At 43.7% G+C, this 117064-nt stretch overlaps 2 protein-coding genes and 1 pseudogene across 2 annotated transcripts; 1 reads left to right on the forward strand and 2 right to left on the reverse strand.

Annotated features, from left to right (window-relative positions):
* The first annotated feature begins 1298 nt into the window (after positions 1 to 1298).
* On the forward strand, positions 1299 to 24813 carry DBX2 (developing brain homeobox 2). The gene is made up of 4 exons (XM_007064001.3): positions 1299 to 1640; positions 17111 to 17206; positions 21621 to 21808; positions 24149 to 24813. The coding sequence occupies exons 1-4, from the start codon at positions 1328 to 1330 to the stop codon at positions 24476 to 24478; spliced, it is 927 nt and encodes a 308-aa protein (XP_007064063.2). The 5' UTR covers positions 1299 to 1327; the 3' UTR covers positions 24479 to 24813.
* An 8738-nt stretch (positions 24814 to 33551) lies between these two features.
* Positions 33552 to 40216, reverse strand: LOC102944759 (prolactin). The gene is made up of 4 exons (XM_043525063.1): positions 39921 to 40216; positions 39348 to 39455; positions 36157 to 36336; positions 33552 to 34080 (listed from the first exon to the last, which is right to left on the reverse strand). The coding sequence occupies exons 1-4, from the start codon at positions 40212 to 40214 to the stop codon at positions 33886 to 33888; spliced, it is 777 nt and encodes a 258-aa protein (XP_043380998.1). The 5' UTR covers positions 40215 to 40216; the 3' UTR covers positions 33552 to 33885.
* A 2805-nt stretch (positions 40217 to 43021) lies between these two features.
* LOC102941192 lies at positions 43022 to 43326 on the reverse strand (annotated as a pseudogene).
* Between the last annotated feature and the right edge of the window lie 73738 nt (positions 43327 to 117064).

Raw genomic sequence — 117064 nt, forward strand, 5'->3', positions numbered from 1 at the left:
ACAGTCCTTATCTGGAGGAGCTTACAAGGAAGGACTATAATAGGAGATATATTTTGCTGTTGCTTGAAGTAAAAGAGTTCATATGAGTTTGTTGATCCCCTTCATTCCACTTTATTAATCTTGGTAACAGATTGCTTTTTGGCTCTCTTTATATCTTTTAACTAAGAAATTATTGTAGGATTGTTGCCAAGTTTTCTTTTATATACCTTCAAACAATGGGAATCAGACAAATTCAGTCTTTGTACCAAAATATTTTCATAACCCTAGAAAGCATCTTCAGATCGCTGAGGATTATTACTAATGTAGTGTTGATTTTATTAGGTTTATTGATACAAATGTTTAAAAAATAAACTAGTTGTACCAAGCAAATATAAATGCCCAGAAGGAGAGAACCTAATATACCTTAGTTTGTGGGATCATGAGATTGAAGCAAGCTCACTTCTTTGTTCCTTATAGATCATCCATTTCTCAACTAGTAACAGAGGCATCTTTCCATAATGATACAAACAGCAGTGTCCCAATGCCCATCTCAGCTACAGAGGTAGACACCAGGAGTAGTTCCCTTGGAGGTACTCTGGATTAAGTGAGGTGAAGATTTGGCCCAGGTTTTAAAATATCAAGACACTGAGGATGGGAAGTGATTACATCTACTGGGTCTTGATATAAAACAGTGAAATTCCCCTCATGTTCTTGTAAAAACAAGTTTGCCAAGGAGCTAGGGCGAGTATGACCCGTGCCCTGTAGCTCCCCCAGCCTTTGCTCCATAACGGGTTTGAGCCAGTTTCGGAACCCGATTGGTGTTGCCTGGACTTTGACACGTCGCTGCCCACGCCCCGCGGGACCATTTCCCCCAAGCGGGGAGCGCTGCTGCCGCCACTCCCAGAGGAGGGCCTGAGGGGCGGCAGCGGGAGTTCAGCTCTCGGGGGAAGCCCCAGCAGTTCGGCGCGGTCCCACGAGGCGCGGCGGGCTCTGCCTGGGGTGGGCGAGGCGGGGTTGCCCTGCGCGCTAGTGCCAGCGGCCCCGCTCCCGCCCCGCGCGAGGGCCCGTGGAGGGGCTGGACGGGGACCCCCTGGCTTCTCCCCTCCCCGCCCCGGGGGCTCGGGCCGCCCTTTATTGTGGGCCGCGTCCCTCCTGCCGCCGCGCCGCCGACACGCCGGCTGCGCGCGGACACACCTTCCCGCCCCTGCTCTGCTCCACCTGCCCCCGCCTCCTCAGAGCGGCCCCCGGCCCATGCCGGCCCCCGGCCCCGGCTCCTCAGCCCAGGGGCCGCGCGGCGGCCGGATCGGGCCCCGGGTGCCGGGCCAGGCGCGGCCGGCGCAGCCCCGCGATGCTGCCCACCGCCCTGGGCTGGGGCGTCGCGGGCTCCTCGGCGCTGCTCGACCTACCGGCGCCGCCGGGCTCCGGCAACCTGGGCAAAAGTTTCCTGATCGAGAACTTGCTGCGGGCGGCCCCACCGAGCCTCGCCCGGCCCCTCCCCGGCCCGCTCACGCTGTGCCCGGCGGCGGAACCAGCCAGCCCCGCGGGGGGGCCCGGGCCGGCCCGATGGGCTTGTCCCCGCCTTCACCTCTCCGCCGTGGCCAGCGGCGGGCTGCCAGCGCGGGCCCCGGACAGAGCCGGCATCTTCCCTCCTGCAGCCACAGGTGAGCGCGCTCCCCTCGCCCCGCCCGGCCCCCGACAGCGCCGGCAAAACTTCCCCCTGGGAGCTCGCCCCGCAGCGCCAGGGCCCCGGGCAGCGGGGCGGATTCCCTGCCGGCCGGAGTCATTCATCGGTTGGAGACCCCGCTAGACTCCGGCCCGGTCCAGAGCCTGAAAGCATGGGGCTGGGATGTCCCCGCGGAGGTTTCGCCCTTTCATTGCCCGCCCCTTCCCCGCGCACAATACTCTTTGCTTTTTAACGTTTTTAAATTGCTCAGTTCAAGCCCCCGACCCTTGTGCCCAGCTGTGTAATTGCCCAGCCTTGTCTTCCATTTAGCTGCTGATGTTGATGACTGGTGATTTACTTATGTGGCAAACACCTTGAGAGAAGCGTTTGCGGAGTGTGGTTGGCCAGTTCCGAAGTACTGGTAAATAAAGTGATACAGTTCAAAGAAGTGCAACTGCATTTTAAAAAGCAATTTTTTGCACCATTTGGAAAATCAATAATGGATTGCAGTAAATTTTCCCCCTCCTTCCCTTAGAAATATCTAAATAAATAGTATTCCTTGTGCAGAGTCCTATTGCCTGAATAAAAGTAATTGTTGTTTCTGCCCCCAAATTACTATCAATATGGATTATATAGAGGGGGTGATAGATATTCAAGTACTGTTTATAAAAATTATGCTTCCCCACAAAAACTACTGTCTTAAAACCAGAGTGGCTATATCAGTGAAGTTATTTTAAATATTTTTTTCTTCTATTAATATTTTTAGTGTTTTCAAACACCTCTGGGGAAATCAGGATTGATGCTATGAAAATTGAGAACTATTCATTTGGCTGCTTCTGCTCCCACTGAAATCTCAATGGGAGTTTGGATATTGATTTCACTGCAGCACTGACTACCAGGATGGATTAAAAATAGAGCCTTGAGTCCGAAGTAAAAGGTTGAATCTGCTGTTCTATGACCTAATATACAACTGTAAAGGGTTTTAAATCTTCTTAAGGAAAATTTCCCTCTGTGCAAGACCGAAGTGTTCTTTAAATCAGTTCTGAATGGCAGGGTTATGAAAGAAAGTCTGTTGTGGTCTTTCTCTTTGTTCAAGAGGGTAGTACAGAATGACCAGTAAACATTAATCTGTCATATTTGACCCATTTCCTCGTATAACATCTGATTAAAACAAGGTTACTGTCCTGTATGCCTGTGGATTAATAACCACAGCAAAATGTTTAACAATTTTTGACACTGTAATAAGGACTTTAAATCTTCCTTAGTCCTTGATCTTTCAGTGCTGCTAAATGATCGCAATCTGAAATGATATCAGAGGCTTAACCATGAACAAACACATGATAGACCAGAAATCCTTCTGAGTTTAGGAAATACAAGAAAGATCAGATTCTTAGGTAATGATAAGTCTGGATACTAATGTCCTTGGACACCCCCAAAATCCTGTGGAACTTAATAGGTACAACAAAGGATGCAAGATTGGGCCTTTTGTAGCAAAAAGAAATTGAATTGAGACATAGCTACAATTTTCTTGAAGTACTAGAGGCAAAATTCACCACAAAAACTTTATTAGAAGTTTGCAAAATATGTCTAATACTATAGTCACTTGTATGTTAAAATAAAAGCCAGGGCTTTATTAGACTATAGAGATACTGAAAGATTTGTCACTTAAACTGGTAATGCTACTTGGCAGTAATCTGAACCACACAAAGTTTTGCTGTACTATTTGGCAATCACAGTTTTTTATTTATTAGGCCCAGGTTTAATTGCACTGCAAGTTTGAACCATACAAAGCTTTTCCAGACAAATTATGCTTCTTTAATATGTTACTTTTCATGTACATTTTGTTGTAAGAAATTTAAAAAAATAGGTTTGAGAAATAGATACCTTGTCTAGTTATGGAAGTGTTCAAAACTGGATTAGAAATTAATTCATTAAAACTGGATAATGAATTAAATGTATATCAATTAAAATTCCCACTAGAACATACCTACTTATTCTAGACCAATATAATATTTTCAAAGTCTTGGATTATATTTAAATAGAAAAAAACATATGTATTTAAAATCAAAGTAAACAAACAAACAAAAATATTACTTGGAGTACAACCTTAAACTACCACTGCAAAAGGTGTGTATTAAAACCAAAAATGAAAACAGGGTATATTCTTTTTAAATGCTCCAAACTATATTTTATTTTATTTTATTTTAAATGAAATCCTGCAAGTAGCTCCTACTTGTAGTTCCATTGACTTCAATGAGTCTACTCAAAGAAATTAGCAGGATTGGGCTAGGTAGGTGCATGTTTTAAATTTTCAAATAATCAAAACATTAAAAACTATTTTAACTTACTTTATACTAACTCAGTTAAAAGCAGTTGAGGAAATGGGAAAGGATGCACATTTCACCCAATTTTGAGTAAATGTTGTTTATATTAAAAAAAGGAAAAGAATTTATTTATTTCAAAAATGCCAGTGAAGAAGGCAGATTCCCCAAAGATCATCTCATCACTATTCCTAGTTACTAGAAACTAGGTGGAAGTTACTGTGTGCCCAATCTTGCAAATACTTGCATGATTAGTTCTTACTCTAGCCAGCAGGCCATTGGGATATGAGTTCTGGATACTCAGTTGAGTAAAGAGTTGCAGGGTCAGACTCTCCAAGTGTCAATGGACCTGATCCGAGTTTCTCTTGAGCTCAAAGTTTCCATTGATTTCATTAGGAACCTTGGGTTGAAGGATCAGTCCCTTATTACTTGAAACAAGGAATGCTGGGTCCAATCCTTCCTTATTTACTCAGGCAAAATTCCCAGTAAAGTTTTATAAAAGCCATAAACATTATATGGACAGATTCTGATCTCAGTTACCAGTGTAAATGCAGAAGCTGTTGCCTTGTAGGGGGTGCCCTGAACTTTAATGGTTGAAAATTAGTTCAGAAACTGGCCTTTACTGCTGGATTCTATAGCCCATATTCAAGCAAGGAGTCTTTTCTCATTATACTAATCCAAATGGAACTACTCTCTTGATTAAGGGCTATATTTGTGAGTAAAGGTGCCAGGATTGGGCCCTCATGTTATTTTTCTTGTTTGCAACAGTAAGAAGGACAAGAGTTTCGTCAGAGTAAGGACGGTAGGACTGGGGCAAAATAAAGGTGTTTTAACTAGACGATTTATACTATTCTTTTTGACTTGATTCTTAGGTGGTATCTAGGGATACTTACTTCTTTCCATTTAAAAAGCTATACGCTTGGATAATGTCACAATGTTTATTATAAGAATTTTCTTCACATAGTAAATGTGCATGGAAGCGTTACTATATATCCCAGTAGGATAATTCTCAGAGGTCAAAATTTTCAAAGTGACCACTGATTTTATGTTTTTGGATATGCAATGCGAGGCCACTTCCAAAGGGCCTGATTTTCTGAAAGTGCTGGGCATCTATCCATCCTATGAAAATCAGACCCCTTTAGGTTGTCTCAAGTTCAGCACTCAAAACCGGTTGGTACTGATGAAAATCTTGGCCCAAGTCTTAACTAAAATGAATGATCATGACAAAGCAAATTGAGCTCTTCTAGCTTTATGTATACTTTGAGCTAGTTACTGTAGAAGAATTTCTTAGCATTCAGTTGTATTTAAAAGGAAAAAAGTATACTTTTCAATGAAGGGGAACTGAAATGTGTCATAAATATTGTATTCATCCTGTATTGCTTATGTGTCCAAAACTTCCAGTGAGGTTAATGGGAGTATTAGGGGAGCAAAGAATGCACAATCAGTGTGGGAACTGAAAATCTGAATGAACTGAACCTTTGCTACAGTTCTGAAAATAACAAGAATCTACAACTTCTGTAAATTTTTTTTTTTTTTTTTTTTTTTTTTTTAACAAATGGGCTTGATTTATAAAATCTTTTAACACCATGTAAGAACCCAAATCCTGGTTTCTGTTTGAACCTTAAAACTCCCATCAATGCCTGCAAGGGACGCAGGATGACACCCTTTATCTGTGACATCTGGCCATGGCAACATCTGATTGCATTAGAGCTCGGTCATTGCCTGCCTCAGCCATTGTGACTCTCTGTCAGCGGTGCTTTATCGTGTGCCTTTTCATTCCTGTTGTGAGTTACAAAGGGTCTACATTTATAGTTCCATATTTTTAGCCCCATGTGTACTTTAATAATAGTGCCAAAATGTCTCCAGTGAAAAGCTGGATGACGAACAGTCATCCACAAAGCATCATGCTATGAGATATGTCACACAATGAACAGTGTTCAAAGAGACATCCCTTTGCTGGCTATGAGGCTATTGAAGGGGTTAAAATCAATGCTTTCCTTTGCTATATTGATTATTTAGTTGTACAACCGAGTTATAGAATTTTAAGCTTATTTTAAATTATTTTGGTTTTTAATTATTACCACCATGTGCAAATAGTAAACTATATAAAAGTTAAACCATACAGGCAAACACAATGGGATCCTCAACTGGTGTAAGTTGGTTGTAGCTCCATTGATTTAAATGGAGTTACGTCAATTTATACCAGCTGAGGATCTCTTGCTCCACAACTAGTAAAGAAAAAATATTTTAACTGTTGCATCTGACTGCTTAAACACCTATGGACATTAATTCTGGAATTACAGGCCTAATTAGTCTGTGGAACTCATTATCACATGATATAGTTGTGACCTTGTAGTTAGTAGAATTTAAAAAAGGTTTAGACATTTATATTAATAACAAGAGTATCTCAAGTTATCACAGTACATATTAAAATAATAAAGAGGGATTTTTGAGGCATATAAACCTTTATTTGTCAGGGCATAAGCCAGCCATTAACTACTGGGAGTTATGAGGGAAGGTTCCCTGGAGGTAGGTTATCCTATAACCACCTACTGCTGGGTTTCTTACACCTTATTCTGGAACATCAGAGGATAGAATTTGTTCTAATTTGTATACTATGGGCTTGATCCTTATGCTCCACTGCTTTGTGTAGCCATTAAACGTGTATAAAATGCTACCCTTTTGATCCGGTTAAAATTGACGTCCACTTTGCACTCCCAAGTCTAAATGGCAGCACAAAATGCAAGGCAATGAAGAATCATGCCATCTCTTTTAAATGCTGAATTACTGCAGTGCGTGCTACATGGGGCTATACCAGGGGTGAGCAAACTACGGTCCGGGGTGCCGCATCCGGCCCTTCAGATGTTTTAATCTGGCCCTAGAGCTCCAGCTGGGGAGCAGGGTTGGGGACTTGCCCCACTCTGTGCATGCTGGGCTCTGCGCAGTTCCTGGAAGCAGTGGCATGTTCCCCCTCTGCCTCCTATGTGTAGGGGCAGCCAGGGGACTCTACACACTGCCCCCGCAGCTCCCATTGGCTAGCCACTGCGGCCAATGGGAGCTGCAAGGGTGGGGCCTGCAGATGGGGCACCATGCAGAGCCTCCTGGCTGCGCCTCCACATAGGAGCCAGAGGGGGGACATTCCGCTGCTTCTGGGAGCTGCTTGAGGTAAACACCCAGCCGGAGCCTGCACCCCTGACGTCCTCCTGCGCCCCAACCCTCTGCCCCAGCCCTGATTCCCCTACTGCCCTCCGAACCCCTCGGTCCCAGCCCAGAGTACCCTCTTGCACCCCCAACCCCTCATCCCCATCCCAGAACTCCCACCCCCAGCCCAAGCCCTCACTCCCTCCCAACCCCCAATTTCATGAACATTCATGGCCTGCCATACAATTTCCATACCCAGATGTGGCCCTCGGGCTAAAAAGTTTGCCCACGCCTGGGCTATACCATCTAACCATTACAAATTACAGCTGTTGTAGAACCCAGTGGCATGCTTATTAGGCAGTGTTTTACCCAGTGGAGCACTTTATAGCTGTGCGCTATCCGTTACTATGGGGGTGAAGTTTAAGATCCTGGTTCTTCTGATCAGCCTAACAGTCCTGCTTTAAATGGGAGGGGGCTGGTAAGAGCAGGTGTTCCTTGGCTCTGGAATTTGCTTCTGCCTCTAGTCCACCAGCGCCTGTGTGTGGTTCCCTTTAGATTACTGCAGCACTCATTTGTTTTCCCAAGCATTTTTTGGAGTGAGAGAGTCACTTTAGGGGCTGATGGGATGTAGTTTGTTTGGGGGATGGGAAGGCTTTTAGGAGGTCTCTTTGGCAGGTTTTCTTATGGCCTGATTTCCAGAAGGGCCAAGTGACCACAGCTTATATTAATTTCAGTGAACATTGCAGTTGCTCAACAGTTGTGAAAATCAGTCTCTATAAAGCTGTGTACTTCTCAAGTAATCTGCACGGTGCAAAATGACAGCAAATCCATTGGAGCCAATGAATTTTCACTAGGGTAAATGTAACCAAAATCGGGCCCTTTGCATTTACATTTTGTAATGTGCCTAAAGTAATGATAAGCACACCTGATATATATATTGCAAGGAAATAAATAAAATAAAACAGTGGACATGCTTGCATTACAAACTTTGCTGGTATATTGAACACATTGATTTTTTGCTTAAAGTAAAATATATACATGAATATATATTTACATGTGTAAGTATAAAATAAATCAGACACATACTAACACAAATCTAGCTAAAATACTTACAGGATTCTATTATCATAGTATCTGAGTACCTCAGTCTTTAATGCAGTTATCTTCACAACACCCTTATAAGATAGGGAAGTGCCAGCACCACCGTTTCACAGATGGAGAACTGAGGCACAGAGACAGTGACTTGCTCAAGGTCATATAGCAAGCTTGTGGCAAATTGACATTTCACGCCTTCTAGAATCTAACAATTGGTAAATACGTTTTACTGAAATTAAATGATTTTTCAGCCCATACCCATTTTTTATGATTTACACTAATAAAGGCATTATTAATTATTTCTTCCAAACTGGCTGACAATCAGAATGTGTCCTCAGGTGACATGTAACTCTGTAGCTTTCATTGAAATTAAAAGAAGAAAAGAATCAATTGCTTTTAACTATCAGAACTCTCTAGATTCTCACTAGGTAATGTAGACTCCCTGCTATAAGAGTTAGGGACTCTCACAGTATTGCAACCATGATTCTCTCTGGAGATGCAAAGGATTCTGTGGTGACTAGGTACATATAAATTTAATTTTCACATGATTCAGGACCTCTTCTTGCTCCCTTCGCGGTTGGTGGGCCAGTTCCTAGGCGCAGGTCTTTAGGTACCCAGCATAATGCAGTAGAGTGGGTGCAAAGGTCGCTTTATGCTACCTTTGATTTCCCCCTATGCGGGGGCTGCCAGGCTAGCCTAATTATGCTGTTTAGCTACAGCCCCCAGGGCCCATTGCAGCAGAGATCATCAGATCATAGGGATGGTCTGATCATGCCCCTTTCCCCACAGCCATGTCTTCTGCTTTGTAGTCTGAGGAAACAATTGGCATTGGACCTGGTCCTTTAAGCAGGGTTTAAGCACTGCTGGAGGAGCAGAAAGCAGCATTAGCAGGGCCAAGGATCTGGGTCTGTAGGAGAAAAAACAGGTTCTTATGGGGAAACGATGGAGTTAGTCATTTCACTAAATTTAGTGAAATCAGTTATTGTAACATGGATTTTATATTGCACAATGCTATGCTTCTGAAACAGGAACCTCAAGGCATATGCTTATGTATGAAGAAACTGAAGAATGAAAAAGGAAAAAATTTACTCTGATCATGCAAGTTACTGAAATTCCTGAGTGCAAAATGATGGCTATATCATGCCATGATTCTTTGTGTGAAAAACTCCCATTGATTTCAGTGGGGGTTATGTGCATGCGTTGCTTGCCAAATGTGGCCCTCAGAAAATTTTCCTTGGAGAACTCAGCTCTGCAAGCTAACGATTGCTTTAACTGTTCTGAGTGACACTTATGTGCTAATAACCCTTGACAGCCTTAAGGCTGAAAACATATTCCAGTATATTAGACACCAGGAGGCTTTTTAAACATCAGACACTTATTTCTTAGGGTAGGAGAGTGGATTTTAAATAGGAAAGGGCCTGATCCTGAAGTCCTTACTCCCACGATTCTCTCATCAGCAGGATGCCTATTTCTGTATATTACCAAATTATGTTGGTCTATCTAGGTTATTATACAACATTTACAGTGTTGCCAGATCTCACTATTTTATTATGAGTCTTGTGATATTTGGTGTCTTTTCTAAAGCCCCAGGTCCCAAATTCATGAGATTATGATGAGAATCTCAGTTTTCATTTTAACAAGTGTAAATACGAGCCCTTGTGGTTGCAGTGAAAAGCTTGCAAACGTGAACCTTAAAGGCTTAAAAACAGAAGGCAAATAAAATGAATCCAATATTTATTAATTTTAAAATCTCATGATTTTTAAGCCAAATTGGCAAGTTTTGACCAAGAGAGACCCAGGACTAGAATAACAGGTCCATTTCAGTTTCACATGGTAAGAATCCTTTACTTTCATTTGTAGCCCAAGGCAGGATTTTAAATAAGGTCCGCAGCAGCAAAAGGCAAGTTCTCTAATCAATTGTACCACATAACCCCAATTTCACTGGGGTTCAGGGAATTCTTTTTAAACAAAGACGTTTTATGAAGAATACAAGGAAAATCTGTCAGTCCATTTATGGCTGAATTCTGTTGTTTTGCCTCTTACGGTGTCCTTAGTAGTTACGCAGAGAAGGATATTCTTTTGATGTTGTACGTGGGGGGGGGGGGGGGCTGTGTGTGTGAGAGAGAGAGAGAGTGGGTGGGGAGTGGGCAGGAGGAAGATTCCCACTGAGAACTCTAGTGTCACAATAAGACAATAGATAAGCAGCAGGGAGCCCTGACACAGCCATACATAGGCAGCATGTGGGAGAAAAACTAGGGCAGGATGGGCCTGGTGACAAAGCCAATGGATCCACCACTATGTAGATCCCCCTTTCTTCTGCTTAGGCTGTGTAAAAGGAATTGCCAACATTGCATTTCAAAAATAAGGGATTGTTTTCTTAGTACCGCAACCCCACCCTTCCTCATGATATTATTTAATTTAATTTAATTAATTTTTTTATTTTATCATTGATTACAGCTTCTCTAATGGACGTGATTGGTCCCTAGTGTGCTAGAAGTGGTTGCTGAGACTGTTTGGTTTTGTGGCATGGTTTAGGCAATGAGTCTATATGCTCTACTATTGCTTTGCAGTCTACATGTGGTGTTAAGATTTGCAGAGTGCCTAATATTGTCACAGAAGTGATTCTAGTTCCCATATGTGAAATCCATTCCAGCTATGCCATTGACCAAAGTCTGCCCACATGGCATGCTTCCAGTGCACCCTTCTTGCCATGTAGATGGTCCCCAAGATAAAGGATACATAGAGAAATATGCATAAACCCCTAAAGTGATAAGGCGCGTACAGAAAAGAAAGAGTCTCAGATGTTGTCACCTAGGTGTATCTTTAACATCTGTCTGATTTTTGTGGCTGCAAGGGAAAGATCATCTTGCTACTTGCATATTTCAACCCCTATTGGGTGACGCATCTTGTTTTGTTTTGTTTTTTACAGTGTCTAACTGGCTAATTTTTGAAAGCCCTGCTGAAAACTAATAACATAAAAATGAAAACACAATTATTTCCATTAACTTTCTATGCAGGATTTTAAAATACTTTTTTGGTGGTTTTTTTTAAGGAGTTGCAAAATACTTTCAATGGGTATTTGCTCACATTTTTAAATAGATCTACTTCTGCCACGCATGCACTGCTTTTATGTTTGCTGTCTGAACATCAAGTTTTATTGACATGAATGTTCATGGAAAGAAAGGCATGTGTGAATATTCACAGAAACCCAAATTTAAATTTGCAACAGTAAATGCATCAGAAGAGCTTTACTCCTGTAGGAATTCTGCACCACTGCACAATGCAGAATTTTGCAGAAAATAATGTTGTGCATGCAGAATTTCCTTTCCCGCACAGAAATGGGCTGCAATGCTGCTGGCTGCCACTGCTGGACCTGGCAGAGCCCAGCTCACACATAGAAGACACTGCTGTGGGGAGCGGGAGGAAGCTAGAGAGTTCCTGGCAGCTGCAGTTCCCCACACACCCTGACGGAAGGAGACGGTGGCATGCAGGAAACTCCACACATGCCTGGGACCCAGCATCAAGCTGTTTCTCCCTCTGCATCCCTGGGCTCTGAAAGGCAAAGGGGGGCTGGTGTCTGGGCTGGGGGGGCATGGCTGAGCTCTGGAGGGGGAGGAGGCGGCTGTCTGGGCTGGGTGGGCCCTGTGGCTGGGCTCTGAGGGAAGGGGGTGCATGTATCTGGACAAGGGGGTGCCCCGTGGCTGGGCTCCAGAGGGGGTGTGGGTATCTGAACTAGGGAGGCCCTGCAGCTGGGTTCTTGGGGGGAGGGGGCAGAGAAATACGAACTGCGTTGTCTTTAACTTTCTACTCCTGGGAGAATTTGTGTGTGTGTGTCTGTATTGTCACAGACATACTTGCTGACAGGTATTTTGAAATAAATTACCAAAATAATTGAAACTGATGTGATTATGTAGTGTTATTTTGATAAATAAAATTCACAGAATTTTTCAGTATTTTAAAATATTATGCGCTGAATTTTTTGTTGGCACAGAATTTTTAATTTTTAGATGCAGAATTCCCCCAGGAGTGGACCTTGCACAATACGCTAGCTAAGTACATGTGATTGTGACTCCCTCTGGTGGCAGATCTCAGCAACTCTGCAATCTGTTACTGTCTCACAGACAGGAATTTCATCTTTAGGGCAAGTGGTGAAAGCTTGTGCTTTTGGTGCTGAAAAAGTCTTAGGATTGTTCCCCTCTGTGACCATGGTGTGTGCAGCCCTGGTTCCTTAGACTTGAACATTCATCCAATTTGTGAACAGAAACAACACCATGTGACTTATTTGGCCAGTCACAACTAACCAATGCCCCTGGGCTATCCACTATTAGATATTTGCAGAGAACTGTTCATGATTATGCTATAGAGTTAAATTTTGTTTATTGAAAATGTGTTTTAATTATTCTGAAGAATGAATAAATGCGAGGAAATCACATTTTTTTAGTATCTACTCCATGGCCAGAAAAGGAGGCTAAATTTGTCAGATGAATTATTTATTCAGGTCTAATATTTTGGAAAGGTATATTTTCAAACACGTTTATCTGGGTCTTCAATCACGCAGAAAGGAGAGCCTCAGTGCTGCAGTTGAAAAAAATAGGGTTCCACATAGGTGCATGTGAATTGTAGAATATACTGCGAATTTTAGAATTAGGGCCTAGAATACTTCCTAACATGTTTCAAAGTGATAGAGTTTTAAAAAAAATACCCCACCCCAGAAGCCCCTTGAAAACAAGTCACTTTAGAATTTCATAATGATTTAATCTAAACTCATTTCATGTGAACTGTACTTAGGAAGTTGACTATGGAAAGGACTGTGTTTTGGGACCTCTATCTGCATTATAGACATGAGTTTCTAGTGTGGCAGAATTTTCAGTTTTAGAACTATTTTGTTTTCAGATTTGGAAAGCATTTTAGGCTGTCAGTGTCTGAGATAATATCTAAGTATTACCCTTTGCTGAATGCTAGGATTCAGTTGAAGTGTACAAGTATACTACAGTATACTTAATTGCTTAGTGTTTGTAAAATGCTTTGGGTTTCTAAAGTTGAATATAAATAAGCATTATTAATTATATTTTGTATTCACCATCCTGTTATAGTATAACAAGAATCTATCATTGTTTCAAATACTAACTCTTGGGAGATTTAGGACAAGGTACTGTCACTTTCAAGAAAAAAGCACATAAAATAATTTTTGAGCTCTTTCATATGTAAGCAGGGCAGTGGAATTTATTCCTTATTCTGATTTTTGAGTTTCATGATCTGTGTGACCAAACCTGCAACCCATACACCTGTGTATAGTGCTGCTTAGTCCCACACATTGTCCCATTTAATTCTATGGGAATGCTAGGGGGAGTGAGGAGTAGACCCAGGAGTAAGGATTTGCAGGATTGGCCCAAGGTTAATGTTTAATTCACAGATGGGTCTGTACATAAGCAGTTTTATGGCTACCATGTGCTTAATTCTGGCTATCAAAAAAACCCCAGGTTTCCTAGCAGCCAACCGACATTGCAGCTGTTTTCGGCCTTATGTAAGGACTAAAAAATGTTTGGTTGAAATTGCTTGACCAACAAATAGCAATTGAGTTACCATTTCGTATATGAGAAGGAAATAAAATGTATATAATATTTGCCCCATCCTTATATCCAATATTTGTTTTACATGATACCTACCGTTACAATCATGCTGTATAAAATTCAGGAATAAATGAACCTGACCAATATGTATTGCATCATTTTTGCGCAGACAGTTTCCATTCTGTTATGCTGTTTCACACATGGTACTTGAAAAAAGTTTAATAAAATTAAAACTATTTACTATATCTGTCATACATAAAAAAAATTTACTTGTCTGAATCAAGATAAACCATCCATGTTTTTACGGACCCCCGGTCCTCCTGGGGAGTGCTACACATCTACATAATGGACCTGAGCCTGAGTTGATGCAAATCTGTGTAGTTCCCACACATTGATTTCAATAGAACTACACCGATGTACACCTCCTGAAAATCTGACCCAGTGTCTCTAAGAATTTGCATGTAGATCGGCTATACATCTAAAGAAACTCAGGACCATTGTTTATCCCACAAGGTCTGCAATAGATTAATCTAAAAAAACAGCCCCAGAAGCCACCTGTTTCAGAGATCTGTGGAAGGATGTCATCTGCATCATATTTCTAGGTGCATCATCACAAATACAACAGAGAGGCAGTTTTGGGGCCTGATCAAAAGATCACTGAAGTCAAAGGAAAGATTCCCACTGACTTTGTTGGACTTGAGAGCAGGTCTTTAGAGATCTTTGCTTTTTGCATGATGGCAGAATCCCAGTGGATTCAGATACTGTCTGCAGCTTTCATGCAACTGCATAGGTTATTTCAGGTTTTATAAGGCTGGATTGTGTTTTAGTTTCTGATGCTGCTCCCATTGAAGTCAATGGGAATTTTAACATTTACTTCAATAGACATAAAAGGACATAGACATAAAAGGAGCAGGCCTTTTATGTTTACAAGTCATGTATAGAAGCATAAAGGTTTAGTGAATGGAGAGAACTCTGTATGCAGGAATATGCTACCCACGCCTCTGAAGTGATGGTATATTCAATTGTGATATATCCAGGTGACGAGAGTATAATATTGCAAGGGCATTCTGGGCACAATGTTCTCAAGAAGATATTAAAAAATTGGAGGGAATTCAGAGATGAGCAACAAAAAAGATCAGGGGACAGGAGGGAATGATTATAAAGATAAAAACATTAAATAGATATAGGGTGGCCTAAGGTGGGGAGGGCATAACAGCCCACAGATTAAATATTTGAAAGTGTGGTGCTTGGGTTATAGTGAAGACTAATAGACTGTGATTCAGAAATAGATAATTCAGGCTGACTGACAGGTTTTGCTGTTAGAGAGTATTCCCTATTTGACTGTAAAATAGTCTCCCAAGGAAAGCAGTGAAATCCCCTCACTTGGGACTGTGAAAACTACAGTGGACAAAACTTTAGCAAATGTACTGGAAGGAATAGGCCTGCATTTTCAGGGAGATGGACAAGATGATCTAATAGGTCTTTTCCATCTCAGTCTTCTGTGATTCTGAAATTAGTGCCAAATCCTGCCCATCTTACTTGCCCCAGTAGTTCTATTGGTGCCCTATACTGTAAGGTCATTGTGATGCCAATGGGACTATTTGGATAAGTAACGTGGGCAAGTTTTGACTTTATATTTTTTATGTCCTTTAAACTGCCTACCATAACTGTTTTTGATGGTAAACAGTTCTATGTTTGATGATCCTGTCTGTTTGTAAATGCCTCCAAAGCATATTCCGACAGTTTGGACAACCAGCTTGCAATCAGTTATGTTAGTGTATTTATTTATATTGCACCTGGAATTCCACAGTGCTGATGAACAGTTGCAGCTACAAAAGAATGATTATCCTTGTTGCTGTATAATCAAAAGAGAATACATTTACAATAAGGGTTGTCATCTGTTAAGATAAATTTAATGTAAAGGCCAAGATTTAAATAATTTCTTAAAGTTAGGCTTCTAAGACCATATTTGATTACAATGGGAGGTGCGCAGCACGTCTGAAAATCAAGCTACTTATGAAGGTGTGTGAATATGGACTCAAGAGCCTAATTTTGAGTGCTCATTTTTAAAATCATGCCAAAAATTTTTTAAAAATTATATTAAATGAGGCAGATTAATGGATCAAAATGAGTGCATTTGTCTATCTTTAGTTCTGGTTATTGACTGGTTCTGTATAGAAAAAAGTGTTGTTCAAAGTCTTTTTAAAATAAGCAGTTTATTACAAAATATTTTTTATTCAGATGTGACACTGGAGATTTTGACAGATTACAACACAAAGAGGATTTCCCTCCCCCCCCACAATAAGTCAGGCAACTGATGCAGTGGTTACATTGCATATCAAACTTTGAAAATATATTATTTTTTCAACTATAGCATGTCTGCCTTCAACTTGGAGGAAAAAAAAGAAGAAAACCACATTTTAATAGTTCATTGGTGTGGCAAAAATGTGAATATAATCAAGAATATGTTTTAGAAAAAAATTATCCTAATGGAAATGTCGTATAGAATTTACTACAGAATATGATCTTTTCCATTGTGCTTTTTTTTTTTTTTTTTGACATTCTGTAGAAATTAACACAGAATTCTGTAGGCCGGTTTAAAAACCGCTATAGAGATGTCCAATTCTCTGAGCCCAGTTCTGCACCTCTTAGTTGTATTTAATAGAATCTTTCTCTGCATGTTCTTACAAATAAATGGGACTGTTTGTGTAGTGAGGTACTATTTAACAGAAGAATGGAAGAATCAGGCCTTGTAGTTTTAGAATAATTTCTATAGAACTTAGTTGGTTTATCCCTATTACATTTTACAGGCATTTTCATAGAGACATGTTTATTGATTTCCTTACTCCATGTGAGTAAAAGTAAAAAAAACCTGACCTATAAATAAGATACTCATTGTCAGGCAGTGCCTGTCAGTTCTGTTTTTTTTTTTTTAAAGGCATCCCTCCCCAGTACATTTTACCTAGCAAGGTTGTATAAAATAACTTTTAGATGGATTTACAGTAGTTATGAATTTTGGCCAATGTCTTCAGATATATTAGTTAGGATGTATGGCAATAAAACAAATAAATATTGGATCCTCGGAATTGCAGTCTTGTGATAAATGTACTGTGATGGTTCAATATGTCATAATTGTAGCAATAAATGAGTTAAAACTAGCCTTGATTAAGTTACTTAAAGATTATTTGGCTGATTGTCCTTTGTGTAAAAAAATCTCTGCTTAAGAAAAGGAAGCAGGGTTTGTGAGGCAAGGACTTCAAATGCTGACTTTTTGAAAATTGTTGTTGTGAATATCACTTAAGATTAATGGATAATCAATTAGATCTATGCTTTATTTGCAGTTCTTTCCAAACATTTTTTTCTCCGCGCCCCACCATTCTACTCAGCATGCTGCGGTGGGTCCTGTCAGCACCCTGTATCCCCCACTGCTTTTCCAAGTAAGTTTTTATGCTTCATCAGTAATGCTTGAGTTATTCTGTAAACCAAAGCAGCAGGATTTAATGTGTTCTGGAAAACTAATTGGTGATGCAATGGCAGCAGCTAATTCCTCAGTAAAATCACAGCAATCCTATTCAGAAGGTTTCCAAAGATTTATTAAACTTAAGTACACTGAGCAATTGTGAGAGATTTCTAATGGCATTGAGACATCCAGACAGCTAACTGAGGAACGTTTCCTTGTTTTAAAAGTTTGCTTTTAAGACTCAATAACTCTTTTTAAAATCTGTATCAATATGCATTTGCAAACAGGAAAAGAAAAGAATGGAAAGATCATAAAAGGGACACTGCATATTAATGTCTGCTTGGCATAAATTATGATTGATTTAAAAAAATCCTCAAAACCCAGCCATTCTGTTCAAAGCAGACAAACACCTGTATTCATTTAATTTTGTTTTAGATTATAATGTTAAAACTGGAAGACATGTGGAAGATGATTTGGGTCCAGTATTATACATTTGGGATGAAAGCTTTGTTTTATATTACCACTTAATCAGAGTCTAAATTTACCCTTGATTTTTGAGGTTTGTGCATCATATAAGATTATTTATTAAAGAGTTTTGATGTTTATGACTAAGGAAGACAAGCAGAGGATACACTTTAGTTCCTCAGAATTGAGTAAAAAGCACAGAACTGTGTGTTAGTCCGAATGGAAATAGCAATTTCTGCATTCTGGAACATATATTTTTTTATCATAGTTGAATTCAAACCACTGCTGACTATGTGTATGTGTTTTATGAATGTTTCCGAAGGGCAGTTGCTAAGTCGAATGATTCCTGACAAGTGAGGCAGCAAATGCTGGCAGTTTAATGAGCTGCAAGTTTCTGAGCACCTCTTTAGGGAGTTGACACTTTCCCACAGAGCGTTTTACATGGCCCCAGCTCCATCACAATGGTTGACAGCACCATGACCAATCACCACTTTCACTTTACTCATCCACACGCGACCTCACCACAATTTTTCACTGTGCAGATGAACTTTAGGAACCATTTCACATTGAAAAGGCCTGGGCAAGGGTCAGTTGCCCTTTTGTATGGTCATAAAGCAATGCTCTATGTGCCAGTCTTTTCTCCTGTCTCACATTCCAAGAGAATTTCTGGACAGCATTTAAAGCACTTGACTGAAAAATAAAGCAGTGAATGAAACTGACTTTTATAGACTCATTCTAGCTCATCTTCCCATATAACCCTGTCTACCTGAAAAGGGATTTAGTGGATGAGCTGAGTGTATACAGGGACTTGCTGAATACATAGGGCCTATTATCAACTGTGGGGATTGTTTATTAACCAGGACTGATACACTACTATTTTGGAAGTGACCTATTAATTGTCCATTTAACTAGAATGTATTGAATTCAAATGAAAAAATTGAAACCATGACTAAAGCTTTTACTTGCTCCTTCAAGGTGGTCTCTGCCATGAAGGCAAATTAAGATTGTTCCACAGATTAAGAAGACATTTATCACCATATATTAGGATACGAAGGAAAGACTTAAAAAAAACAAAAAAACAAAAAAAACCCATGCCAAACATTTGGTACCATATTAGCATTTATGTCAACACAGTATTAAACCTTTCAGTGTCTGTTCAGCAGGACAGACTGCAGACTTGCTTCGCTTAACTCATTTTGACATAACTGTTGTGCTGTGTGTGTAAGCTCATGCCTCCAAGTATCAGAAAAGTAGACAATGTACACTCAGTGGATTTCACTTGTACGATTAGCGTATTCACTCCATTCACAAGATCAGAGGTTGGCTTTTATGTGTACAGTTTTGGTGTATTTTATATTGTTTAATATAGAGCAGTTAAAACAAAATTCCTAGACCACCTTCTTATCAGAATATTCACCTCCCCAAAAATGTTAGCTTTAAAATTTGACCAAGTGGCTGGCTCCGTTGTTCACTAGTGCTTGTCTATGGTTCTGCTCACTGTTAATTTTTGTTTAGCTGGGCATTTATACTACATCCATTACTGTGGTATACAAAGTCAGAGAGGTTTCTCCCCAAACTGGGTGGGTTCTTCCCTACTATATAATTCTAATATTGGTATTAAAACAGTCACCTACCTGCTTCCTGGGTATGGCAGGTAGGTGCATGAACTCAGTGTTCTAGTGGCCGCTTCTTAACTGAGTGACTGCCGGTCAATAATCAAGGAAGGAAAATTGTAAAGGGGTCACATAATCTGACACCCTGTTTTTGGCTGACAATTCCATTTTGGAGCTCAGCAAGGGAGGTGAGGTGAGGACCAGCCTTGTTGGCTAAGAAATTATTTTCTTCCTCCCCTGTGGCAATTGTGAGGATGAGAGGAGATATCTCTTCCACTTGTTTCAATGGAGGCTGTATGGACTGGTCAGGAACTACCACTCCAGCTATTTTTTTAAACTGCAGCCCAGACTTAACTCTTTCCCTCCTATTGCAGCCATGTATTCTTGCCCCCAAGAAGCTCTCAGCAGCAGAATGGGGTTTTAGAGGGTTCTATGCACTGTGTTGAAATTTTCCATGAATAGGTTGGCCCTCTTCAGAAGTCTCAGATATGGCTTTCTGGGGCTTGTGTGCCATAGTCAGCATATTTGAGTCTGAACAGAATCCTATTATGTCGTATTACATACATAAACATAACAAAAGTATCCAGTAAACTCTGATGTTTGTGTCTGAGTGGTTTGAAATATCAGTTTTAAAGTTGATATGTGGCTGTTCCAAGCTGTAACTTCATATATACTAACATTTAATTTTAAAACCACTCAGATATACATCACAAAAATATCTAATAAACTGTGATATATACAATGGGGACATGTTCGGACTCTATTCAGACTAAACTGTATGCGTGCATGCATATCTGTCTACAAAAACACACACATACATCTATATATATAATGTTTTAAAGTTAAAGATTAGTACACCCCCAATTAGTGGTTAGTGAAAGCTGCAGCTGAATTTGACTAGCATTTCAATGGGGACATGTTTTTTTTTAAAAAACTTCACTGGAATTTTTTAAAAAATTGTCAAAGGGATACATTTTCATTAATCGTTTTGTCAAATAATTTAGTTTTTGTTGGAAAATTTCAAAACTTGAAATTATTTTGATCATCTCTACATAGGATTTTTTTCAGTGAATTCAATGGGAGAATGATCAGGACACTATACTAAGAAGGCAATCATTCTGAAGCTTCTGTGAGAGAGAAGGTTATATCTGAGATGTTTGGATTGTACCTTTGTGTTCTAAAACTAATGTGATTTCAAAACAAAACCATCTCTATGACTGCTGGCTCACAGAAAGTCCACAGGTGTCTAAGGCTATGTGGATGTGGAAACTGCTTCTTGCTCAAAGAAGGCGCTTTCCTGTAGGTAATGGTTATGGAGTATGTTTGTCCTTGCCCAAAAGCCACATATAATATTTGGGTTCAGCACATATTTAGTGGGCCTCTGGTACCTCCCGCAAGCCCTGCTCTCTGGAATTTGGTGCTGTTGGAGGTGCACTGTCAGGACACTCCTAGCGAGCAGCTGCTTTGTGGATTCCCATGGAAAATGGATCCTTCTTTGGAGATGGGGGAAAGGGCACATAATAAAGCCTAGAGCTGTATCACTTTTTCATCATCTTTCTGGGGCTGGTGGAGGGATGATGTGAGTGCCCCTGCTCCATGAGTTGGATGTGCAGAAGGTCCCCTCAGAGTACAGATCAAAGGGGTGTGACTGGGCCCAAAATAAACTGCCATACTAGAGCTTGCTGAAAGGTGTTAAAGGATTAGAAATGAGACTGAATGGAATAAATTCAGGTACTCCAAAAAGCTTTTAATAAACAATCTATAGTTTCCATAATAATCAAGATGCGAATGGCCAATGATTTTCTATGGAAAAGTCTACTATGAAAGCCTTGTCATTACATTATATATATAGCATAGCTTACTTAGCCCCATTCTTATCTCATTATGCATTTTATACTGGGGCAGAATGAGCACCCATGAAAAACTCACTGCAGTTTGCTCACCCTGATCATATTGTGTAAGGAAAAATGTAGATCCTTCTCCCTGATCATTTCTGGATTTCACAATAAAAAGAGCTCTACATTCAACCTCCTACATAGACTCATCTGGTTATGCTTTTTATCACTCCAAAGAGCAGAATCTTGGCCATCTATAACACATCTAGATCCCAGTGTTACTGAAGTTGATGAGAGCCACATCGCTGCATCCAGTCTAGAATCTGACCCTTATGGAACATGACTGAATCACCATGACACATTCGTAACACCAACAACTCAAAAGTGAGACTCCAGTATGATAGTGGTGTAAAACATAGTGCTTAATATTCCTCGGATATGTTATACGTAGTGTAATGCTATCTTCCATTTCCTCTAGGAGAGGAAAGCATTCTGCCTCTGTTGACCCAGGACTCCAACTCCAAAGCCCGGAGAGGTATTTTAAGAAGAGCTGTCTTTTCTGAAGACCAGAGAAGAGCTTTGGAGAAGATGTTTCAGAAACAGAAGTATATCAGCAAAACAGACAGAAAGAAACTCGCCATTAACCTGGGTCTGAAAGAGACACAGGTATGGAGGATTGGGAGACATTGTACTACACTTAGCACAATGGGAAGTCAGTCCATGACTTAGGGCTCCTAGGTGCTACTGTTTCACAAGTAATAAATAATAATAATTCACAGCTTTCTGTCTTTGAAAGAAAAACCTTCAAAATAGCTTTGCTGGAGAGGGGTGGGGATATAAACAGCCCAGGACCAGTCTTATAGTCCTTACTTAGGCAAAAGTCTCAGTGAAGCCAATGGTAGTTTTCCCTGCGTAAAGAATGAATAAAGGAGAGTCCCCATCCTGTACTGCTCTGCATTCAGAAGTTGATATCCCCATTTCCATACAAAGGTGGAGGAAAGTCCCCTCTGAACACTAGCATCCCCTAGCCCTATTGCCCTAACTGATGGCCATTTTTGGGCCCTACATGCACAAAGCTCCGCAAGGATCTGGGAGCAGGGCACTGTCTTCTGCTCTGCTTCTAGGTGTCTGCACAGAAATCCAGGCTCAGAGCTCTTTTAGTTTTCTCTGTTTTTGCACCTGTTACTGAGCAGCCACCAGGGAGCTATGCTAATGGCAGTGCAACTGCTACTGTACTCATGCCATTTAGGGAGATGGGACAGTGGAGGCAGCAACCTTCCCTGTAGAGCTGATCCTTGCTCCAGGCAGAGGGAGACCTATGGGGCTGAGAGAAGCATTAGAATGAAAATTCTATGAGGTGACCTTACTGGAGGTTCCCAGCTCTCCTACTTGGCCACCTTCCAGGGGTTTTTCCATATGAGAGTATTATGTGTTCCAGAATAGGACTTCAGGATTTGGCCCAGTGTTTAATAGCACTACAGTGTTACTCTTGTCATACACATATAGTTGGATCGTACCCAGAGGTGCCGTTAAGGTTTGAGACCCCAGTGTATTGGTGTCTCTGCAAGTGTAGCTAAAGTGATAGTACCTGCCCTGGAGAGCTCGCAGTCTAAAAGACACACAAACGAAAGGTGGGGACAGGAATAGAACACACAAGAAAATAAGCTTGTGTGATTGGCACAATTTCGTTAGTTACATGGAGGTAATGGGGAGGGAGAGGGGAAGTGGCAGGAATGGGGGAGTGAGAGAGAGAAAGGGAATAAGAAGAGGACCAGTCCCAACACATCACCTGCCTTGCCATAGTCAGCAAGCAGGGTTTTGAAGGCATCTTGGGAGAGATGAGTCTTAAGGATGAATTCAAAGGAGGCTAAGATAGTGGCTGTACACTTTTAGAATGAGCTTTTCCCATGCATAAGGGGCATAAGTTAAAACTTGAGGGAGAAGATAACTCATAGGCTGTAAAGGTGGGAATGGTGGTGGAGCACTGTACATTACTGTAATTTTTAACTTGAACATTTCAGCCATAAAAAATAAAGAATGCACAGACTGAGACCCTTTCCAGTCTATTAGCTGAAGCAGAATAGTAATCACCATAGGACAAACTGTTTCTTTTCATGTTGTCAGTGTACAATCATGCTTTGCAGTGAGCTTTCTAAAATCCTCACAGTGCGTATTCACATACTAGAATAACGAGGAGTCCTTGTGGCACCTTAGAGACTACAAATTTATTTGGGCATAAACTTTCATGGCTACCACTCTGAAACCTATTCAAATACTGTATGTTGCAGGTATTTCCCTCCTACATTCTTTTGCCTTTTGGATATTCAGTTGAGCCCAGGGGAATAGGAAATGGACTTAGAGGGAGGTAACTACTAATACTAAAAGAAAAACAATTTAATAAAAATAATGGTCAATCATTCCTCTCTAGGTTTTTCCTATATAAAACACAGGAGAGACTGTGAGTGTCAATCTGTAGTTGTACCCTTTGGGGGCAGGATTTGCCATCTAAGGACTGGGAAGAGGATTTTGTCCCAAAACCCACAGGAGAGCCACATGGATCCTAGGAGATCCCTGGAGCCTACAGTGCCACCACTCTGCCTTCTGGCCTGCAGCCCACTGTCAATAGCCACGTTGTTCTTGCAGCCATGCCATGCTCAGCTGCTCCGGTGGGTGTAAGAGCCACAGCTCTTGTAGCCATGCTGTGGAAAGTTGTCGTCTCCTTGGCCACTACCTGCCCTCTTTCCAGTCTGCTGAGCCAAATCCTCACCTCATCTATGCTGGTGGAAGTAGAGGGGAGTGTTTGGTCTGACTGTTAATAATAATGGGCTGGATCCTCAGCTGGTGTTAGTCGGCATAGCTTTGCTGATTTCACTGGAGCTATGTTGAACTTGACTTCAGTCAGGCCCAGAGAGAAGTGTGTAAAATTGAAGGGATTTCAAGAAAAAAGAGATTAAGGTAAAATTGTTTTAAGAAAACAATAATAACCTCCAATTAACTTGGGAACAGGTGAAAATTTGGTTTCAGAACCGAAGGATGAAATGGCGAAACTCCAAAGAAAAAGAAGTGCTTTCAAACAGGTGCCTCCAAGAAGAGGGTCTTCAAGAGAACTACCTCTCAGGATCCACTCTGAATTTTACTTCCCCATGTCCTTCTATATGGGAAGTGTCTCAACAGCAGGCAAGTCCGAGATGGAGGGAGAATTCTCCAGAACCTTCAGAAAGACTGAATAATAAAAATAGCGCACAGCCACCTCAAGGAGCAGACTCATTTCAGGGCACATTGTATTTGTACCCTGAACAAGACACTGGAGACCAGGCAGTTACATTATCAGTATAAAGGAATGACTGAGTTCTGCAAATGATCAAAGAACATAGACTTTAAATGGGTGGTCTTTTAAAACTAACAATGTTTGAACGTTATAAAGCTAACTAGTTTATACCTCATCACTTACTAAAATCTAACACCATTAAAATGACAAACAATTAATGCTGCAAGAAATATTCTTTAATATTCAATCTTCTCTCATGTCTTTTCTGGTCTTATACTGAACTTATAAGTGAATTAGGAAGGGATGGTAAGTAAAATGAAGCGAAGAATATGAAACTGACATTTTGCTTTGATTTACATACTGTGCTGTATATACATCTTCATTAAAACAAACTGATACCATACTTTTTCTCTCTTATTGTAGTCAGACTCATTAAGCTCTTTTTGCCCATAGGATAGACAAAAAATCCTTTCTCTAAAGCTCATACATTTTTTAAATTGCTTACAGCGTGTGACATTCACAAGAGGTTTATATTGAAAACATCTAAGTATTTTTAGTGGTATTTCTCCATCTTTCCTCATTCATATAGGTATCCAGTTGTGTATACAGTACAGTGCAACAACTCAGACGAGTTATCCTAATGAAAGAATTGAATATTTTAAAAAAATCTCATTGTTTACATCACTTTAATTTGGACACAAGCTGGGAAATGCCAGGAAATGCAATTTACTGAGTCAATTCTTTTCTCCTGGGGATGAAAAATACAATGTCCTTAGCTTTAGTGGCCTTTGTCAGATTGTCAGTAAAGTCTCTTGTTTTGTGTTTTGCATTTTAAAATTGGTGATAGCTCAAGGGAAAATTAGAACCCACATGGAATTGACAACAGTACTATAATTGTTCAAACTGACACTCTTGCTCTACATAAAAAAAAAAAAATTGACAGCTAACATGCTGTACCAGACTTATTCCTGACAATTTAAGCTGGTTCCAGTGGGTTTGCATTTGTTCCTAAATACAGTACAGTATTTTATGTATATAACTAGCTTGAAATGGTAGTATTAAAATAGCTTTACTTGAAATGATTTGCTTGCTTCATCCACTCTAAGGAAATCACTTTATTGGATTTAAGAATCAATTATTGTTCAGTTGAGAAACTTTTTAGCTCCAAAAAAGAGGAATGTGTTTTCTTATTGTAATTTTTGTGAATGTGTTCGTTGAGGAGAATGGTTAGAGATATTTTATGTCAGATGTAATACCTGTTTGGAGAAATTTAGGACATAAAAGGGCAGAGCTGCTTGACTCCCTTCATAGATTTTTAAGGCCAGAGGGGATCATTATGATCATATAGTCTGACCTCCTGCACAACACACTATAGAATTTCACCTGGTAATTCCTGCTTGGACCCCTAAACTTGTGGTTGAACTAGAGCATGTATTTTAGACATTCAATCTAGATTTAAAGGTTTTCCCTAGGTGATCATTCATTACATCACAAATAATACAATATAATACTAAACAATGAAATATTTTCAACAATTTTAGATACGTGTGTGTGTGTACATAAGAAAACTTTAGATTGTGCATATGCATTATGATATGTCTGTTTATACAAAGAGGCAGAGTTAAAGTTATGTATTGATCTTTAACTTCTGCATTTCCTGACTTTTGAGTGCTTAACTGTGCAGTCTTAATGTTGTGCAAATGTAGTTTTTAACCAGGTTTTTTAAAGGAAATATGAAAGTAAAGAAAAGTAATAAGTCCTCTGTTCTTTAAATAACAAGCACTAGTTGGTAAAAACCACCAGGTTCCTGTCATTGATATTAGTTAGCTGCACACAGGGAACCTGAGTCAGTAAACCATCTCTCATATGGATAGTTGAGTCATTTGAGATTAAATTCTCTCCTGTACTGAGGTAGTTAATGCAGGGCCTATGCACCATGTAAATCCTTCATAGATCCTATTTGAATGGATGGCTTATTCATAGGGGTGAATTTCATCCCATTGAAATCACAGGGATTAGTCACATGTATAAGAACTATATTGGGTCCATGTAGAGTTAACTGGTACTAGTTGGCTAAAGGTCAATTCAGATAGTGTGTCTTTGTGTTTCTGGCTAAGTATTCATTTCTATACACTTACATCAAGGGCTGCCAACTCTACATGCTTTGGTTCATAACTTGCAGGTCTTCAGTGCCTCATACCAGGGATATAGCCATAGAATCTGATTGGCTGCCTTCCCCACTCCCCTGCCTCTTGGGGAAGAGTAACCAATCACACCTAGGCTATGCGTTGAGGGACTGACCACATGGACTAGGCAGAGTTCCCACACACCCCCTTCCCCTAAAGGACCAGAAGTGTTCAACCCACAAGCTGAATGAAACTGCTCCTCTCATATCTACAGCACTGAGAGCCAGAGACTCCAAGTTGCCCCTGGACTTGGTGAGAAGGGAGGAAGAGACTCTGATGAGTTGCCGCTCAAGATAGGGTACAAAGGTATCTAGTCACTGCAACACCTAATCCTTAGGCACCTAGTTGCCTAGTGGAATTCATAGCCCTGAGTTAGGTGCCCAGGTTCCCCATTTAATGCATGTGAAGAATTAGGTGCCTAAGAAAAGAGTCTCAGAAGCCAACAAGCTAAGTAGGAGCTACATAAGCCAGCTGGGAGTGAAATGCAAAGGAAAGGGATAGGACTTAGGGCCAAATCCCATTGATTTCAGCTTTAGAAGCCTGATTCATGGGCCAGAGGGAGGCACCTATCTCTGCTTGGGATTCTCAGCCATGAACCTAACCACTGGGTTATTCTGACATTTGTGCCTATGCAGGGCCTGAGCCTATAAGGGTATGTCTAGACTGCACACAAAAAAAACTCAAAACCTATGGCAGTAAGTCTCAGAGCCTGGGTCAACCGATTTGAACTTTTGGGACTTGTGTATTGAGTCTAAAAATAACAGACATTCCTGCTTGGGCTGGAGCCCAGGGGCTGAGACCCATCTTCCTTGCTGGGTTAAAGAGCCTGGACTGCAGCCCAAGAGGGAAGATCTACACTACCATTTTTAGCTGTGAAGCGCAGGCCCATATCAGTTGACCTGGGCTCTAAGAGTTATTGCTGCCCAGGTTTTTTGCAGTGTAGATATCCCCTCAGTGTACTCAGAGCACAATTAAAGAGTCAGGCCCCCCCTGAAGAGATAGGCAGGGGCATGTCTAGTTTGAGAATCCTAATAGTTTGGTGCTGCTGGGGCTCTGTCTTGTGCCATGGCTCGGAGCAACTTGCTAGCTGTGGGCCAGGTGTTAGGACTTAGGTGGCTTTGTGCGTGCCCACCAGAGGAAACATAGGCACCTTCAGGGTTAGATAGCAGCAACTGAAAGAGGCAGTTAATCACTTCAGTACCTTTGAGGATCTGGCCATAAAATACTCTAGGTGTGCAACAAGACTTCCAAAAACCAAAGGGAAAAGTTTCAACGTGTTGGTTTTAAATGTTCTCTACAATGTCAGTCTAACTTTCTACAGTCCCCCGGAAACACTGTGTGAATTTTGGACCATAACTAAAGTGATCTGAGTCCCTAACACCAAAATAAAGTTAAACCTGCAACACATACAACCTTGATCCCTCTTATTTTATGTATTTAAAGTGGAAATTTTCCTTCAACCTGCACTGTGAAATTTCAGCAAAGAAGCACCACTCATCATGAATGTTGTAAATATCACAAGGCATTTACTTTGCTGTTCTCTCCTGAAATGTCATACTTTAACGATGGATTAAATAGTATACGTGCATTTTCTTTAAAAAATTTATAAACATCAGTTATGCCAGAACAAAGGAGAACAGAAATGGGTGATACAAATTTCCTGCTGCATCTCTACCTGCCCCCACCTAATTCACTCTCAGCCCTGCCAACTCATCCTGTCCCCATTCTAGCTCAAAACCTTCCCAGCCTCTCTCCACCTCCTGCTCATAGACATTCTGCACACACCTGACCCCTCCGATTCCTACCAAACCTCTTCATAAATCTAAACCACTTCCTGAACTCTGTAACTTCCCCTACCCAGGCTCAGAATACCCCTGCCACACAACCCCCCCCCCCCCCCCGGGTCACAAAACCCAACCCCAGCCCAGAACCCTTTCCCTCCCTAGCTGGCACCCACCAGCATCGTTAAGCTCAGAACCCCTTGGCTAGCCCACAGTCACCACCTTGCCTTCCCCTAGTTCATGCTGGACCTGGAGATGCAGGAGCAGAGGTAGGAAGAAAAAACTGTGGCTGCTGGGTGCATGTGCAGGGAACCCTGTAGGCTGTCTCTGTGAGGATGTAGAGTGTTTGCTCTGCACCTTCTAGTGTTGCCACCTGGCCAGATTTTCTCAGGAGCGTCCCTTTTTTGAGGTAGCCATCCTGGGATATCTGTAAGGGTGCTTAGTACATAGCCAGGTGTCCAGTTTTATGGGCTCAAGGTCATCCATATCCTGGTTTTTTGTATCTCAGTGGTGGGAATCCTATCTCTTCTCCTTGCAGGCCCTGTGCTGCAGGGACTTGAGGGGCTCTATGTTGCAGCATTCATGTGCAAAGAGCCCGGTATTCTGCCTCTGTGGAACTGAAGGAAATCAGCCCCACAGAAGCCTGTATTCCCTGTTCTGTGCCTCCTCCTTCTTCTGCCTGCAGTATTTGTGCTGCAGGGCCCAGAGACCCCCCATGACAACCAGGTGCCTTACAGCCTCGAGGGCCTGGAACGGTTTCACCCCCTGAAGGAGTCCCTTAGTGGCAGCAAGTGATTGTGCACCCTGCAGTGCATCAGTCACTGCTATACCCACCTACAGTGTATCTGGCAACTTGCCCCTAATGACCAGCCGCCACAGATGCTGTCTTCCTGAGTGTCCTGTAATAACATCCTGGGCTTGATTCTGATTTAATTTACCCCCATGAAAGAGTAACTCCATCACAGCCAATGGAATCACATGAGTATAAAACCGGCACTGGAGAGATCAGAATGAATGAACTCCATTGTGTTAGCTAATTTCATATTTCATTTTGAAAATCTGCCTGGTCAGAGCATTTAAATGACAAGTGAAGGAGGGGAAAACATTTTGGCCTGGCTCTCAGACATTTCTGGTGCTGCAGCAATGGCAGCATGAGTGGAGGGAGCCAAGATTACCTGGAGCACAAACAAAAAGATTAACTAAGAAACAGGAAATGAATCCCACCTGACATCTGTGATGTAAACAGAGGAGTGGGGACAGCATTCCAAATAATGCTTATTCAAATACAGGCAGCTTGGGCATCACATCAAAGGGAGCGAAAAGAAAGAAAATCAGACTTGTTCTCCACTATGCCCAACGTACATCTTGTTTTTTTTTTAGTTAGCCCATGTTGGTTTAAGAGATTCCTTTGTCCTTAATCCCTTTATCTGGCTGTTGGCTTTGGGTTTTGCCACTTAATAAAAGAATGGCATTCTTGAAGCCTTCCGAAAGGTGAGACAATGTATAGCCTCCTTTCTCATAAGATTCAATAAGATCAAAGAAGTAGAAATATTTCTTTGTGTGGCTGACACATTCATATTATATCCTTCATAAGTATAAAGTTCCTTCATGCTGCACCTTTGCTGGTTCCATTTTTGATGATTTAACCCTTACAGTGTTTTTTGCCTTTCGATTCCTGATGCGTGATACTGCTACCAAAGTAAAGCCTCTGACTGACATGAACTTTGCAGAGAGAATGTTGGTAAGTGGGCAGACTACATCAGAGAAAATCTTTTTGCCTTAATTAATGTGTTTTCCTGTTGTACTCTCTCTTTATTGGCATTGCAAAGAATGGGATCATCCCTAATTGGCACAATATATGCCGCACATTCATTTGGGTGCTAGTACAGGTAAGTAAATGGCAATACTGGACCACAACTTAGAGTGATTTTTGCCCATAATACAGTGTAAATTTGCTGTATTGGTTCATAGCTGTAACCATATTTTTGATGACCAACTTTCATGTTTGCTTGATGTAGAAGAGGGTGGTGTAAATTGCTTTCTAGACCTGTTACTCAGGTAAAAGAAATGAAATCACTAGATCAGTACTGTAAACAATCATAATGATGGTGCACTTATGAATTGTTACTGAATCTTGACAATCATGAACACACACATAGAGTTTGCACTATAAGGGCTACATTTAGTAGGTGTCCATCTCCAACTCCCTCTTAACACTTGCTCTGACGATACATTGCCTTAATATTGAAGGAGCTGTTTGGATGCGTATTACATTGAACATTTCAATGGGTTGTCCTCTTTTCTTCTGTTTTCACAGTTTTATGCTGGTATCTTGGTTTATTTAATTATCTATACAATAAAATCTAATTGTGATAAATATGGTATCGTTAAGTGAGAAGTTATTTAAATGGCAATTGATGGGTTATCCTTTAACTTTCTTTTGCTGATCAGTAAATAGCTATTCCCGATTGGTGATAGAGGCAATGTCACTGTTGGGGGAGAGGGGAATATAAAAAGGCATTGGGAGCATGAGAGAGGAGCAGAGTCGCAAGACGTAGTTTTTCCATATGCCTACATTTGTCAGTCTCTCAAATCTCTAGTTTCGTTACTATAAGAAGCCTCAGTTCCTTTAGAAAACACTGGAAATCAGAAATAATTAGTTTTGTATTCTATAATATATATGTAATATATTGTCTAAGGAATTACAGTGAGTAAGATCTTCAGAGCAGGACCTATGTGTTGCTGTGTGTTTGTACTATGTCTAGGACAACAGAACCCCAGTTCTGCTTGGGGCTTCTGAGTGCTTATGCAATATAAATAGTCATTAATAATTGCTATACTCCCCACAACTGGCAATGTGAGCTCCATTCAATTACTGATTACTCTGTGAAAAGTGGGAGCAGGAATAAATTGCATGACTTGCCTCCTACCTCAATCGGTCCAACCAGCAAATGCAAAGATAGCCCTTATGCAGAGCAGAATGGGCTGGGAAAGGAGTATTAATTGGCTGTGCCTAGTTCTTTTCTCCCATCAGAGGAGATACACAATGCAGAGAATGAAAAGGTAGGAGACAAGCAAGGGCCCAGCCATAGAAAGCCTGATTCACGAAGACCATCTCCATTTGAGCAGCTCACATCCCACCAGTAGAGGAAAACAGCATTCAGGTACCCTCCTTGGTTGTACTGTTACAAGAAGAAGACAAGTGGCAAGTTCAGGGAACTTCTTTGGTTGGGTCTCTTCCCTTTTACTGAATTTGCTATGGTAGTATAAGACATTGTACATTTGTTGTGATTAGCTGTAAGTTTTGGATATTCATAGGCTTAGGAAGAGCTTTGGATTTTGTCTCCTTCACCAGTTTTGCAATAACTTACCAAATAGCGTAGGCACTCTGGGCTAGATTCACAAAGGGACTTAAGGGCTGCTGCAATGCCTCACTTTTAGATGACCTGTTGCCCAGTGGAATTCACAATCCTGAGTGAGGTGCCCAGGCTCCCTGTACAATGCATGGGGAAAGTTATGGGATTCACAGAAGCCTGCACACTGATTAGGGATCCATCTGAGCTAGGCCTTAGGAAAAGCCAAGCAGATGACTATGGCCTAAACCCTGCCCCTCTCACAGAACTAAGTTCCTAACTCTGCTTGGGATTCATAGCTGTGAACCCTCTCCTGGAAAAGGCGCCTCAGCCACTTTTTGCAAGAAATGTAGCAGCAAGTACCTATAACCTTTAGCCCAGTACTTAGGGCACTTAGCTGAGTTGCATTCAACCCCCTTTTCCTCATCGTGCAAAGGAGGGAATCAAATCTGGGTTTCTAACATCCCAGATGAGTACTCTACCCGCTGGCCTAAGAGGGCGCTCTCCTGCTCATCCTTGTGAGGCCATTTTGTGTGGGTTAAGGCATACTCAATGCACACCTACCAGATCAGGAAAAACAGGCAGGAGAATACCTCATTTGTGAATCCCACTGGGGCTTAGGCACCAACCTGCTGGGTGGTATCAGGGCTAAGGCTGTGTGCATTCTCAGTTGCCTAAATGTAGGCCCTTTGGCAGGCCCTTGAGTGCCTAGGGATGTTGGGCGGCAGCTGAGTAGGGGGGGTTGTGAATGCCAGTGGTGTCTAAATGTTTGACTTAGGTGCCTTAGTCCCTTTATGAATCTAGCTCTCTTGGGATAACTAACATGCTATTTGAAATGTGACCTTTTCCACTCTGCTGTCTGAAGACAACCTGAGGACAGTCACTTGGGTGGAGTTGCAGAGGTGCTGAGTTTTCGCAGATCTCCTCTGAAAAGGTCAGGCCAGCTCTGCATTGGTTGAGCTTATGGACGCTCAGGCATAACTTGACAAGTTGCTGCTCGGTGTTCAGTTCTAAGTCATCTCTTTGACTTTCTATGGTTTCCCACAGTAAATGTTCAAATGCTTGCAAACTGTGCACTAATTCCTGCAAAAATGGACACTAGTAGTCCCAATGGCACTACTCCTGGTAATAAAATTAAGCACATGCATGAGTATTTGCAGGATCAGGGCCCAGGTAATCATGAATGCCAACACTGAGTCCAATGCCTATTCATACGCATTATCTGGACTGAGAAGGCAGAGATGTTTCATTCCTGATTAGTGTAAATTCAAATTATGTGCCATCCATTCGTTATAGTTAGGAAAATATAAAATAGCTCCTCCCTTATCACTCAGATGAATCTAAGGTTTTTCCTATACCATGGAATTTACAGCACCCATATCTTGGCACTGATTCTGGATATGTGTGTAGGAAACACACCCCTATACAAACTTGGCACTGAGACCATTAATTAGACCCGTATTCATGTACCATAGTACTTTTTTTCCATAAGAGTGCTCAGTGGGACTACTCCTGGAGTAAGGTGCTACTCAGTGTCACAGTATCAGACTCCTGCTCTTAGGGACTCCTGAAACGGCATCAATACTTGTAAAAGCTTGCAGCAATTTAGGAAAAAAAGTTAGAAGTTTGATGGGGAAGAAAGGTAGTCAGAGAGTCACGTATCCTAAACCAATCAGTAATACCATATGTTGCTTACTCTTAAACATCGGTACTTTTGTCACGTGGTGATAAATGAATCAACTTTTATTATAAAAATATACTTTATTTAAAGTCTATGTACGTCTTGTACGAAGACTCAGCTAATTTATTGATGTTTAGCTTCAATGACAATATGTACACCTGAAAATATATGAACTATTTAAATTGCAGTTTGACATACTGTAGTAACTACAGAAACTGATTTAAGCACTACCACTGAAATCCACTCTACCTGGTATGTCAAACCCACATTCACACATTATGCCTTATTTAATATTTCAACTGTGTAGGTTAACAGTGTAAAATAAATAATTGGCAAAGCCATTCAAAACTAGTTTTCTTTGTTAATAATTTACTATTACTGCAAATGTCATAAAACCTTTATAAATTATTTTGTTCGATCTTTGCAGACAACATGTAGCTTTAATTCTGAAAATTGCCTGTCAGAGATTAAAACTCAACAACTATTTCCTGGCCAAATCCTACATTTAAGGATTTTTAAGTAGCTTTGTACTTTATTGGAGTCTCTCCTGAAGCAGTGAATAAACTCATAGTCACTCATCAAATTTGCTTCATTACTAATGGATAAACCAGCTGCTTCTGATGATCCCATTCCATTCAATGAATTGCTGATGATCCCCATTGACTGCATCTGAATTGAAAACAGAATATGTATGACTGTAACTTGTCAATGGATGTAAATTTGCATAGAACCAAAATCCTCAAAATGCTCGTGTTGAAGCTAACAAAATCAGGGTTTATAGAACACCACTACTGAAATCATCAGCTAATGTAGACTGCTCACCTCCAGATTTTTTATGCAAGTACTGAAAAAATATGTGCAAAGTTCTCTAAAGAAAGGCTGGTATTGCATTTTCTGCTATCCAGGGACTACATAAGATTCTTACTAGCCTGAAGTGGTCTCATATTATTTCAAGAAATTCTGCCTCTGGAAGCAGAACTTTGGCAATGCTATCAACATAACACATAACACCCTTTGAACATGGAGTAGGTAAAGGCTACTCTTCAGTATGGCTGCCCCATCTCAAGATTGTACAGTGGATCAGTTTTCTTCAGACTTGTAGCTTTATTTAACAAGCTTCATTTAGTAAGGTGCTAGGCCTTCTAGCAGGTACTGAGCATCCGCAAGAGCTGTTAATGTCAATGCAAGATGAGCATCTCTTAGAAGGATTGGCCCCCGGGCAAGATCAAGCCCAGACTCAGTGTAATATGGAAAAATACTGTCACATGACACTGTTTATGCAACAAGTAGTTTCAATTTGATATTGTTTCCTTCTTATACTTTACTATTTGTGAAACCTTGGTAGCACGTACATAACTGCCGTTCCCTGAGACTCTCATCCAAGAATTTCCCCAAAACATGTTGTAGAAATGGGCCTGAGCTACAAACCTGGATACAAATATCCTGAACTTGGGCGAAGTTTGAATCTGTTTTTGAATTTTATGTTTGGCCCCAAGTCTATGATGAACTAAACAAAAATCTAGATATTAAATGCCCCTGAATTCTGGGGAAGTTCTAATTCATATTCATAGCCAAACTGAAGATTGGGCTTCTCCGTTTATAGCTCTGTCCTGTGAAGTGCTGTTCAATTTCACTTCAGTGGTGGCTGCATTTCAGTGGATGAAATGACCCCTCTGCTGTATATGCTGAGTTCTATGTCAGTTTCAATTTGTATCTTACCGTGGTGAGATATTAAGAGGTTTTTTTCTTATTTTTTAAACTGTTTAGTGGGATGTCTGCATGGGAACAAACATGTTAATTGTCAGAGACATAAAGAAAATAGGCCTGATTCTATATTCCTTGTTCAGTCACAGCTCCAGCTGAGTTTAGTGAGAGTTGTGAGTGCACATGGAATACAAGATCAGGCCCACTATCTGGCAATTAAAAGTGAGAGAGCTGCAAATATAATCCGAATCCACAATGTACATTTACCAGAAGGCATGTGTCTTGGGGCTTTAAAATGGTTATGAAAGTAGCTAGGGGTGGAATCCAGAAAGGGGCTTAGGTGTTGTGACATTCAGTGTTGCAATGCCTAACTTTTAGGCCCCTAGCAAATCTCAGGAACAACTCCGCAATCCACAACGCTGAGTTAGGTGTCCAGGCTTCTTAGACAATGAATAGGGAGAGAAAGCCACCTAAGAATGAGATCCACAAAAGCCAGCATGCTAGGCAGGAAGCTGCCTAAGCTAGCCAATGGGAGATGCTAACATGCTAAGATCCTGCCCCTTTCTCAGAGATAAGTGCCTCAGTCCAGGATGCTGGGAAGTGCCTAGCTCTGCTAGCTATCCATGAACAGGAACCCTTTCCCTGGCTTAGGCACCCATGTAGTTTCTTGCCAGAATGAGTTCGGTGCTGGCCTTGTACCACACAAAACATCCAGAGAAGGAAATGGTGCTGGGACCCATCTGATCACTTTTAGTCCAGTACTCAACTGAGATGTGGGGGAGACAGGTTCAATTACCCCCACTCTGGCAGGCAGGGAAAAGATTGGAAGTGGGGTCTCTTACTGCTCAGGAGTATGCTCTAACCACTGAGCTATTGGATAGTCTGATGTAGGGCTCCCTCAGCCTCTCCTGTTGAAGCTGTTCCACTGTGAACACTTATGCTAAGGTTATATCTTGGTAACTGAGAGCAGAATTTGGCCTCGAAGACCCTTTGGTGTTTCAGTATAATTGATATTAGAAAAAATTAGGTTGAAAATCTTGCCTTCTCTGTTACTTTCTCCATTCCTGTCTTCAACTCATGCACCATACTGCTGATTTGCTTTGCTTTGCTCAGGCTGTCACTAGATAATTCTTGATGATGACCAATATTCTGGTCAAAGTGGGAAAGTGGTTCCTTCCAGGCTTGCAAGAGTCTCAGTATCAAGTGAGTTAGTTCTTCTCTCTTGAAAACAAAATATGAAAGGACTTTCTTATTAGCTTGCATCAAAGCATATGAACAGTGATGTTCTCATTGGGCACAGTATACTTAAACAAGTACTGACACTTAAAATCTGGGCACACTTAAAATTTGTATGCATACAATTCATAACTAACTTGCAAATATTTAGAAAATAACAGTTTCATGGGCTTCTTTTCTCCAGTTGTACATTTGTATGAACAAAAAACCAAAATGACTTTGCACATGCAACTTCTTCCCAAATTGCTTAGGATCTCGTTCTGTAATGTCTTAAAATGCATCCAAGTGGTGGTACTTCATTAAATAGTGCTAAATTGAAATCAAATGCTAAACTGCCAAGTTGTTAGATGGAAAAAGTCTTGAGGGAAAACTTTCAGAAGTGCCGAAGGCCCAGGTCCACAAAGGGACTTGGGCGTTGCAATACCGAGCACTGCTGCTCTTAACTTTTAGGTGCCTAGAAAATCACAGGAACACCACTGAGATCCACAAAGCCTGAGTTAGGTGCCTAGCCCCCCACACAATGAATGGGGAGAGATAGCTGCCTGAGGGCTGATCTACATTGGGAGCTTACATCAGCATAGCGACATCTCTTGGGGAGTGAAAATCCACACCCATGAGAAATGTAGCTATGCCTTCCTAACCCTCAGTGTAGACAGCACTAGGCCAATGGAAGAATTCTTCCATCGACCTAGCTACTGCCTCTCAGGGAGGTAGATTGCCTACATCAATGGGAGAAACCCCCCTCCCCCGCCTTTGGCATAGGTAGGGTCTATGAAGTGCTGCTGAGGCATAGCTGTAGCTGTTTTGCTATTGAGGTATAAGCGTAGTCTGCAATCCACAAAAGCCAGCATGCTAGGTGGAGAGCCACCTAAACTAGCCAATGGAGAGCCTAATGAGAGGGGTGTGTGATGAGCCTGGCCCCTCTTAGGAAGATAGGTGCCCAGCCTGTGGGGAGGTGCCTCTCTGTGCTTAACAATTTACAAAGGAAAACCCCTCTCCTGGAATCAGGCAGCTTAGACATCTAAGGAGTTTCTGGTGGGAATGAATTAGGCACCTGCCTCGCTCCACACAAAACACCCAGAGAAGGAGTTGCTGGTTCCTACTGTCTAACTTTTAGCTCAGTGGTTGGAGCATTCCTTTCGGATGAGGGAGATGCAGCTTCAGTTCCCCCTCTATCTGAGTGGGGATGTGAACAGGAAGCTTCCACCTCTGAGCATTCTAACCACTGAGCTATGGGATAGTTTGATGTGGGGGCTCACTCGGTCTCTCCTTTTGAAGTTCTTCCACTGTGGCTAACTAATGAAAGAGTGACTGGAGCAGGGGGACTAGATTCTGGTTCTCCCACCTTCGAGGTAGGTGCCCTAATTTCTAGACTACAAAGTCTCTCTTTCTGTGGCACAGTTACATTTCCACTGTGGATAAATTCTTAAATAGTCATTGGGCCAGAGAGCATGAGAATGACTCTGGTTTAGTGGTTAGGGCACTACCTGGTAGGTGGGAGACACAGGTGCAGTTACCTTGTTCCAATCACTCTTTCATTAGTTAAAACTGTTCCACTTGGCTAACAAGAGAGATTGAGGGAGCCTAACATCAGAATATCATGTAACTCAGTGGTTAGAGCTCTCCCCTGAGAGGTGGGAGACCTTCCTGGTCAAATCTTTTACTACCTCTCAGGCAGAGTGGAATTGAAGCTGGGTCTCCCACATCCCAGGTCAGGGGTGACCAACCTGCGCTTGAGAAGGAGCCAGAATTTACCAATCTGCATTGCCAAAGAGCCACAGTAACACAGCAGCGGCTCCCTGTCAGCTCTCCCACCCAGAGTCTCCCACCCGTCATCAGCACCTAACCCTCCACCCCTGCGCCTGCCACAATCAGCTGTTTTGTGGTGTGCAGGAAGCTGGGGGTGGGAGGGGAGGAGGAGCAAGGGCTCAGCAGACTGAGGGGAAGGGGCAGAAGCCTGGGGGAAAGGAGTGGAGTGGGGGCCAGGGCCTGGGGCAGAGCCAGGGGTTGAGCAGTGAGCACACTCTGGCACATTGGAAAGTTGGCACCTGTAGCTCCAGCCCTGGAGTTGGCACCTATGCAAGGAGCCGCATATTAACCTCTGAAGAGCAGCATGTTGCTCCGGAGCCACAGGTTGGCCACCCCTGCCCCAGATGAATGCTCTAACCATTGGGCTAAAAGTTGGAAACCCCTCCACTTGTGAGATTTTTGAAGTGGACCCAATGCAGTAGGCAGCCTCTGAGCACACCTTAGGTGGCCAAATGCCTTTGTCCCCCCTGGTTCATGGATTGCTCCAGAGCTTATGCAGGAGATATGCCTCTGGATGCATAGGGAGGCAGCCATGCGCATGCTCAGAGGCAGGAACTTATGTACCTAGGGAATTTTTACACTGAAAAACGTAGGCACCAAGTGAGTATAGGTACCTATAGGGTTTGGCGGGAGTTTTGTGGATTGCAGTGGAGTCAAAACTGGGATTTAGGCACCTAAATACCTTTGAATCTGGATATATGTGACTTAGACTTAGGAGCCTGTCTCTGACTTTCCATTTTATCATGGATATTTTTAGTAAGAGTCAGAGACAGATGAGGGGCTTCTGTGACATTTTTTTATTGCCTGTCACCTGTCCCTGACTTTTACTAAAAATATCTATGACAAAAATCTTAGCCTTATCTATAACATTCCAATGGTACAAAATCCCCCTGGCTGGGACTATGCTGAGAATTCACCTACTAGCCACGTGGGGCTCCCTACCAGCAGGTTCCGAGCGTTTTCCACTTCCTTTGAAGTCCGTGGGAGTGGAGGGTGCTCAGCACTTTGCAGGATCGGGCCTGCCTCTTCAGTGACAATATTCCTTCCTTCCCTCCTTAGATAATAACTTCAATCTGGCACAGCTCAGTTTGACAAACCGTCCCCTTAAGTTTCCCCATACAAATAGTGACCGTATCTGACATCACTGCATGTCATATCAAATCCAGTGCAAGCTAATAAGGCCTTACCGGTATTTTTTGGACATACTCCTTGCCATTAGGCGTTAGCATCCTTGAGGTGTGGCATTTACCTGTCCATTTGCCCAACTCGTTTCCATTGGGTAGAAAGTTTTTTTCCTAAGGGGGGGGGGGAAAAACCAACACACACCAGATATTGTAGAACTGTAGTTGGAACGCTGGTGGTTTTCAATAGCTATTTTGTCACCTTGCACATTCCCTTTTACCAAACCCCCACATCACAGTCAAAACGCGGAAATGCAGCGGGATAACTCGTGAGCAGACCTAGCCCATGGAGTTACTATGTCACACGTGGTGTGAGTAAATAAATACTGAGCATCTGACAGTGCCCAGACTTTCCTGCTGCTCCCGTAGCTGACCAGCGATACAGAACGGAGACAGCGAGCAATGGACCGAGCGCGTACCCAGCCCAGGGTTTTAAACAGTCGGGAGGAGAGAGGAAGCCCGATGCTCTGGCGAACATGCCCTGAGGTCGGAGATCGCTGCGTGCCCAGTTCGGGGGGCAGCGGAGGCGAGCCCTAGGAGAACAGGGGAGCCTGGGGCGCGGCGGGGCGGGGCACTCACCAAGTCCAAGTAGAGCGCCGTGGAGAGGCTGTGTAGCCTGTCCGAGTGCTGGATCACCCGGTCGAAAAGATCAGACACGGACAAGAAGCGGCAGCCCGAGTCTCCCTGCCGGGCGCAAATTGCCACGGAAGCGGCTCCTGGCGGCTTCCCCAGCAGCCAGAGCAGGGCGCACAGCCAGGCGTAACCTGCGAAGAGCGGATGGCTCAAGACCAGCCCGCTGCTCCGCGGGCACCGCTGTGGCGCCGCCTGGCGCCGGGCCGGGGTCCGCTGCTTACCTTGGCGCGCGGCGCCCATGGTGTAGGCGGGAGCGGCGGGCGGGCGCTGGGTCGGGTTGCTCTGGGATGCCCCTGGCTCCCCTATATATGGGCGCGTGGAGATGGGCACGAGGGGGAGCTGAGGACACGCGGGTGCGTGCGGGGTGGCTGCTGTTCGTCATTGCTGGGTCCCTCAGCGCGCGCCTCCGGGCTGGCGCGGCCCGCAGCGGGGATTAGCCAATGGCGCGGAGCTGGGCGCTGGCTCCGGGAGACGCCGCAGCTCGGAGACTTCGAGTGTTAATCCCGAGACAACAGCTAGGTGCCCGAGGGAGAGCAGCTGGAGGGCGAGGAAGCGCCACGCGTGGGTACTGGATAGTTCCCACCAGCACGCACAGACTGTGCGCCCCTGACCAGCGGCCAGGGGCCTGATTTTCCCTCTGCCTCACCAGTTTTAAACTGGTCGCTCCACTGACTCCAGGGGAATGAGGCCTGATCTCTAGGGGCACAAGTCAGAGACTAGGTCCTTTGTATATGGTACCTACACGGAGAGAGAGAGCGGGGATGCACACTATGGGCCAGACCTTGGCCTCCAGCAGTGCTGCGCTGGGCAACACAGAGAACCACAGCTGGCAAGTTGGTGATTCCCCAGCTACCCCGGCTGGCAGAGAAGCAGCCATACTGACCCCATACCATCCCCCTCTCCCAAACACACCCCCGGGCCACCCTTAGGGAAAACGGCGCCCTGGGCAAACTTGTATTTTGGCACCCTGGCATTTGCAGGCGCCTCCCCCCCCCCAATCGCTTGTGGCCCCTGTGGGCTCCCTGGGCTCCCCCCCCCCCATCACCTGCAGGAAGGGCTGCACAGGCAGGATCCCCTGACCACTGACCACTCTGCCGCAGGAAGGGGGGACCCAGGGGCTGGCCCACTGGCTCCACAGGAGCAAGCGCTGCTGCCTGCACCTGCCCACCAGACTGGCAACTTGGGGCGGTATTGCCTGCCCTCTGCCTGGCTGGCCAGGTGCTGCAGCCCTGGGCTTGCCTGCACTCACCCTTGCTCTGGTAGCCCAGGCCCACTAGCTTGCAGCACTTGGATGGTGCCCCCCGACCAAGGTGCCCTGGGCTGTTGACAGGTTGCCCATGTTGCCTACCCCCTAAGGCCGGCCCTGAACACCCCCATCATGGTGTATGATGCTTAAAGCAGTGGCAGAAGAAGATAATTTTAGCAGCAGCATTTTGAATTGATAGGACCAGCGGAGGTCCGAAAGGAAGTTTGCAATAGTCAAGACAAGAGATAATTAAGGCATGAATTTTGCAGCAGGGAGAGTGAAGGATGGTAAAAGGCAAAAATTAGGTGCATAAAAGAGAGGAAAAGTCTGAGAAGGCCTCTCAGGCCTTTTCAGTTCATAATGAAAGAGAAAACAGACACAAATTCTCTATGCTTACTGAAGGCAGAGGGAAACACTCAGCAGGATCAATGAAGGGGACAATGCCTGGTATCTATACTGTGGGAGCACTTGGCAGGTTAAATGTACTTGTTTCACTGTTCATTTGTTTCAGTTCTGTGGTCTGCATTACAATATCGGGGATCCTGTTATTAGGATCTAGGAATTATGGTCCTGATTCAGCAAAGCTGTTCAGCCCCTGCTGAGGTCTATTGCTATCCAGCAAAGCACCTAGGCCCAGATCATTATGCATTTTTTCCTCCAAATTTTCTAATCTAGAACTTCATAATATTTAGGCCCAATCCTGCAAACATGTAGACAGGTGAGTACTTCAGGCATGTGAGTAATCCTATAATTCGTTTATGTAAATTTGTTAAGGTGGACCTTAGGTCCAGATCCACATAGGTATTTAGGCTTCTAACACCCATTTGGGGATGGACTTTAGGTGGTGGTATGTTCAGCATCTACAGAGTCACTCTCTCTCTCTCTTTCTCTGGCCCAACGACTGTTCCACTGTGGATAAATACTTAAATAGTTGGGGGGATGACTGGAAGAGAGGGGGTTAGTCAACAGCCTGGTGCAGGAGCGATGGAAGCTTCCTAAAAATAGGGGGTCCACCAGCACCCAAACTGGAGCCCCACCCCCACACCACATTCTCCCCTATTCCCTGCCCTCACACTGCCTCTTCCCCCACCCCAAAACCCTGTTCTCCCTTGCTCCTCTTTGCCCCCTCTCTCCCCAGTCGCTCGCCCTTATGGCCGGTAAAAAGTGGGGGCTATGGCCTGGGGGTTAGGGCACTCACCTGGGATGTGACACCCCTTGGGTCCAGTCCCCCTACTCCAGTCACTCTTTTGTTATTTAGCCAGAGTGGAACAGCTTCAACAGGAGAGATTGAGGGACCCTCACATCAGAATATCCCATGGCTCAGTGGTTAGAATGCTCACTTAGGATTTGAACAGGGGTCTCCCACCTCATTTCTACTCCTCTGGGTCTCCTGCATCCCAGTGAGTGCTCTAACTACTGGGCTAAAAGCTACAAAGTGGGCTCTCTCTCTGGCCTTTTTGTGTGGAGCGAGGCAGGAATTTAGCTGATTCTCATGAGAAATGCCTTAGGTGCCTAAACTATCTGACTCCAGGAGAGGGGCTCCTGTTTGTGGATTACTGAGCAGAACTCAGTGCCTCCCTGTAGCCTGGATTTAGTGCCTACCTCTTCTCCCACAGGCTAGCTTAGGTGGCTTCGCTCCCAGCCTGCTGACTTTTGTGGATTGCTTTTTTAGGTGCTTCTCTCTCCCCAGCCATTGTATAGGAGCCAAGGCACCTACCTCAGCTTTGTGAATCTCAGTGTTTTGTTTTGTTTTTTCTTTCCACATACTTAATGGATTCCATAACAATGAACAAGGTGGAGTTTAGAACTGGATCACTTGGCCCTTTCTCTTCTTGTCTCCTCCCAGCTCAAAGTGCTTAATGGCCGCAGTTGGGCTCCACACACTCAAGCCGCAGCACAATCTTCTTCATGGTCTTGGCCTTCTTATGGAAGATAGGCTTTGTCGGACCACCATGACCACTCTGCTTCCGATCATATCTCCTCTTTCCCTGAGCATAGAGAGAGTCCTTGCCCTTCTTGTATTGGGTCACTTTGTGGGGCTGGTGCTTGCCACATTTCTTGCAGTAAGTCCTGCGGGTTTTGGGGATGTTCACCATCCTGCCAGCAGCAGCGTTAGTGGCACAGATTTTTCTACATGCCTAAAAGTTAGGTGCTGTGGCACTCAGCTTTGCAACACCTAAGTGCCTTTGTAGAGGCCACCCCTAGACTCCCTTGTACAATGAATGGGGAGAGATAGGTGCCTGAGAATGCAATCCACAAAATAGGCAGCTCCCGCGCTAAGCTAAAGGAAGGTGCCTCTCTCTGCTTAGGATCCCTAGCCATGAATCCTCACCTGGAGTCAGGTGCCTAAGCCATTTTTTGTAAGAAATATTCGAGGTGGAGCCTCCCTTATACCTTTCAGACTAGTGGTTAGCCCACTCACCAGGGAAATCAGAGATGTAGGTCAATTCCCCCTTCTGCCTGTTGCAGAGAGAGGATTTGAACTGGGGGTCTCCTAGCTAGTGCTTAATTTGTAATGAAAGAGGTTCCAGGGCTCAAACAATTAGATGCTGGGGCTCAAACAATTTTTTTACTTTCATAACTGTTGTGGCAAGCTCAGAGGTGTCGGGGCTATGAATTGCCAAGCCTAGAGGTGCCAGGCTCAGCTCTGGCAAGCCATGGCACAAATGAAGCACTGCTTTTAGCTCTCAGGAGTGTGTTCTAATCACCAGGGTCTTCTAATGTGGGGCTCTCACAATGATCCTTGTTGAAGCTGTTCCACGGTGTATAACTACTTAAGTAATCATTGGGGTAGAATATGAAAATGACTACGCTGGTGGTTAGAACTCTGTCCTACAAAGAGGAAAATCTAGGATCCAGTCTGGTTCTGCAATTACTATTTAAGTACATATACAAAGTGGAATAGCCTCCTCAATCTCTCCTGTGGGAGCCCTATATCAGAATAACCCATCTCCCAATGGTGAGGGCTCCTCTGAGAGCCCTCCTCAGGCAATAGACGGGGGGGAATTGAACCTAGATATTCCATATCCCTAGTGAGTGTTCTCCCCACTGTGCTAAATGGGAGGTGGCACCACCAGCTTCTCCACTGGACAGATTTTTATGGGGTGCAATCTGATAGGTGTGGTGATTACTTGATTGGGCAATATAAGCAGGGCAATGCTTTCCACCATGACCTGGTTTGAGGATCCCAGTGAGGCTGAGGCACAAGTGAGGCATGCAGGCATCTAGAGTGACTTGTTAGTTGCATGCCCAGTGGCAGAAACTTAGGTGCCTAGGGAACTTTTACAGCAAAAAGTTAGATGCCGAGGTATTTTAGGTCCCTACAGGATTAAGCAGCACGTGAGTGGGGGTATTGAGGATCTCAGTGATGCCTAAATCTTGGATTTAGGTGTCCAAAGTGGAAAGTTAGGCACCCACATCCTTTTGTGGATCTGGGCCTTATTGTGCCATTGTTACATTTTTCTGGATACCATTGATACAACCCTCAACCATGAGGTAACAATGTCCTTCAGTCTATTCATCACCAACATCAACAGTGCTTAAGTTATCTCTCGCTGATGTAGATTCATAATTCTTTATTTTTTTCAGCTTCAGGTTGAATACATCACCAGGCAAGAACCACGGATAATCTTAAAAAATAACAATCCAGGGCAAGCATATGGAATGCACAAAATAAAAACATTAACCAAATAGAGAAACATTAACAATAAGTGTAGGTTACAGCTTCTCATTTTGTTGTTCATTTGGATTCCAGAGTCCTGAGTCTCCATGTAACACCAGTTTTATTACAGTAGAGCTCTCCTGACAAAAAACTGGAATAACACAGTAGAGAATCAGACCCTAGATATAACTCTTAACATGTTCACTAGCATTTTATCCCCTTCAAAGCACTACATGAGAGAATCAGGGAGGCTTCTGTGGAGGATTTTTATACAGCAGGACACCCAAGTTACCTCTGTTTCTGCTGACCTATGATTACTACACCTGTCACTTATGTAAATTAGCCACAGCTAGGTTGGCTGGGTGCTAATGGAAACCAATGATTAGAAAATGGTTGAAATCAAGTTCAGACTCTTTCTGGAGGCAAATAGAGAGAAAAAAACAACCATTGATTCCCCATGCTGGTAAGAGCCTCTGCTTTTACTAGAAGATGTTTTCCTTCCAGGTTTAGCTAAGCTCTAGTCTCTTTTGTTAATAGATAAATCCTTAAAGAGAGAGGAAAAAAAGAAGAAAAATTAGAATCCTTTCTAGTGTGAAGAAAGGTTGAAAAGGCAGCAAGCTGTATGATTTGAACAAAAGTCCATGAAAGGCATTTTACTATCCTATCTATATAGACTTCACTCACACATTACCCTAATAAGAAGATGACTTTTCTCTGTGGAGAAAGAACTGTATATGAACATGGAATACTCCTCAGGATTTGTCTGTACTGTACTGGTTTAACTAAACAGGATTTGTACTGGTTTAACTAAACAGGATTTGTACTGGTTTAACTAAACTGCTTTAAGATTGATTTACCTAAATAAGTGCAAGTCCTTACTGTAGATGGACTTAAACTGATTTAAGCAAGAGGTAAATTGGTTTAGTTAATGTGGGTAAATTCAGGAAATCCTCCACCTATGCTTAATCCATGCTGTCCCTCCACACCCTCCAAAGCGTCCACATTTAGTAACACAAATCCACATATCGTTGAGTCCATCAGTTTACTTATGGCTCTCAGAATTAACTTGGAAGGGTTGGTTGTGGCATAGGTCCTAATGATACTTTGTTGCAAGAACTTGTGCCTTGTTGGGAGGCCGTAAGTTAATTTTTAAAGTGGATCATTAAAGTAAGTCAACTTAATGTTGTCCTCACTTTCTTAGCTCTGCTGTATCTTTCACTAATGAAAAGGGATCCTAGTTTTCTGTGATTAAACAAACCAAAATTCTCTCCTAAAGACATCAAAATCTGCATTTTTGCACAATTGAAATGAAACACTGAACTTTATCTCCCCTAGGCACAATATATATAGCTATCAGCTGAACACATTTTACTGATATGCAGTAGAACCCCGTTTATCGGAGCCTCCATTATCCAGCTCTCTGTATTAACCAAGCCACCAGCAGCCCGGGGCTGACTGCCCAAGCCCTCCCAGCTTAAAATAAGAGATAGAAAGCTCTTTGCCAATTCTCCTAATTATCCCAATATTTGATTATCTGATCTGGCCCCAGTCCCAATTAGATCAGATGAACAGGGCTCCACTGTAAATGTAAAGCATATTCAAAAATCAACCACAAGAGGGGGAGGTTGTGCATACTGAATAAGTGACACTGGTACATTCAGTAGAATTTAGTTAATACATGTTTTTATTTTTTCACAAAATGTAAAAACTAAAGATTCTCTGCATTTTTCCGTGGCAAACAGATTTCTAGGATCCCTGCTAATGAATACACTTGAAGGCAGGTAATTTTAGTGGTTAGAGTAGTGGACTGCCATTTGTTCATAGGAATCATGGTACAATAACTTTTGGTAACTGCATTGAACCTCTTCGGTAGCAAGCTTGTTTGTTGCGTGTGATCTAAATGTTGGTTTGAATATTAGCAGCAAGTCACTGCAGGGAAAGCAATAGTCATTCATATGACAGGAACGGATGGTCACTGTCAGTATGTGTTAGGGGGTTGAGGGGGCCTGTCAATAAATGGGCATGTATAGTTTGTCTTTACTGGCTAGCAGCCTTTTTCTTTTGTTTTTAGTAGATCTGAAATTTTCAAGTCTTACTCTTCAGCAGTTTCCCTGTAGGTCTTAAGAGAACTTTGGAGTTTAGGAGGAGGAGTTTGATTTCTTGAAGGGAAAATCAATTTAGCTAATTACACAGCTAATTATATGCAACTGGGAGAGAGGTGGTCTGCAGTGTATTGACTTATAGGTTCTTATAAAATGGATGATGTGTTTGCTTATGCACTGTGTCTACTTTTAAAAAGATGTTTTTATGTAATTCTTTCCTGGCTCTTCAATGAGACACTCATGTCTTTCTAGTCTATTTAACAACTTTGTACTCTTGGAATGCCGTTGTTAATATTAACAACACAGGATTAATACACCAACTAGATTTTTATCACGTGATCAAATCCCATTCACAACATACACCTTGTATGAGTAAAGGCTGAGTGGTTTTAAAGGTGATCTGAGATGGCCTTGCTCCAGTCTATACCTGGTTTCAGAGTTTATTTATTTATTTATTTTTCCTGCAACCATTAATGATATATACATTGACAGTACAGGAAGATACATTCCATGCACCCTGCTCTAAATGTCAGTGATGTCAGCTCTTGAATAAGAAACAGAGAATAATGAACATGGGTCTTAGCCGTTAAGTAAAAGAGAAATTGTCCACCCAGAGGAGACAGCATTTTCTAATGGTTGGAGTGACAGTCTGGGAGTCTCAATAATTCTTTAAAGATAGATATCATGCTATACGTACAGGCATAACTATGCAAATGAGATGATGTAAAATTAGTATGGGAGTGATTATACATTCAGGTTCTGAGCATGCCCAGTGTTAGCCTGATGATTCCAGAAGCCTGAGCCGTTTGCTTGTGTAGCTAGTAAAAGTGTGCTAGATGCTGTACAAATGTACATGGAAAATACTGGGTTACATCCATTTTGAAGTAACTCTGTTAGTTTCAATTGCTACCCCTCTCTCAAACTCTCCTTGGGAGGAAAAAACAAAAGCATTAAATAAATTTCAATATTTTTAAAATCTCACTTGCTTTTTGGACATTAACTAGCACAAATGCACATGTATATCTTTTGGAGGACAGTACTTCCCCCATCCTGGATTGGACTGTGGAAGGGGTGTTATCTTCACATCTCCCATTCCTGCCTCATCCCACTTCTCCCCCATCTCTCTTCCCACTCTTTTCCCTCCTTTGAGCAGCACTGCATCTGACTCTTCTCTCCTTTTCCATCCATGTTGTTGTCATCTACTATCCACCCAACTCCTTTCCATCAGCCTTCCTCTCTGATTTTGATTGTTGCCTTTCTCTCTTCCTTTCTTCACAATCTCCCACAGTCATCCTCAGTGATTTCAACATCCATTTTGATGACTCACCCTAACCCTTAGGTGCCTGGTTCCTTACCCTCACTTCTTCTTTTGATATGCAGCCCTAGTTCAAGTCTCCCACTCACCAAAAGGGCCATTCACTTGACATAGTCTTCACCAAGCAATGCTTTCTCAGTGTTGTAGAGCTCTCCCTTTCTGACCAGCACCTGGCAATGCTGAAAGGGACCAATTAGCACCCATCCTCATGCCCCATCACTTGGTCTTTCCTTGACTTCCAGTCCATTAGCATTGATAACTTCTCATCTGCTCTCAGCCCTCTCCTCCCTGCCCTTTCTTCCCTTTCCTCCATTGATACGTTTTTTGATTCTCTCCATGCTTCACTCTCCTCTGCCCTTGATTCTTGCCCCTCTCTCCCATCAGAAGGTTCACCTGGCCAATCTCCAGCTCTGGCTCACCTCCAACAGTTACTTGTCCCACTCCCGCTTTTGTGCTGTGGAGCATCTCTGGTGGAAATTACATGACCAGGACGACTTCCTCCACGACAGAATTGTTCTCTTCTCTGTAATTTCCGCTGTCTTCCTAGCTAAGCAACTGTACCTCTCCATCTTAAGTGAATCTGACACCCACAATCCCAGCCACATTTTCACCACTTTTGACTCACTCCTCAACCCCGTCTCACCTCCAGCCTCCAATTCTCTTTCTGAAGAGGATCTAGCCAATTTCTTCCAAGAAAAAATTGACAAAATGTGCTGTGTGATGCAGGTAGAGCCACTCAGCCCCATTCCAAAGGTGCCAATGGAGCCGGAGAAATTGACAAAATGTGCTCTCTCCTCCTCCTTCCCATTGCAGACACAGAAGTTGCTCATCTACTCTTGTCCTGTAATCCCTCCCTTTGCCCCACTGTCCCCATCCCATCCCATCCCATCTCCTAATCTCCCTCATTCCCAGTTTCATCTCCTCCCTTACTCTTTTCCTTTTTCCCTCACTTACATACATGCTTTAGTCTCATGTAAAAATAAAATAAAATAAATAAAAACTTGACTGCCTTCGGCTCTGCAACTACCCAGCCTTCTCCCTTTCATCTCTAAGCTCATTGATTGTGCTGTTTTCAATTGCTGCCTAGCATTCCTCTCCAGTAATTTCATCCTTGACTGTCTCCAATCTGGCTTCCAACCCTTACACTCCACTGAAATGGCTCCTGACAATGTTTCTAAAAATGGCTTAGTTAAAGCTCAGAACCACAGGGGTTCTCAAACTGGGGGTTGGGACCCCTCAGAGGGTAGCAAGGTTATTATATGTGGGGTTGCGAGCTGTCAGCTTCCACCCCAAGCCCTGCTTTGCCTCTAGCATTTATAATGGTGCTAAATATGTAAAAAAGTGTTTTTAATTTATAAGGGGGGGTCTCACTCAGAGGCTTGCTGTCTGAAAGGGGTCAGCAGTACAAAAAATTGAGAACCATTGCACTATACCATTCCCATCTTCCTTGATCTGTAAGCTGCCTTCAACACTGTCTACTATGGTCTTCTTCTTGAAATCTTGTCCTCCTTTGGCCTCTGTGACTCTGTCTTCTCCTGGTTCTCTTCATACTTCTCTACTTGCTCCTTCAAAAGATTCTTCTTATCTCCCCTCAAGTTTTCTGTGATGGTTCCATAGGGGTCTGTCCTTGGTTTCCTTCTCTTCTTCTGCTACACTTTATCTGTGGGTAATCTCACATACAGACACAACTACCATCTCTATAATGATGTCTCACAGATCTACATCTCTACTCCAGACCTGTCTCCTCCTACCCAAAGTAAAATCTTAACTTGTCTCTCTGACATCTCCTCATGGATGTCTAGCTGTCAGCTCAAGTTAAACATGGTTAAAACAGAGCTCCTCATCTTCCCTCCTTTCTTTATCCCTTTGGACAACACCTTCTTGCCTGTCACTCAGGTCCATAACCAGACATTGTCTTTGACTTCGACCTCTTTCTAGATCCTCACATCCTTGAGTCTCTTTCTGCATAACAATCTCTGAGATAAGATATTTCCTGTCCATCCACATGGTTAGAATTCTCCTCCAGGCTCTTATCACACATCATGATTACTGCAATATCCTTTCCTCTGGCCTTGACCAGTGGAATCTTGCCCCTCATATCTATCCAGAATGCTGCTGCAAAAATTATTCTCCGATGGGCTCCACCTAACGAAAAGAGGGAAGAGCATCTTCGCAAGCAGGCTGGCTAACCTAGTGATGAGGGTTTTAAACTAGGTTCACTGGGGGAAGGAGACCAAAGCCCTGAGGTAAGTGGGATACTGGGAGGAAGCACCAGCAGGAGCATGCGAGAGGGCAGGGGTCCTGCCTCATACTGAGAAAGAGGGACGATCAGCGAGTTATCTCAAGTGCCTATACACAAATGCAAGAAGCCTGGGAAACAAGCAGGGAGAACTGCAAGTCCTGGCACAGTCAATGAATTATGGTGTGATTGGAATAACAGAGACTTGGTGGGATAACTCACATGACTGGAGTACTGTCATGGATGGATATAAACTGTTCAGGAAGGACAGGCAGGGCAGAAAAGGTGGGGGAGTTGCACTGTATGTAAGGGAGCAGTATGACTGCTCAGAGCTCAAGTATGAAACTGGAGAAAAACCTGAGTGTCTCTGGATTAAGTTTAGAGGTGTGAGCAACAAGGGTGATGTCGTGATGGAAGTCCGCTATAGACCACCGGACCAGGGGGATGAGGTGGATGAGGCTTTCTTCCAGCAACTCACGGAAGTTACTAGATCGCAGGCCCTGGTTCTCATGGGAGACTTCAATCACCCTGATATCTGCTGGGAGAGCAATACAACGGTGCACAGACAATCCAGGAAGTTTTTGGAAAGGGTAGGGGACAATTTCCTGGTGCAAGTGCTGGAGGAACCAACTAGGGGCAGAGCTCTTCTTGACCTGCTGCTCACAAACTGGGAAGAATTAGTAGGGGAAGCTAAAGTGGATGGGAACTTGGGAGGCAGTGACCATGAGATGGTAGAGTTCAGGATCCTGACACAGGGAAGAAAGGAGAGCAGCAGAATACGGACCCTGGACTTCAGAAAAGCAGACTTTGACTCCCTCAGGGAACAGATGGGCAGGATCCCCTGGGAGAATAACATGAGGGGGAAAGGAGTCCAGGAGAGCTGGCTGTATTTTAAAGAATCCTTATTGAGGTTACAGGGACAAACCGTCCCGATGTGTAGAAAGAATAGTAAATATGGCAGGCGACCAGCTTGGCTTAACAGTGAAATCCTTGCTGATCTTGAACACAAAAAAGAAGCTTACAAGAAGTGGAAGATTGGACAAATGACCAGGGAAGAGTATAAAAATATTGCTCGGGGATGCAGGAGTGAAATCAGGAAGGCCAAATCACACCTGGAGTTGCAGCTAGCAAGAGATGTTAAGAGTAACAAGAAGGGTTTCTTCAGGTATATTAGCAACAAGAAGAAAGTCAAGGAAAGTGTGGGCCCCTTACTGAATGAGGGAGGCAACCTAGTGACAGAGAATGTGGAAAAAGCTAATGTACTCAATGCTTTTTTTGCCTCTGTCTTCAGGAACAAGGTCAGCTCCCAGACTACTGCACTGGGCAGCACAGCATGGGGAGGAGGTGACCAGCCCTCTGTGGAGAAAGAAGTGGTTCGGGACTATTTAGAAAAGCTGGACGAGCAGAAGTCCATGTGGCCGGATGTGCTGCATCCGAGAGTGCTAAAGGAGTTGGCAGATCTGATTGCAGAGCCATTGGCCATTATCTTTGAAAACTCATGGCGATCCGGGGAAGTCATGGACGACTGGAAAAAGGCTAATGTAGTGCTCATCTTTAAAAAAGGGAAGAAGGAGGATCCTGGGAACTACAGGCCAGTCAGCCTCACGTCAGTCCCTGGAAAAATCATGGAGCAGGTCCTCAAGGAATCAATTCTGAAGCACTTAGAGGAGAGGAAAGTGTTCAGGAACAGTCAGCATGGATTCACCAAGGGCAAGTTATGCCTGACTAATCTTATTGCCTTCTATGACAAGATAATTGGCTCTGGATGATGGGTGAAAAGCGGTGGATGTGTTGTTCCTTGACTTTAGCAAAGCTTTTGACATGGTCTCCCACAGTATTCTTGCCAGCAAGTTAAAGAAGTATGGGCTGGATGAATGGACTATAAGGTGGATAGAAAGCTGGCTAGATTGTCGGGCTCAACGGGTAGTGATCAATGGCTCCATGTCTAGTTGGCAGCCGGTATCAAGTGGAGTGCCCCAAGGGTCGGTCCTCGGGCCGGTTTTGTTCAATATCTTCATAAATGATCTGGAGGATGGTGTGGATTGCACCCTCAGCAAGTTTGCAGATGACACTAAACTGGGAGGAGAGGTAGATACGCTGGAGGGTAGGGATAGCATACAGAGGGCCCTAGACAAATTGGAGGATTGGGCCAAAAGAAATCTCATGAGGTTCAACAAGGACAATTGCAGAGGACGGAAGAATGCCATGCACCACTACAGACTACGGACCGAATGGCTCGGCAGCAGTTCTGCAGAAAAGGACCTAGGGGTTACAGTGGACGAGAAGCTGGATATGAGTCAACAGTGTGCCGTTGTTGCCAAGAAGGCCAATGGCATTTTGGGATGTATACGTAGGGGCATTGCCAGCAGATCGAGGGACGTGATCGTTCCCCTCTATTTGACATTGGTGAGGCCTCATCTGGAGTACTGTGTCCAGTTTTGGGCCCCACACTACAAGAAGGATGTGGAAAAATTGGAAAGAGTCCAGCGGAGGGCAACAAAAATGATTAGGGGTCTGGAACACATGACTTATGAGGAGAGGCTGAGGGAACTGGGATTGTTTAGTCTGCGGAAGAGAAGAATGAGGGGGGATTTGATAGCTGCTTTCAACTACCTGAAAGGGGGTTCCAAAGAGGATGGATCTAGACTGTTCTCAGTGGTAGCTGATGACAGAACAAGGAGTAATGGTCTCAAGTTGCAGTGGGGGAGGTTTAGATTGGATATTAGGGAAAACTTTTTCACTAGGAGGGTGGTGAAACACTGGAATGCGTTACCTGGGGAGGTGGTGGAATCTCCTTCCTTAGATATTTTTAAGGTCAGGCTTGACAAAGCCTTGGCTGGGATGATTTAGTTGGGTATTGGTCCTGCTATGAGCAGGGGGTTGGACTAGATGACCTCCTGAGGTCCCTTCCAACCCTGATATTCTATGATTCTATGACCCTGTCACTTTGACCATGTCACTGCTCTCTCTGAATGCCACCACTGGCTCCACCTTCTATATTGCATCAAACATATGCTGCTCATCTCCAATTTCAAGGCCCTTCATGACCTATCCTAACCCTACCTATCATCTCTCCTTGACTATGGAAATGTTGACTCCCATCTCTGATCAGCCGACCAAGTCAGCCTCTATTGCCCACTTTTTACAGTTTCAAACAAGCATCTTCATGCTTTCTCCCGTGCTGCTCCTCACTCTTGGGAGGAATGCACGCTAAACATCTGCAAAGCTATCTCATTATTCTCCTTCAAAACCCTCCTTAAAACTCTCCTTTTTTGTGAGTTTTGTGATGCCTACGAAATGCTGGTGTGCTGAGACCACTGCCTACCATGTTGACCAATATTGTCTCAGTTTCCTTGTACTCCCATGTCTGTCTGTATCTGTCTGTGGTCTCTTGTATTATACTTAGATTGTAAGCTGTTTGGGGCACAGTCTGTCTTTTTGTTCAGTATTTGTACAGCACCTAGTGCAATGGGGTCCTGCTCCATGACTAGAGCTCCTAGGTGGTATGGTAATACAAATAAATAATAAAATGGTTGCAAAGGAGGATATCAGCTCTTTGGCCTCATTTACAAAAAATACTTAGAGTCACACAGTGTGGCACTGAGAGCAGAACTGGCCATGGTTAAGTAGAATTACTAAATGCAAAACCCAAAATGCATCCTAAACATGGGTCTATTAGGGATGTGACAAATCCACAATGTGTGGGTGTGTGTTTCTTTAAGTTCCATATATAAAAGCTATCACAATTCAGTGAAGGCCAGGTCTGAATCCGAATAATGAACGTCTTGTGAACCTTGTGAGAGCACACTTGAAGCTGGCTTTCATTTTGCACCATTAACGAATAAGGCTGTTGGAGTATGAACTATACTTATCTCTTGCTTGTTGTTGCAGACTAGTGTGCAGAACTAGTCATAGTTGTAGACAATGTTGGTTGATTTGTCTATATTGCAGCAGGGCTCAGTATCCAGGGCCCCATTATGTTAGGCACTGTACAGCTGAAAGCTGAGACTAGTATTCCATGTGCCAGGTGAAGGCTCTGGGAATGGTGTGTGTGTGAGAGAGAGGTATAAAGGAGACTAACATGCCCTCTCTCCCAACCTGCAAGATGGCAACATGTGACTGCTTGAAAATGCCAATATCCTGTCTGTCTTATTAAATAATGTCTTCTATTGGCAGGTTGGACTGCTGGTTAACCAACTGTCAACAAAGATAGCAGTAGAGGAATGGCTGTGGCCCAGGAACTACCATTGCCTTGTTATGATACCATTGTCCAGTTATGTCACTGGACTGGGTACAATGGTACTGGAGAGTCAGAAAGCCAAGGGCCCTAGAACAGATCACTAGATGATGGACAGTGACACCGGAGGCTGAGAAGAGGTTGGTATGCAGAAGACCACTGTGACCCCTCTCCCATTGTAAAGACTAAACCTGGCATTGCTAAAAGGGCTACGCTGCCTGATTTGTACAACGTTTCTTTATCAATGACTGGAGGGCAAGAGGGAGTGGAGAAGAATGTCAACATGTATTGGCATCAGAGAAGCAATAAGACTCAGCAATAACAGATTATTCTACATTGCCAAACAGTGCATAAATTTAGTGGGCAGGGATGAAAGAGAACTGCTCTAGACTCTCTTCCACAGATAGCAGAATCTGCCTCAAGGAGCTCAAACCATCTTATTGCGTGTCTCTGATCACCTCAGCAAGTTTGGACTTTGGGGAATAGATGGATGTGGGTTGTACATACTTTGGGTTGCAGATGAATAACATCAGACTCAAGGCATTCTGTAAAAGAAGCCTGTGTGAGGATGGATTCAATGTGGCCGAACGTGCTATGTGCATTTTCTTATGTTTGTTGTGGGAAATCCATTCAACAGAATAAAATAGCACAGTTGTCTTCATTCCCCAATCCTACCGTTACCCACCATTTTCTATTGTCATTGGGCTGGATTCTGCTCCAGGGGAAATCAGTAACAGTTTTGCCATTTACTTCAGTGGGAATAGGATTGGGCTCACTGTGTTAGCTATCCAATATTGGGCCTGATCCTGCTTTCCATACTCTGGCAAATTGGCATTGAAATCATTAAGGATATGGGCGCAAGCTTTTATATGGTAAGCTCCTTAAGACAGGGTCTTCCTATGTGTGTAAAGCACCATGCATATCAGTGGTGACCAAAGAAGGAGGCTTGTGTTCGAATGCGGGACTTATCCAATCACTTCGTCTGTGGTTGTAGGTATGCCACATCTATCTCACTTTGGGCCAGAAAGGTTATCCTCAAGCAAATTGCTTCAGCAGCCATGAAAGAATCATTTTTTGTCTTTGGTAACTGTAGTATAACGGTGAAAAACATATGAGAGGGTTGTGGAGAGAAACGCTGTACGGGAATCAACACTCTCTTCTGACTCTCTAGAGACCTCTGAACAATGGGACAAACTAAAACTTCCATTCATTCGTTGAAATGCTGACTTATTTATTTTTCAGAAAGAGCTGGCATGTCATCTTATGGGCTGAACAACGTGCACATGACAGGTAAGTAACATTTTACTTAAAAAACCAGATGTGAAATTCAAATATTCTGTGTGCAGAAACTCCTTCAACATATTTCCTGCTAAGGGAACAGAATCAATTGTGTAGAGCAGGTTGAGGTGGAAGTGGGAATGTGTGCGGGAGCCTTATTGAGAGTTCCTAGCGCTAGATCAATAATTTCCATCAGAGAAGGATCAGAGGCCCTTCATCACAGAAATGAAGTGAGATGATCAATGTCTTAATATTTCACGTCTGAAGGAGAACTTCTTTATATTTTCCTTGAAGGGGGAGTGATTTTTTTACCATCAGTTCTATTGACTTCAGTGGTATTGCATGGGGTATGAGAGCAGAATTCGTACTATTTTATCAATGAATTTAGTGCTAATGAATTGAACAAACTGAGTCGGGCACAGGGACAAGCAGGTGCTGAGGAAACTGCGTCAGTCTTCAGAGGGGTAGCCGTGTTAGTCTGGATCTGTAAAAGCAGCAAAGAGTCCTGTGGCACCTTATAGACTAACAGACATATTGGAGCATAAGCTTTCGTGGGTGAATACGAAGTCCGACAAAGTGGGTATTCACCCATGAAAGCTTATGCTCCAATACGTCTGTTAGTCTATAAGGTGCCACAGGACTCTTTGTGTCCATCTTGTATTGCAACATCACTGGCATTCAACGTATTAGAGCAGCCACTGCACAATGTGATGAGCTTATTTTGTGTGTGTGTGTGTTTGGAAACTAGGGTAAGAACAGCACACTTGTGTTGCTTGTGAACCAGATTTAAATTTGAACTCTGGTCGCCAGAGGTGAAAAGATAGTTTGCTATCCCAATGTACACATTGTGCTATCCCACAATAGGACCCTTTTAGGACCTTATAACTAAATTCTGCATCATATACTACACCTATATTTATCATGGGACTTTGATTATAACAATTAAAGTCTACAACAATGTTTAAAAAAATATTTTTGCTCTGAGAAACAAAAGACTGCATTTGACTGTAAGAGAATTTATAATAAAGTTATTAAATGTGATCTGGAACAAACACTTTCCACAGACCATTTGGATAAACTGGTTTCTGGTGTAAAATTCCATTGACTTCAGTGGAATTGCATTACAGTTACATCAGGGATGAATTTGGCTCACTAGATTTCATAATAACCTCCAACTGTATGATTTGGCCAGGAATAGAATAAAACTAACTACTTCCCAAATAAGAGCACCGATCCACTTAAACAAAACAAAACAAAAAACCTGCCATCTTAAGTAGAAACGTTAAATTATGATTTTTGTAGAAAAACATGTTAGTTTAATTTCATACAGACATGGGTATGTATAGTGTATCTCTCAGAGATTGTGAAGAGGGAGAGACAGTGCCCGTACAAGACGAATGGAAGGAGCAGCTTTGACTACACTCCCGTGTTAACAAGCAGAACATGGCAACCTGTTTCATGATCAGCATAAAATAAAAGGCTTTCCACAGATCATTAGGACAAACTGAACTATGGTTTGCGTGAGTGCAAGTCCATGGATTTCTGTGGATTTCTACAGTTAGATGAGACAGTCCCAGATGCCTAAGAATATCAAATCAAATTAGTCTGGAAAGAATTAAAAGAATGAGAGTGAGACATGATTGGGTCCTACTCCATATATATCTGCAATTGATCTTATTGTCAAAGATGAAATATTCAATCATCATATTCTACCAACTATGGATTTTGCACAATATACTATAATAGAGCTGTATGCCACTCAAAAACAACCTTAACAGGGACCGCCATTACTTACTGGAACTTCACCCTAACTTTATAGATATATGCCAGTCTTGTCCACTCATATTTTCTTATGCGGTACAGAAGATTATCATGGAAACTATTTTTGACTTCAGAGATCCATGAAATCGCAGAATTTTGTCTATAGTTAGTTCTGCAAAAACTGTTAAACTTCAATGAGGGCATGCTTATATTTGAAACAACATGCCTTCTATATGATGATACGTTAAAGGGACCATTAAAGGTTGGAAAATGTGTGTTATTTATTTATCAAGGACAGCTGCTTTTTAGTTTGCTAACCAAAATTTTTGGAGATAAATTTCAGATAAAGTGGTCAATCCAAAGCTCTCAAAATTTTAAGTAATTAAGAAGATAAATCAGGGCCCTAATATCTGCAGCAATGCATAGCTGAGTTAATGCCCATTAAAGTATATTGGAGTCTTTCCAAAGACTTCAGTGGGCATTGGTTTAGACTCTTACACTGGTGTAGCTGATTTGATTTCAGTGGATTTAGCTTGGATTTATTCCAATGTCAGGGAGTTTGTAATCAGACCCAAGTCTGTATTATTGGTTAGTTTCCACAATTAAAAATGAATGTTATCTGCAGTATTAATTCTGTAATATTAATCTGGAAGAAATATCTTTTTACATTCCCTGTTTTAAGAAATTAAAGCAGATTAAAATTATGTAGCATCCTCTACTTGGTTGGTATAGAGAACTTGAAAATTTTAATAAAATAGGAACAAATTGTTCTGAATTGGCCCTCATTTTTTCCCAAAGTCTCCGACTTTTTTTCCTTTGGACAATCCATTGGTTTGAAACAATGTCTCGGCTTTTGGCTTCCCATCTGCCACCATATTGAAATAATCACTGTGGAAGGGAATCATATTGTGCTGTATCTGAGGTACCACATCTCCAAGCTGTAGCCTTTTTATGTCTGTAGTATGGACTACACTAATTTCAGTTAATTTAACTGCTAGTGCTAGATGTTGTCAAGCTATGTGTTTCCCACTGACATAATAATGTTTTGCAACATAAAGTACATAAAAATCTCAGTTTTAACATTTGTAGCAGGACTCATGGGGAAAATGATACAGATACATATGTCCTCTATTTTGTCAGTCAAACGTTTTGTAATTTTCTGCTACCTCTTCATTATTCTCTCATGTTACAAAAATAGTTTCTCATTTAAAATATTCCTTGCTGAAAACTGAAGTATTAAGTGTGGGCCCTAAGAAGTGAATGGGAGGTCAGGATCCTCAGTACCTTTCAGGAAATAGCCCTTATTATTACACACAAGTACATTAAAAGAACATTAGGAAGGTTGCAAAGTCAAGCACTATAAAGTTAGAAAAAAACAGAATTAGGGTTGCCTGTGCAATCTTATTTAGCCCCTCCATGTGCATGCATTGTGATAGTCTTTAATTACATGATCCCTCTCAGGACATGCCGCAGTTGACACAGCATTCACCTCCTCCTCCAATGAACTACACACTTCCCACCAGCCCTGATGGTACCGCCAATGGAACCCATGTTCAAATTTTCATTTTCAGACAAGTTGGATGATGGGCAGCGACTGTCCCTCCCATACCGCTCATATGAGCACTCCAGGAGACTGCCTACATTGTGACAGCATCCCCTGCTGCAGCTGCCATGGAGCCACTGGTTTCCTACACCATGGAGTCTGCTACAACACCCTCCGGATTCGGCATGCTGGCCCTCTTGGGAACTTGGCCCCAATATCCATCTTCAGAACCTGCCCGGTCCATGAAGGACACACTTCATCGATTTCCCTGTCTTGTGAGCCTTCCAGCAGACTCTCGGAATGAGTGATGCAGATAGAGCCACTCAGCCCCATTCCAATGGTACCGACAGAGCAGGAGAAATTTCCCTCTTCCTCTCCAGATGCAGCAGTGGCTTCAGTATCCCCTTCACTCCCAGATGACTTCCGTCAGTTCCAGGATCTCCTGTGTAGAGTGGCAGGGGAACGTCACATTCCCCTAGAGGAAGTCACATGTATGTCTACCTCCAAAGGGGTGGAGGAGCATTATTATGTACCTGCTAGGAGGTCCCCAACTCTCTTGTGTTCCAGGTGGCGATGGACCAGTCTAGGCAGCAACATCCAGGCTCCCCTCCATCTTCAAAAAAGAACTAGATTAGTTCATGGAAGATAGGTCCATCAATGGCTATTATCCAGGATGGGCAGGGATGGTGACCCTAGCCTCTGTTTACCAGAAGCTTGGAATGGGTGACAGGGAATGGATCACTTGATGATTACCTGTTCTGTTCATTCCTTCTGGGGCACCTGGCATTGGCCACTGTCGGAAGACAAGATACTGGGCTAGATGGACCTTGGGTCTGACCCAGTATGGCTGTTCTTATGTTCTTATCTGATTAGTTGGGAAAGAGATTGGACCTTTTGGGTTGCAAGGTCTTGGGCCTTCAGTTCAGGATCTCGAACTACCAAGCATTGCTTGCCAAATGTGATTTTCTGAATTACTGTAAACTGGACAAATTTGCCAAAAAGCTACCTCAGCAAGACCAGGAAATCAAAGACTAAGGTAAACTGGTGGTGAGGACGACGCTTCAATCATCTTAGGGTTCATGGCTACGGGAATAGTTGAGCCACAATTTCCTGTGCATGACTCTTTTGGTTTCCCCAGGAAGGTACAAAATACCATCTAAGATTCCCTTTTGATGAATCCCATCTTTTTAATAAAAAAATGGAGGATTCCCTCCATATGCTCAAGGATTCCAGAGCTACTCTACATTCGTTGGGCATACACACGCCTGCACTGAAGCACCGATTCCACTGCCCCTACACACCATTACATGACAACCCAGTTTTTTCATCAGAAGCCCTACGAACCACTGCAGAAGCATCAGAAAAACTCCCAGATCGTGCTCTCTGGGACCACCTCCCAGATGCAACCTCACAGAAAAGATATTTCTGAAGAATCCTAAAGAGCTGTCAACCACATTGCCTACTACTGTGCAAACCCCTCAGTCTTTTCGTGGGTCATCTAGCACTCTTTTTTTTCCAGATTGGAGTGCAATAACAAAGGACAAAATGGGTGCTAAATGTCATCTATGAGTTCATCATGCTATCTCAACCAGAGCCCCTCTCCCCAATCTCTCCTCAGGGACCACTCTCACGACAGTATCCTCACCCAAGAACTGAACTCTTTACTACAAAGAGGAGTGATAGAGCATGTTCCTCTGGACTATCAAGAAATGGGGTTTTATTCAACTTCCTAATATCCAAGAAAAAGTGAAGGTGGGGGTGGCTAATTCTGGACCTTCGTCTTCTCAATTGGTTCATCTGCAAGCCCAAGTTTCGAAGGTCCATATTGCTTGACCTCCTTTCTTCACTCAGGATGAGTATCAATGTTGAAAAATCAACCTTAAACCCCACACAATGCCTAGACTTTTTATAGGAGCTGCCATCAACTCAGTCATGGCACGAGCCTACCTACCCCAGGTCAGGTTCTGTACGAACTCATAAATCATGTAGTCAACATTCCTTCAGTCACAGCCAGGACTTACCTATCCCTCCTGGCCCACATATGTCACCATCTTTGCTTCGCCTTCTCTGCCTCCAGATGTGGTTCCAGATGGTTTACTCACCCAATTATCATACCATGGACCTCAGGCTGTCAGTTCCCTCAAGATCATCTCATCCCTCCCACACCTCCCTGGACAAGACAATTATCACTGACGCCTCCCTCCTAGGCTGGGGAGCGCACATGGGTGAACACAAGGCACAGGGAACATGGACTCCTCAGGAATTCAGAATGCACATCAACATTCTGGAGCTCAGAGCTGTAAGGAAGACATGGCAGGCCATTCTCCTACTCATCCATTCCCATCATAGTTTCATCATGTCAGACAATACCACGACTGCATGCTACATCAACAAATGGGGGCATGAGGTCAATGGCTCTGTGCTCAGAAGCATGGTGCATCACTTACCAGATCATCTTATCTGCAGCCTATCTCCCAGGGACTCCGAATGTGATTGCAGAAATGCTCAGCAGAGGGTTCACGATCGACCACGAGTGGGAACTCCATGACACCATACAATGTGACATCTTCAACAAATGGGGAATTCCAACCGGAGACCTCTTCACATCCCCAGTGAAAAGAAAATGTAGAGCATATTGCTCCTGAGGGAGTTTGGAACGCCACTCTCAGGGCGATGCTCTCATCCTCCCTTGGTCGGACCAACTCATTTACGCCTTCCCTCCTCTCCTACTCTATCACAAGATCAGACGGGACAAAGCAACAGTCATTCTGATTGCCCACTACAGTTTTGGTTTCCCAACCTCCTTTGTATGTCTTTCCATCCCCCAATCCCCATTCCTGCTCTCCACGATCTGCTGACACAACAGAATGGCAACATCAGCCATCCCAATCCACAGGTGTGTCACATCAGAGCTTGGTATTTGGATGGGCATCTTCTCTAGATGTGCAAAACATCCTCTCCAGCAGCAGGAAGGCATCCACTAGGCATTGTTTTGAGTCAAGTGGACACGCTTTGCTTCCTGGGCAGAACACAGAAGCAGTGGGGATTCCCCTCCTCCTGGACTTTCTCCTGTTCTTGCAGGCATCATGTCTGACCCATAGCTCTCTCAAGGTCCACTTACTGGCAGTTAGAGCCTTTCACCGCCCTGTGGAAGGACACTCCATCTTTACTCACCTGTTGACTGCTCTTTTTTGGAAGGGCCTTGTCAGAACTTTCCCACCTCTACAACCCATTGCTCCCCAATGGGATCTCAACTTGTTTCTATCTGTACTAACAAAAGCACCCTTTGAACACAATGCCAGCGGTTTAATGTCCCTGCTTTTCATGAAGGTGGCCTTCCTTATTGCTATCATGTCAATGAGAAGGGCCAGTGAGCTTGGGGCTATGATGCGGACCCTCCTTTCATGACTTTCTATAAAGATAAAGTATGCCTGTGCCTGCATCCCAATTTTTTGCCAAATGACATCAGCCACTTTTATGTTACTCAATCCATTCACTTACCTGCTTTCTTCCCAAAGCTACATGCCTTAGCCCTGGTCTACACTACGAGTTTAGGTCGGATTTAGCAGCATTAGATCGGTTTAGCCCTGCACCCATCCACACTACGAAGCCATTTTTTCCAACTTTAAGGACTCTTAAAACCGGTTTCTGTACTCCTCCCCGATGAGGGGATTAGCGCTGAAATCGAGCTCACTGAGTTGAATTTGGGGTAGTGTGGATGCAATTTGACGGTATTGGCCACCGGGAGCTATCCCAGAGTGCTCCATTGTGACTGCTCTGGACAGCACTCTCAACTCAGATGCACTGGCCAGGTAGACAGGAAAAGCTCCGTGAACTTTTGAATTTCATTTCCTGTTTGGCCAGTGTGGTGAGCTAATCAGCAGAGGTGACCATGCAGAGTTCTTCAGCACAGGTGACCATGGAGTCCCAGAATCGCAAAAGAGCTCCAGCATGGACTGAACGGGAGGCACTGGATCTGATCACTGTATGGGGAGATGAATCTGTGCTATCAGAACTCCGTTCCAAAAGACGAAATGCCAAAATATTTGAAAAAATCTCCAAGGGCATGAAGGACAGAGGCTATCACAGGGACCCGCAGCAATGCAGAGTGAAACTCAAGGAGCTTAGGCAAGCCTACCAAAAAACCCAAGAGGCAAATGCCCACTTCTATGATGAGCTGCATGCAATTCTAGGGGGGTGCTCCTTCCACTGCCCCACCCCGTACATGGACTCCTGCAAGGGGGGAGTCTCACGCAACAGGGATGAGGATTTTGGGGACGAGAAAGATAGCGCACACCAGGCAAGCGGAGAAACCCTTCTCCCCGACAGCCAGGAACAGTTTATCACCTTGGAGCCAATACCATCCCAACCCGGGCTCCCAGACCTTGAAGGCGGAGAAGGCAGCTCTGGTGAGTGTATCTTTGTAAATATAAATACATGGTTTAAAAGCAAGCATGTTTAATGATTAATTTGCCCTGAAGATTTGGGATGCATTCGCGGCCAGTACAGCTACTGGAAAAGTCTGTTAACGTGTGTGGGGATGGTGTGAAAATCCTCCAGGGGCATCTCAATGAAGCTCTCCTGGATGTACTCCCAAAGCCTTTCAAAAGGTTTCTGGGGAGGGCAGCCTATTCCGTCCTCCATGGTAGGACACTTTACCACGGCAGGCCAGCAGCACGTAGTCTGGAATCATTGCATAACAAAGCATGGCAGCATATGGTCCCGGTGTTTGCTGGCAGTCAAGCAACATCCGTTCTTTATCTCTCTGCGTTATCCTCAGGAGAGTGATATCATTCATGGTCACCTGGTTGCAATAGGGGAATTTTATTAAGGGGACATTCAGAGGTGGCCGTTCCTGCTGGGTTGTTTGCCTGTGGCTGAGCAGAAATCATCCCCGCTGTTACCCACACGATGTGGGGAGGGAAGCAATCATCCCAGAGAATTGTGTGTGTATGTGGGGGGGGGGGGTTAGTTGGGTTTGTACTGCACGTTAACCCAAAAACCGCAGCCCCTCTGTTTAAATGGCCAACCCATTTTAAAGGGCCAACCCAATGGGTGCTTGGTATGTGAAATGAGGGTGCTGCTGTTTGAAACCATTCCCACATGTTAGGAAGGTTAAAGGAGCCAAAAGACTGTGGCTTACCATGTCTGCCTGCAAGCCGAATTCTATTGCCCGCCGGCCCTGCGTGTGTGATCTCTCACACCATACCAGCAGGCCCTCGATATAAGAGGCAAAATACGACCTTGTAAAGAAACCACACATGCTATATAATGTTAACAGCTTGTTTCACCGTGAAAGAGTCTACCCATTGTTCTCTAAAATGTCTCTTTTTAAAGACTAATATCCCTTTTTCCCCTCCCACAGTTGCAAATGTTTCAACGCTCCCCCTATCATCTCTGTCCCAGAGGCTATCAAAGATTAGAAGCCGAAAAAAACGCACTCGCAATAAAATGTTCTCTGAGCTCACGCAGGCCTCCAATGCTGAAAGAGCCCAGCACGATGCATTGAGGGAGACAATGTCAGAGTCCAGGAAAGCACAAAATGAACGCGAGGACAAGAGATGAGTGAGAGGACAGGAGGCAGGATGCAATGCTGAGGCTACTGGAGGATCAAACTGATATGCTCCGGCATATGGTTGAGGTGCAGGAAAGGCAGCAGGAGCACAGACCGCCGCTGCAGCCCCTGTGTAACCAACCGCCCTCCTCCCCAAGTTCCATAGCCTCCTCACCCAGACGCCCAAGAACGCGCGGGGGGGGGGCCTCTGGGCACCCAACCACTCCACCCCAGAGGACTGCCCAAGCAACAGAAAGCTGGCATTCAATAAGTTTTTTGAAGTGCAGTGTTGCCTTGTCCTTCCATCCTCCCCTCCTCTCCCACCCCACCCGGTGCTTCCCTCCTCCCCATCCCTCCCGGGCTACCTTGGCAATTATCCCTCCATTTGTGTGACGAATTAATAAAGAATGCATGAATTTGAAACAACAATGACTTTATTGCCTCTGCAAGCGGTGATCAAAGTGGGGAGGGGAGGGCGGTTGGCTTACAGGGAAGTAGAGTGAACCAAGGGGGCGGGTTTTCATCAAGAAACAAACAGAACTTTCACACCGTAGGTTGGCCAGTCATGAAACTAGTTTTCAAAGCTTCTCTGATGCACAGCATGCTCTGCTGTGCTCTTCTAACAGCCCTGGTGTCTGGCTGTGGATAATCAGCGGCCAGACAATTTGCCTCAACCTCCCACCACGCCATAAACGTCTCCCCCTTACTCTCACAGATATTGTGGAGCACACAGCAAGCAGTAATAACAATGGGAATGGTGGTTTCGCTGAGGTCTAACCGAGTCAGTAAACTGCGCCAGCGTGCTTTTAAACGTCCAAATGCACATTCTGCACTTGCTCAGCCTATAGTTGAACTGCTCCTGACTACTGTCCAGGGTGCCCGTGTATGGCTTCATGAGCCATGGCATTAAGGGGTAGGCTGGGTCCCCAAGGTTAACTATAGGCATTTCAACATTCCCAATGGTTATTTTCTGGTCTGGAAAGTAAGTCCTTTGCTGCATCCATTCCCATGGACCAGAGTTCCTAAAGATGCGAGCTTCATGTACCTTTCCCGGCCATCCCACGTTGATGTTGGTGAAACGTCCCTTGTGATCCACCAGTGCTTGCAGCACCATTGAAAAGTACCCCTTGCAGTTTATGTATTGGCTGTCTTGGTGGTCCGGTCCCAAGATAGGGATCAATGGCCCCACCACAGTTAGGGAATCCCATTGCAGCAAAGCCATCCACTATGACCTACACATTTCCCAGAGTCCCTACCCTTGATAGCAGCAGCTCAGTGATCGCGTTGGCTACTTGGATCCCAGCAGCCCGCACAGTAGATTTGCCAACTCCAAATTGATTCCCGACTGAACGGTAGCTGTCTGGTGTTGCAAGCTTCCAGAGGGCTATCGCCACTCTCTTGTGAACTGTGAGGGCTGCTCTCATCTTGGTATTCTGGCGCTTCAGGGCAGGGGAAAACAAGTCACAAAGTTCCATGGAAGTACCCTTACGCATACGAAAGTTTCGCAGCCATTGGGAATTGTCCCACACCTGCAAAACTATGCGGTCCCACCAGTCTGTGCTTGTTTCCTAGGCCCAGAATCGGCATTCCATGGCATGAGCCTGCCCCATTGCCACCAGGATGGCCAAATTGCCAGGGCCCGTACTTTGAGAGAAGTCTGTGTGTCCATGTCCTCATCACTCTCCTCACCGCGCTGCCATCGCCTACTCGCCTGCTTTTGCAGGTTCTGGTTCTGGTTCTGCATATACTGCATGATAATGCGTGTGGTGTTTAGAGTGGTCACAACTGCCGCGGTGATCTGAGCAGGCTCCATGCTTGCCGTGGTATGGTGTGAGCAGGAGAGCAGAGTGGCCGCAGAAGCGGCAGGTGGATGATGATGCTGACAGCAGTACGGCGCCCGCATGGAAAAAGACATGAAACGATTGTCGGACATTGCTTTCACAGAGGGAGGGAGGGGTACGCTGGCAGAAGACAGTGCTGCTGGTTGGGAGAGCAGCCTGGCCCCCTCAAGAATTGAACTCACAACCCTGGATTTAGCAGGCCAATGCTCAAACCTCTGCGCTATCCCTCTGCCAATATTCCAGGCAGGACTGAATCTCTATTAGACAAAACTTAAAAAAGAGAATGACCTGAGTCACTCCCATTTATTTGCAGGCGCCCCTGACAGACTTTACTGAGGTCTGCCAGGAGCACGCATGTCCGACCAGGCGCCCCTCAGAGACCTTACTAAGATCTGCCAGGAGCACCCATGTCTGCCCAGGCGCCCCGACCAATGCTGGCCAAGAGCACCCAGGAGATGATGAGGTGGGCTACTAGTCGTACTGCACTATCTGCTGCCACAAGGCAATGAGCTGTTGCTATATAGCAATGCAGTCCCACGTCTGCCAGCACCCAGGAGACGATGAGCTGAGCAGGCTCCATGCTTGCTGTGGTATGGCATCTGCATGAGTAACCCATGAAAAAAGGCGCAAAACGATTGTCTGCCATGGCTTTCACGGTGGGAGGCCTGACGACATATACCCATAACCACCCGCGACAATGTTTTTTGCCCCATCAGGCATTGGGATCTCAACCCAGAATTCCAATTGGTGGCGGAGACTGCGGGAACTGTGGGATAGCTACCCACAGTGCAATGCTCTGAACGTCGACGCTAGCCTCGGTACTGCAGACACACTCCGCTGACTTAATGGTCTTAATGGTTTTAAGTGGGGACACACACAATCGACTGTATAAAATTGCTTTCTAAAAATTCGACTTCTATAAATTTGACCTAATTTCGTAGTGTAGGAATACCCTTAGAAGAGGAACAGTGACTCCACCCTCTTGATGTCCATTGGGCCTTGGCCTTCTACGTGCAGAGGACAAAACTGATCAGGAGATTCCCCCAGATTGTTTGTTGCAATAGCTGAAAAAGTTCAGGGGCAGTCAATCTCCACACAATGAATATCTAAGTGGATTTCGGGGTGCATTATGTTCTGCTATCCACCAGCTAGCCTCGAGCCATCCTCAGGGGTGCGGGCCCATTCAGCTAGAGCCCAGGATTTGACCATGGCCTCCCTCTATGATGTACTGTTTTGGGATATTTGTAGAACGGCCACGTGGATTTTGGTACACACATTTGCTATACATTATGCCTTAGTGCAGGACACTGCGATAGATGCTTCCTTTGGTGCAGCTGTTCTCCGTTCATCTCTCCTGCCTTCATGCTTGCACCATCCTTCCAACTTAGGCACTGCTTGCTCGTCGCCCTCAGTGGAATACAATAGGGAGCATCACTCGAAGAAGAAGAAGAGGAGGTTACTTGCCAGTAGCTGGAAGTTCTTTGAGATGTGTAGTCCCTAACTGTATTCCACTTCCTGCCCTCCTCCTCCTCTGCTCCAGATCTGTTGGATTTGTGATGGAGAAGGAACTGGAGACGCAGTCAGCCCTCCCTGCCCTTTATCACCTTGGACGAAAACACGAGGTGAATCAGGGTGCATGCCTGAACCAATGGACATTACTACTTTCAAATGTTCTGGCTCTGGAGGCATGGTGCACAGGCATAAACACTCAGTGGAATACATACAGGGACCACACATCTTGAAGAACCTCCAGTTACAGGTAAGTAACCTTCCTGGCCTGGCTAAGGGGCTTTTGTGGCCCCTCTTTACCACCACTGGAGTGTGCAGAACCCTCCGTAGGAGGGAAAATCCCTCCCTTCATCTTTTCAGAGAAATTTGTAATAGAAAATAAACTGAATAATGTACACTCCTGTTCCACTCAGGGGCTGGAAAGGGTTTGCCAAACATCATTTTACCGATGGGAGAATTGAACCAGTCAGAGGTAAAGTGACTTGTTCAATGCGATATAGGAAGTTTTGGGATAGTACTAGGGCTAGAATCCATATCTTCTGACTCTGGCTCTTATGTTCTAAATCAAAAATTATCCTTCCTGAAAGATACAATTGATCTCCTTGCCAGTGCAGGACTGTTGCATACAATACTCTTTCTAGTGTGTTTGTTCTGTGATTTGTACTAAGCATATGAATTATGCTCCATAACTTTTAAAATATGTTGCTTAAAACAGCAAAGTTGCTCCTATTTAGAAGCCATAAAATATGTAAGATTATCTTTATCTCTGAATTCTGCTTCTTTATTTTAATTAATTAATTAATTAATTTCAAATCACTGACGTCTGCTTCCATATATATTCACATGCTGGTGGGCTTTACCCTTCCATTATTCCCAGACTGCAGCCATATGACGACAAACGACAGTGAGAAAGCCTGAAGGTTTTCTTACTAAACTGCTGCAAACCATTTCGTAGATTGGAATAAATGGCCAACTTTCTTATATAATATGATGCAAATAGTTCACTTAGAGAGGCAGCTTTCTCATCATTTGTTTATTGTCACATGGACTCTAAGTCTCCGTAAGCATGTCGTGTGTCTGTGTGAGAACTCACTGGAAAAACACAATCACATAAAAGCAAAGCATTCACTTCCACAGCTGTATGGTTTATTTGACAAGGATGAAAAATAATAAAACAAATTGGAGCATATAAGTGTATGTGTATATAAAATCAGTGTAAATGTATTACCCACATGCGTGTCTATTTATATTTAATTCAGTGTAAAGAAAAAATATTAAAGAATTACTCTACTGAAGCATAAATTAAGGCTTTATTGTAACAGTCACAGTTTCAGGGTAACTGCACTTGTAGCTGCCCTACCTCCTGGGCCTCTATGGTCCACTCCAGGAGTGCCCAGTCAGGTCTGCGGTCTCCATCCATCACCTGTCTCTGGGCAGGGACCTTGTCCATCACTCCCTTCTGTGTGTGAGGTTTTAGGACTGCACATCCCCCTGCCATACACTGACATAGCCCCAGCAAACCAGTCTGCTTAAAGGCCAGTGCCTGTGTGTTGCTTTCTCTCTGAGGGCTGTGAACAGCATATTGCCAGCAGCTACCAGTTACTGCACAGTCTTTCTAAGAAAGCACATTTATTCTTAAGGTAAAAGTGTTACAGAGAAAACATATTAAAAACAAGCTCCTATACAGGTGCTAAAAGCTTAGCAGAGGTCACCCATCAGTCTTATGGAACCTTAGTAGATCAAAGTCTCGCCAACGCCAACCCTTGTGCAAGGGTTGGGCCCTCTTGAACAGAAGGTCCTGTCTAGTTGCTGGACCAGAAAGAAGGCCCTGAGTCAGTTTAAACCCACTCTTTTTACATCAAAAGCCCTTTCTTTGTTAGTCTCTGAAAAACCCAGTTTGAACTAGTATATTCAAACCTTTCCAGGGTGATACCTCTCTGGAGGTGTTTCTAGGCTAAATGATTCACCTAAATAACCATTCACTGTTTGATTCCTGGAAAAGTTGCGGTAACCGTCCCCTCCTGGAATTACAAACAATCCCTGACCCACAGTGATACATAAACTTAATACAATATGGTCCCCAAAGATATTGCATGCAGTTGCAATATCTGTCACAGTAACATTTTCTAAAAATCCTTCGTGTCCCTCAGAACTGGAATCATTTTAATTAGTCAGTAAGAAAATACTTCCAGAGTCACACAGGATAAAATTTGCTTCCTCTGCATGAAGCCAAAGGCCATGTCTACACCACAGGACTATAGCAGCCCTCAGGGACTTGAAGCAGGAGTCAGCCCTAGGAAATGGTAGCTGGGAATAGGAGCCTAGAGTCAGAGCTGGAGCCAAGGGTCAGAGCTGGGTTAGCTGGAGTGAGGCAAGGTTGGGCCAAAGCAGGAACAGGACTAGGTCCAAGGCTGGAACAAGGTGGGGGCAAGGCTGGGAACAAGTAGGTGCTGAAGCTGTGGACAAAAGCTTTGAGCAGCCAGTGAAATGCTGCTGCTGGGCTTTAAGAGCAAGCCTGCTAGCTTCCTCAGCCAGTCAGGTGCGTCTTTCTGTCAGATGATCTAGCTGATGTAACCCAGCTGTGCTCATTAAACTGTCAGGAGACTGAGCAGGTGCAGTTGCAGAGCCTTATTCCTGACTGTATCCCCCACTTCGAGTCCCCACCCCAGACACCACCTCAGGCCTGGCTTCTCGGGGTGGTCTCTGTGAAGAGTTTACAGCAAATCGGGGGCGTGGATGTGTTCCATTGGTTCTCAGGACCATATGTACAGGCGTTAGCCCTCACAGTCCACCAAGTATTGGAGTTGTCTCAGAACATGTCAGAAGTCAAGGCTTTTTGCACTATATACTCTTCTTACCCTTGGACTGTTACAGGCAGGGGCGGAGGGCTGAAATGGTGTGGGAAGGTATTCTCAGTTTACAGCTTCAGGAGGGAGACATGAAATACAGGGCGAATCTTCAGGCACTCAGGTAATTGCAATTTGAACATTACCAGGTTAATCTGTGCCTCAATCTTGAAAGGGCCCAGATAGTGGTGGTTCAGTTTGGCCCAGGAAGACAAGTCAATTTAAAATTGTGGGTAGACAGCCAGACTGTGTCTCCTCCAGCAAGGTCGTGGGCTCCCTGGCAATCCTGGTCAGTGCAATGCTTACATGTTTCTTTACTGATTTGTAATTGCACCTTGAGTTCTTGGTGCACTTGGTGGAGATTGGTAGCTAGATCTAAGACAGCAGGTAACGGGATGACCGTTCAGATGAAAGTGAGGATGGAACCTATAGTTTGCATTATTATAAGCAAGCTCAGCATATGGAAGCGGAGACAACCAATTGTCCTGATGATAATTCAGGAAGCAGCGAAGGTACTGATTGAGAATCTTGAGCTGCTCTATCTGTCCATTGGAGTGTGGAGGGAAGGCAGTTGAGAAGAGGGCCTCAGTCCCTAGAAGCCTTAGAAATTCCCACCAGCACCAAGAAATGAATTGAGAACTGGGGTCTGACACAATGCCTTTTGGTAATCCACGAAGATGAAAGATGTTCTCCAGGAAGAAGCAAGCCATTTCCCTGGCAGAAGTGATAGCATAGCAGGTCATGTGCCATCTTAGTTAGGAGACTGACCATAACTAGGATTTGTGTATGCCCCTGAGAAAGCTGCAGCACCACAATGTAGTTGATAGATATTATAGCCCATAGCTCAGATGGAACGCAAGTGGGGTGGAGAAGGCCACGCAGTTTCAAGTGTGGACATTTGGTCCAGGTGCAAAGATTGTAGGATCTTATATAGTTCTTGACTGTGGTGTGCAAGCCTGGTCACCAGAAACTCCTTGCGAGTAGGTTCCAGCTCTGGAGGTGACTGGAGTGCCCCATTAGAGGCATGTAATGACATAACTTCAGAACCTGAAGCCTCAGCTGTCCCTACAGGATGTAGATTCAGCCCGTGTGGTAGAGAACCCCATCTTGGAACCAGAATTTGGCAGCTAGTGAGTTGATGGCTTTATCTAGGATCTGGCATATCTGAACAGCGATGGGGTCATTGAGCAACAAGGAACAAATGGATACCATTAGGCTGTTGTCTACTGTGCCATTAATCAAATTGGATGCCTTGAGAATTGTGGAAGGAGTCTCCCCACCAGGTTTCAGGTACTCATCCTTATGGAACAGGGTGCTGGCCTTCCTGTTTCTTGGTCCTGGGAGATAGGTGATTACGAAGTAAAACTGAGCAAAGAAGAGGGACCAGTGGATCTGGCATTGGTTAAAGTGTCTGGCCTTTCAAAAATACTCCAGGTTTTTATGATCTGTGAGAACCAGGAGAGGGAACCTGGCCCCCTACAGCAGATGATACCATTGCTCAGTTGCTGCCTTGATGGCTAAGAGTGCCTTGTCCCATATACCACAATTCTTTTCTGTCAGGGCTAGCATGCAAGAACGAAAGGCACAGGGGTGAGGCAACTGTCAGGATCCATTGGCTGGGGCACTACTGAAAACAGGGCAAAATTGGACTTGTCAGCCTTCAATGTAAATGATTTTGTGGGATCTGGGTGGATCAGGATGGGAGCTGTGATGAACTTCTTGTTTAGTTGATTGAAGATGATTTATGCTTTCAAGGACCAGGTGACCTGGACTCTCCTTCATAGAAGTGCAGTCAGAGGAGTGACTAGGCTGGAAACCATCCCCTTCCCCCAATGAACCATCTGTAGAAGTTAGCAAAGCCTAGGAATCATTGTGCCTTGAGGATATACTTTGGCATGGTCCAATCAGTTATGGCCACCATCTTGTGTGGGCCCATATCTTCTTGGGGGAAGATACTGTAGCCAAGGAATTCTATCATATCCTGGTCAAACTCACATTTTTCAGGTTTAACATATAGATGGCACTGGCAAAGTCTTTCAAGGAAGCTGCATGTGTGATGACCGTGAAGGCCCTATTTGTCAGAATAGATGAGAATGTCATCAAGATAAATGACTACATAGTGGTCTACGAAGTCTCTGAAGATTTCATTTATGAAGTGCTAAAAAGTCACCAGAGCATTGCATAGACCAAATGCATGACCAAATATTCAAAGCATTTGTACCACGTATTGAAGGCTGTCTTTCATTCATCTCCCTTTCTAATCTTGACCAAGTTATAGGCCCCACAAAGGTCCATCTTAGTAAAAACCTTGGTGTAACAGAGTTTTTCAAAGAACTTGTTAATGAGAGGGAGGAGGCATTGATTTCAAATAGTAATCCTGAATAATGCCTGATCGTCAACACAAGGCCTTGGAGATCCATCCTTTTTCTTAACAAGGAAAATCAAATCCCTAACTGGAGATGTGGAAGGATGGATAAACCAGCGTTCTAGGTTTTCCTGATGGTGGTTGTGAAGAGCATGCAGTTCAGGCTCTGAAAAAGAGTAGATATGATCAAAAGGAACTTTTGCACAAAGCTCGAGGTCAAAGGAAGAGTTGTAGCTGCAATGGGGTGGTAAGGTGTACGTGTTCTTTTTGTCAAACTTGTCAGTGAAGTCCTTGTATTTTAGAAGTAGAACAGAGGGAGCAGGGTGCTGAGACTCCCTGTGGATTAATCTACTCAGACTCAAAATCTCAGGGAAGGCAAACTGAACTGTAGATGACTCCTGGCCTCTGGTCCCCAATGGTCAAGTTTCAAAATTGTGGCCAGTGCAGGGAGCTGAACTGTATTCTGCTCACCAGCCAATAAATGTGTGGGTCTCGGGTGGTGAGTCTGGGCATGCTGAGGACAACTGGAGAGTGTGATGCTTAAATAAAGCCAAAAGGGAGGGTTTATCGGTGCTCCTGAAGGGTAAGAACCTCCAAGGGGGCAGTTTGGTGAGTAACCCAGCTCAATGAAAGGAGCAAGTCAATGACTCCACCAAGTCAGCGGGAGTTCTTGTGTTGGTTTGAGATTTTATGTACCTGCTCAAAGTCCAAGTTCATGAAGTTGCTGGAGGCACCCAAGTCCACCAGTGCTTCCGGGTTGACTATGGACATGGTGGGGTGTCAGATCTGTAGGGGGATTGGAGGTGTGTTGGATCCTGCTTAGTTGTTGTCAAGGTACTTGCAGACAGATACCGATACTGGGTGCTGAAGAAAAGGGGAGAGCGCCATTTTAGCCCAGACCCCCTACTGAAGCATTTTCCAACCAGGGTGTATATTGGGCATTGGCAGGGCAGCTTGATGCAAAGTGTCCTGGTTTCCTGCAGTATGGATATAAATCTGGAGTCCAGTATCAAAATTTCTCTGTGTCGGAGGAGTGGGGATTAGCCTGACTGATTTATGTGGGTTCAGGCAGCAGAGAAGATACTAGTGATGGGAGGGGGCAGAGCCAACTGGGCTGGTGGAAGCCAGGAGACTGGTCCTTTTTCTTGATGGCATTCTGTCAAGTGGTGGTTGATCTTTATACTACGGTCAGTCCAGGCCAGGTGGGGAGACCACCTGTGCCAGCTAATCTCTGATGTCGTCATTTAGGCTGGAGTGAAAATGATATCGCTACATGGTATCGTTCCACCTGGGGTCTGCCACCAAGCAGTGGAACCTCACAGCATACTTAGTAAGAGGCCATCGCCTCTACTGCAATACCTCAAGGGCGGCCTCAGCTGTCCGCTCATGATTAGAGTCATCAAAGATCACAGTCATGGCTTGAATGAAGTTTTCAAGCTGGCCCAGGAGTGAGCTTGCTTTCTCTAGGAATGGGGATGCCCAGGCCAGAGTCTCCCCAGTCAGCAGACTGATAATCAGTCTCACGCTGGATTGGCCAGTGGGGAATGACTGTGGAAGCAGCAGAAATAGGAGCTGGCACTGATTAAGAAACCCTTGAATTTTATCAAAATTGCTGTTACATTTGTCGGGTAGGGGAATGTTTGGCTCAGGGAAGGTGGGGTTGGCATTTGAGACACTGATGCCTGTTCTTTGAGCACTGCATTCTGCATGGGCAAGGTGGTGACTGGGACCAGCAGGGTCTGTAAGGCACTACTTTATCCAACTGGGAAATATTGACCTGTGAGGGATCCATTCTAGCCACTGGGCTGGACCCCTTATCAGTCCTTTTTCTGTTTTTGTTGGTGCTGCTCAAACCGTCAGGGACTGGGACATGGACTGTCAGGCCTCGTGGTTGGAGCGGGAGTTGGTAGCCAGGAATAGGAGCCAACAGTCAGAGCTGGGTTACCTGGTGAGGTTGGGCCAAGCCAATAGCAGGGCTGGGCCCAAGGCTGGAACAAGGCAGGGGCAAGGCAGGTGCAGGAGCTATTGCAGCCAAGGGGAAATGCTTGGGCAGCTAGAGAAAGGCAGAGAAACCCTGATAAATTCCTCAAGAGAGGTGTTCTGCTCACTCCAGGCAGTCTAGCTGATGCAGCCCAATTGTGCTCATGAGACAGTCAGAAGACTGAGCAGGTGCATCTTCAAGGCCTTATTCCTGACAGCAGCACAGCTACAGAGTCATAGCTATGGCAGCGTAACCCCATAGTGCAGACCCATCATATAGTGATGGAAGGGGGTTTTCTATCACTGCACGATCACCATGTTCCCCAAGCAATGGTAGCTTGGTTGACAGAGGTGTTCTTATGTTTACCTAGCTATGTCTACCTTGGGGGTTATGTTGGCATAGGTATAGTGCTCAGCGGTATAGATTTTCACATCCCTGAGAGCCGTAGCTCAGCTAAATTTTAAATGTAGATCAGGCCTGAGTAATTGGCCAATAAGGAAGAGGTAAATGGTCTTACCTGCTGCTAAGGCTGCAATTGGCTTCATCCCCCAAAGCTAGACAGAAATATCAAGCCTGGAAGGACTAATCAGAGTAAAAGGGAGGAAAGAGGCTTTGGGGGACTGGCTGTCCTGGTGAAGGGATGATCTTTTCCTTTGTTAAAGCCCCAAAGGAACAGGACTCTAGGGGTCTGAGAATTTCAGCCCTCCTAGAAGAGTGTGAAGGGGCAATGGGACTTGCCTGAGGAGAAGCTCAGCCTGTACACTGTTCTGCCATTAAGCAAGTGGGAAGACAGGATCAGGTACCTTTGAGGTGAGGGAAAGCATGAAGACCAGCTGTGTTTATGTCTCCTCTCCCTCTAATTTGAGTTACCTGTTCTTCTGATTTTCAAACAGTTTGTTGAGCCCCTCTAGGCTTCCTTGAGAGAAAGGAGAGGCCTAGAAATCAGATGAGGTGTATTTGTGTTTGCCTGAGCCCTCTGAAATTACCACCAGTCTGTGCCTAGCTTAGGGAGCTCAGAGGGCTTCTGTTCCCCTCAACCCTGCTCTGCAGTGCGTCTTTCTTTTAGGCTCCTGCTGTGGCCACTTTGCCATTGTACACCAGGGGTCTCACGGAGTTAGGTTTTTAGGTCAGTTAATTCTATCTATTTACTAGAAATTGGCCCATCTCAAAACCTTAGATCCAAACACACTTGACCTTTGTGGTGGGAGTGTAGAAATCTGAATCTGAATTTCCCAAATGTCCCTTGCCTTTGATAATGATCCTAAACCAAAACCCTGAAATTTGGGAGTTTGAAATCTATTTATGGATCTGAATTTTGTAACTTAAACCCATCTCTCATTCATGCTCTTGCGTTTCTGTGGCAGGCATAGTATGCGAGGGTTATTTTTAACCCACATTAATGTTTCTACCTGTTAATTAACTGGAGGAAAAAACAGGAAAAAAAACCTAAAATCCACCGGATTTGCATCTAACTCTAGCACACAAGAACTAAAACCAGAGAGAGAGACAAAGCATGCTGCTCCGTAAGATAGAAAGGCACAATTCAACCTAATTTGCTCTCGGCTGGCTCTTTGCAGACTGTCTGCACAAGACTCTGATAGTAGGCTTCCCTAAAGAGCCCTGCAAGCAGGACTGGTAAACTCTTTACATTTAAAGTGATAGCTTGTAATTGTTTTCAGTACCCCACAATTTACAGTATTAATCAGGATTTTAAATGTCTTGCATAATCAACTGACAGGAGTTTTCTGGAAAAAAAAGAGTAATTTATTAGGCTGTGCATTTCTTAAGGTTGCGTGATCAATGTGTCATCATTGTTTGCATGGTTAAACTGCTTGATTATTCTTGGAAAAGCAGGTATATTTAGTCATGGGTGTGCATTTGAATTATTCATCATGGGATCATATGGAAAATTATATATGTCATTAAGAAATAAGCGATAATTGTGTGTCAACAGCTATCAATGATCTTTAAGAAAGACAATCAGCAAAAAACTCCTATCAGCAAAATTGTCATAGAATTGGTAGTGGAACATGTGAACCCTGAAGAAACTATTGAAGACAGACTCATTAGCAAATGTTCATTTCTTTAAACTACAGACTGAACATGTTGACAGTGGAACTTAATTGCCAAGAATGTATTTAGTTTAGAATTACTGAACCAAACACTGGAGGACTTTTAGAGGCAAATACATTGTCAAACCATCTTTCTTATTTAAATAAGACCATTGTTTCTTTAATGATCATACTACAACTTTTGAGCTAAAATAAAGGACTATTAAGAACAACAGTCCTGTTATTTTTAAATTTGTGTTCGTGTTTATATAAATTGGTGTGAGTGTTTCATGGTTCACCTGAGGTTAAAGTGAATTCATCTTGTTCTGAAATGGTTTTAATATTTTTCTCAGACCCTGTCACTGATAGATCTATAATATAAATTCACATGTCAATGACAGAGTAAGACATTAAAGAGCCATATGGCGACACAATAAGCATTTCATAGAATCATAGAATCATAGAATATCAGGGTTGGAAGGGACCTCAGGAGGTCATCTAGTCCAACCCCCTGCTCAAAGCAGGACCAATCCCCAATCAAATCATCCCAGCCAGGGCTTTGTCAAGCCTGACCTTAAAAACTTTGAAGGAAGGAGATTCTACCACCTCCCTAGGTAACGCATTCCAGTGTTTCACCACCCTCCTAGTGAAAAAGTTTTTCCTAATATCCAACCTAAACCTCCCCCACTGCAACTTGAGACCATTACTCCTTGTCCTGTCCTCTTCTACCACTGAGAATAGTCTAGAACCATCCTCTCTGGAACCACCTCTCAGGTAGTTGAAAGCAGCTATCAAATCCCCCCTCATTCTTCTCTTTTGCAGACTAAACAATCCCAGTTCCCTCAGCCTCTCCTCATAAGTCATGTGTTCCAGACCCCTAATCATTTTTGTTGCCCTTCGCTGGACTCTCTCCAATTTATCCACGTCCTTCTTGTAGTGTGGGGCCCAAAACTGGACACAGTACTCCAGATGAGGCCTCACCAATGTCGAATAGAGGGGAACGATCACGTCCCTCGATCTGCTCGCTATGCCCCTACTTATACATCCCAAAATGCCATTGGCCTTCTTGGCAACAAGGGCACACTGCTGACTCACATCCAGCTTCTCGTCCACTGTAACCCCTAGGTCCTTTTCCGCAGAACTGCTGCCTAGCCATTCGGTCCCTAGTCTGTAGCTGTGCATTGGGTTCTTCCGTCCTAAGTGCAGGACCCTGCACTTATCCTTATTGAACCTCATCAGGTTTCTTTTGGCCCAATCCTCCAATTTGTCTAGGTCCCTCTGTATCCTATCCCTGCCCTCCAGCGTATCTACCACTCCTCCCAGTTTAGTATCATCCGCAAATTTGCTGAGAGTGCAATCCACACCATCCTCCAGATCATTTATGAAGATATTGAACAAAACCGGTCTCAGGACCGACCCCTGGGGCACTCCACTTGACACCGGCTGCCAACTAGACATGGAGCCATTGATCACTACCTGTTGAGCCCGACAATCTAGCCAACTTTCTACCCACCTTATAGTGCATTCATCCAGCCCATACTTCTTTAACTTGCTGACAAGAATACTGTGGGAGACGGTGTCAAAAGCTTTGCTAAAGTCAAGAAACAATACATCCACTGCTTTCCCTTCATCCACAGAATCAGTAATCTCATCAGAGAAGGCGATTAGATTAGTCAGGCATGACCTACCCTTGGTGAATCCATGCTGACTGTTCCTGATCACTTTCCTCTCGTGTAAGTGCTTCAGGATTGATTCCTTGAGGACCTGCTCCATGATTTTTCCGGGGACTGAGGTGAGGCTGACTGATCTGTAGTTCCCAGGATCCTTCTTCTTCCCTTTTTTAAAGATTGGCACTACATTAGCCTTTTTCCAGTCATCTGGGACTTCCCCCGTTCGCCACGAGTTTTCAAAGATAATGGCCAATGGCTCTGCAATCACATTCGCCAATTCCTTTAGCACTCTCGGATGCAACTTGTCCGGCCCCATGGACTTGTGCACGTCCAGCTTTTCTAAATAGTCCCTAACCACCTCTTTCTCCACAGAGGGCTGGCCATCTACTCCCCATGTTGTGATGCCCCAGCGCAGCAGTCTGGGAGCTGTCCTTGTTAGTGAAGACAGAGGCAAAAAAACCATTGAGCACATTAGCTTTTTCCACATCCTCTGTCACTAGGTTGCCTCCCTCATTCAGTAAGGGGCCCACACTTTCCTTGGCTTTCTTCTTGTTGCCAACATACCTGAAGAAACCCTTCTTGTTACTCTTGACATCTCTTGCTAGCTGCAGCTCCAGGTGCAATTTGGCCCTCCTGATTTCATTCCTACATGCCCGAGCAATATTTTTATACTCTTCCCTGGTCATATGTCCAACCTTCCACTTCTTGTAAGCTTCTTTTTTATGTTTAAGATCCGCTAGGATTTCACCGTTAAGCCAAGCTGGTCGCCTGCCATATTTACTATTCTTTCGACTCATCGGGATGGTTTGTCCCTGTAACCTCAACAGGGATTCCTTGAAATACAGCCAGCTCTCCTGGACTCCTTTCCCCTTCATGTTAGTCCCCCAGGGGATCCTACCCATCCGCTCCCTGAGGGAGTCAAAATCTGCTTTCCTGAAGTCCAGGGTCCGTATCCTGCTGCTTACCTTTCTTCCCTATGTCAGGATCCTGAACTCAACCAACTCGTGGTCACTGCCTCCCAGATTCCCTTCCACTTTTGCTTCCCCCACTAATTCTTCCCTGTTTGTGAGCAGCAGGTCAAGAAAAGCTCCCCCCCTAGTTGGCTCGTCTAGCACTTGCACCAGGAAATTGTCCCCTACGCTTTCCAAAAACTTCCTGGATTGTCTATGCACCGCTGTATTGCTCTCCCAGCAAATATCAGGAAAATTAAAGTCACCCATGAGAACCAGGGCGTGCGATCTAGTAACTTCTGCGAGTTGCCGGAAGAAAGCCTCATCCACCTCATCCCCCTGGTCCGGTGGTCTATAGCAGACTCCCACCACTACATCACTCTTGTTGCTCACACTTCTAAACTTAATCCATAGACACTCAGGTTTTTCTGCAGTTTCATACCGGAGCTCTGAGCAGTCATACTGCTCCCTTACATACAGTGCTACTCCACCACCTTTTCTGCCCTGCCTGTCCTTCTTGAACAGTTTATAACCATCCATGACAGTACTCCAGTCATGTGAGTTATCCCACCAAGTCTCTGTTATTCCAATCACGTCATAATTCCTTGACATCACCAGGACCTCCAGTTCTCCCTGCTTGTTTCCAAGGCTTTGTGCATTCGTATATAAGCACTTGAGATAACCTGCTGATCGCCCCTCATTCTCAGTATGAGGCAGGAGCCCTCCCCTCACAGACGTTCCTGCCTGTGTTTCCTCCCGGTATCCCGTTTTCCCACTTACCTCAGGGCTTTGGTCTCCTTCCCCCAGTGAACCTAGTTTAAAGCCCTCCTCACTAGGTTAGCCAGCCTGCTCACAAAGATGCTCTTCCTTCTCTTCGTAAGATGGAGCCCGTCTCTGCCCAGCACTCTAAACATATTTCAGTATGGCTGAAATAATGTAACTAAATGATTCAATGGCCATCTTCCATTGCTGAGGAAAGCTCAAGTCTTAATGAAAATGTATACACTGAAGGAAAAAAGCAACTGTCCAGTAAAGTAGTAAATATAAAGTTTCAGGGTCTGGCAGGTACTTAAACACATGCATACTATAAGCATATGCATAGTCCACCTGAGTACCCTGATGTTGTCTGCTCAAATTTATACTTGCTTAAACAGCTTGCTGAATCAGGGCCTGAAATCATAGAGACTGATCCTATCCCCACCTCTGCAGCTCAGGAGTCCCAGATCCGTCACAGTTTGTGTGGCCTCACTGTTCTGGAGGGGCAGGAACTGGGGATTCTAGAGAGAACCATCATCAGTGCTCTAGAAAATGTCCTCATTTCCCAGCCCTCACAACAAAATACAGTTAAAGATACATGAAAGATTTTCAAAGTTCATCTCTGGACTTCGGGTTCATGCTCACCCCTAGAGCCATGCTAAATGTCAGGGACAGCAGGTCTCCAAGACTCTGAGGAGTTAATATATTCCAACCTGTTAACAGTGGTCAGAAATAGCAGCTCAACTCGGACAGAGGACTTTAGAGCTGGCCTCTGATTGGTGGAACTCTGGGGTCCTGCTTGTTCCCTGCTTTTATTGGAACCAACCACAGGAACAGGAAGCTGTCTGTGCAGCTGGGTTTCCCCTGCTTAGGACTGCTTCCCTTGCATTACCTCTTCCCAGTGCCTGACTCTGATCTCCTGTAACCTGACCCTATGCCTGCCTCCTGTCACTGATTCTCAGTTTGCTCTCTGGCCTGTCTTGGCCTCTGGTATGGTAACATCACTCTGCCTGACACCTGACTCTCAACCCTCTAGTATATCTCAGGCTCTGATCTCCTGGTATCTGACCTCGCCTGGCTCCTGACTCCTTCTCTGACCACCCATGTTGCAGTCGTCACTCTAAAGCACTTTGGGTGCTGAGCACTTTTGAAAATTTGGCACCACTTGACTGTCTAAATCATGGTGGGCAAACTTTTTGGCCTGAGGGCAACATCGGGGTTCCGAAACTGTATGGAGGGCCAGATAGGGAGGGCTGTGCCTCCCCAAACAGCCTGGTCCCCGCCCCTTATCCGCCCCCTCTCACTTCCCGCCCCCTGACTGCCCCCCTCTGAACCCCCAACTCATCCAACTGACCCCTGCTCCTTGTCCTCTGACTGCCCCCTCCTGGGACCCCCCACCCCTAACTGCCCCCCCCGGGACCCCACCCCCTATCCAACCCCTCCTGCTCCCTGTCCCCTGACTGCCCCGACCCCTATCCACACCCCTGCCCCCTGAGAGGCCCCCCGGGACTCCCATGCCCTATCCAACCGCCCCCTGTCCCCTGACTGCCCCCGGGACCCTCTGCCCCTTATCCAACCCCCCTGCTCTCTGTCCCCTTACCATGCCGCTCAGAGCACCAAGACTGGTGGCCGCGCCGCCCGGCCGGAGCTAGCCACGCTACCGCACAGTCTAGAGCACCGGGGCAGGCCGGCGGCTCTCGCAGCCATGCTGCCTGGCAGGAGCTCACAGCCCCGTCGCCCTGAGTGCTGGTGGCATGGCGAGCTGAGGCTGCAGGGGAGGGGGCTAGCCTCCCCGTCCAGGAGCTCAAGGGCCGGGCAGGACGGTCCTGCAGGCTGGATGTGGCCCATGGGCCGTAGTTTGCCCACCTCTGCTCTAAATAATAATTTATAAAAGTAGAGATGAAACATAATATTGACTAAAGGTTATATTGGTAGAGTCCCTCATCCCAGCAAAAGTGCTACTTTCTTGAGAATATCATTTAGTGAGAGATTTCTGTATTTTGTATGTAGAATAATCAGCTAAAGGGCATGTACAGTATAACATTTAGAAGGAGATTATCCAAAGACAAAATGGGGGCTAGGTCTCCAACTCCAACTCCCCCTGACTTTCAATGGGAGTTGGAGAACTAGCTGCCTTTTGTGTCTTTGAAAATATCACCCTTAGTCTGTTTTGTGCAATAAATATTGTCTGTAAAACTCAGCCTACTTTTTAATAATTTTTTTTGCCCACTAGCAAATGTGTGACTCATGTGGCTCAAATCATTAAAAGTGTGCTTCGAGCATGAGCCGGACATACGTGGAACTAATTTTTGACTACCGTCCCTATCATGTGATAGATTTTTAACAGCTAGGAGGCAGAGACTAAGCCATTTCATAATGCAAGGTTAAATAAAGATGACTTTTACCACGATTTACTCCATTTTACAGAGAGAGAGAGAGGTATCACAACACAGGGTTGACTATACTGCTCCATAAATTGATCTTAATACTGACCTGCAGCACTGCCCTCCAGTTGGATATGAGGGCATTTCTGCTCTATGCTCATTAAATTGTAAGCATCCTTTGATCACAGTGCCAGTCTTCCTACATGTAGTAATTTGTGATCTCTTCAATTGTAAAGCAAAGTTGACTTGAGTTGAAAGGCCACCAAACCATTATAAGACACAATAAACCTGTGTCTAATGCAATAGGTATAGTTGATCTTGTTATATCTAGAATATTTTTTCCAGAAGTAAATGCACCATGGATCTGTTAGAGATTCTGTATGTCTTTACTGACGATGTCATAAACTTCTTTCAATGTTTACTTTTTTTTAGTTCATTATCAACGTTTAGTCTATTACTTTGACATATTTTAGCCGTCTGTATAAAATACTGATACTGCATAAAATGTCACTGTTAGTATAATATGTAGAACATATGGGATTAAAGTTCTTAAATGGGAGACTGTCCTTGTTTGGGTGACAAATAGCCCTCTGAAGAAATTTCCACTAGCAGCATTTCCATCTCTAACTGGAAGGTATTCTGTTGTTTCATTGTGCAGGCTAGAATTTCTACAGAGCCAGAAAACCGCATCACCAGTAGAAGATGTGATGAAATGTGAATGTTCTTAAAGTTTTATCTGAATACTCTGTGTGTACCTCAGTTTCCCCTATGTGTTACTCAAGTATCTAGGTTGTGGGAGAAGGGTTTGTGATCATTGCAGAGACCCCAAGAGGGCAAGTGTGACTGCTGTCTGGCTGCCTGGGCACAGATACTGTCCGACACTTTTTATCCTGGCAACTGATGTCTGGGGCCCATCCTCTGCCAGAATCAGACAGAGGTGGTGGAGAGCAAAGTGAGAGGTGCAGGCCAAGTGACTTGTTTTTCCAGGAAAGAGACGAAGGAGGTGGGGTAGAGGGTCATGACTGAGCCCAGGCTGCCAGAAGCTGGTCAGTCTCCTAGTTTGCGACTCGGGGGCAGAGCCCTCAGCTCGGGATCCCTCCCCTCCAAGATGAACTTTGCTGTAACTTCGTGCTTTCTGTGGTAACAAGATCTTTTCTACACTGTGTTCCCAACAACTAATGCACCCATCTGTTTTACAACGCTGGCTGATAGTCATTACTGACTGAAGTTGGGGTGCATAGCCCTTTGGGGTGTGTGTAAGGCTTCCCCAGGTGTCCCATTCAGGTGTGAATAGGGGTGCTAAATGTTCTGAGGTCAGATCCAGGAGGCGCTGAAGTTAAGGAGGCTTCTTGCCCTGGTGAGTGTGCTCCCTGAGGAGAGACATACTATGCTAGAGTCCTGTCTGACTTCATTGAGAGTAGTTCCAGAGCACCAAGACAGACTCCATGACTGCTGGTGGCAGTGGTGGGATGAACTGCACCTCATGGTTGGCTGCTGAGGGCACCAGGAGCATCCTGCAATAAGTGATTGGGAGCAGTAAGACAAAGGGGAATAAGAGGGAACAGTGGAAAATGGTGTATAATTGCCTTAAGGACATTATAGACCTGTGCAGAGGGTTACACATTGGAAAGTTCACCAAGGGGCATCTAATTACACATCTGGAGGAGAATGATTGCTCTAAGGAGCAGGATCCTGACCCAAATGGGGCTACAAAAGGGTTTGGGAGCAGCTGGAGTGGCAGCTGGGCATCCCTAAGAACTGTGTCCCCAGACAACAGGGGGTCTTCACCATGTTTCCTGTCAGTGGACCTGAGATGGATAGAATTGGAGCTGAGACTAAAAGAGCTGGAGGACCTTGAGAAGGCATGAGAGGACCACGAGAAACAGCAAAAGCACAGGGAAAAACAGCAGGAGAGGTAGCGGCAGCATGAACTGGCAATGGCTGAGCGGAGAGGCAGAGGGACTCCCCCAGTGGTGAGCAAGGATAGATCCTGGATTGCCAATTCTGCAGGAAACCTAGATATTAAATTGTTGGTCCATTTTAAGGAGGGGGGATATGGATGCCTACCTCACTGCCTTTGAGAAGGCTTGCAATTTGAATCAGGTTGACCCTGAAGAAAAGCTCAGGTATCTAGCTTCCTTGTTATGTCCCCAGGCCATAGAAGCCATTAGCCAGATGGTCGGGGGTAGGCAGGCTTCCACGCCCAGCCCCAGCACATATGTCTGGTTGTTCTCTCCTGGGCTCAGGCCCCTCTGCTTCCCAGTGGGAGCAGAAGGTGGTGGTCAGTGGGGAGATTTGGGACAGAGAGAACTCTGGTCAGACCCTGGGTGGTGCAGCCTCACCAGATGCTGAAGGGCTGTGTGACCTGGGTGAAGGTCCCAAGTATGAAGCCATTTGTCCTGCCTATGGCTCAGATCCCAGTGCAGACACAGGAAGGATCGGGGTGGCTAGTAGTTGGAGTCCTCCAAAATATCAGCTTTGACATCCTTTTGGGGAATGACTGTGTCTCTTTGAGACAGGATCTAGGCCCTGATCCTGTAACGGCCAAAGATTCAAATTTGAATCCAGGGAACCAATCGGTTAGGACTGAAGCTATCAGTGTAAATGCAAGTGACCTGGCTGGCAGTGGGGAGGAGCTGCTAAACTTGAGAGATACATGCCTATCTATAACCAGATCCCTGGGGCTGAGTGGGACAGAGGAATGCTTCCTGATCCTGTACACACAGGAGAGGTGGCTCACGCTGGCTCTGACACTGTGACCAAAGCAGCAGGCTCGCTGCCTAACCTCATTGGTACAGCAAAGGCAGAGCTGAGCCCGGTGGGAGCTGAGACCCCAGCTGAGTGTGAGGAGACATAGGGCAGGACCACTGCCAACCAGGATTGCCTTGCCTTGCCTGAGGTGCATGATGCCCCAGGAAGGGCGCTGCTGGTGACAGAGACTCCTGGTTAGAGGATGGCTAAGGTCAAGATGGAGTCTCTTAACCTTAACTGAGAGCCAGAATCACAGCCCTCCAGATGGGGGCGAGGGGAGGGGCAGGAAGAGGACCCGATTCTGGTTTCAACGCTAAGGGTTTTGGGGTGGCAAAAGGGCACAGGACACACAAACCTTCCCATGTGTGGCCTGTAAGTGTCATCAAGCACACCAGACCTAAAGGAGGGCATGAAACTGGAAGGGCCTGGTGTAACTCCCACCAAGGAATGGGGGAGATGCTGTGATATGCATGGAAACTGGTGGGTTCGAACTTCCCCAGGTCACAGGCCGAAGTGACCCCGCTCAGTTTGGTCTTTCAGTGGGGAGAGATGTGACGAAGTTAGAATGTTCTTAATGTTTTGTCTGAATACTGTGTGTGTGCCTCAGTTCTCCTATGTGTTACTCAAGTAGTGGGACAAGGCTATGTGATCATTGCAGAGACCCCGAGAGGGCAGGGGTGCTGAATGCTCTGAGGTCAACCGCAGGAGGCTCCGGAGCCGAGGAGGCTTCTTGCCTGGTAAGAGTGTGCCCTGAGGGGAGATATACTGTGTGTAACCCTTCTGCAGGTGAAGCCAGCAGCAACCAGAGCCGGGTTCAATATCTAGGGGTTTCTTTCCATCGATAGAACGCAGAACTGGCTTGAGCCCCGACCCAGTAACCTGGGAAAATTACACACAACACTTGGGTGCCTCTGAGAGGCAATACTTCCCCACTCGCAAGCACAGAGTGTGAGTGTAGAAAAGAAGATTTTAATGAAAGGAGAGAAGTCACCCGACATTAATTAGGGAAAATGCCAGGAGCAGGATTCATAAATATAAAACTGTGAGCAGGACACCCACCCCAGAGTGTGTGGGGCAGTGTCTTCTGCCTCATGTTCTTGAGTTCTACAACCAAAAGTTCCTTCACTGTGTCCCCCTCTGCTCCCTCACCATACCCCACTCACAGTGGTTGTCTTTGGTCAATGAGATCCCAGGGTTCAGAGGTGCATCTGTGTGAGTTCACCTCCCACCCAGGGAAGAAGGCACCTTGCTTTCTCTGCCCTCTGAGCACTTGCTGTGACTGGCTACCCTGCCAGCTGCTCGTTCCGCTGGCCACCCTACCAGCCATTTGTTTCATTGGCCGCCTCGCCAAACGCTCATCCCACTGGCCGCCCACCACTCTTGCTGGCCGCTTGTCAGTCACCTTCTGCTGCTACCTGCCTCTTTGCTGGTCAGTCTCTTGGTGATTTTTAGTTCTTAGCAGGCTGGGCAGAAACTTGGTCCCACCACAAGGGATTTCAGCTCTGATTGAGCATTTAAAATAATAAAGAGCCTCCTAATGAAGCTTATTTAGTGCTTTCTTTGAACAGTGGGGATGAACAGATTAAACAAGTCTGGAGATTCCCTAGGGAGAGGCCAGACCTTCTGGCTGGGACACCTGTCCCCTTCTCCTTTTACTGTCACAGGGCTCTGGCATTCAAGACCCTGGCTTAATGAGGTTCTTTCAGCTGAGGGTGACCTCCTCATTTGGGACAGGTTAAGCACAGTTCTGCTCCTCTTCATTCATACAATAATGACAACACATTAATAACAGCATTTCACTACCCCTGCATTCAGTACTAAAGTGATTTGTAACCCAACACCAGCCAAGGTTTGAGCAATACTGCTCTATCTTCTGGATATCTAAGCAGAGTAGGTGTATTCATGTAAATACAGTTTGCCCCTGAAATCTCTCCCCCTCCCAGCTAGCTGTCAGTTCATTCAGACCCTGCTTACATCTGCTAGAGTTCTATCTGACTTCATTGAGAGCAGTTCCAGAGCACCGAGACTGTGACTCAATGACAAGGCAAAAACTTTTTTTTTCATTCAGTGATGGTTCAGCTAGTTGTCTAAACTGAAACTGCAGGTCATATCCTCAGTTGATGTAAATTGGCTCTGTGGAGCTACACTCATTTACAGCAGCTGAAAATCTGGCCTTCCATTCTAACTGGAAAGTATTATACGTCTATCTTGGAGGTCAGAGTTTTTTCTGTCTTCACACAGATAAATGTTTCATAACACCAGCAAAAAAAAAAAAATATGAAGGGAGTCAGTAGTAGTATCAGATGTGATTCTTCTCTCAAAATATTTTAGATTGAGGTAGCATTTTTCAAGAGGGTGTGGCCAGACATAGGGAGGGGTAGTGACCAGGACTGAATAGCATCCTCCTTATTATCTACCCACCTGTCAGTCAGTTATTCCTTCAAACATCAGAGACATGCAATATTACATTAAACATTGAATTTCAAATGCTTAAGGGGGATTAAGTCATCAGAAAGGCAGGGACCAGATGCTGTGGGACTGGTTGAAGGAGATGTTAGTATGTTACTGTTGGGTCTGGTAATAGTACTGAATCACTTAATGGACATGATGACATTGAAGTTAGTTAAGGAGAGTATCAGTGACAGTGATAATGAGGAGATCCAGGAAATTGTATTAGAAAATGAGAAGGGGAGAGTCTACAAAATATTACTGCCCAGGAGAAACAGGATGAACCTCTACTCCATGGTGTCAGTTGTCCTCCTTTGGTTAGTGTCCTGATGCATGGGACTGGAGTGATAGGCAAGCAACCAGCTCTCCTCAGGGTGATCTTTGTTGATTCTGAAACAGAGGTGTGGCCTCACAGGACCCCAGAGTGAGCAGATGGGCCCCTCCTGGGCCCTGCAAAGATTCCATAAAGTACCAAATTAAAATACACTACTGTATACACCACAGCGGTAGAAACAGCAGCACTCACATTTATAATGGCTGGAAAAAATCTGACAGTTTGCATTGTTTTAGATGAGAGGTTCTCCTCTTTGTTTTGTGATCACAGAGTCGCTTCATCAACAACAGTTCAGTGGGTCAGTGTCGGGCTGCTGCTCCAAGTACTGAAGGAAGAGGTTTCCTGCTGTTGCAGCATCACGGTGAGAATGTTTTCCCGTCACTTCTTCCTTGGCAGAGTCTTGAGCTTCATCATTGGTGTTAGCATGTAGTACAGTCTGTCTGATTTCAGCATCATCCAGTAACTGATGGACAAGGTCATTAGCATAATTTTCAATCCAATCTGCAACATTATTGTCAACTTCTGTGGTCAGGAAGTCTATGGAAGAGGTCAACAAATGCACTGGTTTCTTCTTTAGCTGCCAATGCTGCTGTTGCAGCTGCAAGTTCACTTTCCTGAGTGTCAGCAGTAACTTCAGGCCACAGATTTTTCCACGATTTTTGCAAGGTTGATGTGGGGATGTCTTCACATGCCTCTGCAACCCATTATATACCATCCCTGATATTGATTTTTTTCCAGTTCTGCAACATGTTGCCTTCATTCTCAGCTGCTTCATCTGACATCAGTAATTGATGAAGCAGATTCTGTTTATAATGCTGTTTTAGACTCTCCAGCATGCCCTGGTTCATAGGCTGCACAAGAGATGTTACATTTGGAGGGAGGAAAAAAACCAGAAGATCAGGTCATCGTGGGAGGTAACCTCTCTCTCATCAAGGTGAGCGTGTGCGTTGTCCAGAAATAAGATAACTTTCGGTGGGATGTTATTTTAATTCAGATGAGCCCATACATTTGGTACAAAAGATTTATAAAACCAATCATGAAACAAAGCACTGTCCGTCCATGCTTTTCCCTGTAATTCGTAGATGACATGCAAAGCATTTGTGTTTGCATTTTTAAGCACATGCAGATTCATTGCTTTACCAATGACAATTAATGGAAGCTTGCGTGTGCCACTGGCATTAGCACAGGCCAGTATTGTCAAATGTTCTTTGCTCTGATTGTCGCCAGGTGCAGATCTTTCCATTCTGGTAGCAAGTGTTTTTGATGGCAACATCCTCCAATACAAATCAGTCTCATCACAGTTGTAAACTTGTTCCAGTGACAAGTTGTGCTTGGCTAAGATATCTTACAGTTTTTGATAGAAATAACTCCCGAATCAGCAGACAGCTTTTCCTTTATGACTTAGTTGTTGGATGTCGTGATGCTTTTTAAACTGTGTGAGCCATCCCTGACTAGCAGAGAAACATCTGTTCCCTCCTAAAGTTCGATTAAAGCTCTTAGCCTTCTCGCATGGTAAAGGACCACACAGGAATGCCCTTCTCCCTTGCCTATATAAGCCACCAATAAAGGGCTTTATCTAGACCAGTGTCCTTCGGATGCTTCATAATCTTCTGCGATGCAGAGTTATTCATGCTATATATAAGAATTTGCTTGGCATTGTGTTTGAAGTCCAATACTGTGTTTTTTCCAATGTTTTATAATCTCGGCTATTTTTGCCCGTGACTCTCCTTTTTAAAAATGTATTAATCATCTATTTTAGCATCCAATGACAGCACTACATGTTTTTGTTTAGTAGTCACAGTCATTTTAAAAGGCTGAAAAGACACGATGGTTACAATATTATTGCCATGGAGGTGATATCAATTTCCCATATTCCTGTGTGAGCGCTGGCTGTTTGGTTAATACAGAGAGCCGGATAATGGAGAATCGGATAAACTGTATCCGATTTATGATCACTGGCAACACTTGTATTTGCAAAACAGCTAGTACAATGTCAGCATTCTAGTATTCATTGTTGTTTGCAGTATTGTGGTAGTTGTGTTGGTCCCAGGATATGAGAGAGACAAGGTGGGTGAGATAATATCTTTTACTGGACCAACTTCTGTTGGTGGAAGAACAAGCTTTCAAGCTTCACAGAGCTCTTCTTTGGGTCTGGAAAAGGTAACCAGAGTGTCAGGTCGGACAGATTATTAAGCATATGGGGTTAACACATGTTGCATGAGACCATTTAAAATGAAGTAGGGCAATTAACAGCTCTGCCGCAGAAAGGAAGGTTAGAAGGTTAATTGTTGTAATGAGCCATAAAACCACTCTCTCTGTTTGGTCCATGATTTTTAGTGTCCAGCAGAGTTGTGAGTTTAAGATCCCAGGCTCATCTTTAGAGGTGTTGTGCAGGTTTCCTTTGAGGTTGATGACTGATCGGTCAGATATGAAGTGATCGCTTTGTGAAAAGTTTTGCCCATGGGTAATAGAGTGTTTTTGTCTTTCATCATTCTTCTGTGTGAGTTCATTACAGAGCACAGTGATTGTCTGGTTTCACTCACACTAGTCTCTTGAATGAACTCACACAGAAAAATGCTAACATAGAAAAACATATCACCTGTGGGCCCACACTTTTCCCTTGAACTTTACATGGACAAGTGTAATGTTGCAATTATTTCCCCTCCTGTTATGGTTAATTCACCAGCAACATTGGTAGCAAATCCTTTCCTCTTTTGAAATACAAATACAAGTAATTACAAAAGAAGTATGAATGCTCTAAACAATTAAAATACAGGATAACAAATTTTCACTTCTTTTGAACCTGCTGGTACAACATTTTTTCAGTTAGATGTTAGTGAAGTATTAAGTGTGAAGGCTATTAAATGTTTTCAGATTATACAAATATCTGTTTGAAATAGTTGCTGTACATATTTTGTCTCTGCGCTTATAAACCATAACTCCGTTTTGGAAGGTACTGTACTAGGAGATTCTTAACATTTGGAAGGCTATTGCAGTGGGAGGTAGGCTAAGGGTTAAGACTAGAGCTCATCAGATAACTCACTGAACACTTAGATGAATTTTGTGATTCTTTAAAATAAATTACTCAACAACTTCTAATTATTTGCCTAGCTTATGGAGCTGCACTAATAATTCATGAATATTTTTGCATTTTATAAAAGTTTTCATATTTAAAATGTATTTTGGAGCTGGAACATCTTGGAGGTTTGCATCAGACAATTTATTTAGGTTTTTTAAATCTTGTTTCTATTTCATCGTCTCATGAATCATGTTCAGCATTTTATTTACAATTTTAAAAGGATTTTCTCCCACAAGATGGCACTATAATCCTGTAGATAATTGTAAGGGAAGGATGACAACTTTTTTTAAAAATATACTTTTTAGATACAAATTTTCAAAGCATACATAGGAAACAACACTATGAAGAGACTGTTTCTAGCAGATTTTATAGCAACAACTTTAAAATCCTAGGAGAAGAAACTTTGGATGGTGGTTTTAATTATTGTTATTGATAATCATAGCAGAAGTAAATGTAAATTTTCTACTTAATCAATTTAAACAAACTTAAACAGAAAATCAATTTTTTAACAGATTTACCCCTTGCAATTTTCCCAGGGTAAACCTGAGGAATTTTGGAGTGGAGTATATTCTCAAATGTCATATTAATGATTCAGTAATTTAGGCCCTGATTCAGCAAAGCATTTAAACACATTCTTAATTATAATCACACATTTACATTCTCTGCTTAACAGAGTTGGACTTACTGTGCTTAAGTATTTTGCTGAACGAAGGCTTTAGACCAGACTAGGTCAAAATCTGGGCCTCTTTGCCAGTGCCCCCGTCCTCCCAAAACAGATGCAAAATAACTGAAAATATAATGCTGGGGGGTTTTTTCACCCATATTCTTAATGGCCCAGAAGTGTCCACATAGTTGCAGCTGAGATTAATTCTGTGAGGAACATCAGGAATCCCAGCAGAGAAGGATGGATAGTGAATGGGGAACTATTAGCTCAAATGTGTGTATTATACCCTTTGACTATGGGTCAGAATGATTCCTCCACAATTTGGCTGTGAATTCTAGATCTGAAGACTCCAGGAGCCGGACTTACCTTGTATCTATTCAAATGCACCTGAAAGAATGTCTGGAAAGGTTAATCTTTATTTCAATTATATCCACTGCCTGTAGTGACTCAAGAGTGTGAGTAACAGCCTCAGGGCAGATTGTTATGAACCAGGGCACAAACCCCAAATTGGTTATGAATTCTACACTTACCTTTCAGCAATCTGTTATTAAGTGTAGACTCCTTGGGCACTATAACAGCCTTAGCATGGTGTCACAGACAGTCCCCTTGGATACTCAGATCTATCTCACCACCCAGCTGAGCATACCTTTGTTATAGATATTCCCTTACACCAAGAATCACAGCAATGTTCAGGTTACTCCCAGTCCCAAAGGATCAGTCACTTAACCCCAGGTCATTTGCACCTTAGATCTCACACCAAAGCCAACGTTTGCAGCCAATCCTATAATAAACTATATAAAGATTTATTAAATAGGAAAAGGAAACCAGAGAGTTATTTACAAGGTTAAAGCAGGTAAACATAAGTACACAAATGAGCTAAAATCTTAAGTTTCTGAAGGCAATAGAAGCTTCTGTAATCAGCAAATGCTATATGTCCTTTAGGGCTAACCCAGGCTAAGCTGCTGTGGATCTCTTGCTTATGCCTAGAAAACCTTGCTCCCTGGAGCCCAAGCAGCACAGAAATAATCAGTTCCTTCTTGTTATGGTTTTTATTCCCCTTCTGCCATGTGCTCTGAGCTGCAAACTCAGATAATGGGAGGGATCCACTTGTGTGACTCATGTTTGTGGGGAGGAGGACAGAACAAAAAAAATCTTTTGTCCTTTTGTTGACGGTATGTTGGGAAATTCCAGCTGCAATGTCCCACAATAGGCTGCTATCAGTGGACCTTTCCTTTTGGGAAGGGTGTAACACTTTTTGTGAAGATCAGCCCTTCACACTAATGTCTTTATCCTGTCTGGTGATTTACATGTCACAGAGTTTCACAATACAAACGTTCAGTAAAGTCTAAACACATTCTTTTATAATTCTATTACCTATTTTAGCAATACTGACGCTCAGGCGAGCCAGACTGAGCCAGCTTCATATTTGTCAGTGTTAAGTTGAGACGTGGGAACCTTGGCGTGTGCTAGCACTTGGACTGCTAGCATTACAGTAGGTTTCAGATACAACAAACACAGTAACTGTATAATAACTAACGTAAATCTTCTGGGTTATGGATTCTGACAGCACAAACAATGAGATGTTGGGTCAGGCATGTAGCTGCTTTATCATGGCAGCATCATCCAGAGACATCAAGTGCATCTATGAACCATCAAGATGATAAAGAGTCCATAACCAGGAGGCATGCTGCTTGTTCCTGAGCTCCACAGGGGCAGGACAGGTTGCTCAAGAAGCCCCAGTGGTACAGATGTAAGTTAAATGCCTATAACCACAGTGTATCCTGTTTTAACAAAGAAGGAATCTTGGTTCACATGGTGGTTCTAGGGTGCATGTGAGAGCTGATTCAGATAGACTAGGGAATGCAGATCTGCATCCCCTTACCTGCCAAGAAATGTGCTATTGATTCAAAACATAGCCCTGTACCAGCCATTGCTGCTGTTTCTCAGCCCTGGTCTACACTATGAATTTAGGTTGAATTTAGCAGCGTTAGATCGATTTAACCCTGCACCCGTCCACACAACGAAGCCATTTTTGTCGACTTAAAGGGCTCTTAAAATCGATTTCTGTACTCCTCCCCGACAAGGGGATTAGTGCTGAAATCGACATCTCCGGGTCGAATTTGGGGTAGCGTGGACGCAATTCAATGGTATTGGTCTCTGGGAGCTATCCCAGAGTGCTCCATTGTGGCCGCTCTGGACAGCACTTTCAACTCAGATGCACTAGCCAGGTACACAGGAAAAGCACTGGGAACTTCTTTGAATTTCATTTCCTGTTTGGCCAGCGTGGCGAGCTCATCAACCCCTACCACTACCCCACACCTGTCCATGGACACCTGCAAGGGGGGAGTCTCACGCAAAAGGGATGAGGATTTTGGGGACGAGGAAGATGAGGAGGAGGAGGATAGTGCACAACAGGCAAGCGAAGAAACCGTTCTCCCCGACAGCCAGGAACTGTTCATCACCCTGGAGCCAATACCCTCCCAACCCTCCCAAGGCTGGCTCCTGGACCATGAAGCCGGAGAAGGCACCTCTGGTGAGTGTACCTTTGTAAATATAATACAGGGGTTAAAAGCAAGCATGTTTAATGATTAATTTTCCCTGAAGACTTGGGATGCATTCGCGGCCAGTATAGCTACTGGAAAAGTCTGTTAACGTGTCTGGGGATGGAGCGGAAATCCTTCAAGGACATTATTAAGGGTACATTCAGAGGTGGCTGTTCCTGCTGGGCTGTTTGCCTGTGGCTGAAAAGAAATCATCCCTGCTTTCAGTCATGCAGTGGGAGGAGGGATGAAGCGATCATCTCAGAGAATTGGGTGTGTGTGTGGGTGGGGGTTAGTTGGGTTTGTGCTGCATGTTCACCTGAAAACTGCAGCCCCTCTTTTAAATGGCCAACCCAATGGGTGCTTGGAATGGGAAAGGAGGGCGCTGCTGTTTGAAACCATTCCCACATGTTATGAAGGCTGAAGAAGCCGAAAGACTGTGGCTGACCATGGCTGCCTGCAAGCCAAATTCTGTTGCCCCGCCCTGCGTGTGTGATCTCTCACAGCAAACCAGCAGGCCCTCAATATAAGAGGCAAAATGTGACCTTGTACCGAAAGCACATGTGCTATGTAATGTTAACAGCCTGGTTCACTGTGAAAGAGTCTACCCATTGTTCTCTAAAATGTGTCTTTTTAAATACTACTCTCCCTTTTTTTCCTCCTGCAGCTGCAAATGTTTCAACGCTCCCCCTATCATCTCCGTCCCAGAGGCTAGTGCAGATAAGAAGGAAAAAAAAAATGCACTCATGATGAAATGTTCTCTGAGCTCATGCAGTCCTCCCACACTGAAAGAGCTCAGCAGAATGCGTGGAGTTCAGGAAAGCAGAAAATGAACGTGAGGACAGGAGGGACGAGCAAGATGAGAGGTTGGAGGAGCAAGAGGAGAGGTGGTGGCAGCGTGATGAGAGGAGGCAGAATGCAATGCTGAGGCTACTCGGGGATCAAACTGACATGCTCCGGCGTCTGGTGGAGCTGCAGGAAAGGCAGCAGGAGCACAGACTGCTGCTGAAGCCCCTGTGTAACTGCCTGCCCTCCTCCCCAAGTTCCATAGCCTCCTCACCCAGATGCCCAAGAACGCGTGGGGGGGGCCTCTGGGCACCCAACCACTCCACCCCAGAGGACTGCCCAAGCAACAGAAAGCTGGCATTCAATAAGTTTTGAAGTGCAGTGTGGCCTTGTCCTTCCCTCTTCCCCTCATCCACCACTCCACCCAGTGCTTCCCTCCTCCCCTACCCCTCCTGGGTTACCTTGGCAGTTATCCCCCTATTTGTGTGATGAATTAATAAAGAATGCATGATTTTGAAACAACAATGACTTTATTGCCTCTGCAAGTGGTGATCGAAGGCAGGAGGTCGGTTGGCTTACAGGGAAGTAGAGTCAACCAAGGGGGCGGGTTTTCATCAAGGAGAAACAAAAAGAACTGTCACACCGTAGCCTGGACAATCCTGAAACTGGTTTTCAAAGCTTCTCTGATGCGCAGCACACCCTGCTGTGCTCTTCTAATCACCCTGGTGTCTGGCTGCGCATAATCAGTGCCAGGCAATTTGCCTCAACCTCCCACCCAGTCATAAACATCTCCCCCTTACTCTCACAGATATTGTGGAGTGCACAGCAAGCAGCAATAACAATGGGAATATTGGTTTCGCTGAGGTCTAACTGGGTCACTAAACTGCGCCAGCGACAATGCAAATGTTTTTGTCCCATCAAGCATTGGGAGATTAACCCAGAATTCCAATGGGCAGTGGAGACTGTGGGAACTGTGGGATAGCTACCCACAGTGCACCGCTACATAAGTCGATGCTAGCCACGGTAGTCCGCCGACTTAATGCACTTAGTGTGGACATACGCAATCAACTGTATAAAATCGATTTCTAAAAATTGACTTCTATAATATCGACCTAATTTCGTAGCGTAGACGTACCCTTAGAAAGGTTGTGTCTGATGTACTGACTGAGAGACTCGACTATGCCAGAAAAAGGGGGTCTTAAACCCATTTCAGAAATATCAGTTAAGATTGAGATGAAATTATGAAGTAAGCTGTCTTTATAGTTGGCTACGACCAGGGCCCTGCTTTTATGCTTAATTGCATAAATTAAGGAGCAATTAAGGACCAGGGGAGCAATGCCAGCTGGGATCAGAAGGTTGGAAACTGGAGTTGTCCGGGTTGCACCAGCAATGATACAAAGGGCAGAGATCATTGGGTCCAGCTTGCCACAGTGACGACTGGAGCCCCATGCTGCCCCACAGTATTCAGCAGTAAATTAAGGAACCCCAATATATTCTTTATTCAATAGAATAAAATATGCTAAAATTATTTCATTTTATTATAATGTTGTCTTGCAGATGTTTTTTAAAGAGGATGAGGATGGTCTTGTGCTTAATGCTCTGGACTGGAACTTAAACGGGTCTGTGTGCAACTCCTTGCTCTGTCAGACTCCCTGCAAGACCTTAGGTAAATCAATTATTCTCCCCGTTCCTCCATCCTCATCTGTAAAGTGGGAATTATAATCCTCTCTTCCTTCCTTTCTCCCTTGGTTGTTTTGTCTATTTAGAGCACAAGTGTTCTTGGATCAGGGATGGTCTCTTACTGTGCATATTTACAGCACCTAACACAATGAGGGCCTGTCTTTGGTTGTACCCCTGAGTGCTACTGTAATTCTACTAACAATTAGAGTAAGAAATTTGCCAGGCCATGACACACTGATTCCTTTACAGGAACATGGGTAGTTGCATGTATTTATTGTAAGAGTATGCTATTACACTGTTGGTACTACCTAGATATTGGCAAAACTTTCACCATTTTTGGTATATTTGGGTTTTGCCATTCTGATCTAATATCAACAAGTGTATCTGGTAACAGAAAAAATAATAGACTTTTAATTTAGCTAAATTCCCATCAGTAGCTAGCACAACAATAACTGAGGTTATATGAGCTGTACAATGTGTACATCAATGATTATAATAGACTACAGTGCTCTGTAATTGTTCGTGAAACTTTATGAAGGAGATTACAGAAAGATTATCTTTCATAAAATTACAAGGCACAAAGTTATAGCTAATATTTCTAGTTTACACCAATTGCACAGTTTCAAGGAGTGTGTTAGTTAAAAAAAAATACATAGCAGCAAAAAATTCACAGGCTCATTAGTGATAAATGACATCTTCCTTGTTACATGATCACTTTTTTTTTCTGATTGGGACTATATAGAGCAGTGGTGGGCAAACTATGGCCCGGAAGCCACATCTGGCCCTCCAGACGTTTTAATCCGGCCCTCGAGCTCCCGCTGGGAAGCATGGTCTGGGGCTTGCCCACTCTGGTGCTCCAGCTGGGGAGCGGGGTCGGGGTCTTGCCCCACTCTGCATGGCTCCTGGAAGCAGCAGCATGTCCCCCCCTCCAGCTCCTATGCGTAGGGGCAGCCAGAGGGCTCCACATGCTGCCCCCACCCCAAGTGCTGCCCCCACAGCTCCCATTGGCCAGAAACAGCAAACAATGGGAGCTGCAGGGGCGTCGTCTGTGGACAGGGCAGCATGCAGAGCCTCCTGTTCGCATCTCCGAGTAGGAGCTGGAGGGGAGACATGCCATTGTTTTTGGGAGCTGCTTGAGGTAAGCGCCGCCCAGAGTTTGCCCCCTGAATCCCTCCTGTGCCCCAACCCCCTGCCCCAGCCCTGATCCTTCTCCTGCCCTCCGAACCCCTCGGTCCCAGTCTGGAGCACCCTCCTGCACCACCCTCTCATCGCCAACCCCACCCCAGAGCCCGCACCCCCAGCTGGAACCCTCCCGCCCTCCAACCCCCAATTTCATGAGCATTCATGGCCCGCCATACAATTTCCATACCTAGATGTGGCCCTCGGGCCAAAAAATTTGCCCACCCCAATATAGAGGATAAGGAGGGAAGCAAGCAGTTTTGAGAGTGAGTTAGGAAGAATTTAGTGTCAGAAACACCTGATTTTATTAATGAAGCATCCAATAAATCAGTGTGTTGCAACAGAAGAGAATGATTTTTTTTTAACATGAAATGTTCTGTTGTAATATTCTGGAATAATTACGTTATATTACATTCAGCACAGTGCATTGCTTTCAACAGTTTACATTGCTTTAGCACCACATGTACAATAATCTTAGGCAAATGTATTTTCTGTACCTCTGATATCGGTGAGGCTGGTAGCACTATCCATTACTAAAGTTGCCTAACACTTCCCATTAGAAGGTCCTGTTTTCTACTTTGCCCAAAAGTAACTACAGAGGGCTTGTCTACACTACTGTGCAGGCTCAATCTAAGATACGCAAATTTAGCTACGTGAATAGCGTAGCTGAAGTCGACATACTTAGATCTACATACCGCGGTGTCGATCTGGCAGGTAGTGTAGACAAGCCCTTAGGCTGACATTTTCCATGTTTGTCTAGGCTAAGTGTTTTTGGAAGATTTCAGCCAAAATGCTATGGCTGTTTCTAAGACAAGGCTGGGAGAAATTAGATTGTTTTGCCCATGTTCAATTCTTGAGACCTTTCTTTGAACAGGTCTAGCACCCCCATGTATGGAACAGGGACTTAAAATTTGGCATGGGAAGGGAGCATTTGTATCAGGGATGCACCTTTTGCCATACCTATGAAAATCTACCCACATTTGGCTCATTTCCTAGAGCTGAGGCTCAGAGAGATTATGGTCAAAAGTTATCCATTAATTTTGAGTGCCCAATCTGAGACAACTAGGTCCCGATTCTTCAGAGTATCTGGCACTACGTAGCACTTTATATATTTAAGCACAGCTCCCACTGACTTCAGTTGCAGCTGTGAGTATTCAGCACTTCCGCAAATCAGCCCTGAAGGTCTCAATTCAGGCACCCAGAAGATGAGGAGCATGCAATTAGAGATCACTTACAAAAAGTTTGCTTTTAAGTGACTTGCCTAGCATAACATAGGAACTCTGTGGCAGACTCAGGGATGGAATCCAATTCTCCAAGGTGGCATTCAACTGTTTTAATCATGAAGACCTCCTTTCTCTCCCTGCAATCCTCTGCTTCATTCACTATGCACCTTCCAAGTTCTTCAACAAATGAGGCATAGGTGCTACAGGCAACAGCCTCCTTTACTTAAATTTGTCACCACCAGAAAGATATCTTCACATCTGGAAGTACCAAATCACAACCTTGTGCTGAGTAAGACATCCGAAGAAGACAAAATTCAAAAACCAGCTGGAGGAAAGGACCCACAAACAGTGAAGGAAGTGAAGTACTGCCTTGCTCAAACCAGACAGACCTCAGATAAACCCAAAAGAGCGTCCACAACTGGCCAAAGAAGACAGACAATTCTCACTGGGGATTACATGCTAAAAAGCATGGACAGGACATTCTGGAAGTGGCAGAAGGATAGCAGGACAGTTTTCTGTCTTCCAGTAGAGAAGAGAAAGGACATCACAACAAGAATAAAGAAAATTTTGAGGTCAGCAGAAGAGACTCCTTTTGCGTTGATCCACATGGGCACCATTCCACAGATCTTGGAAAATTTCAGGGAGCTGTAGGAGTGGAATATCAGACAATCTTCTCTGAAACCTTTCCTGTCCCTCGAGTGAGAGAAGAGAGACGGCAGAAGATACCAAGAGTGAACGGTTGGTTAGGTAATTGGTGTAGGGGGGAAGACTTTAATTTTGTGGAACACTGTGGCACCTCCTGTGGAGAGTGGGGTTGTGTGGTTCTGCTAGCCTCCATTTCAGTAGTAGGCATACTAATTTCCTGGGTGATAGATTAGCTAGGGCAGGCAGGAGAGATTTAAGCTAACCATGAAGTGGGCAATCATGGTACAAACAACCAAATATATAATCCAATCCCAAGGCATCATGCATGTGACAGATGCAACCACTATGGGGCATTTATGGAACACATTTTACAGTTGTCCATAAATGCTCAGAGTCTAGGTAATAAGCAAGAAGAGTTGGTAGTGCTCATGTGTGAGAGGAAATATGATTGGTGTAATAGAGTGGTCATCAAGGGGTTCACTGAGTTACTCAGTGTTATGGGTTGGAGCCAGGCTCCATCCCCCCTTTACTTCCTGTTGAGTTAGTGGGAATTTCCCCCCCGCCCCATACACACATTCTGTTGTGATGCAGTTAAATGAAGCAACAGGTCCCCAGCCTGCAGTCCCATAACTAAACTGTATTTATTGCATTGAGCAGTCGGTCCCTTTACAAAAGTTGGTATTGCTGAAACTTGGTGGGATGGGTCATATAACTAGACTGTTAAAATTGCTGGTTTACAATTTGGTCCATAAGGATAGAATGGGAAAAAAGGGACAAGGGTGCACTTTATGTTGAAGACAAAGTTAACTGTTATGAAGTCATAGACTTAGACAATTCAGAATCACTGGACTTCAAGTGTTTATGAATTAAAGTTCTCACTAGTAAAACTGAAGATGGGGCACTGATTGGCATCTGTTACAGACCACCAAATCTCACTAGGGGACTGCTCCTTAAGCACCTCCTGTAATGTATAGGAAGAAAATCATGTTGTCATGGGAGTCTTCAACTTGGGGAACATTTGTTGGACATCTCGTGGCAAATAACAAAGCTTCCTTATAGTTTCTAAAAATAATAGATGATAATTTCTTAACAGAAAAAGCCCTGTACACAACATGGGATAACTCAACATTTGGCCTCATTCTGATGGAAAAAGAAGAGTTAATCCCTGACCTAAAAATTAGCTGTTATCTAGATATGAGTAATCATGATCTGGTTACATTTATTTTGTGGACACAGATTATAGTACTAACCAATAATATGTATATTTGGAACTTTAAAAGGGTCAGTTTGCCAAATCTTAAACCAATTGTCAGCGTAACTGACTAGGAACATACATTTAAAGTGGGAAATGTAAACAAAAACTGGGAATTATTGAAGTCTTCCTACTGGATGGCCAAAAAGCCACAATTCCACAGACACCAACAAGTTTATGCTGGGTAAGAAGTAGCAATAAAAAAATTTAAAAAATCAATATATGAAGATGGAAAAAAAGGGGAAGTAGTGTTAGAATTTAATTTAAATTATTGATGAGACGTCAAATAACCATGGCTCAATCAGCAGACAAAACATCACAATAGAGAAAGGGAAGGATTAATACTTTACCAATTCAATTTGAGAAGCAGAGACTTGCAGCATTCAATCTGCTTCCAAGATCATGGGCTTCTAGCTATATATATATAATATATATATATATTCACAACATGCAGTGTTCTTACCAGGTTCTTATCTTTGTTTTGAACATATTTTTCAAGTGACAAAGACATCATACCAACCATCCTTATCACTCTGTATCAGCACAAAGTGCAATTTGGCAAGCCTTAACAAGACATACATCTTATCCCTGACTGTTCCTACACATACCTGAGAACAGAGTTCATATACAATTCACCTGCTAATGCAATTTCTTTTAGCATAAGTGCTAAGGATGCTGGGAATGTAGTTCATGATTATACGTTACCATAAGTGAAAACCATTTAGAAATGCATGATATTGGCTAACAGTAGATAGCAATGCATACGTTACAAGCTAGGAAACATAGGCGACTGGTAAGTGCTGCTAAAGGAATCAATGAAATATTAATAACCAGTAGGGTAAAATACAATAAGAAGGCATTTAAAAATATATTAGGAACAAAAACAAAAAAAAAAACCCTTTTATTTCAGGTGTAGATTGATTGTGAGATGCAGATGGTAAAATTGAAAATAATGATGTAGAAGAAGCAGAAATGTTGAATAGATATTTCTGTTCTGTATTTAGAATGAAGCAGGAGGATGTATCCATCCCATATGATGTTGTAGGTGGAACAGAAAGTTTATCATCTGCAACAAAGGAGGATGTGAGGCAGGATCTGCTAAAATTAAACATTTTCAAATCAAAAGGCCTGGATAACTTACAACCAAGAGCCTGACAGAAACTAGCTGTTAATTTTTAATAAATCTTGGAAAACTGGGGAAATTCCAAAGGGTTGGAGGAATGCATACGTAATTCCATTATTTAAAAAGGATGACCCAGAGAACTATAGATCTATTAGCTTGATGTAAATCCCAGGTAAATTAATGAAATGATTAATTTGGGATTCCATCAACAAAGAATTAGAGTCTTAAAATATAACTAATGCCAGTCAGCATGGTTTTTTGTAAAACAAATCAAGTTTTTTTTATTTTAAAGAAGATTACAGGTTGGGTTGATAAAGGTAACTATGCTGATAAACTATACCTGGATTTCCCAAAGGCATTTGACTTAATACCATTTGGCATGAACAGGGCACCCGTTAGTTGGATTAAAAACTGTCTCACTGACATCTCAAAATATAGTTGTTAATCGGGAGATATCAATGAGTGGGGCCATTTTCAACAGAGTCCTCCAGGTATTGGTTCTTGATCCAGTGCTATTCAATATTTTTACCCATGATCTAGACAATATATATTTTGCTGGTAAAGTCTGAGATGACACAAAGATTGGTGAGGTAGCAAATAATGAAGAGGATAGGTTATTGTTAGAGAGTGATCTGAATTGCCTGGTTAAATGGTCAAATCCAACAAAATGAGATGTAATACAATCAAATGCAAGGTAATACATCTGGGAACAAGAATGCATCTTATACCTACAGGCAGGGAGACTGTTTTGGAGAAACAGTAACTCAGAGAAGGATTTAAGGGTCTCTGTAGATAATTGCCTCAACATGAACTCTCAGTGCAAGTCTGTGACATAAAGGGTTAATGTGATCCTTGTATGTATAAAAGGGGAACTATCAAATGGAATTAGGGAAGTGATCTTGCCATTTCAACAGCTCAGGTGAGATCACTACTAGAATGCTGTGCCCAATTTTGACATCCATGCTGCAAGAAGGACGTAGAAATACTGCAGGAAGTTCAAAGGAGAACCAAAAAAATGACCCAGAGGCTAGAAAACAAGTCTTATGATGTGAGGCTTAAGGAGCTCAACTTATTCATCTTATTAAAGGTTTAGAGGTGACTTGATCAGTGTGTATAGGTACCTTCACATGTAAAACTATATCTAATAGTCGGCAGCTTTTCAGTCTTGGTAGAAAAGGCATAGAAGATGGACATATTCAACCTTGAAATGAAACTCAGTTTCCTAGCAGCCAGGGTAATTAAACATTATTTAATGTGAACAGAATGCTGGGAATAATTAAGAAAGGGATATATAGTAGGACAGCAAACATTATGTTGCCTCTATATAAATCCATGGTACACCTACATCTTGAATACTGTGTGCAGATGTGGTCGCCCCATCTCAAAAAAGATATATTGGAATGGGAAAAGGTTCAGAAAAGGGCAACAAAAATGATTATGGGTATAGAACGGCTTCAGTATGAGGAAAGATTAATAAGACTGGAACTTTTCAGCTCGGAAAAAAGACAGCTAAGGTGAGATATGATTGAGGTCTATAAAATCATGACTGGTGTAAAGAAAGTAGATAAGAAAGTGTTGTTTACTACTTCTCATAACACAAGAACTAGGGGTCACCAAATGAAATTAATAGGCAGCAGGTTTAAAACAAATAAAAGGAAGTATTTCTTCACACAGCACACAGTGACCCTGTGGATGTTGTGAAGGCCAAGACCATAACAGGGTTCAAAAAAGAACTAGATATATTCATGGAGGATAGGTCCATCAATGGCTATTAGCCAGGATGGGCAGGAATGGTGTCGCTAGCCTCTGTTTGCCAGAAGCTGGGAATGAGCGACAAGGGATGGATCACTTGATGATTACCTGTTCTGTTCATTCCCTCTGGGGCATCTGGCACTGGCCACTGTCGGAAGACAGGATACTGGGCTAGATGGACCTTTGGTCTGACCCAGCAGGGCCATTCTTATGTTCTTATTGTTATACCAATAAAATAAAAACCAGCAGGATCTTATTAAAGAGGAAAAGGCAAAATACCACATTTATTGTGAATACAGAAAGAATCATAGTAAGCAGTTAGTTATAGCTATAACATTCCATTCAGTCTCATATTTATTCACACATTCATTCACACACACACACACACACACAGGTTCTGCAAGGTTGTTATCATAGTTACCAGCCTTAGAGTTGCTCATGCCAAGCCACTGGCCAGGTGGCCTGGACATGAGGAGGGAGCTGGGCCTTGTCAGATGCTCATCTGATGCTCCTGGAAGTTGGTTTGCAGAATCAGACCCCCCAGATTCTCACATTCCAGAGTCCATTTTTATAGGAATTTCTTCCTATGCCAGTCTATGGGAATTGCTTCATCATGCTGTTGCTGAATCCATCAGCAGATAGCACATTCCTGATGGCTGCCAGATGTTATCTTGTTCTTTGGTTCTCCCATTCTTGAGGCTGTTGGGTGGATTCCAGTCTGCCCTCCGGGGGTCCTCTGGTTATTTCCACTTGACGCCTTCTTCAGTTGATGGACACTGGATTCTTAGACTGGCACCTCCCTGATCATTCAGTTATTATCCACACCAAGCATCCATCCACATACATCCTCTATCTCTATTTTAATCACAATTGTTAATACAACAAAAGGGCGGGGAGTCTCTGGGTGCTGTTTCTGTTGTTACAGAGTATTGCTTTGAGTCTCTCTCTGTGTGAATTGCTTTGAGAACAGACTCTGTCTTAGAATTTACTAACGCAATTAGCAGCTTGCAAGTTTCACACATAGAGGGAGAGAAACAGTACCAAAAACCAAGAGACCTCTTAATTAGTAATACCCTGGAATTTAAACTATGGGGAATCAAACTCATTTGTGATTTTAATACAGAAATTCTTTAATATGATCCAACATTATTGGGACAGTTTACCAGGGGAAGTTGTGGATTTGCCATTGCTTGGAGAGTTTAAAAAGAGTTTAGATATTGTTCTGGAAGATATGATTTAATCCAGCTTCTGGGAGAAATTCTACTGCCTATGAAGCTGGATGGTCGTCGTGATCCCTCCTGGTATTGGAATCTGTGAATCTATGAATCCCCATGTTCACTCCCTCCCTTCATGAGCCATGGGGAGAACAGGATTGCCTGAATTGCTCTCAACATTTTCATAACTCTTGAAGCTCTGCATTCAGACAATCAACTCTCATGCTTCAGTGCTTCAGCCAGTTGCCTGAAGGGGTCAGGAAAGAAAGTTTTCCCTGATGTGAAATTGACCAGCTATATTCCAGGGCATAGGGTCTGGTGGGAGTTGCCCTCCTCTGAAGCATCAGAGAGTGGCCACTGTTGGAGGTTGAACACTGGACATGGGGACCTGGTCTCTGAGAATTCTGTGTCTTATACGCATGTCTGGTGGGTCTTGCTCACATGCTCAGGATCAAACTAATCGCCAGATTTTGGGGTTAGGAAGGAATTTTTCCCCAGGTCAGATTGGACTGTGGGGATTTTTCACCCTCCTCTGCAGCATGGAGTGCAGTTCAACTGCTAGGATCATCTGGGCATTTCTCTCCTAATCAGTTCCCTGCCATTTCAGGGGCCTCAGTTATCAGTGGCATCTCGGTCTCTCCTGTTCTCTGCCTGTGGCACAGAACAGTTTAGTCTTGGGAGAGTTGAAATAGCTTTAGTCTAACTAAAGTCGTTGGCCTCAATATAAGGGTACCTAGGTGACATTTAATAGCCTGTGATGTACAGGAGGTGAGGTTAGATGATCTAATTGTCCTTTCTGGCCTTAAACTCTATTAAATGAAATCTCACTATGAAGTAGTAGACAATCCTTATTCATCCCCAGAACAGGTCTGTGCACTGAACAAGGCAGGGGTCCTGCGGGGAAAAACAGTAGGTGATCATGTAAGTAAAGACTGTATCATAAGGCATTCACACAAGGGGGCTGAATTAAAGTTGCGCAGCCCTATACTGGGGCCCTGGTTGGTCACTGCTCTCCAAACTCTTAGATGAGTGTTCTCTACCCGATATGGCCCCCACTCAGGAGCCTTCCTTATGTTCTGCTAGTGGCAAAACTCCAACACAGCACCTTTCCCTTAGCTATCTGCCTTCACAAAATGCACTCCCGAGACTACCAGAAATGCGAGCCTCATTAACCCTACATGTCTCAGTACCCAGCAGAGTGGGGTAACCTTGCAGCAGACCTCAAGGAGAATGATCCAAAGCTGCAAGGTAGAGGATAACCATCTTTCACCTTACAAGTTATACATATCGTCACAATTCCGTGATTCTTTCTTTTGGAAACACCTTCTGTACAATTCTATTAGCAACAAATCCCTTCAGCATTACACACGATTCCTTAGCACTCTTTCGTCCGTCAGCAGTTACCTTAGCCATTTCCCTCAGCAGCACTGTAGAGCGGTGCATTTTAGGGGCTAGCCACTTAGGCATGCCTTGTAGTGCTCAGAGTTTGTAATGCTCCCCACACAATCTGAAAATTCCAGTAGGGTTTATAAACTTATGACCACCCCCTCAAAAGGATGTACTCTCCCCAGGGTGCTCTGACACCTTTTTGAAAGCCCCTTGCATATATAAGTTATATGTGGAGGCTTGTGTCAAAGCAGATATGAAAGGCTTCCATATTTAGGTACCTATTCAGTTCTGAAAAGCCTGTCTATTTTGTTTACTTATTATATGTTTATGTAGTGTGACAGGGTCAGGGCAGATGGCTACAGGAGAGTGTTCCTTATTGGGATCCAGGAAGTGGGCGGGTAAAGCGCACTGCTAAAGGATCCCGCACCCCAGCCTAAGGGGGGGGTCCACAGGACCTGGAAAACCAAATAATTATGGGGGACAACTAATGAACAACAGGGACAGGAGTGAAGAAGGCAGATATATTAGTCCCAGATTAAGTAGATCCCTTTTCCCTGGGTAAGGTAACAGGGTAATTCCAGAACAAGCAGGAACTTGCTGGAACCAATTAAGGCAGGCAGGCTAAGTAGGATACCTGGAGCCAATTAAGAAGAAACTGCTAGAATCAATTAGGACAGGCTGGCTAATCAAGGCACCTGAATTTAAAAGGGACCTCACTTCAGTTCATGGCATGCATGCGAGGAGCTGGGAGCAAGAGGCACTAGGATCTGAGAGTGAGAAGGTGTACTGCTGGAGGACTGAGGAGTACAAGCATTATCAGACACCAGGAGAAAGGTCCTGTGGTGAGGATAAAGAAAGTGTTGGGAGGAGGCCATGGGGAAGTAGCCCAGGGAGTTGTAGCTGTCGCGCATCTGTTACAGGAGGCACTCTAGACAGCTACAATCCACAGGGCCCTGGGCTGGAACCCGGAGTAGAGGGTGGGTCTGGGTTCCCCACAAACCTCCCAACTCCTGATCAGACACAGGAAAAGTTGACCTGGTCTGTGGGTTCCACCAAAGGGGAAGGTCTCTGGGCTGTTCCCTGATCTACATGGTGGATCAGCGGAGACTGCGGGGATTGTTCTCCTTCCTTTTCCCCAGTGATGGCCAGTGATGAGGTTATCTGAGTAAAACAGCAGATTTGAGCAATGAAAGTGGCCAAACTGAGAACTGCTGTGACTCTCTGAGGTGAGCAAATCTGCCAGTAAGTGCAGGACTCACCAAGGTAGAGGAGGAACTTTGTCACGGTAGTTATAAACATCTGTAAAGAGAAAATGCCTTAGTTGGAAGTACACAGTCCGTTTGAATAAGGGTGTGCTCCTTTTCACAAATGACTTCTTTATTTATGCTCCTAATAGGTTTGTTGGGTTTTTTGTTTGTTTTTTTGTTTAAAAAGCTTGTTCTGCAATAAGGGCAAGTTCATTATTGCCTTGATTATGGCCATCCTTGTAATACCTTTAGCACAACCTCACAAAACACCATGCCTTTCTGTTCTCTGTGGCCTCTACCAGGCTTGACCAAGCTATGATGAGCTACCTTTTGCATCCTGTTTCAAGGAGGCCTCTGTTCTGCTCCCATCAGACCAATCCCTGTTAACTAGTGTAGTTTTAGAGAAAACTCTTAAATAACAAAAATGATCACAGGTGCAGTCACAAAAGGAAACTACAGGCAAACAAACCATTTAATCTAAACATACTAGAAGGATAAAGTGTTCAATGGACATAATCAGAAAATATTTTATTAATTCAATTGACAAGGTGATTATCATTCATGGGTCTTGCAGTGTTCTTTGACTGTTGTAGCTGAGGGTCCCTCAGTATTTGAACTATGAAGGGCCAAGCATACAGGTTATGAATGCAAATGGGAAATGTAGTAGAATCCATGCCTTTTTTTAAAGCATAGACATTTTTATTTTGTTTTTATACATACATTTCCACGGCTCAGAAATGCCCTAAACAGATAAGAAAATGATGCAAACAATGGGTAACAATATAGACACTCAGTTGATAGACAACAGGTGTATGATACAAAGATTTTGATTTTACATAGATATTGTAAGTTTATTACTATAAATGTTTGTAGAAACTAGTGTAAAATGCATAAAATGTACCCCAAAATATTAAGCAAGAAAGTAAGTCACGTAGAACATTAATTTAATTTTGTTTTCTTTTTTCCCCTCTGCGAAGAAAAAAAACTTACTTTTTTTTTCTGCTCTCCTAAAAATAAATGTTTGATGAAAAAGATGCATGACATGCATATCAGGAAAACGAACCCTGACATTTCCCCACAGAATATGGGTTGCATGTTGACAGACTTTTTGTCAAAAAACTGACAGTTTTGGTGCAAGCTGTTCCTACTATGACTAGGGAATAGATAGCATTAGTATCTAAAACAAGTTCTCTTTGCTCTTTGTGCATTGCAGCAATAAGCAATGTACTTGTAATGTGGTGCGCAAGTCACACTAAAACTTCAGGTCTGGTTTACTAACTTCCAAACGTATTTTAATAAGGATATTGGCACATTTCAGTGACTTGAATAGTCTTTCTATGGCTCCCACATTTTTTTTAATGTGAAATCAAATCTACTTTTAAAACATACTTGGAAAAAAATTGTGTTAATATGAAGATGACTGTGCTTGTCAGCACAGTTTTAAAGACTTTAAAAAAAAAGTTAAAAATAGTGGGAGTCCTTGTAGTAAATTAAACAGTTGGCTGCATAGAATGTATATCTGTTAATTTTAAATGAGAATACATCCAAAAAATTCTCTTTGTATAAAGGTTAGAATCGAAGTTGTAATGTATTCAAATTCAATACAAAATAATTTCTTGCAAGTCTTTTTACTGACAAATTCCTTATGCTCTGAAATTTCAGAGAAGTGGAAAGATCTTTAAAAAGCAATGATTAAATATGCAAATGCCACATTTTATAGTCATTTTTATGAAGAAATGTTCCTTTTAGAATCCTGTCTGCAGTGAGATCTTACTTTCTTCACATCTGATACTAATTTTTTCTTCACCACCTCTTCTATTTTTAATAAGTGACAGTACAGGAGGATTTAACATTATATAGCTTCAGTTTTTCCTACTTGATTAATCTGGGGTAGAACACTGGGTTTCTTAGGGCTTGGGTATAAGGACACTTAGTGTCCATTATCTGGAGAATGAGAAGATTCCTGAAGACTTGAGAAATGCTAACATTGTTACAGTCTTTAAGAAAGAAGATGAGTCTGAGTATACAAACTATCGAGGCATTGTCTTGCTATCGACAGCAGTGAAAATTCTTGCCTGTATCCTCTTAAAATGATTCACTTGAGGAAATATTGCCGGAATCTCAGTGTGGCTTTAGACCATCCTGTGGGACAACTGATATGATCTTCGTTGCCTGCCAAATCCAGGAAAAGTCTCGGGAGTAAAATCAGGACCTGTACATGGCCTTCATTGATTTGACAAAGGCCTTTGACTCTGTCAATCATGAAGCCCTGTGGAAGGTGCTGGCCAGATTCGGCTGCCCTCCAAAATTTATTAAGGTCCTAAGGCTTCTCCATGATCAGATGACTGCCAGGGTTCTCTGTAATGGCCTTGAGACAGAAGCTTTCGTCGTCAAAACTGGGGTTAAGCAAGGATGCATTATTGCCCAAACCCTGTTCTCCGTCTATTTAGCAGTCATTTTGGTCCTTGTTAAAGATCACCTTCCCAATGGAGTTGACATTCAATACAGAATGGATGGGTGGCTCTTTAATCTTAGACGTCTCCACTCAAAGTCTAAAGTCTTCATGACGTCCATTACTGATCTTCAGTATGCTGATGACTGTGTCATCCTTGCTCACACTGAGAATGACCTTCAGTCCATACTGGATTTTCTTGCACAAGCTTACTGAAGCCTAGGACTCTCACTCAATATTGAGAAGACTAAAGTTTAGGGCTGTCAAGTGATTAAAAAAATTAATTGCGATTAAAAAAGTTAATCACGATTAATTGCACTGTTAATAATAGAATACCATTTATTTAAATGTTTTGGATGTTTTCTACATTTTCAAATATATTGATTTCAATTACAAAACAGAAAAAGTGTACAGTGTTCACTTTATATTTTTATTACAAATACTTGCACTGTAAAAAAACAAAAGAAATAGTATATTTAAATTCACCTAATACAAGTACTGTAGTGCAATCTCTTTATAATGAAAGTTGAACTTACAAATATAGAATTATGTACGAAAAATAACTGCACTCAAAAATGACATAATGTAAAACTTTAGAACCTACAAGTCCACTCAGTTCTACTTCTTCAGCCAATTGCTCAGATAAACAAGTTTGGTTACAACTTGCAAAAGATAATGCTGCCCACATCTTGTTTACAATGTCACCTGAAAGTGAGAACAGGCATTCGCATGGCACTGTTGTAGCCGGCATTGCAAGATATTTACGTGCCAGATGTGATAAAGATTCATATGTCCCTTCATGCTTCAGCCACCATTCCGGAAGACATGCGTCCATGCAGATGATGGTTCTGTTCAATAACGATCCAAAGCAGAGCAGACCGACACATGTTCATTTTCATCATCTGAGTCAGATGCCACCAGCAGAAGGCTGATTTCTTTTTTGGTGGTTCGGGTTCTGTAGTTTCCACATCGGAGTGTTGCTCTTTTAAGACACCTGAAAGCATTCTCCACAACTCGTCCCTCTCAAATTTTGGAAGGCACTTCAGATTCTTAAACCTTGGGTCGAGTGCTGTAGCTATCCTTCGAAATCTCACATTGGTACCTTCTTTGCATTTTGTCAAATCTGCTGTGAAAGTGTTCTTGAAATGAACATGTGCTGGGTCATCATCCGAGACTGCTATAACATGAAATATATGGCAGAATGCAGGTAAAACAGAACAGGAGACGTACAATTCTCCCTCAAGGAGTTCAGTCACAAGTTTAATTAACACTTTTTTTTTTTAATGAGCATCATCAGCATGGAAGCATGTCCTCTGGAGTGGTGGCCAAAGCATGAAGGGGCATATGAAGGTTTAGCATATCTGGCACTTAAATACCTTGCAACGCCAGCTACAAATGTGCAATGCGAATGCCTGTTCTCACTTTCATGTGACATTGTAAATAAGAACCAGTCAGCAGTATCTCCCATAAATATAAACAAACTTGTTTGTCTTAGCAGTTGGCTGAACAAGAAGTAGGACTGCATGGACTTGTAGGTTCTAAAGTTTTACATTGTTTTGTTTTTTGAGTGCAGTTATGTAATGAAAAAATCTACATTTGTAAGTCACGCTTTCACGATAAAGAGATTGCACTACAGTACTTGTATGAAGTGAATTGGAAAAATACTATTTATCATTTTTACAGTGAAAATATTTGTAATAAAATAAAGTGAACATTGTACACTTTGTATTCTGTGTTGTAATAGAAATCAGTATAGTTGAAAATGTAGAAAAACATCCAAAATATTTAATAAATATCAGTTGATATTCTATTGTTTAATAGTGTGATTAATTTTTTAATTACAATGAATTTTTTTTGAGTTAACTGCGATTAATCGACTGCCCTACTGAAGTGCTCTATCAACCTGCTTCAGGCCTTGCACATGACCCACCACAAATCACCATTGCGAATCAGACTTTGAACGCAGTTGAGCGCTTTTGCTACCTCGGTAGCCAACTTTCTCAAAATGCAAAAATCGACAGTGAGATCCAGCACAGGATCCAGTGTGCAAGGGCTTCCTTTGGGAAATTGCTCCAATGCATTTTCATGGACCGTGACCTACAGCAGGACACCAAGATCCAGGTCTATAAGACAACTGTTGTTCCTACACACCTCTATGGATGCGAAACCTGGGTGACCTATCGACAGCACCTCAAGAATCTGGAGCAGTACCACCAATGATGCCTCCGGAGTGACTTTGCATCAAGTGACAAGATCACTGCAGTAACGCCAGCATCTTCGCTGAAGCCAGTGTCACCAGCATTGAAGCAATGATCCTTATGCACCAACATTGTGTGCGGATGCCAGACTCTCGCCTCCCAAAACAAGTCCTCTACTCTCAGCTCACCCATGGTCAGAGATCCCATGGTGGTCAGAGGAAATGCTATAAAGACACACTGAAAGTGTATCTTAAGAAAACTGATGTAGACATCATAAGCTGGGAGGAGCAAGCCACCGACCAACCCCAATGGCACCATATCCTCCATCAGGCAGTGGTCCGCTTCAAGGAGAAGCACCTTGCCCTCGAAGCTGAAAAGAGAGAAAGAGAAGGAAGGAAAAAGAGAGAACTTTCTCCCAACAGGCAGTTGGCCTGCCACAAAATGTCTGTACCTACTGTAGTTCCAGGATCGGACTCCTGAGTCACCTCAGGACTCCTATGTAAATTCATGGTAGAGATCCTCCTTGAATTGAGGGATCACCAATCAATGAATCACTTAATGTGTGGCAAGCTGAGGTATAAATCTACAGCGGACTAGCTTGCTGTGCACTAACTGGCCATGTGGCTCCTGCTACCAGATGCTAAAAGTTCTGTTGTGCAACTTGTTCTCCTACAGCAGTAGATCTACGTGCGCTACGGATCTTTTCATGGAGTCAAGCTCCACTTGGCCAATTAGTGCACAGCAAGCTGGCAGATCACCAACTCTCCCCATGAGCATATCCTTATCCTGAACAATATTACTTCTATTCTTCCATTCCCTGAAGGCTGACCTCATAATAGCTTGGGCCAAATCCTACTCATAACCTCTGTTGCCTTAGGAGAAACACTGATGCAAAGTGGTGAACACAGCTATATGGCTTGCCACAACCTGTGGCTTAGGACTCTCAAACTGAATAAGAAGACCTTGTCATTTTCTGGGGATGCACACTTCTTTTTACTCATAGACGTCCATCCATTTCTGTAAACAGCTCAGATCTACTGGAACCCATGTGCAGCCTATGTTTGTTTACTCAAGTGCCTGCAAGTAGCCCACACGGTGTAGCATGTTGGATGCTCAAGTTCGAAACCTACAACTGTGATCTCTAGTAGTCTGTTACAAAAAAAAAAAAATCCCAAACAGCCCCACAAACCACCTTTCCCAACATCTTTCATCTCCAACAGCTACCAATTTAAGAGCCATGGAAACAGCAGAAGCTCATCCACACTTTTTTTCTCACTTATACCATCCTTAAAGTAAGGACAGATAAGAACTGCAATGTAAGAAATCTCATGACAAGCTGTCATTCCACTGGTGCAAGCCAAATAATGGAAATGCTTGTTTACAGGTCAAGGATATTAAATTCTAGAAATGCAAAAGATTCTGTTCTCCTCAATAGTCAACTTAAAATATAAACTTGAAGTCACAGATGAATGATTATAGGGTTAGGTGATAAGGCTAAAAGGGACCACTTGTGATTCATTTAATCTGACTACCTGCATAACAAGTCATTGGACTTTCCTGAATTAATTCCCATTTGAACTAGAGCATATTCTTTAGAGAAACATCTGATCGTGATTTAAAATTTTCTATAATGGAGAATCTATCAAAACACTTGAAGTTGTTTCAATGGTTAGTTAACCCCATTGTTAAAATTTTGTATCTTATTTCAAGTCTAAATTTGTCTTCCTGTAGGTACTTATAGACTCTGATCAAGTCACCCCTTTACCTTCTCTTTGATAAGATCAATAGATTGAGCTCCTTGGCCTGGCTCCACAAAGGGATGTAGGCGTTGCAACACTCAGTGTTGCGAGGCTTACCGTCTAGGCACCTAGAACACTAGGATCCACAAATTCTGCGTTCGGTGCCCAGGCTCCCTATGCAATGCATGGGGGAAAGAGAGGCACCTAAGAATGTGATCCCCAAAAGCGAGCAAGTTAGGTGGAGAGTTGTCTAAATTAGCTAATGGGAGATGCCGAGGCCAAGGGGGTGTCCTAAGCCCTGTGGCTCTCAGAGTTTGGTGCCTATGTCCAGGCTGCAGGGAGGCACCTATCTTTGCTAGTGATCCACACCCAGGAACCCCTCTCCTGAAGTCAGACAGCTTAGGCATCGAAGTAATTTCTTGTGAAAATGAGTTACACCATGAGGAGGAGGAGATGGTGGTGGTGCCTATCTTATAACTTTTATCCCAGGGGTTAGAGCACTCACCTCAGATGTGGGAGACCCAGCTTCAGATAATTAAGGGGAATAAAGGACTTGACAGGTGTCCTCAACTCCCAAGAGTTTGCTCTAACCACTGAGCCATGGGGTATTCTGGTATGGGGACCCCCCCCCCAATATCTTCTGTTGAAGCTGTTCCAGTTGAGGTCATTGATGGAAAATATTACATAGTGTAGTGCCAAGAACCAATTCCTGTGGGACCCCGCTAGAAACACACCCACGTCATGATGATTCCCGGTTTAGTTGCATTTTGAGACCTATCAGTCAGTTCTTAATCCATTTAATGTGTGCCATATTGATTTTGTACCATTCTAGTTTCTTAATCAAAATTATGTTATGCAGTACCAAGTCAAATGCCATACAGAAGTCTAAGTATATTACATCATATATAACCATTACTCCTTTATGATACAAAACTCAACTCCCTCCCTGCAGGACCAAACCACCCCTTTGATCTAGCCCATAAAGCCTATCTTTTTAAAATTAGTATTGTTAAACAAACAGTTCCTAAGAGAGAATTTTGTTCCTGTTAACATTTTGCTGCTTATGCCAACCTGCTGACTTTGGTAATAGAGCCACACTTTTGCTATCTACTGGAGGAAATCTCCTGGTGACCAGGAATTTGCTTACTCGGGTATAACTCCATTGTGCTTGGGGACCCAGCACACTAGAAAGCCATATAGGCCACTACTAGAACTGGAGTTAATGCACTGAGAATGGTGATTAGATTAAAAAGTGAGGAGAGACAAACAGAAGGCCATTTGCCTTCCTATTATGAACCCCAGTTAATTTTCATTTTGGGGTGTGGGGGAGGAGTGATGTGTAACATCCTGGAAAAATTTTCCCACCAAATTCCTGACCAGGATTTCAGAACAACTGAAAGAGAGACAAAGCCCCAAGAATCCATCACAAATGTTACACCAGGCCCAGTGTATTCCAGAACAGGATATTTGGAGTATAATAAGTATCGAGTAGCTAGTCATGCACTATAGCTATAATCAATAAGTAACTTCAATATAGTCATAATATTTTATATCAAGACACTCTTAGTACTGGGATACTGCACTACTGATGAAGATAAATGCAAGATCTCTGCAGACAGCAAAGTCTGTTATGAGGCTGTTCTGCATTCTAATGGTTGATTCTAAGTAATGTATTTTCTGACCTTGAGCTCTGCATTTATTTTTGAAGAAGCTTGAGAATACGTTTCAAATTATAGGAGGGATAGTTGTAATCTCCGTTTTCTTCCAAGTGCATTGCTTTCAATTCCCATCTGTCCTTTCAGACACCTCAACTATTATTTAGTCACAGAAGATGAATAACAGTAGTGTGAATTCTTCAGAATTGCAATACATGTTGTTCTGCTCCTTATTAATGCTCTGTTTTATTTACTATAACCTTGTAAACACTAAGATGAAATGGCATCCACATGGACTCTGTATTCAGTTTGAAAACTACACATGTGTGTTAACAGCCAGGGAGGGTTTAAAAAAAACAAAGTAAACTACTTTTGGGAAATGATGTCTGAAAATAATGGAAGGCTCCTACTCCTATTATTTGTACTTGGATGATCCCTTTGTTAGTTACTA

This window comes from Chelonia mydas, chromosome 1, assembly GCF_015237465.2.
Source record: "Chelonia mydas isolate rCheMyd1 chromosome 1, rCheMyd1.pri.v2, whole genome shotgun sequence".
Classification (NCBI taxonomy): domain Eukaryota; kingdom Metazoa; phylum Chordata; order Testudines; family Cheloniidae; genus Chelonia; species Chelonia mydas.

Excerpts from the sequence above, each read along its gene's own strand:
- LOC102944759 (XM_043525063.1), bottom strand. The coding sequence starts at position 40,214 with ATGGGCGCCGCGCGCCAAGGTAAGCAGCGGACCCCGGCCCGGCGCCAG. Across the intron at positions 39,456-39,920 it reads CGGCGCTCTACTTGGACTTG|GAAAAAAACTTTCTACCCAA; the intron begins GTGAGTGCCCCG and ends CCCCCCCCTTAG. Across the intron at positions 36,337-39,347 it reads AGTATGTCCAAAAAATACCG|AGAGAAGAACTAACTCACTT; the intron begins GTAAGGCCTTAT and ends TTTGTTTTCAAG.
- DBX2 (XM_007064001.3), top strand. The coding sequence starts at position 1,328 with ATGCTGCCCACCGCCCTGGGCTGGGGCGTCGCGGGCTCCTCGGCGCTG. Across the intron at positions 1,641-17,110 it reads CTTCCCTCCTGCAGCCACAG|TTCTTTCCAAACATTTTTTT; the intron begins GTGAGCGCGCTC and ends CTTTATTTGCAG. Across the intron at positions 21,809-24,148 it reads TGGGTCTGAAAGAGACACAG|GTGAAAATTTGGTTTCAGAA; the intron begins GTATGGAGGATT and ends ACTTGGGAACAG.